Raw genomic sequence first — 125,231 nt, forward strand, 5'->3', positions numbered from 1 at the left:
TCGCCAAGAGTCGATAACAGTTTGATGGCACATCATCCATCTATCCATCCATCCATCCATCCATCCATGTTCTTGCAGCTCCAGGTCTCCACAGTGATTCCTCCTTGCTCCCAAGGCTGACTCCCACCTGGTACTCCTGGAAAGCCTCCTCCAGGGGAATCACCCGGTGGTCCCTGTGCTCTTGAGATCGGACGCAAACCATGCAGATGAGGGTCTCATGGTCCTTGCAGAAGAGCTTGAGGGGTTCCCAGTGTGTCCCACAGAAGCCCCCTCCTTCCCCGCCCCAAGGGCTGCATCGCTGGGCAATGTCCACCATTCGTGCCAGTTGCCTGTTCACGAGGATGTTCTGGGGCACGAAGGTCCGTCTGCACTGGGGGCAGGAAGCCTCCGCCGCCGCCTCCCCCCAGCTGTGGGCCAGGCAGCTCTGGCAGAAGTTGTGGCCGCACTCTGGGATGACCACGGGCTCCTGGAAGAACTCCAGGCAGATGGAGCAGGTGCCTTCTTGGAGCAGCTCCTGCATGGGCTGATTCCAGGTGGCCATTGCTGCCTCAACTGTCGAGAGAGAGAGAGAGAGAGAGAGAGAACTTCCCAGCCAACCAATCAGGAAAGAGATCTGGAGAAGTTCTAAAGTGGGCAAAAGTCCAGGTGAGGAAGCGGCCTGGGTCATTCTCCGGAGGGGACCAGCAGAGGGGCCCAGACAGGGTGGAATATGGAATCGGATCATTTGCCCGGTGGAAACGTTCAGGGCATAGGCCAAGTGCTCCCTGAGGGCAAACGATGGACAGGAAGAGAAATTAGGAGTCCCAGGCCAACCTAGGACGGGGGGACCCAACTTTGGGTGCGGTGAGGCCATCTGCTGTCTGGAGAGCACCTTGCAGGTCCTTCCGCTCGAGGGCTGCTGGGGAGGCTTCCTTAGTCACAACGGGGCCTTGGAGGGGCATGGACGGTCCCAAAGCCCCCCTTTATCTTCCCTTTCTCTCCCTCAGCCTTGCTCCTCCCGGTTGCCTCCTCCATGTCGGAAAATTACTCTGAGCAATTTCTGGTACTCAGATCCTCAGTGGTGCCTGACAAGGGTTTTCCTCCAAGTGGATGCAGTGGGGGATGATGGCCCAAAGGATCCCTGCTCTCTGCCCCACGACTGAGTTTTAATTCCTTGGGAGAAGAGCTACCCAAACAATGAGAACAAAACTCTGTATTTGAACTGATAGATCTGAGGAAAAGAGATGTTAAATAATAGGACACTTCTCAACATAAATGCATGCATTTTATTTCTGGTTTTTACATGTAGTCCTCAAGTTATGACAACAACTCCCTGCCGCACTCCCAGCCAATTTTCCATGGGGGGGCAGTTTTTATTTCTGTGAAAATTTGCCTACAGGCATTCAGAGGTCACTGCTTGGCCAACAGGGATTTTTCCAAGTTTCTTCCACGTATGTCCCCACTTTTAGGGGGAGAGTGTCAGGCAGACATCCTCATCCACATAGAAGGAGGGCAGAAGGGTCTCTCCAGCCCAGGGAACATCTGAGAACATGTCGAGCAGGGCTGCGGTCTGGGCATCAAAAAAGGCCACCTGTCCCCCTTCGCAGTTGAGGGAGACTCGGATCCTCTTGGGCTCCTCTTTCAGGCGCAGTTCAGGGTATTCTGGGGTAAGGATGGCATGGTATTTCCCTGCCAATTTCCCAACCTCCCAGATCCCTTGTTCAGGACAAGGATCAAGGTCACCCTTTCTGTTCACTGACTTTTTGGCAACCCCTACAGCCCATTCGGCCAATCCCTGATCCCCATCTCCTAGAGTGACTTCCCAGAAATGTCTCCCTCTTGAGAACCCCTGACATCCAAGGACATAACACCAATCTTCAAATCTCTCAGGGTTTTTGGGGAGGTCTTGTTTTTCAACAACATATCTGATGCTTTTACGATCCTCCGAGAGGGCGAGGCAGGGATGGGCTGTGCCTGGATCCAGAATGACCTTTGCTGTCAGGGGGAAGAGGAGGGAGGGGAAGGGAAACAGCTTCAGCTGCAGGCACAGTTTGAGTTGTGACCCCCAACAGACCAACCCCAAGGCCTCCTCTCTGCAGGGAGTTCAGCTTCCAAGCACCCCCTCCAGGACTGGGACACTCCCTGCCTTTTCAGCAGCACCTAAGCTTGGCCAAGCCCTCCCAAGACTTCACGCTGCTCCACACCCTTCCTGCAACCTGCACCTCAGTCTCATTGGCATCCCTCGTGCAGGTGGGAGGAATGGGGCTGGGAGGGAAGAGGGTTTGGCTTTGCCTTCAGGGAATTCCTGGTGGTCCACAAAGTGAACAGGGATCCCTCCTGGAGCTGTAATCCGGAGGATCAGGCAGAGCAAGAGGCTGCCCTGTTTCATTTCTGACTGGCCGAGTCGGGGTCCCCCAGAGGTAACGGGGGGCACCTGGTGGAAGGGAAGTGGGGGGAAGCTCTGTCCTTTCTGTGCGAGCATCAGGAGATTGCACACATGTACAGAAGGGGAAGATCTTGTGTAGAAAATAGACACCTTTGCTTTCATCGTTTTGATGGACCATAAGATGGAGGCGCCTGGGCAATTCCCAGGTGCTCCATCTTTGCCATTTGCTCGGCCAACAGGACCCGATTCCTCTCCTCCCAGTGACTTGGTCTCCTGACAGTTTATATTCAGGCAATGAATCTGACCGACTGCATAGCAGATTGATAATAGTACCACTGAAGTAGAAAAGCAAACAAGGAGCAAATTCATTGCAAAGTACAAACCCTATAAATCCAGGGAGCATTTTCTCTCTCTCACACAGACACCCCCACACACACACACACTGAGTGTGGCTTCTTTGTGTTGAGGAAGCCATTAATCTGCAGACTGCCCCAGCCTCTAGGGAGGCACATCAGATGCTCCCAGGAGCCACAAGCTCTCCACAAGGCAGCTCTCTTGGCAGAGGAGGGAAGGCCTCTTTGATGGTCTGCCTTCAGCAGCCAAAGATCCAGGACAGCCCTGCCTGGCTCTGCCTTCTTATTAGCTGCTGGCTCAGCTCTGCTTCTGGCACCAAAGCGTCTCAGGAGCAGCTCTGGATCGGCTGGAACCTTTGCTCAGCCATGCAGACTGCGGTGTGTCCTTGGCCAAGTAGACGTTTCTCTCCTTTCATGCAAAAGTTTGCTTTGATACAAACACCAAAGCACAGGAAGGGAGCATGTAGTCCTGACCCAGATCTGAATACATTCACCTGATTCATATTTGGAGCAGAGCAAGGAGCCCAATGGGGGTGGAAGAGCAGTTCTGCTCCAGTAGATTAAAAAGCCCACAAGACTAGGAAGGTCCTAGCAATAAAAATCTCCTTCCTGACCTGAAGAACAGCCAAAGGAAGAATGAGGGTCTTCCAACAGCCCCAGAATGAAACAGACGGCTGGGAGTCTGGACTCAGGTTGAAATAAACACCTGAGGGATGAAAACCAGCCATAAAGGCATTTCTCTGCTTGGCTAGAGAAGTTGGGGACGGGAGACTCAGCCCTCCATGTTCTCAGCACAATCATGCTGAGAAGGCCATTTTCGGATCTGGAGAATGACGATGCCCTAAACATGGTGAGGAAAGACTGACCAGGGGTTGTGCTTTCTCCCCAGTTTATGATGGGGACTGACAACATCACGGGAGGACCCCGTAGCCCCCTCTCTGGCCACAGGAAGCAGAGCAGCTCAGCTGTAATATTGGAGGAAACTCAAGAAGGTCCTCCGTGCAGCCAGTGGCAGTGGCATGCTCCCAGATCAAACCTTCCCAGAACATCGGATCAGACTCGCATGCATGAATGAAGTCAACACGTGTCAAGACTTGTGGGTTGGTAGAAGTGGGAGGGGGACACTCCAGGAGTGGGAAAGCATCTTGTTTGGACTATCTCTGGCATCCGAGGCCAAGCAGCCGAGCCGTTGGAGACATCTGCACAGAACTGAACGAACCGGCATGAGAAGGGGGGCTGCATACTGAAGAAGTGGGAGGGGTTGAGTTCATTGGACTGTTTAACTTGGAGAAAGCGCGGTGACTTTTATTCGCAGCTTTTTCACTGCACTTTATACTACACTCCATTAAAGAGATTTTTATTTAACTAATATGAATCGAATTCAATGGCAAGCTGAGTGGTGCAGTCATCACAGGCAGCCTCTTCTAGATCACCCCCACCAGGATGGAGCCGCTATCAGGAAGTCAAGGAAGTCAACCCCATTGGGATTCTTTCCTCTTTCTTTACAGACCTGGAAAAATCATAAATGTGAGGATTGGTCTTGAAGTTACTTTCTCATCACCATCGTAACTGCAAATGGATGCTAAACAAGGCAGTCGCTAAGCGAGGACTACCTGTAATTTGGGGTCAGGGAGTCATGAATTCAGTGCAGCCGGTTTGCCATTGAACGATTGCAATAGCTCATCAAACCTGAGGACTTTCCAGTGGAAATTAATCATGACTTTAGATTGCAGAAAATCCAGCCCTGATTTTCTTTCCTGCCCGGTATTACATCAGAGGTCTCAGTCAAGGGCATACAGCCTCTGCAAAGGTTAAGACATCCATTTCCCTCCTTAAAAACTGTCCCCAAATCCCCCAAAAGGCAAAAGAATGGGTGGGTCATCCATGTTGAAGTTACACCAGAGGTCTTAGAGAGCTGTAATGTGTCCCTGGTCTTGAGTCATTGACAGAAAAGCCCTGATGAGGAAATATAAATGTCCTTCAAAGGGTTCAGAGTAGCTCACGTTTGACCATTTTTGGATGTGGTGACGCTCGTGTCGTTGCATGATAGATGCGAAAGCCTGCCAATTAATATAGCCAAAATACTTTAATGTATTTGTTAAGATATTGCATTTGTATCCTATCTTTTCATCCTTGTCAGCTGCCCAGCGGCACCTCTCTGAGATGGGAGGCCACATAAATACATTTCAATAAACAACGCATAACTGAGCCCCATGCTGTAGTGGCAATGCGGAAGACCATTGTATTTCAAGGAGTTCAAGTGACATCTCTGATTTCTCCTTCATCTTAAGACAATCAAAAAAGTTTAAAGTTCCTTCTGAGCTATGCTTAACCTGCTTGTTTTTCACTCTTGTTCGAAAAGGAGGAGGGAGAAGAGGAAACCCCAAGATTGTTTAGTCAAGCACTAGCTTCTCTGTGCAGCTTCTTGGATCACGTCATAAACAGCTGCCCAGACCCTGGGGACTCTCCAGTTGAGGCCGGACCCTGCAGTCTCAGTCCCGTGGAAACAGGATCACGAGGCTTCAGGGCCAGCCTTTGATGAACACCTTCCGATTGCCTCGTGAGGGGGAGCTTGGCCACACACCCTGGTACTGGGTGCTGCGTGCAGAACTGGCTTGGGAAGCTTCTGCACAGACTTAGGGCTGAGTCTGCTGGAAAAGGAGCTGCCCCGGGTGTCTCCGCTGTCGCTGTTAAGGGGCTCCTGACAGCTGATGGGAGATTGGGTATCATCTCACTGGGTATGTTACGATTTTTCTTTCTCTTATGCTTTTTATGTTTCTGCTTAATCTGCTTAAACTGTGTTCCTGTTTAAATCTGTTTGCTTAAGTTAATAATAAGCCCTAAAATCTCTTTACTCACCGGTGTGCTTCTTGTCTCTAGATCTGAAAGAACCAATTGTCTGGGCACCTGAGCACTGCCTGCAGGCATGGCAGAACACATGCTTCCACTTAAAGACACTTTTTAAAGTGTTTTTTCTCCTTTCCTTTGCTGCAAAGGAGCTATTTGTGTCCTTAATGTAAAGGGCCAAGGCACCCGCCTCAAAAAAATCTCAATTCACCACAGACAAGGTGCATTCCAGACATTTCTAAGAGCAGAATGTGCTGGGGAGAGCTGTCTGATTGCTAACCCCTCACCGGGCCTGGTGTTGGAGATCTCCGCATCGGCCACTTGGGGGGCTTCTGGCAGCCACGGCTCTTCCCCACGTTCTATCTTGAGGTGGAATTGGAATTAGGGTCAAGGAAACAACAAAGAACTAAAGCCCTTTCATCAGGCAATTGTCTATTGCAAGTAAGCTATCTGTTGCAAGTGTGGTATGTGGGGAAGAGCCGAATGGGCAGATAAGAAACAAGAATGTATGTGTATTCTGTAGCAACTAGGTGAGAAAAGATAAGGAACGGGGAGGAAGCTCACCAGCTCCTCCAGGCTTGTTTCACACGGCTTGCTTTTAAAGTTATATCATATATCTCTAAGTTGATACTTAGTCTATGCTGTATAATCACCCAATGGGGGGTTATAAAAGAAGTAGGACCCCGTACCTTCGGGGTTCAGAATTTGAAGCATGAGCTTGTCTGAACCTATGCGCATATTAAACTCTTTTCCTGAATGAAGACCCGAGCGTCCTAGTCTTCATTTCTACAACAATCTGAGAGATCAGGGCAGGCTTGAGGGTGAGAAAACCTGAAGGCCAGGAGATACGGAAAAAGGTGATCAGCAGAGCAATGGTCAGTTGTGACGCGCAGGAGCAGGCGTGCCTACAGAGCTTAGATGCTGCTAAGAAGCAGGCGGAGCTTCGATGGCACCGTGGCGGCCGCCATCTTGACATTTTTGACCATACCCGGAAGCCACCCCGTGCAGGAGCAAAACGTGGCAATAAAAAAAGATACAACCTCAAGATAAACCGTAGCACCAATCCCAAAGAGGCTGGCCATAGTTATAAGGCTAGGCCCAGTTTCCAAGGAATCAGCTGAAATGCATTTGAGTTAGAAATGCAACTGATCTTGCCATCAAGCAACAAGATTTCAACTGAAGGAGGAGACTGAAAAAATAGAAAGCGGCCTGCACCGTTGCCTCCTTCCCTGAGTGCCTTTCCTGACTTGCCTCTTTCAGTCACCAAACGGACAGTCCCAAAGCCCCGCTGTCTCCTCCCTTTCTCTCCCTCAGCCCTGCTCCTCCCGGTTGCCTCCTCCATGTTGGAAAATGACTGTCAGACTCCACAATCAAAGGATTGCTGAATCGTCTGATCGTTAACTTTTCCCAGAGAGATTAAACTTTCTGAGGAAAGTGCACTTTGAGCTTTCCAGCATTATAACTTGAAAGCGTTCTAACTTGAAACAAACCCAGAAACTGGGGAGAAGGAAACGTTCATGGGACGGAACGGAGGAAAACCTGGAGCGAAACAGGCTGGGAGAAACACTTGACAAAGGCCCAAATCAAATCGCTGCTGCAGTTGATGGGACGTCTCAGAGAGGAAGGGAGCAACGGGTGAAAATCAGAGTCCTCTGTTAACTTCTGATAGGACTCTCTGGCAGAGGGAGACCAGCCTGGGCCCCCCCTTCCCAGCCAGCCAATCAGGAATCCCATCAGGAGAAAGGGGCCCGCTCTCATTTTATGGATTTCTTCGATGTTTATCCTGCCTTTATTTTTGGTCAGCCCAAGGCAGCAGACAGGCCTAATGATCTCGCTTTTTATTTTCCCCACCACAACCACCCTGCAAGGTGGGCTGGGCTGTGACCCGGGATCTGACCCAGTGCCCCCCAGGCGGCTTTTGTGCCTAAGGGAGGCCCAGAACGCAGTCCTAGAACCTCTGAAGGGCTCTGCACTCTTTTGGAAACAGGACCCAGTCTCTGGGATTCTGCACTGTCAGCTTTGCTCCAGAGCTGAGACGCTTTATCGACTCAGAGAATCTCAGGGGTGGAAGGGCCCTTGGCGGTCTTCTAGTCCAGCCCCTGCCCAGGAAAGGAATCCTCAGACCCTTCTGCAAAATGGCTGTCCAGACTCTCAGTGATTTCTGGCTCAGCTGCCATCTCTCGGAAACGGCTTTCCTTCCACAGGGCTTCGAAGCCCTGAGCTTCCAGGCACACTGGTGTCCCCACGGGAGGACTCTCTGCTGCCCCCCAGCCCTGGACCTCAAGTTTCAAGGCTCCCTGTCCTCAGCAGTCACTTGGAGGAACGGGCGCCGCAAAACAAGGACACAACTCTTGCCAGAGTCACAGCAGCTCCTTTCCTCCAGGCTCTACTACATGCCAGGTTGTGAAAGTCTGCAGTCAACCCGGCTTAGATCAGTCCTGGGGCTACCATGACAAGCAACCATGTGCTTGCTCTGGGATGGTGGGAGGAGGCTGTCAATCACAGATTTTAACAGAAGAGGATATCTATAGCACAGGGTGGGCCTGTGGGGTCCTTGCTGCTCTCTGAGCCTGGTTGTTGGCTTGCAGACATTTCATTACCCCACTAGGTGACGTCGTCAGTGCTGGTGAGGGTGGGGTTTGCTCCCTGATGATATACAGTAGTTGGCCCTGCCAGTGTTGGTGGGGGTTTCTCCTTGCTAGTTCCATGATTAGGGTATTGTTCTCTGCTTGATGGTTTGTCTCCTTCCCCCCCCCCCCCACAGTATTTCCCCAGATTTTCCCCAGCATTTTCGTGCTAGCTGAAACTGCAAACCTTCAGTTCTCCCAAAACGTTGGAAGTGTTCCATGTCGGGAAAGGCAGAGCTAAACCAGGAGGATTGCCACTGTTCTTCTTCCCCTTTAACAGTAGCCAATTCTCCATTAAACCGCTGAGCTGTATCCCTTCTCATTCAAGTGCCTTTTTTAAAAAAGCAGGACCGATTTGACTATTTTTGCTTTGCCACTAAATTACAAAAAGGCCGATCAAAATACAAAAAGGCTGAGGAACAGCTTCGATGACATCTGTGGTTGGTACCACAACTGTGGGCAAAGCCGTCACGTGACTTGGTTGGTGATGGCTTGGTACATTCTGTGACTCCACCCGCTGGGGTCTGTAAAACCATGGTTTATTAATTAGCATGATGCATGAACCTAAGCGGCTGTGATGTATCCAACAAATCATGGTTAAACAAATCCAGTTTTGCTGGCTTTAAAGAGGGTTAGGGTTAGAGTGGTTCGTTTATACAGATCAACTGGCCGTATGCATCTGCGTAAAAGTCTGTGAAACAGGCAAGGCAGGTGTCCAATCAGCATCTTTCTAAATACACCACTGGGTGGGGAACATCCATCACAAAGAGTTCCGAGGTTGGGAGCAGAGAGGATTTTTCTTTCTCCTGGACACAGAACAGTTCAGGAGGGGAAGAGATGCAAGGCCCACTCGATGCAAGCAACAAGTGGGCCTTGCAGGGGCGATGGGGGCATCTCAAAGACCAGGTTAGGGACAGATGTTTTTGCTCCTCTTTCTCAGCACTTAGAGAGCAAAGACTGGAGAATGGTTGCTGCTTGTCCTCGTACTGTTTTGAGGAAGTGGGGGACGGACACAGGGGAGGTACGGCACTGCAGAAATTGAGATATGCGGACCAGCTGTTCACCTTTGTCCTCTTCCCATTGATCAGAAGAGGCATGATCTGTCCTTTTCTTTTTCTCTGTCTTCCAGGTTTCCCATCAACTCCAGGAAATCTGGGGTGGAGGCAATGGGACAGCGGATCCAAGCTTCCTTCCACGAATACTTCAGTTCAGTGCTTGGAAGACTCAGTTGGAGTTGACTATGACCCACAAAGCAGACCCAGCAGGAAGTCTTTAAGACTTTTTGGTGCTTGAGTGAAGAGAGGCGCATCAGTGCATTCGCGATCACGGTTCTTCATCAGAAGCTAACATCCTGGCTTAATGCAGAATCAAGCAGCAGCTTCTCACGGCCTTAAAGCAAAATCTCAACCATTCGCAGCCTGGGAACCTCTCTCAGATCCTCAGTGGTGCCTGACAAGGGCTTCCCTCCAAGAGGACGCAGGGATAGATGATGGCGTTGAACTGATACATTTGAGGAAAAGAGACTTTCAGTACTAGGACACTTCTTAACATAAATGCATGCCTTTTATTTGTGATTTTTGCAGGCAGTCCTCAAGTTATGATGGCAGTTGGGACTGGAATGCCCATAACTAAACAATGTGGCCATCAAGCGTCACATGACTGCATTGCTTAGCGACAGCAATCCCGGCAGTCCAGTTGCCATCATAAGCCCAGGACCGCACTGGTCATTGAGTGAGGACCTCACATGATCCCCGTGTGGGAAGAGGCAGGAGTCCCAGTCAAGGAGTCCAGTGGGTGAGACCTATGGGTGGGTGCTGCTGACAGGTGTTTCAGAGTGAGGGTGGGTGGGCAGGATGTAAATAATTCAAATTATATCTCTAAAAGTCATGTGGAATCTTCAGTGATTTAAAAACTTTTATCGTAGAGCAGCAATACCAACCCAAAACTACAGCAATATCACCCCACAGCACCACCTAGCTGGCCTTGTCTGGTTTGGCTCAATCTATTAGAAGTAGCAAATCCAGCTTCATTGAAGGACTCCTGTCAACCTATATATATAATATAATACAATATGATAATAATATAATATAATATAATATAATATAATATAATATAATATAATATAATATAATATAATATAATATAATATAATATAATATAATATATAATCAATTAATCAATATTTTATTATGGTCACAGACCACAATTACAAATAAAATACAAACTTATACAAATACAGATAAAATGCATTAAAACAAAATAACACAAAACATGATAACGTTAATGGTGGGATCCTCAGTGGGCAATCAAAGCCTGCCTAATTTTACAGACAGCATAACAAAATTTAGCTATGTTCAAAGAAACTGAATCGTACTGACCAGATAGCGACAAATGTACATTAAAAGAGATCAGAATTGCCCAGGTATTTTATCAAATAGGGAGGTATAAAATGGGTCCGTGTGTCCTTATAGATAGTTCAGTATAGCAGGACATGTTGCAGTTTCAACAGCCCCTTGTCCAGAGGGGCACAGTCTCAGCTCACATGGAACTTTTTTGTATCGGCCCTCCAAAACTGCTGAGGGAAAAGCATTGCAACTGCTAGAGTTAATACCCTTCGGAATTTGGAGGTAGTTCTATAATGTAAATATCTCACCGTTTGATAAAAATGGGCTTGACTGCTCAGGAAAATGTTCTTAGGTAGAGCAAACAGATCCTGTTGGACTTCCAGGTCTTTGATACATGGTTTAAATGCACCAAGCGCACGCTCATAGCCCATTATTAGGAACACCTCCCTGGAGAAGCCAATATATTGCAGTTTTGGGGAAACAGTCCTGGACCATACTGATCCGTAATCGTCCTCAGTAAGGAAAGAATGCGAACCTGTGGGAAAGAACAGGAATTTCAACCCATGTGCGATAACACAAGTCCACGCACCTGTTTCGACTCTAGGCAGCCCTGCCTCCTTCCTCGATGCTACATTTGCAGCGCAGGGGGCTACCCACAATACAGCCATTAGAAATTCGGACCGGACCCCCTCCAGAGGAGGAAAGGAAGGGTCAGGTCCTAGCTGGGCACCAAAGAGAAGTTGTACCCAAGCCTTAGCCGAATGCGGCTTCAGTGCTGCTGGGATGTGCTGTGCTGCTTTGGTAAAATGAATGGACTGACTTGCAGCCCCTGTTTTCTGAGCATTTTTTATGGCATAGTTTTGATGTGCGCTGCGTATAGTGGAGCTATGGGAAACCATGCCCAAGTAGTTAAAGGATTCTGCTTGTCCAACCTTCTGGCCGTCTACCCCCCAGGCACGCAGTTCAGGTCTCTTCGGAAAGATCAAAACCTTAGTTTCGCTCCAGCCGACTTCGAGTGCTTCCTCAGAGCAGCGACTGGCCGGAGCGTTCAGGGCTCCTTTAAGGCCGACTAAAGTCTGTGACCGAAGCACCATGTCGTCTGCGTACAGCAAAGTCGCAATACGCCGCTTTGCTAGTTTTGGAGGGTGGTGTTCTAATTAATCTACTTTGGCCACGAGTGGGTTTTATACAGAGATTAAACGGCAGAGGAGCTAAACATACCCCCTTGCCTCACTGCTCTATGAGCCGGAATCTCGTTCGTGTCGCGACCTTGCATGCTGCATCGAACTTTGATCCTGGAGTTCTCAGAGAGACTCTGCAGCATCAGCAACAGTAGCGGTGCACCCTGCCAGGGTGGCCGGTTGCATCCTGCCAGGGTGCCCGGTGCCAAACATCCTATCACTAAGCGGGGAACCTCCTGCAGATCCATCAAAGCAGAAAGTAGGGAGCGACTGCAGGGTGGGTGCGAACGCGCGCGGGAGGATTTTAGCCGGGCGAGAGGCTGCCGGGATCAAAGGATTGGGGGACGAATTTCAGCACCGAGGACAGATCAAAGGGAGCGGTGGCCGGCTGGGAAAGACCGGAAATCAGCACAGGAAGGGGGCGGGCGGACTCGGACTTGCTGATGGGGAAGGGAATCCGGGAGATTTAAAATTGCCAGCTGTGCGGCTTTTCTGTACTCAAATCTTTACCGTGCATTGGATCACTAGTTTTGAATAACGAGTTCTTCATATTCCTAAGTGAATTGTCTAAGGAGTTCTGATTTAGTAACCAAAGGATCGAGAGCATCACCAACCGTCTATCGGTGGTGGTCTGCAGCCTGGCTCTGGGGACTAGATCAAATGCGGACCTAGAATCAATGAGCGGTATATAGCCTTGAGCCTGGTTCAGATGTATGTTTTTCGGCCCGGTGGTGATGCATAAGGGCATGTCCATAGAGAGAATGTCTGGACCTGAAGCCTGCTTGCTCGTCTGCCAATAGATGCTCTAAATCACTCCGGTCAGCTAACTCCAGTTGTATAAGTGTCTGGCATGTGGCTTACTTACTAGACCTAACAGGCTAATGGGCCTGTAATTAGCAGCCATATCTCAGGAGCCCTTTTTGTAGATGGGCACGATAATGGCTCGGCCCCTGGGTCCTGAGTCCTCTGGGATTTGCACAGGGAGATCAATGTAAGGAAACACGGAAGCAAGGACAGGGCTCCACCATTCCGAATTATTGCGTGGTATTTGGGGTGTAGTAAAGTCATTGCCTGGAGCTACCAGGCTTTAGCTGATTTACGAGCATCTTTATTTCAGCACCTGTGACTGGAGCCCAGTTAGGGAGCAGGTCAGCATTAAGACCAATTCAGGAGCCTCTTCTTGTGAATGTAATGCTCTAAGGGGTCCTCCCACAAAGATGCGGGTAGGAGGTCAGGGAGTGAAGGGATCCTGTCGATTGGATGGAGAGCTATCAGGTGCCAGAAGGGAGTGGAATTTCTGGCTTGAGATGCTATTATCAGTTGCTGCCAGAAAGCCCTAGTGAATTCTCTCTTCTTGTTTTGCAAAATATGTTTGCACTGTTTCTTCAGGAGCGTAAGATCGGGGATGGAATGCTCAGCTGGGTTCTATGCATACCTTAAATTCCCTGATCGGTTTCCTCTTGGCCTCAAAACATCCCGGATCAAACCAGGGCTGAGAGGAGTAAGTCCGGCCCCCTTGTTTCTTTTTCTTCCTTGATATCTGGGTAGTGGGCGCTCGCTGGAGTAACAGAATCAGCTGGGTGAATGTCCACAAAGGAGAATTTCCAGGCCTCTCTCCAATTATGGCAGTGTGGGATGGCTGTGCTGCTTCAGATAGCAGCAGCCGAGAAATCCGCTCACCGAGATGCTGAGTCCATTTGACACGGACAAGCCCCAGCTCTAGATTTGGTTCCAAAACTGGAGTGGGTTCTGTTTCCATAAAGCAGTTGTCAAATACTTGTATAACTGCAGTACCTGTAAGAAGATCACTATCAAATCCATTATCTAGATAAAAGGTTTTTACAGAAGTAATCAAATTCCATGAGATTAGAGTGTAATCCATCAGGGAAGGTCTAGAGCCAACCCAGCAGGAGAATTCACCAGGGGAATCACTGCGAATAGATCCATTTAATAGATATAAATTTAGTTTGCTAATTGTCTGTCATAGCCACAGCCCCTTATAGTCTCCTTTCGGGTCTTCAGATTGCCGGGTTAATAAAGGGGGGATCGTGACTGACTCTGGAGGATATTGGTGGAACGGAGTAGTAAGTAGTAAGTTCACCCCCCGCCCCCTTGCATTTAGGTCTCCAGAAACTATTACCTAAGCTGGGAGGTTATTCAACATGAGCGTACCCAGGTATGCTTTGACTCTGGTCCATCAGCTGTTAAATTGGGACCTGTTTTGAGAAGGTGGGAGAGAAACATTAACCAATAACAATTGAACATTATTAAATTTTAGCAGCACAGACATTTGCGTAGTGCTCCATTGGGTCTGGCTGTGTGTTATTTGAACGTAGCTTACTTGACATTTGTATGCTTAATCCACCACACAAGCTACCTCATCCTGCTCCAGGAACTGATGGGAATGAGGAAGATTAATACCCACTTACATACAAGCTGTTATCAAGCCAGGTTTTCAGAGAAGCAGAGTGTCATGAGCACCGTTGAGCTGAAGGCATCAGCACAACGGCACACATGACAATACCTAGGAAGCAGAGGAAGGGATTTAAAGATAAGCAAAGCACGCACAACAACAGACACAGACCCCGAGGAGAAGGGAACGACCCCGGCCGGATGAACCAGCCATTAGAACACAAAGGGGGAAGGAAGAACGACAAAGACAGGGTGGATCACGAGGCACACCTGAAGCTGTCAGCAGAACGCAATGGATATCGCCCAGCTGTCATGTTCACGTTCCAATGTCTTTGATACATCGTAACGTTTCTCATGTCATTAGTTGGATGCGTGTTTCATCTTTCTCGGGAGGATGGGAGTGTTTATCTTTTGGCTTTGCTCTGGAATGTATTTGCATTATCTACTGCGCTCAAGGTTACTTTCCCAGGCTAGCAGCTCTGACGATTGCTAGCACCTGTGACGGGCGGGGTTGTTATGGGGGAGGCGGGATACGTTTGCACCAAGGGTTTAAGTTTGTATTTGGTGCACTTTTGCTCATTCTCAGCTTTCTCTGTATTTGCCTTTAGTCCCTTAATAAATCAGATTTCATATAGCAGCCTCTTGTGAGTCTGAGTATTTGGGGCTAGGGCAATCATTACATAAAGCTGAGAATCTAAGATCCCAACTCCACTGGCCCCTGTCCGGGAAAAGACAAGTTGTCTGATCCTGTGAGGGAGAGCGCCAGCGATGACCGAACCTGACATCGTGATGATGGAGGAAGGGGAACCGGACTCAACCGTGAGGCCAACCGATCGACCCTCCCAAAGAGGGGAGCTGTCAGCCATCCTAGAAGAGGCGAGCTCCGAGTCGGAGGGTGAAGCCGGGGGCATGAAGACTGCCCCGGAGACTACCGTAACTTCCCCGGGTGAGCTGGTCACCTGGGATGAGACCCAAGGGGATGTCACGGTGGCGGGGGGCCCATCCTGGAAGCAGCGATACCCATTATCCCCCACCGTGGTGCAGGCGCAGCCAACGGAAGGCTCCCCTACCCCGGATCGTATCCGAGTACTGGAGTCAAAGATGGACTCGCTAGAAACTATACTGAAGCAGCTGAGTCTTGATGTGACCTCGTTGAGAGAAACCCGGGAGGGATCAAGCCAGCGGCATTCAACCCCTTCGTCCCATGGGCAGTCCCCGGAGCGGCGACGGCCGGCGCGGAGGCACGAGGGGGACCAGACGGTCCAGATGGAAATAGCAGCCTCGCCGGTGCAGCCGCCCCAGGGCCCCGCGCCGCCGCGAGCCCGGGAAGCCCAAACCCCAGTGGCCCCGGTGGCAGGGCGCAGCCCGGCGGGAGGCGGGATGAGAGACTTCCCTGTCAAGTTTGATGGGGACCCGACCAAACTCTCATTCTTCCTGACAAATGCTAGCCTACATGGAAGAATGGGGGTCGCTTTTTCAATCGGAAAAGGCAAAGATCATCACCATTGCCACCAAACTGAAAGGGCGGGTGGCAGATTGGTATGTCCAGATGTGCCAGTCGGAAGCACCCGAACTGGAGAAATTCAACGAGTTTCTCTGGGCATTGAGACAACATTTTGAGGATCCCCTGGCGAAAGAGAGGGCGAAACGAGCTCTCAAAGAATTTAAGCAGGGGTCAAGATCCGTGGCCGATTATGCGCTAGAGTTTAAGGCGCTAGCTGGGAAGGTGGATGACTGGTCCCAAGCCACCATCATCGAGTTGTTCAAGGATGGCCTGAACACAGAGGTGCTGCGCTGGTCCTTGGGGCGGGACGACCCATATACGCTGTACGAATGGATCCAGCTGGCGGGGAGGGCTGAGCATGCCCATGAGATCTTCGCCCATCGAAAGACTGCCAAACCGGGGCGGGAGGTGAAGCCCAGCCGCCCACCGAGCACCGGGGGGCGACCAGGACAGTGACCCTGGGACGAGGACCGAGAGAAGCGGTATGCAAAGGGCCTGTGTCTGAGATGTGGTAAGGAGGGGCACCGAGTGGCGGCGTGCCCGAAGGCAAAGGGAGAAGAACGGCTCGGCAAGCCGCCGACGAAGTCCCCGGCCCTGCCGAGGAAGCAGAAAGCCGCGGTGGCTGAAACCGAGGGAGACGATGTGATGTTCTACGAGGATGAGGGTGAGCCCGAACTACTGCAGCCGGCGGGAAATGCCAGCCACCTGCTTTAAAGGGCGCCGCAGGGCAGGTGGTGGAAGAAGGGCGCGAGCCTTCCTCGGTGAGTGGCAGTTACCGCATTCTCACGGTGAAGTTGAAGTTGGGCTCCCGATCCAAGACTGTAGAAGTATGGGCCATGATTGATTCGGGGTGCTCCCGTTGTCTAATGCACCCCGATGTGGTAGCAGCTCTGGAGCTACCTACTTTCCCTTTACAGCGACCCATCGCCTTTACACAGCTGGATGGGTCCATGGCAGGGGGCAAACCGGTCACCCACTTCACAGGGCGGGTAGCCTTGCAGCTGGGCAGCCATCGGGAAGGGTTGTCTTTTGTCGTGGCTCCAGTAGGGGGTCCCTTGGTGGTGCTGGGGGTGCCCTGGTTGGTTCAGCAAAATCCCCAAATAAACTGGGTTTACCGGACTATCACATTTAGGGATGGGTTTTACCAAGCGACAGATGGGACGGGTACTCCGGAGGAGATGGTGGGGGTTGTGGCAGCTGCGACTCCGCATTTCCCGGCCCCTCCTCTGGAGGGCTTGCCGCCGGAGTACCAGATGTTTGCTGATGTGTTTGGTGAAAAGGAAGCCGATCAATTGCCCCCTCATTGAAAAACGGACTGTGCCATTGAACTGGTGCCCAACACCCAATTGCCCAAGCCAAAGATTTATTCCATGACCCAAAAGGAACTGACTCTGTTGAGAGACTTTGTGGACAAAAATTTGGCGCGCGGATTCATTGAGCCAGCGAATTCACCGGTGGGGGCGCCGGTTCTCTTTCGCCCGAAAAAGGATGGGACATTGAGACTTTGTACCGATTTCCGCGGATTAAATGCCATCTCCGTTTCCAATAAATATCCCCTGCCATTGATCAAGGACATGTTGTCACATCTGGCTAAGGGGAAAATCTTCTCCAAACTCGATTTGAGAGAAGCCTACTATCGTGTACGAATCAGGGAAGGCGATGAGTGGAAAACTGCCTTCAATTGCCCGTTGGGTGCATTCCAGTATAAGGTGTTACCTTTTGGTTTGGCCGGGGCCCCTGGGGTATTTATGCAATTGATCAATGAAGTACTGCATGAGCATCTGTTTAAGGGGGTATTGGTGTATTTGGATGATGTATTGATTTATACCGAAACCATGGAAGAGCATGTGTCTCTGGTGAAGAGGGTGTTGAGTAAACTCAGATCAGCAGAATTGTATGCCAAACTGTCTAAATGTGCATTTCACCAGACACAAATTGACTATTTGGGGTATAGAATTTCAGATAAAGGCATTGAAATGGACCCTGCCAAGGTCCAGGCTATCATGGACTGGGAAAGTCCCCGCACCCGCAGGCAACTTCAAAGTTTCCTAGGGTTCAGTAACTACTACAGATTATTCATAAGGGGGTTCGCTGAAATCGCCTTACCACTAACCGACTTGCTCCGAACCAAGGGTTTGGGAGACACTCGGAGAGTAAAGAACCCAGGGGCGCTGTTGCGCTGGACGCCTGCTTGTCAAACGGCGTTTGAGCGGCTTAAGGCAGCTTTTATCAAAGAGCCCATTTTGCAACATCCTGATCCCTCAAAACCTTTTGTGGTTCAGGCTGATGCCTCCGATTACTCCATTGGGGCATTGTTGATGCAACAAGACGAGACAGGATGCCTCAAGCCATGTGCCTACTTGTCCCGCAAGTTTTCCGAGACTGAGCGACGTTGGCATGTATGGGAGAAAGAGGCATTCGCAGTAAAAGCTGCGTTGGACGCTTGGCGACATCTGTTAGAGGGGGCGAATCATCCCTTTGAGGTGTGGACTGACCATAAAAATTTGGAGGCTCTTAGCACCCCTCGAAAACTAAGCCCGAAACAAGTCCGTTGGGCTCAATTCTTTAATCGGTTCAATTTTCAATTGAAGTTTATTCCGGGAAAAAAGAATTTCCTGGCGGATGCATTGTCAAGACAACCTCAAGACTCTGGGGCAGCGCCAGAGGTGGTTAGCACCCTGTGGATGGCGCCCCAATTGGGCATGCAGGCTGTGACGCGTAGTCAGACGCGCGCACAGCAGCCGCCCGTGGCAGACGCCGCCCAGCCGAGCGCTTTGTCAATTCCTTCCCAGTTGCAACAAAAGTTTCTCAAGGAGTTGAAAACTGATACTTGGTTGCTTACAAATAAAGACAATGTTACTTTTGACCGAGGCTTCGCTTGGAAATCTAACCGCCTCTACGTTCCTGAAAGCCTAAGGAAAGAGGTGTTACTACGTTCACACGATGACAAACTAGCGGGCCACTTCGGGTTTGTAAAAACCTTACACCTAGTTCGGAGGCAGTTCTGGTGGCCCACATTACGCAAGGATGTTAAGGACTATATTGCCTCCTGCACTGTTTGTGCGATGTCTAAGCGCAAGGTTGGGAAGCCGCAGGGGCTCCTGCAGCCAGTGGCTGCCCCCTCTTGCCCTTGGGATGAAATTTCCATGGACTTTATTGTTGAATTACCACCTAGTCAACGCAAAACGGTCATTTGGGTGGTCAAAGACTATTTCTCGAAGCAAGCCCACTTCATCCCTTGCGTGTCCATTCCGTCGGCACGTCGGTTGGCCCGCCTCTTTCTGGTACACGTGTACAGGCTACACGGATGCCCCTCCCGCTTAATTTCGGACAGGGGTACACAATTTACCTCCCAATTTTGGCGGGCATTTCTCAAACTCTGGAGCAGTACCTTCGAGCGTTTGTGAATTACCAGCAGGACAACTGGGTGGACCTCCTCCCTTTTGCTGAAGTGGCTTACAACAATGTGGTTCATCAAAGCACTGGCCAAACCCCATTTCGGGTTGCCCAAGGCAAAGACTTTGTACCTATCCCGGATCTGCCACAACCTCCAGGCGGGGCAACCACTCCGGGTGATTGGGCAACGCAACTGGCAGACTCCTGGCCGATGATTCAAAAAGCACTAGCTGATGCACAATTGGATTACAAGCAGTATGCTGATCGGAAACGTGCCCCTCAGCCAGCATTTCAAGTTGGAGACTTGGTTTACCTTTCCACTAAGTTCATAAAGTCCTCACAACCCTCTAAAAAACTGGCTCCTAAGTTTGTGGGTCCTTTCCCAATTACTGCTCAAATTAACCCTGTGACTTTTAAACTTGACTTGCCTCATAACCTCAAATGCTTACACCCTGTTTTTCATTGCAGTTTGCTCAAACCGACTATTCCTTCTGACCGTTGGCATCGTCAACCTCCACCTCCAACCCCCATCATGATTGACGGTCAGCAACACTTTGAAGTTAAAGAAATTTTGGACTCTAGACGCCTTCGCAATACGCTGCAATACTTAGTTCGTTGGAAGCATTTCCCTCATCCCGAGTGGGTCGCTGCACCAGATGTGGCTTCCCCTGTCCTAGTTGCCCATTTCCACTCTGCTTATCCCACTAAGCCGGGTCCCTAAGGGTATTTTTAGGGGGGCGGTATGTCATGTTCACGTTCCAATGTCTTTGATACATCGTAACGTTTCTCATGTCATTAGTTGGATGCGTGTTTCATCTTTCTTGGGAGGATGGGAGTGTTTATCTTTTGGCTTCGCTCTGGAATGTATTTGCATTATCTACTGCGCTCAAGGTTACTTTCCCAGGCTAGCAGCTCTGACGATTGCTAGCACCTGTGACGGGCGGGGTTGTTATGGGGGAGGCGGGATACGTTTGCACCAAGGGTTTAAGTTTGTATTTGGCGCGCTTTTGCTCATTCTCAGCTTTCTCTGTATTTGCCTTTAGTCCCTTAATAAATCAGATTTCATATAGCAGCCTCTTGTGAGTCTGAGTATTTGGGGCTAGGGCAATCATTACACCAGCTGACAGCAATCACCGGCCGGAGAAAGAAAACGATCATGAGCGAAGCCCGGGGCACCAGCAGGGGCCCCGCGACCCCTCACCTACCGGCAAGGAAGCATGCAGGACTTGGGGGGATGACACAACCCAAGGTGGGGGGGGCGCTGACCGGCGCGGGCTATTTAAACCCTGCACCGGCGCGCTCCCTTCACTCTCAGCTTTTTCTAGCTAGGCACTATGCTGAAATAAACCTGAACCTGCTCTTCCTTGAATCAGTGTCTGTGTTTTACTCAGTAGTAGGCCGCGCATGACATAAAGCTGAGAGTCATAAACTCAGCCTCGCCAAGCCCCACCAGACAACAACGAGCCGTGGGAGGAACAGACGGTGAGAAGAACACGAGCGGAGAGCGATGGAGCCGACGCGTCGCAGCCAGGACGGGCGAGCCGCACGGCGAAAAGCGGAGGAGGACCGACAGAGGCCAGAGGCAACGCGGACCCCAGGAGCCATGGACACCCTCCCGGCCCATCCCGAGCCTCAGCCCGAACCCCGGAGGGAGGCGGAGGCAACCCGGCTACGGGAGGGAGCAACATACCTCCTGAGACCCGCGGAGACCTCCCCGCCCCACATTGCACCCCAGCCACAGGCGTGGAGCTTCAGCCCAACTGCAGCTAACGCGGTGGAGGACGGAGAGGCGAACCAGTCGATTCACTCCCAAGTCGAGGGAGCTGACCAGCGGACGGAAACGCCTGAATCCCACCGGTGGCACAACTATGCGGAGACGCCGACCGGTCCGATCACAGCTGCGGCGCGGACCTCAGACCGAGAAACACAAGCCAGACTTGCGGCCATGGAGGCCCAACTAAGGGACCTCGGAACCACGTTGCAGTCACTGATGTCCTCCATGCCTCACAACTACGTTCCCGTGCAGGTACACACCCCTATCCAAACCCCGAGCGGGTCTTGGCACCCCCATAGGCCAAATGCTAACCAGCAAGCATCCCCGGTGGATGAAGCCATGGGACAGGAGGCGAGGAGAGGGGACCCACCGAACACCCGGGCCCCAAAGGACTTCCCCATTTTCTTCGACGGGAACCCCGCGAAGCTGTCATTTTTCATCACGAACGCCAGGGAGTTCATGGGGCGGCACGGACACTCCTTTAACTCCGAAGCGGACAAGATCGCAGCTGTGGCAATCAAGTTACAAGACAGGGCAGCGGACTGGTACGTCCAAATGTACGAGTCCAATTCCCCCGCCCTCTCTGACTTCCACGCCTTCATCACTGAGATGAAGCACTATTTTGAGGACCCGCTAGCCAAGGAGAGGGTTAAAAGCGTGCTTCAAGCCCTCAAACAGGGCACACGAACTGTCACGGACTACGCCCTCGAATTTAAAGCCCTCGCAGGGAAGATTAATGACTGGTCTGAGACTACCCTGCTAGAGATGTTCAAAAGGGGCCTCAACCGTGAGGTACTCCAATGGGCACTCTACCGGGACGACCCAGAGACTCTGCAAGGCTGGATCTACCTAGCGGGGAGAGCAGAACACGCGCACCGCATTTTCTTAATGGCGACGACAGAGGACAAAACAAACACCAGCACAAAGGTACCCGCGCCACACTTGGGGCCAGCCAGTCCCACGTATCAAAAGAAGAAGTTTACTCGCGGACCCTGCGCGAAGTGTGGAAAAATGGGGCACAAAACGGCAGATTGCTTCTCCAACCGAACACTAACTAGCGCTCCCAAACCCGCACCGAAAACGACGTTCAAACGAACTAACCCTCCGCCGCCCCCCCACCGCCGGATGACTGGAGCCACAGCGACACCGGACGAAGACTGGGACGCCTACTTGGTGGGGGATGACGCCGAAGTCCCAGACCGGCTGGCGGGAAACGCTCCCCGCCTGCCTTAAAACGCGCCGCGAGGCAGGTGGTGGGACAGGGGCGCGAAACACATAGACAGAGCGACGAAAGCCCCGTAATAATGGGGTCAATCAGGCTTTCCGTCAGCAACAGAGCCACCACGGCCACGGCGCTAGTGGACTCGGGGTGCTCCAAGAACCTGATCCACCCCGACATAGTCGCCAAGCTCGACCTGCCTTGCCTCCCCCTCCCCACGCTGCTGACTTTCCACCAGCTGGACGGCTCAACAGCGGGAGGGAAACCAGCCATGACGCAGACCGAGCCGGTCACCCTGCAAATGGGCACCCACACTGAGCGAACATCGTTTGTGGTAACCCACATAGGGTGGCCCATCGTAGTCTTAGGAATACCGTGGCTTGCGACCAACAACCCACGCATTAACTGGAAGACCCGCACCTTCCAATTTGACGACGGCGCATACCGGGCGCCAGTTCCGGCGGGCAGGATCAACCCCACAGTGGGACGGGCAGAGGCGGCAGCCCAGGACAACACAGCGACCCCAGAAGACCTACCTGAGCAATATGCTGATTTCTCAGAGGTCTTCGGAGAAGAGGAGGTGGACCAACTACCCCCCCACCGCAAGACTGACTGTAGAATTGAGCTGCTTCCCGATGTCCCCTTACCCAGGCCGAAGATTTACTCGATGACCCCGAAGGAGATGACAACCCTCCGGGAGTTCATCGATAAAAACCTGGATAGGGGTTTCATAGAGCCGGCATGCTCACCGGTCGGAGCGCCCGTCTTATTCCGGGAGAAAAAAGACAGCACCCTACGGCTCTGCACCGATTACCAGGGCCTCAACGCGGCGTCCCTATCCAATAAATACCCCCTACCCCTCGTGAAAGACATGCTCGCCCACCTGTCCACAGGTAGAGTATTCTCCAAGCTGGACCTTCGCGAGGCGTATTACCGGATCCGAATCAGGGAGGGGAACGAATGGAAAACCACGTTCAACTGCCCCCTAGGCACCTTTCAGTACAAGGTGCTGCCATTCAGACTAGCAGGGGCCCCGGGGGTGTTCATGCAGCTCATCAATGAGGTACTGCATGAACACCTGTTCAAAGGAGTCCTAGTCTACATAGATGACGTCCTCATCTACACCCAGACGCACGAAGAACACGTAACCCTAGTCAGACAAGTCCTCAAGAAGCTAAGAAGGGCGAAACTCTATGCCAAACCCTCAAAGTGCGAATTCCATAAAGCACGCCTAGACTACCTGGGGTACCGAATCTCCGGCGAAGGCATAGAAATGGACCCCACAAAAGTCGAGGCGGTGGTGAATTGGGAACGCCCACATAACAGGCGCCAACTCCAAAGCTTCCTCGGCTTCGCGAATTTCTACAGGTCATTTGCACGGGGGTTCGCGGAGATAGCCCTCCCCCTAACAGACCTCCTCAAAACTAAAGGAGTTGGGGACACACGGCGAGCCAAGAACCCAGGGACAGTACTAAATTGGACTCCCGCGTGTCAGACAGCGTTCAACAGACTGAAAGCGCTGTTCACCATGAAGCCAATCCTCACACATCCGGACCCAGAACGGCCGTTCGTGGTCCAAGTCGACGCCTCAGACTTCTCCCTGGGGGCCATACTGCTCCAAAAGGACCCTACAGGAATCCTGAAGCCATGCGCCTACCTGTCGAGGAAATTCTCAGAGACGGAAAGGCGCTGGCACGTATGGGAGAAGGAAGCGTTCGCAGTAAAATTGGCGCTAGAAACATGGAGGCATCTACTGGAAGGAGCCACCCAACCATTCGAGGTCTGGACAGACCACCGGAACCTCGAGGCCCTCCAGACGCCCAGACGCCTCAGCCCAAAACAGGTCAGATGGGCCCAATTCTTCAGCCGCTTTAACTTTCAACTGAAGTTCATGCCGGGCAAAAAGAACTTGCTGGCTGACGCCCTCTCCCGACTGCCCCAAGACGAAGAGCCCGTCCCAGATATGATTGGGACGGTCCTATCCACCTCCCAGCTGGGGATGGCTGTGGCCACCCGGAGCGGCGCTCAGAAACAGCTCAACCCCACGTCGCAACTGACGGCAAGCCAACCAGTGACCAGACGGCGCCGCCCGCGACTGCCAGGAGGAATACGCGCGGACCTCACCGCCGCCCTCAAAACCGACCCCTGGCTACTAGCAAACCCCAACAAGGTGACGATGGCACAGGACTTAGCATGGGGTGAAGGCAGAATATATGTCCCGGACTCACAGCGCCAGGCGATCCTGCGCAGATCACACGACAGCAAACAAGCGGGACACTTCGGGTTTCTAAAGACCCTGCATCTAACACGATGACAATTCTGGTGGCCCGCGTTGAGACGGGACGTGAAGGCCTACGTAGCGTCCTGCCCGATATGCGCCATGGCCAAACGGGCACCAGGTAATCCCCCGGGACTCCTACAAATGGTGGCGGAGCCCTCCCGCCCATGGGAGGAAATCTCCATGGATTTTATAGATCTACCACCCAGCCACAAGAAAACAACCATTTGGGTGGTGAAAGACTACTTTTCGAAACAGGCCCACTTCATCCCCTGCTCATCAGTCCCGTCCGCCCAGCAACTGGCTAAACTCTTCCTTATACACGTGTACAGGTTACACGGATGTCCCGTACGTGTGGTGACTGACAGGGGCACACAATTCACCTCGAAATTCTGGCGGGCCTTCCTAAAACTGATTGGGACCCAACAAGCCCTATCCACGGCCTGGCATCCCCAGACGGACGGAGCCACAGAGATCCTCAATGCCACCCTAGAACAATTCATACGCTCATATACCAACTACCACCAAGACGAATGGGTCGACCTGCTTCCGTTCGCAGAAGTCGCATACAATAACGCCGTTCACACGAGCACAGGGAAAACCCCGTTCGAAGTAGTCTCCGGGCGCAAGTTCATACCCATACCGGAGCTACCGCAACCCCCGGGACCCCAAGTGGGTGCTAGTGACTGGGGACGGAAGATAGCGGAATCATGGCCAATAATCACGGAAGCGCTGAAGGAAGCACAGGCGGCCTACAAAGAACAGGCCAACAAGCACCGGCGCCAGCAACCGACATTCCAGGCAGGGGATATGGTCTACCTATCCACCAAATTTATGAAATCACCTCAACCCTCGAAGAAACTGGGGCCTAAGTATATCGGGCCGCTTCGAGTGACACAGATAGTGAACCCGGTGGCAGTACGCCTGGACCTGCCGCACAATCTAAGGAGACTCCACCCGGTATTCCACAGCAGCCTCCTGAAACCAGCAACCACCTCCCGATGGCACCCAAGCATGCCTCTGCCCTCCCCAGTGATGATCGACGGCCAACAACATTTCGACGTAAAAGAAATACTCGATTCCCGCCATCAATGGGGTACACTACACTACCTAGTGAAGTGGAAACACTTCCCCCACCCAGAATGGGTGGCGGCTCAACACATCAAGGCGCCGGACCTGACCCGGGCATTCCACATGACGTACCCCGACAAACCAAAGGGGCGCCAAGCCGAACCGGCCTCTAGAACACTCTTCCCCCCTCGGGCCTCCCCCCCCACCCGAGGAGCCCCCCAAGCCTGCGACTTGAGTAGACCTCCTCCCCCCTTGGACTCACCCTCCCCCTGCCCCCCCGGGCCCACTGGGGAGAGAAGATTGGTCATAAGTGCATTGCCAGGGGGCAAACACCCAGGATGCACACATGACAAAACGACGAACATCAACATAAACAAGCAACAAAACAAAAAGATAAGGATCCTACCTGGAGCTGAAAAGCACCCGACCAGCCACGCCTCCTCCCACGACGAACTGAGCACGAACAAGCAGGGTGTGGCCAGGGCATGCGCACTCCCAGGGTGTGGTTGAGGCATGCGCACTCGGAACACACCCAAAAGATGGACACGAGGTACAGGGCGGAGCAAGGGGAGGGGCAAAAGCACTCCGGCAGGGGGGGGGGAATTTTGACAGCTCTCCCGGGAAAAACCGGAATGCCGGGGGGGGCTACTATTCGAACGGGGGGCAGTATGTCATGAGCACCATTGAGCTGAAGGCATCAGCACAACGGCACACATGACAATACCTAGGAAGCAGAGGAAGGGATTTAAAGATAAGCAAAGCACGCACAACAACAGACACAGACCCCGAGGAGAAGGGAACGACCCCGGCCGGATGAACCAGCCATTAGAACACAAAGGGGGAAGGAAGAACGACAAAGACAGGGTGGATCACGAGGCACACCTGAAGCTGTCAGCAGAACGCAACGGATATCGCCCAGCTGACAGCAATCACCGGCCAGAGAAAGAAAACGATCATGAGCGAAGCCCGGGGCACCAGCAGGGGCCCCACGACCCCTCACCTACCGGCAAGGAAGCATGCAGGACTTGGGGGGATGACACAACCCAAGGTGGGGGGGGGCGCTGACTGGCGCGGGCTATTTAAACCCTGCACCGGCGCGCTCCCTTCACTCTCAGCTTTTTCTAGCTATGCACTATGCTGAAATAAACCTGAACCTGCTCTTCCTTGAATCAGTGTCTGTGTTTTACTCAGTAGTAGGCCGCGCATGACACAGAGCTGGAGGCAACAGAAGTGTGTTAGCAGTTGAATCAACAGACTCAGGATGTCTGTGCTAACAAGACGAAGGCAGGCAGGCTGGGGGCTGCGCTGTCAGACATAGAAAACATAGAACGAGCTAAAGACTATTATGGGGTACCATGTAACATCTGGAGGTGCTGTGCAGGTTGTACAAATAATTGACCAATGAGAAGTCTTTGTTTATTGATGAATCGCTGTAACGATCTCTGCAAACTATAAAAGCTATGTTTACTGTCCATTCAGCACTTTCTCTCCCTTGGAGGACAGGAGTCCGCTTATTCCTGGTATCTCGAATAAAAGAAGGTAATTTTTCAGTTCTGCGTGAGATGGCTACATTGCGCCGGGTGAACAAATAGACTGTGATTTGCAGCCATCAGTTTCTTGGAATAGAAATAGGCCAAATTCAGCAACGTTGTTTATAAAAGCAGGGTCTTTCGATTTAGCTTCCCAACCTGCAATATTCCAGGAGAGAAGAGTTAGGGGTTTAGGAGCATCCAGATGTCATTCTGAGTTCCCAGTAGTGGCCGCTGTTAAAGGGAAGCCCTGAAGGATGGTGGAAACACAAGTTGCTTCCTACTGTTTGTGGTCAAAATCAGCTATCGGGGAGAGTTGTATCTTGGACGTCAAAGAGAACCACATCAGTATCAGAGTAGGTAGCTCCAGAGATACCAGGCCTCCGTCTCTGAGAAGTTGCCAGTTGCTGGGACAAGGATTCTTCACCTTTGTCGGTTTGGTCTCCAGCATCCCCATCGATCCAACACCCCCACACACACACACACACAGCTTTATAGGTATTTCCTGGGGGTAGAATTGGGGAGCCACACTGTGGGAGGGTGTCAGAAGCACGTCTGAATCCCATGAAGGCAAGAAGTGAACTTTTTCCTCAGCCCCTGCGTGCTCTGGGTCCTCTAATCGATGTAGCTTGTCAGGCTGCAGATCAACAGGGCTGGGTGAGATACGGAAGATTCTCCAGCGGTGGTCTGCACAACTCAGCTTTTTATTGCTGTGGCAGTATCAGCAATGTGTTGATTGAGTGTGTTGCCACAGTCCAGGGTCCGTGGTAAAGCCAGATTAGTTAATGGCTTTGCTGTCAAATGTGTTGTCACCAGCATTTCTCTCAGCTCATCCGGTCTCTGTATGATGTCTGCTGGCTCTAAATCTGGCAATGCACCAAATGAGCCAATCGGCTTTCCTTCCAGGGGGTCCCCACAGACTCCCTAGCGATAGGTAACACAATTTGTCGATCAGCACTCTTCTTTCTCAGGGTCACTGCTGATGAAACACCCCCCGTTATCTGGATTCGAGTCGCTACACTCAGGTTTTAAAGTGGTCACACCCTCTTGGGGAAACTGATCCAAAAGCGGGCCAGCTTTCTCTGAACAGAAGACACGTGCCAGGAACATTGAAGGGGTGCTCAGGAAGGGCTCCGTTTTGAAAAGCATGCTAGGAACTGTAGGCTGCTTAGATGTTAGCAGGAGTTGCATGCCACCCCTTCCGGAGGGCAGCCATTCGGCATGTAACAGATCTATCAAAGAGCGTTCGCAGCGGAGCAGCCGGCTCAAGGACAGAAGAACCACCTTTCTGGAGTCCCACCACCCTCCGCTTGCTCTGTTGTTGGAGATCTGCAGTGATCTGATTGATCTGCAAAAAACAACTGCACTTGTCTTCTCTGCCCGTTTTCTGCTTGAGAGTTAACCCCCCACCCCACCCCAGTTATTCGTTTCTCTCCTGGTAGACTCCAGAGGGGGATCAGCTTCAGATTCCCTGTTAGCCGCTGGCTGTTTCTTGGTGTGAGCAGCAGCTGTCTTTATGGCTGCTGCTGTTGTACTTTGGTGACTCCCAGTGGACTTTACAAATAACTCCTTCAGTGAGTCAACTTTATTTTTGACTGAAGTTAAAAGTTCTTTTTTTGTATAAGAATTTTATTTTGTTTCAGGCAAAGATAAAAGCTACAGAAAAACAAAAAATTACAAAAGAAGTGAAGAAACAGATGTTTTTTAGAAAAAATTGCAAAAAGAGGTGACTTCTGACTTTTAACAGCAAGGATATGCAATTTTCCACAATCCATCCCTTGCTCTATATTAAACCAAAATCACATTATTTCTATAAATTACTCCATTGGCACATTATAAAAATCACTGAATTCCTGGGGATGGTGAGTTTCTTAGAAGGACCCTGCTCTGCCTGCAAATCATCAAGAACTTCCAGCCCTCCAGGTTTTTATTATATTTATTTTATTATGTATTATAGGGTTTTACAGTTTTATATTATTTGTTTTTTTGTAAACCGCCCAGAGTCCCTTTTGGGAGATGGGCGGTGATAAATTAGAGATAGATAGATAGATAGATTAGATAGATAGATAGATAGATAGATAGATAGATAGATAGATAGATAGATAGATAGATAGATAGATAGATAAATGGTTGCTCCCTCCCTTTATATTAAAAGAAAAGAAAAAATACAAAGCTCTTAATCAACTTCCCCCCAAAAGATAATATTTTTAATTATTTCCTTCCTTCTACTATTCTATACATTCCTGTCTACTATAATAAAGATCAAACTAAAAACATATAAATTGTCTGCCATTGTAGTTGATAATACAACAATTATACTAACCCAAAACCAGACATTATTTTCTTTAAATAATCTTATTCCAAATCGTTAAAGAAGTTCAAAGTCCCAAGATTGAGATCACCGTTTACGCTGTAAACAGGCATTGCCTAGAAATAAAGCCTGTCACATTCTCCTTTTCAAGTTCATCTCATCCCCATCCTGCATAAGCAAAGCAGCTGCTGAACAAACAGCGACCGTCTGGGGAGGGGAGGCATCCTCTGCCAGGAAAGCTGCTGACCTTCAATTTCTCTCTGTAGATCCCATTCCAAAGAGTTAGAAGCTTTAGGTCTGTCTGGAGAGGAAGTAGGGCCAGAGTTACTCGCTGGAGTTGTCTGCTTGTTTAATGTAAATTTGCCCAGTTTCTGCTGCTTCAGAGGCTTGGAGGGAATCTGCCTTGCGGTATGTGCACACTCTCCCTCCTTCCTTTTCCCCATTCTTGGATCTTGGTTTCTGCGATCAGATTGTAACTGGCGCAGATAAATGACCTCTTGGCAACACAGTTTATAAGAGTAAATTTAAAAGAATGAAAAAGAAAATAGGAGGTTGCAGGGTGAAAAAAAAGCAAAATAAAAAGCAGAAAGCAGACTCAAAGCTGCCCACCCGCTGCCATCTTCCTGGACTAGCTTTGGTGTTTCGAGATAGAGAGAAAAAATTCTCCCTGTCCACTTGCTCCATTTCATACAGGGCCCTTATTACTAATTTTGATCACTAATGTTAACATTTATTAATACCACATGCATTGATATTTTCTTTTCGATCCGTAGTTAGGTGTAATACAACTAAAAAGAAGCCAATGGGGGAGAAGGCAAGGCCATTAGGTGGAAAGGACCATAGCGAAGGCATTTTTGCTGGGTGTCCTGTGAGCTTCACTGACTATAATTTCTGCTCTTTGTAACCTACATATCGATTTTATCCATATAATAGAGTTACCCCCAAAATCCATTTCTTCCAAAATTTTAAACAAAAATACCCAGTTCAAACTCCAATACTATCTCTGCATTCAACAAATACTTCAAGAAATATTCCAAATATACTAGTATATTAAGAACATTTCTTATATTGTCCCTCAACTCTCTTTTCAGCAGAAATCTACCTTGACTTTCATGAATAAAGTCCTGCAAAACACCTGTCATTCTTTCAGCTCAAACCAGAGTAAATATTTTACAGTCATTGTTCAGTAAAGAAATTGGTGGATAGTTTTGAGTTAAAGCAATGTTCGCTCCTTTCCAACTCTCTGGTTTCCATCCCTTTTCCAAAACAGAGTTTGTTCTTCATTTTTTGCAAACGCTGCGTCACCTCCATCTTCAAAACATTTATAATTAAGATGCAGGTAATTAACACAGGCTCTGGGGGAGAGGATAGAGGCTCCCTCCCTCCCTCCCTCCCAGCCAATTGTCCGGGGGGGCAGTATTCACTTCTGTGCAGATTTGCCCTACAGGCTTTCAGAGATCACTGCTTGGCCAGTAGGGAGTTTTCGAAAGTTTTCTCCACGTATTTCCCAAGTTTTAGGGGGAGAGTGTCAGGGAGACATCCTTGCTCAGAAGGAAGGAGGGCAGAAGGGTCTCTCCAGCCCAGGAAGCACCCGAGAACGTGTAGAGAAGGGCTGCGGTCTGGGCATCAAAAAAGGCCACCTGTCCCCCTTCGCAGTTCAGGGAGACTCGGATCCTCTTGGGCTCCCCGTTCAGGTGAACTTCGGGGTATTTTGGGCGAAGCTGCTCCTGGATTATACTTTCGTATTTCCCAAACTCCCAGATCCCATCCTCAGGGCAAGGATTGACGATATTCTTTCTCTTCACTGACTTTTTGGCAACTCCTACAGTCCATTTGGCCAATAGCTCCTTAACTCCTACAGTGACTTCCCAGAAATGTCTCCCTCTTGAGAACCCCTGACATCCAAGGACAAAACACCAATTTTCAAGTCTTTCAGAGTTTTGGAGGGAGTATTGTCCTCCATAAGAATATGATCCATAATGTTGTGTTCCATAAACATATCTGACATCTTTACGATTCCCCGAGACGGCGAGGCAGGGATGGGCTGTGCCTGGATCCAGAACTACATTTGCTGTCAGGGGGAAAAGGAGGGAGGAGAAGGGAAACAGCTTCAGCTGCAGGCACAGTTTGAGTCATGACCCCCAACAGACCAACCCCAAGGCCTCCTCTCTGCAGGGAGTTCAGCTTCCAAGCACCCCCTCCAGGACTGGGACACTCCCTGCCTTTTCAGCAGCACCTAAGCTTCGCCGAGTCCTCCCAAGGTTTCACGCTGCTTCACACCCTTCCTGCAACCTGCACCTCAGTCCCATCGGCATCCCTCGTGCAGGTGGGAGGAATGGGGCTGGGAGGGAAGAGGGTTTGGCTTTGCCTTCAGGGAATTCCTGGGAGGGTTAGAAGCACCTACTACACCTTTCAGAATAGCTTGGGAAGGGTCCAGCCCTTCAGAGTACAGAGCTGCTGCCTAGAATTCTGCTTCCCTGGAGGCCAAGGTGACGGGGAGGCATTTTGTGATCTGAATTCCGGTGGATTAAGCAGTGGAGAAAAAGAAACCGAAATCTGGAGCAGAGCAAGGAGCCCAACGGGGGTGGAAGAGCATTTCTTTTTGGAAGCAGTGCGGCTCACCCGTAATATTGGAGGGAAATCTGGAAGGTGCTCCGTGCAGCCAAGGGCAGCCTCTCTAGATCACCCCCACCAGGATGGAGCCGCTATCAGTCAAGGGCTGCCCCAAATGAAGAAATAAGGGCCACCCCAGTGGGATTCTTTCCTCTTGGAAGGACTCTCAGATCCATTATTCTTCAAAGTCAAGAGGACATGATTGGCCGGGCAGGAATTCTATGCTCATTTCAGTACCACCCAACCTTTTCCCATTTCTCCAGATCCTTCATTCTACACTAAGGCTGACTTTGGTTGTCTGGAATACCCCAACTGGATCTTCACACTCTTAAGGTGTCTGATCCTGCATTTTTCTCTTTGTTACTCTCTCATAGTTCCACTAAGGTTATGGACATCAGAGTTTAAAGCAGAGAGGGACCGAGATTCTGGAAACGCATCCTCACCTTCCTGCAGATGAAGTCCAAATTCCAGGGTATCTGGGGAAGGAAAGGGAGAGATTCGGCATCTGGTCATTGGAATTGGGACAGCAGCAGGGCCTCCCTACAGACAGACTCTTGTCCGGTTTCCCTGGCCTCAGATCAGGAAAGAAGGAATAAGGAAAGCTGAATGCCAGAATGTCATCAGTGGTTCCTTAATCACAATCCGACTCCAAACTCTAATCGGCCGCCAAGGATTCAGACTCAGAACCCCCAGAATAAGGCCTATTCTGCCTCCCCGGTGATCAGAGCATGTGGATTTGGGAAAGAAAGGATAAATGGTGAACCTTGACAAATGCTTCCCATTTTTAGCTTGAACGTCCTCATTGGGGGAAATCAGAAAGCTCCCGTTCCCCCTCCTTGTGCCCAACACACCAAGCCCTTTCCACAGAGGAATGAAGGGGTCTCTTGCACCGACCCTGAAATCTGTCCCTCTTTCATCCCCCCTGACACTAGCACAGAACCTCTCTTGGGTCTTCTCGGATCAAAACGTCATCCAGCGTAAAACCCCTGCGGCTGTTTCTTCTTACCTCTGAATTGTTTCATGATGCCTTTCAGAAAGACGCTGATATCGCTGTAATCCCAGATTGTCCACTTCAGCTCTGGAGGAAAAGCCACCGGATTCTCATATGGCTTTTTTGTCTGGTACCTGGTAGAGGGAAAGAATGTTGTTTATCATCCTGCCAATGGAAGACGCTTTCCAAAACTTGGGATTGTGTTTCAGGATTGACTAGCTAATTAAATATGGGCTGGGCTCTGTGGCAACCGGTGGAAAATACTTCCTGATAGAAAATGTTTTTCCACTGAAAATGACATAGACAGAAAAAGGATAAATGACTTTGGTAATGAAAATGAGTGATAAATCCTGGGGACAAATATAATATTTCGATATCCAATGGTGCTTCTTATAATTATTAATAATAAGTAATCATATCAAATATTGCTATTTATATTGCATTGAGATTGTCTAAGGAAATAACTATGAAATCCTGAAATAAGTTATACTGAAGCTGAATTACTACTAAAGACAAAGAGAGCTTTCCAAAATGGGAATCCTCAGGGGGAGCTGCCGATCTCAGGGGCCAGAAAGCAGAGGGTGGATCCACTTACTTCTTCAAGGTGCTTCCAATGTCCTAAAGAAAAAGAGACAAAGCACTGAAAAGATCCATTTCAGCAGAGAATTACATTCTTAAATTCACAAAATAAATGGGTGAATCCACTGGACAACCATGCACACACATACAAAAACATTTGTCTTTTTTCCCCAACCATTTGCCTCTTTTAGAGACATATTTTTAATTTTTACTTTCTTGCTTGCTTAGAAAATTCATACCCTGGCTGAATCCAGCTCAGTTATACAGTTTATGGTATATATAATAAAACATAACAGTAAAAAGTAAAGAATATTTTTAAAAGAAAATAAAGAATCAATCGAATAGAAAGAAATCCTGCCCCGATGCTTCCAGAATCAGTCTCTGCAGGCCCTTTGGAAATCCAGGTGGTGACAGCCTTGTGGAAGGCCATCAAGGTGGGGACTCTCCTTGCCCTAGAGATTAGGCTGTCCCACAGGAGGGGAGGCCCCACAAAGCACACCCACCACCACGTCCCTTAGCGGTGACAGGAACCCTCAGCAGGCATTCTTAAAACCATGAAGGGCCAGAGATAGTGACCAGCACTTTCAATTCTCTTGCTTCCACATGGCCGGGTTCTTCTGAACTGTGTGTCCTTGCCTATTGGCCATCAGTCTTCATATTTTCCACTCTCCTTTCCATGGAAAGGGTCAAAAAGAGTGTTTCCGTGGTGGGTCTAAAGCCGTCCACTCCCCTCCATCATCTCAACTTCACGCCTTACCGCTAAGAGTTCCCTTGCTGGCTGCTGATGCTTCTGCTCCATCTCCTGGATGAGTTCGTCAAGAGAGCAGAGTTCCTCCACGTGTTGGGCCAGACCCTCGTCCCTTCTGGCCACAACCTCCTTCTCCGTCTCCTCCATTCTGGCCAGCAGAAGCTTCTCCTGATCTTCTAACCAGCATCATAGTTCTCTGAACTCAGCCACTGTCTTTCCTCTCTCTCTTTGGATTAGGTCCTAGAACAAGAAGATGGACCAAGCAAAGACCATAACTATTATGATCATGAAACGGATTCACTGAAGAGTCCAGAAATGAGATGGGAGGATTTCCTAGGAAAAAAACCCTTTTGCCATCAACAAGAGCAGGGGGAAAGGTTTCTAAAAACCAAAGAAAAAGGCTCCACTTAGACATGATCTCTCATGCAAATTTTCTGTGGGAGATCACGTCATTCCGAAAGTAAATGGAAAGTATGAGTTCACAATTCAGTAAGATGAAATATTATCAAACCCTCTTTTATAAACCACGGCTTATGTGATGTGTGCACTTAAGCCAACTGTGACTCATTCAGCCAACTGGGATAAATAATCCAGGGGACATCCCAGCCAAAGAGACTTTCTTTCGTCTTCTGAAGCAGATTCAGGGTGGGTTCACTTCTTAGGAAACGCATCACTTACAAACAGACCACGGCCTATGAGCCCGGAAGCTCCTCACCGTTGGATCAGTACTTACAAGCATCTCCCGCACTTCTTGTTCTGCGTCTGTTCTGCAAGTAACCATTTTTTCCCTCTCCTCCTTCTGAGCCTTCAGGCAATCCCCAATCTTGAGCTGAAGAGAAAGTATAAGTTTTGAGTTTGTCTTTTTCAGGTTTTCCTTAAAGAATTACATCTGCGCGAAAACCTAGTTTGAAGATATGATGCTTCTTTTAGGGATATCGTCCCCCGCCCCCAAAAAAACCTCCACTTGGCAATCTTTTTTAGCAAAGAATAGGTTTAATAAAGCCCATGCTGTACATTTCCATATAGCATGGAAAACAGGGAAGGAAAACCAATGCATGTCCATGAAATTTACATCCAACTGTTTCTCAGGTGCTTCAATTTTACACTTAGGGAGTGCAAGATGACCGTCTTGCTAGAGAGTGTTGCAAAACGACGGTTTGGGCAGGAGAGGGTGAAGGATGCCGGAAAAAGGCCAGACGCTTCTTCAACACCTCCGGCGAGTGTTTTCCAGAGGAAAGCTGAAGGTCGATGGTGCCGAGGGGATATGACTAAGAGGTCCCACGGTGCTCTAGAGCCATTATGGAGAAAGAGACGCCTTTTGCCAGCTCACCTTCCCTAAGTTTGATAAGGAGCATCGAATCTAAATCTCGGAGAGAAGATGAGTTTGGAAGCCAGCTGCAGGAGGAAAGCCTGCTGGGGTTTCTTTCCAGTTACGCTTTTCTACATTCGCTGTTCTCCTTGAGCAGGATCATCATGGAGCCCTCAAAAGCCTCGGGTGCAGGCCCCAAAGAACATCCTGCTGGCTCAGGCCAAGGCCTTCTCGGCCCAACGGTTTGCTTCTCAGTGGCCAACCTGATGCTTCTCGGGGCTGCCACCAGGCAACGGAGGGAGCTCCCTTTCCTGCCGTTCCTTCCCTTCTCAGAGGGTGACCTTGGGTCTCCCGCTTAGCCCAGCCTCCCTCTCAGGGCTGTGCTAGGCATGCTGCCTGGAACTCTGGCAGGACAGGCAAAGCATACATTGACAAAAACAAATAATGAATCCTATACTTGGCGGCACACTGATCCTGTTACAGGGACCCTTCAAGAACAAGAGCCCTTGAGAGACAAGGGTACCTTCAAAAGATGCCCATGAGAAATACATTTTGATGGGATGAAAATGTTAATAAATGGAGGGCATTCCCATTTCCTCTTTCATTTAATTATAATTACATTTCAAAGCCTGTTAAACAAGAATTGATTAAATCAATTGGATTTTCACAAAATGGGTCGGGGGCAAAGCAGAGAAAATGGCCCACTCCCCTTTGGATGCTCATTCTTGACCAAGAGTCATCGTTTGCCTCCCCAGCCAAACTGTGTGGGGAGCAAAGCAAAGAGGAGGGAAATCGCAGGGGATGAGCAGGAGGGGGTCCTGAATGAAGCATCACGTTCATTGACTCTTATTACATTCTGGATGGAGGGTGGATTTATGGCATGAAAAAGAGCGGATTCAGAAGTGCCCTTTGACACTGATGTCATAAAATCAGCAGACCTGGCTGGGTATGTCAGAACTTACAAGTGAAAATAATGAAATAACATAAAATAACGTAAAATAATTAATACATACATACATACAAGCTAGAAATACCAGTTTGTACTCTCTGCTCCCGCCCCCATCTGAAGGAACCACCACAATTTTAGGGATGGGCTCTGGGACCTGCTCTCTGGAGAAGGCTCCGAGGCTGGGAGAGGAGGAGGGAAAGGGAAGAGGGGGAGGACCAGTAGCAAGGGGGCCTTGCAGGGGAGACGGGGGCACCTCAAAGACCAGGTTAGGGGCAGACCGTCCTGGAGAACAACGATGTCCCTGGTCGCCAAGAGTTGATAACAGCTTGATGGCACATCATCCATCCATCCATCCATGTTCTTGGAGCTCCAGGTCTCCACAGAGATTCCTCCTTGCTCCCAAGGCTGACTCCCACCTGGTACTCCTGGAAAGCCTCCTCCAGGGGAATCACCCGGTGGTCCCTGTGCTCTCGGGATCGGTCGCAAACCACGCAAATGAGGGTCTCGTGGTCCTTGCAGAAGAGCTTGAGGGGCTCCTGGTGCGTCCCGCAGAAGCCCCCTCCTTCCCCGCCCCGAAGGCCCCATAGCCGGGCGATTTCCGCCACCAGCGCCAGCTGCCGGTTCGCCACGAGGTCCTGGGGCCGGAAGGCCCGTCGGCACTGGGGGCAGGAAGCCTCCGACTCTGCTTCCCCCCAGCTGCGCGCCAGGCAGCTCCGGCAGAAGTTGTGGCCGCAGCCCGGGACGAGCACGGGGTCCTGGAAGAGCTCCAGGCAGATGGAGCAAGTGGCTTCTTCGAGCAGCTCCAGCACGGGCGCCCCGCTGGCCATCGCCGCCGCCGCCGCAGAGAGAGAGGCCGAGGGCGAAAGTGAACTTCGCTTTCCCTCCGCTCCGTTTTTGGAAATCGGAGGAGCGCCTTTGGGGCGTGTCCACACGGGAAACCGAAAGCAATTGTCGCTTTTTGGGGCAGGTTGGCTGGCTTCTTAAAGGAGACATGTCTCAAAAACCCAAGAAACTGGGGAGAAGCAAGCATTAACGGGACGGAACCCCATTCAATTATTATTGATCCTGCCAGCTTGTTAAAGGGAAAAAAATGTTTTTAAAAATGGGGAGAAGGAAACATTTACGGGACAGAAGGGAGAAAAACCTGGAGTAAAACAGGCTGGGACAAACACTTGACAAAGGCCCAAATCAAATCGCTGCTGCAATTGATGGGGCGTCTCGGAGATAAAGGGGAACGGGTGAAAATCAGAATCCCTCCCTATTAACTTCTAATGCGACTATCCGGCAGAGGGAGACGTGCCTGGACCGCCCACTTCCCAGCCAGCCGATCAGGAATCGGATCAGGAGAAGTTCTAAACTGGGCAAAAGTCCACGTGGGAAAGAGGCCTGGGTCATTCTGCGGAGGGGACCAGCAGAGGGCCCAGACAGGGAGGAATATGGAATCGGATCACAGGCCAAGGTGCTCCCTGAGGGCAAAAGATGGACAGGAAGAGAAATTAGGAGTCCCAGGCCAACCTAGGACGGGGGCACCCAGCTGTGGGGGCGGTGAGGCCATCTGGTGTCTGGAGAGCACCTTGCGGGTCCTTCCGCTGGAGGGCTGCTGGGGAGGCTTCCTTCGTCATTTGGCCAGTGCAACAAGGCAGCAAAATATTTCTTTTTTCCTGCTTGAATTGCCACTGTACAGGCCCAACCATGAGCTTCTCCCAGTGTGGTCAGACTTGTCTCCCTGTGCTTGGCTTCTCCTCTGCCACTGCATCTCTGGGAGCCCCTTGGGGCTGCAGTGGGTCTGCAAGCAGTGGAGGGGGGACCCCTCCAGAGCAGCCCCTCCAGCATCCCAGGTGCCCCTTTGTTCCAGTGGACAGCTGGAGTCTCTGCGGAGGGACGTTTCATCATGTTTGGTGGATCTGTAAAAAAACTAGAAGATTTTGGATCCAAACACATGCACTGATTCAGAAGTTCTTAAAGATTAATACAGAACTGAAACCAGTTTTTCTTTTGGGACTGGTGCAGAAAACTGCTGGAAAAAAGGCACGGAATTTTGTTCTTGTACATGACAACTGCAGCGAGATCATTGTGTGCACAAAGGTGGAAAGATCCAGCATTACCCACAATGGAGGAACAGTTGGTGAAAATGATGGAACTTGCTCAGATGGCCAAGCTGACTTCTTTGATCAGAGGAAAGACAAAGTCTACATTTACTGCTGGCTGGAAATCCCTTACGGACTTTTTGCATGAAACAGAAAAAAATCAACTTTGGAATTACGGTTTTGATGATTAGATAGAACGGACTATAGAAAGAAGAGAGGCATGTTGTAACCACAGAGTAAGAGATAAACTTACAATTGTACTTATAACTGCTGTAACGAAAATCAGAAGCTCCTACTTTGTATTTTCTTTTCTATTTTTATTCTATTTTTTCTTTCATTCTTTATTTTTTGCACTTTTTGCTTTTTCTTTGATCTCTTCCTCTTTCTTTTTTCTTACTACATATTAGTTTGTATTATCTCTTTATGACACACACACACACACACACACACACACTAGATTCTTGGCTGAACTGCCCACCTGATCTGCGGAGAGCTCCCCAAGAACCGTTCAAAAACCCACAGGATCCATCAGGCGCCTAGAGCAGACCGACCTAACAGTGCTTCCCTTCTGTGGGTGGCGGTTGCACCCCAGAGCTCCATAGCAAGGGGGCTTGGCACCAAAGCTGTTTGTGGTCACCCGCCAAGAAATGATTAAGATTGCAGTCCAACCTAAACTCGCTAGGTATCCACTGAGTAGCCTGGGAATAACAGGGAGACTACCAGTAGCAAGAGATTCCTCTATTAGCATTTACAGGTAGTCCTCATTTAGCGACCACAATTGGGACCAGCAACTCAGTTAAGCGAAGCAGTCACTAAGTGAAACCACACCTGTGCTTGTGATCTTACTCAGCTTTCCTTTGCTTTACAGACCTGGAAAATTCATAAATGTGAGGATTGGTCTTGAAGTTACTTTCTCATCACCATCGTAACTGCAAATGGATGCTAAACAAGGCAGTCGCTAAGCGAGGACTACCTGTAATTTGGGGTCAGGGAGTCATGAATTCAATGCAACCAGTTTACCATTGAGTGACTAAAGTTGTTCATCAAACCCAAGGACTTTCCCATGGAAATTAATCATGACTTTAGATTGCAGAAAATCCAGCCCTGATTTTATTTCCTGCCTGGTATTACATCAGAGGTCTCAGTCAAGAGCATACAGCCTCTGCAAAGGTTAAGACATCCATTTCCCTCCTTAAAAACTTTCCCCAAATCCTCCAAAAGGCAAAACAATGGGTGGGTCATCCATGTTGAAGTTACACCAGAGGTCTTAGAGAGCTGTAATTTTGGGTCCCTGGTCTTGAGTCATTGACAGAAAAGCCCTGATGAGGAAACATAAATGTCCTTCGAAAGGTTCAGAGTAGCTCACGCTTGACCATTTTAGGATGTGGTGACGCTCGTGTGGTTATTCCCAGGGGCTGCTGGTGTTTTGAGACTTTCTCTTTCATGTGAAACTTCTGGTGTTTCACAATGTGCGACCGGTGAGAAAAGCATTTCCCGCACTCCAGACATTTGTAAGGCTTCTCTCCAGTGTGGACTCTCTTGTGGGCCAAGACATTTGATCGGTCTGAAAAGCATTTCCCACACTCGGAACACGTGTAGGGTTTCTCTCCCGTGTGGACCCTTTTGTGCCTGGCGAGGGAGGAGCTGTCCGCAAAACATTTCCCACACTCCGAACACACGTAAGGCTTCTCTCCCGTGTGGATGCGCTGATGTTTGACCAGGCCTGACCGCTGAGCAAAAAATTTCCCACACTCCAAACACGTGTAGGGTTTCTCGGCTGTGTGGACACGACAGTGTTTCACGAGAGATGAGGGACGAGGAAAACATTTGCCACACGCCAGGCACTCGTACGGCTGCTCTCCAGTGTGGACCATCCAGTGACTCACAAGGGTCGAGTGCTGGTCAAAACACTCCCCACACTCTGAGCATTTGTACGGGTTCATCCCCCTGTGAATCCTCTGGTGAGCCACCACGTGGGACCTGTCCGCAAAACACTTCCCACACTGGAGGCACTTGTAGTGTTTCTTTCCAGTGTGAGCTCTCTGGTGCCTCACAAAGGCCGGGTGGTCAGCAAAATGTTCCCCACACTGCAAGCATTTGTGTTGCTTCTCTTGGAGGTGGACCTTCTGGTGGCTCGAAAGGCCCGACTCATGAGCAAAACACTTCCCACATTCCAGACACGTGTGCTGCCCATCTGCAACCTGGTCCTGATAGTGGTTGACAAGGGCAGAGGACCACGGGAAATGCCCCCCACAGTCTAGGCACTCACACGACTCCTCTCCTGTGTGGATCTTCCAGTGGTCGATGAAGATGGAAGATTGTTGAGCATGTTCCCCACACTCCATGCACTCATAAGGTCTCTCTGCCATGTGGGTTCTCCGTGGCATTCCAGGGCCTGACCAGCAATCAAAAATGTTCTCGCAGGTCCCACACGGGAAGGACTCCTTTCCCACAAGGATTTTCTGGTCCACATCATTGCAGTATTTGTTGCACAGTGGAGGACACACGCTGTTTTCCACAGCATCATCTGCTGGAATAAAAGACAAATACGACGTTCATTGCTAGGCTTCAAATAGCTTAGAAAGGCCATCAGTAACATGAGAACCCATAATGTTTAGTCTAGCTCAGTGTTTTTCAACTTTGGCAGCTTTCAGATGTGTCGGCTTCAACTCCCAGAATTCCCCAGCCAGTATGGGAATTCTGGGAGTTGAAGTCCACACATCTTAAAGCCATAAACGTGCACTGCCCTCGGTAGAAACCGTTTGTAAATATACGCAGAGCGAAAACATAACACCTCACTGCAAATCAAGCTCTATTTGCTCCTTTTCAATGGCAAGATGAACTTCGTCTTTAAACAGATGCCAGATGCTGCTGGACGAGAGGGCAAATAGCTTGAGCCAAGCCTGTGCTGGTTTCACTGACGTTGCATGACAAGATGTGAAAACTGCCAATTAATTTAGCCTAAACACTTTAATGTGCTTTTTAATATATTGCATTTATGTCCTATCTTTTCAGCCTTGTCAGCTGCCCAGGGTTGCATTTCTGAGATGGGAGGCCATATAAATAGAGTGGGTTGAGCACTCTGGAAGTGACGAGGAACATCTTGCCAGTTCAGAGCCTTGAAATGGACATTAGATTCGCTTTCACTTCCTCTTTTAGCTAACAGTGGAAATTACTTATTAAACTCCTTTTTGAAAATTAGGAACCTTCCAAAGGGCGAGTTTCAGCACACCGGGAGAATTTCCTTCAATCCCTGATGAAAGAAGATTTCTGTAAGTTTAAGGATTAAAAAGAAAAATTTTGACTTTTGGAAAACAGCAAAAGGGAGTTAAGAATTGATTTTGGGTAGTTAAAGTGCCAGATGGACTTGCAATAATAGTTTTTATGGACTGTTTAAAATTTTATAAAGGCATATTTGAAGACTCTGAGATTAATTGTAAGAATCCCCTCGTGGGAAAGTTCTGGCACTGAAAAATAATCATATGATAAGAGTGGACTTTGAAGGTTAACTAGAAGGAACCAGATAGCATTTAAAGGGGAAGATTCTTATTAACATAATGAAGCAGCATTATTTGACTGTAAAACAAATTAAGTCTGTTTGGGAACAATACACTCAGGATTTACTCCTAAAATTATCTGCTACTATAAAACTGGATTTAAGAGAGGCTATAGAAGAAGAACAGATGATACCGGATGAGACTGAGGCAGCCCTGGATGTGGATTTGAAGCTGGATCGCAAAAGCAACATGGAAAAAGATGCTGTGGATTTGAAAAATGGACTTAAAACTGCCAGAGCATGACATGGAAAAAGATGTTAAAATGGAGAGTCAAATGAAATTAGCTGATGCCTTAATAATCAAATGAAAGTGAAGAGGAACTGAGGAGCCTTATGATGAAGGTGAAAGAAGAAAGTGCAAAAGCTGGTTTGCAGCTAAACCTCAAAAAAACCAAGATTATGGCAACCAGCTTGATTGATAACTGGCAAATAGAGGGAGAAAATGTAGAAGCAGTGAAAGACTTTGTATTTCTAGGTACGAAGATGACTGCAGATGCTGACTGCAGTCAGGAAATCAGAAGACGCTTAATCCTTGGGAGAAGAGCAATGACAAATCTCGATAAAATAGTTAAGAGCAGACACATCACACTGACAACAAAGGTCCGCATAGTTAAAGCAATGGTGTTCCCCGTAGTAACATATGGCTGCGAGAGCTGGACCATAAGGAAGGCTGAGCGAAGGAAGATCAATGCTTTTGAACTGTGGTGTTGGAGGAAAATGCTGAGAGCGCCTTGGACTGCAAGAAGATCAAACCAGTCCATCCTCCAGGAAATCAAGCCAGACTGCTCACTTGAGGGAAGGATATTAAAGGCAAAACTGAAATACTTTGGCCACACAATGAGAAGACAGGACACCCTGGAGAAGATGCTGATGCTAGGGAGAGTGGAGGGCAGAAGGAAGAGGGGCCGACCAAGGGCAAGGTGGATGGATGATATTCTGGAGGTGACGGACTCGTCCCTGGGGGAGCTGGGGGTGTTGACGACCGACAGGAAGCTCTAGCGTGGGCTGGTCCATGAAGTCACGAAGAGTCGGAAGCGACTGAACGAATAAACAACAACAACTTAATAATCAAAGGGAACATACAAATAACAAAACAGAAGAGTGACTTGGAAAGACTACATGTTGGATTTACAAAAGGAGTGTTTTAAACCAACGAAGCTGTTGACAAACAGAAATTATTGTGGCTGTTCCTGCAAGGATACAAAGACATGATAAGAAATGAACGTGGGGGACATTGACAGGGTTAAGGATCATGCTTCTTAAAAGTAAACAGTAGCTCTACAAAGTTAATCTATCTGATCAGGGTCAAAATATGTATGTTGTGATTTCTGGCAGTTATTAGTAGGACTTTTTTCTTTTCACCAGGTCTGTACGGCAAGGCTTTAAGAACAGACCTTTGCTAATTAGAATTAAATGATTTTTTTATACTTTGATTATTGAGAAGGGACGAGATATGGGAAGAAGAGATCATTTTTTTTCCTTTTTTTTAACTAGAGAAGGTCTTACTGAAATTGTTTATACTTGTCTAGAGCGAGCGGGAGGTCATCTTTTATATATCTTTTTTTTTCTTTTTTTCTGTCTTTCTGCACTTCTTTTTCTTTTCTTTTCTACATTTTCTTAGTTTGTATTAGTCTTTTATCTTTGCATTTGTAAACTCCAATAAAGTTATCATTAAAAAAAAGGGGCAAGGTGCATTCCAGACATTTCTAAGAGCAGAATGTGCTGGGGAGAGCTGTCTGATTGCAAACCCTTCACCTGCACTGGTGTTGGAGATCTCCGCATCGGCCACTTGAGGGGCTTCTGGCAGCCACGGCTCTTCCCCACGTTCTATCTGAGAGATCAGGGCAGGCTTGAGGGTGAGGAAACCTGAAGGCCAGGAGATACGGAAAAAGGTGATCAGCAGAGCAATGGTCAGTTGTGACGCGCAGGAGCAGGTGTGCCTACAGAGCTTAGATGCTGCTAAGAAGCAGGCGGAGCTTCGATGGCACCGTGGCGGCCGCCATCTTGACATTTTTGACCATTCCTGGAAGCCACCCCGTGCAGGAGCAAAACGTGGCAATAAAAAAAGATACAACCTCAAGATAAATCGTAGCAGAAATCCCAAAGAGGTTGGCCATCGCTATGATCCTAGGCCCAGTTTCCTAGGAATCAGCTGAAATGCGTTTGAATTAGAAATGCAACCGATCTTGCCATCAAGGAACAAGATTTCAACTGAAGGAGGAGACTGAAAAAATAGAAAGTGGCCTCCACCTTTGCCTGATCCTTTCCTCCTCCTGAGTGCCTTTCAGACTTGCCTCCTGCAAACTATAATAAAGCTTTAAAAGTTTTGAAAAACTTTGCAGCCTTTGCCATACACTTGATCCTGAATCTCAGTGTAAACCAGTGTTTCTCAACCTCAGCCAATGTAAAACGTGTTGACTTCAACTCCCAGAATTCCCCAGCTAGCAAGGCTAGGGAATTCTGGGAGTTGAAGTCCACACAACTTACAGTGACTGAGGTTGAGAAACAGTGGCGCAAACCAATACATCAGTTCCATGTCTTACCATTGTATTATATTTATAGTCCACCATTTATAACCCTCTGGAAGTTTGAAATGCTATAATTATATCCCCACCACAAAAATCCACAATCTACCGCAACAATCCAACGGGTGAGGTGGTGCTGACTGAGAGTGGCTCATTCAAGTCCCTGTGAGCCCCTTGTCAAGTGGTGACTTGAAGCCTGGTCACCCCAGTGTCAATCCAACCCATCTCCCACTACGCAACACTTACAGTGACCGTATTTTCTTGGAAATAAATAAAGGACAAACCTGAAAAAGGGGCAAGTCTGAAAGGTTCATAAGGTTTATGTTTACAACTTTGCCTTACAAAGGAAAGTTCTGGCGCGAAACCAAGAAGAACTTTACAAAAAAAGCATCTTCTGATAATAATATCTAAAATGTGTAAATTTATTTTAAAAAGACAATTCAATTTCCATGTTTTTTTCTACGAATGGGAAAGGCTATGCATTCAGCGGCACCATATGTACAGTAAAGGCTAAATAAAGGACAAAAGTGAGTGCGTGAAAAATAAAACTAAAGGACAGCTTTCTGACACATAGCCACGTAACTATACTGGCTCAAGCTTTCTTTGTAACATCCTAGAACAGTGTTTCTCAACCTTGGCAACCTTAAGGTGTGTGGACCTCAACTCCCAGAATTCCCCTGTCAGCAGGAAGTCCACACATCTTAAGGTTGCCTAGAAGGTTAATGAAGACCTCCCTTGTTGAAGAACTCTATGGGACTATAGAAAACATTCTCTAGTCTCACTATTTATGAGCCTAACGGGCCATAGAGAGTACCTATCAGCCTTTCATCTCTGGCAAAATGGGACATCAAGCCCCTTACCCAAAGAGGTCACGATCCCATAATTCTCCACCATGACATCTTCGTACAAAGCTCTCTGTTCTGGATCCAGCAGAACCCCCTGGTCCTCTGTGAAGTACACAGCCACATCTTCAAATGTCACTGAACTCTGCAAGAAAGATAGCATTCTTAACCAATCTGCATACTGTGTGTGTGTGTGTGTATACAATATTTATATATATAGTGTAAATATGTATATTTAGCTAGCTAGCTAGCTAGAAATTTATTTAGATTTTAAATAATTTTTTTAAATATTTTTTTAAAGTCATTTATCTATCTATCACATTTATATGGCTGCATATCTAACCAGTGGAACTCTAGTGCAACCTATGAAGCCATGTATCAAATTAAAATAGTCTCATGATCATCAGTAGAAAGCAAGATGATTCACCAATCAAGACCTTATTTACATGGGTAGGTATCCTTAGGTTATAAGCAATTTACGCTTTCAAAAACTAAAATTCCAGGCCGAGTGCTCCATACCATACCTGCAGCGTGGCACAATATTTGATGGGGACAGAGATTGGATTTTCTCACAAAACTCTGACAGAAAACAGAAAACAGAAAACAGAAAACCAAAAACAGAAAAACAGGAACAGAAATCTCATTTATGGAGCTACTGAAAAACAGTAACCCTGTACAAAAAGCTGCACTAACTGGAAGGCAGAGATCCTTCCAATCTATGTCAAATCACTCAGCAATATTGTAATAAATCCCAATCTATCTCTTATCCATTCCTGACTTGATGTACATTGCAGACTCTAAGTAGATTTCAATGCTGTGTTCAAAAACAGTCCATTTCCTGAAGTCTCCCAGCTAAATAACATTGCTCAAGTCTTCCCCAGCTGCGTGGACTTCAACTCCCAGAATTCTCAGCATCATCCATGCTAGCTGAAGAACTCTGGGAGATGGTCCATCAGCCTGCAGGTTGCTCAATTACTGAAGAGCATTTCTGTCCATTTCATGAAAAGGAAGCCACCTTTCTCACTTTCAGGCAAGTCTCAGGAATTGTGGTCAGTGGACTGAAGTCAAATTCCATTATCCCAGCCAGCTTCACCACTCGAGAAAGTTATCATACCATCTAGATCTCAGGCCTCTATATCAGTGTTTCTCAGCCCTGGCAACTTTCAGATGTGTGGACTTCAACTCCCAGAACTCCCCAGCCAGCCATAGCTATGCTTATTTACCTCTGTGGGGACATATGCAGGATTCAGTTGTTAGTGGCTCCGTTGTTTCAACTATGCAACATATGCAGGCTTCAAGGCCAAGAAATTAAAGAGCTGGAGTAGTTTATGTCTGTTTTTTGTCTGTCATTCCTCATTCTCAAGGGAAGTCCAACTCAGGCATTTTACTGCCCAAGCAAAAACACACCTTCACCCCAGCCTGGATGCTCGGTATCCAAAGGCCATCAAGTTGTCACCAGTGGCAAGCATTTTCCCCCACCCCAGGCACTAAAAATGTAACAACACAAACAAATTAAATAGGTAATCCTCTCTTGTGACTTCAAGAACTGAGGCAGCTGTTTCCTGTTTCAAAAACAGTATTTTCCAGAGCACCCAGCCTCTGACACAAAAGCTGCCTGCTGGGTACCACCTAAAATAGGAATAACAGATTGCATGAAAGACGAGGAGCAACCCAAAGATTAAATAGAACATTGTATTGTTGTTTTTTTAATTTTTGCAGGACTCACTGAGGCTGAACGGTCCCTTTGTGGACAGAGGCTGAATTTAGGTAACTTCGTAATTCTTAGTCTCATCTCTCCCTCCATAATTCTGAAACGCTGCCTAGCCTACGTTAACCACCTCTCCCATTGGCCACCTGCCAAATGCATGGGACTACAAACCCCATCATCACCACGAAGCAGCCAGGTGAGGGAACTGAGGCAACCCAACACATCTGAAAGGCACGGGGTGGGGAAAGCCCTTTACACACTCCCCAAAAAGATCCCCTTCCCATTCCTTTTCCCCGGTCGCAAGAACTTTGCGAATTCTCATGACCGACCCGTCGCAAAGCAGGAATCCTGGAAGCATCTCTTTCTTCTTCCCGCCGCAGCTCCGCAATGCAAAGTTTTTGCACCCCTCCAAAAGTACGAAGAACGACAGAGGCTCCCCCGCCCACGAAGCCCGCTCATGCGCTTCCTTACCTGCCCTGGCGCCTCCGCCGCCTCCATACTTTTGACAATTCCATCACGTCGGCCACCCCTCGGCCAATCCAGCGTCTCGAACCTGGAATCAGGAAGCCCAATGGCCGCTGGGATTTGTGGTCCAATTTGCTTCCCTCCCGAATGGAACGGAGGCGCTTCTGGGACTCGTAGTCTTCCTTTCCTTTCACGACTCAGTGTTTCTCAGCTTCAGGCCCGTTCAGAGGGGTGGACTTCAACTCCCAGAATTCCCCCAGCCATGCTGGGTGAGGGAATTCTGGGAGTTGAAGTCCACCCCTCTGAACGGGCCTGAGGCTGAGAAACACTGCACTAGTTGAAACTTTGTTCCTCATTCTGCATCCAACCCAGGCATCCGTTTTGCCTGCACCCATCTGGAATTGTTCCTAAGGACACATTCAGCGCCATGCTGGATAAGGCAAAGGGTCCCAGCAGATCTGTAGCCACCCGGCTTTGGAGACCAAAATGTAAGGCGTAAAGGTGAAGGAAAGTACCCCCCCTCCACTACGTTTTATTTCTATAGCAAGTATTCAGGTATACTGTTCCTGAACATGGAGGCTCAGCTTAGGCATCATGCCTCTACAGTTATATTTTTCATACAAGGGAGTGTCTGAAGCACAGGCTAATAAGAGTGCATCCCCGCCCCCAGCGGTACTTACGTTTGTGAAAGTGTGCCATCGGTTACCCTCCATGGATAAACTGAACTTTTAACTTCCATAATTTCAAATTGGCCCAGCCACAATTTCTTTGGCACATTTACATTTTCTAACAAATGCATTGGAGCTTATGCATTATAAATGAAATGGTTTATTTAGTGGTGGTGATGGTGGTGATGGTAGTTGTTACATTACGTCTTTTGTGATTTCTGTACAAATGAAATTATAGAATTATAACAGGCCTAGTTAAATTAAAAGCAGGTACCTGTGTAAAACGAAGGAAAATGAAACTGGGCAGCAAAATTGTTTTATATGTATGTATGTATGTATGTACATTTAACTGACGACAAGAACTGCTTTATAAATTACCAATGTGAAAAAAATTAAAAAATTTATTTAGACACAGTTTATAGAATTGAGCAGCACAAAAACTTCTCAGATCAGAACGATTCCAATTAAAACTTGGAGAAATCCAGCAAATGTTTTTACAGATATTCATCCTTTCTTCCTGTCCCATCCCTCAATTTAATATTTAATTACACAGCCTTAAAACTAGCCCCGAGTATTTTCAGATTCAGGTTATGTGTGGGAAACGTAAGGCATCTAGTAAGAAATACTGCATGTATGCTAAAAAATCAAAGCTTCCTGTGCACGCCTAAAAGATGATGGGTATGGAAGCCATGATCTCCACCCCAGTTGGGGATGGTAAGACCCCGAGTAGCATGAGTCATAAAAGCTGCCAAACACAGGGCGGGACACGAAGTCTTTCAGCCAGGAAACTAGCTCCATTTTGGTGGGTCCTCTGGCACTGTGTGAACCCAGCAATGCACGAGAAAAAGACACAGCAGGGGTTCTGTGCCAGATCACAGGAGGATTGCTTGCTGCAGTCCATTTGCTTTGCCCGTTAACCAAAAGTGAGCAAATTCAGCAAAAAAAGTGCCTCCAAAGTTACCAGAAACGCACCTCCTCTCTCACAGGAAGACTGGCTGGATTGGGGGTGGGATGACTCTCAAAGTTGCATTGTGGGAGTATTACTCAAGGAGGATCAGACCCAAAGCTGTTTTGCAGTGCAGAGAATCAGAAGAGGTCTCAGGGGTTGAGACTACTAGAATTCTGGGAAGTCCCAATAATAACCAGATTCATTTGCCAACTTTTCACCTACTCTGGATCTTCCTGTAAAAAGTAGTTTTTCCTAACTGACTTTGGTTGATCTCAAAACAGCCAAGCCAGGTTTGGACTTGGATGGCAGGCCACCAGGAGATCCTAGAGTGATTCACTCAACTGGGGAGTCAAAATAGTACTTAAGAAGAAAGCAATGGCAAATCACAGCTTTTAAAAAAAAAAAAAACAGCATGGAATTGTCTATATCAGTGTTTTTCAAACTTGGCAACTTTAAGATGTGTGGACTTCATCTCCCAGAATTCCCTGGCCAGCATACGAGCCAGGGAATTCTGGAAGTTGAAGTCCATATATCTTAAAGTTGCCAAGTTTGAAAGACACTGGTCTATATAGTCACTAAAAAGCTAGCTCATCTCAGAGGAGACATTAATTCCTATCTTTCAGTTCACCAATTCTATCTGTCCTTACTGAATTAAAGTACTCAAATACATCCTGCTTTTAAATCCAGCTTTCCTGAACTTTCAGATAGCTCTCTCATTTTTAGTATCCTGCTTGATTTTTATTCTAATCTGGAAATGTTTTGTTCTAAATATGTTATCATGTGTGTCCAACATGGGAAATTTTTGTTATAAAATATTGGGTTGAAATTGAATTAATTAATTTAATGTAGTCCCATCAACTTCAGTGGCCCAGTGAATAACATCATTATTTTGTGTTTTGGGAGCTAATGGATATTTGTTGCTGTTCCTAATATTCATTGCACTTCCTTAGAAGAGTCCCCATTTCATCTCAAAAGTGGGATGAAACATCTCAGTCTTCCTTTTTCTTCTTTACCCAGCAAAGTTGTTGATAGTGTAATCCCTAAACTGAAAACATACAGGGAAATTCCTGCAATGTTGAGAGCCAGTCTGGTCTAGTGGTTAAGGCTCCAGGCTAGAATCCAGGAGACTGTGAGTTCTAGTCCCACCTCAGGCCTGAAAGCCGGCTGGGTGACCTTGGCCCAGTCCCTCTCTCTCAGCCCAAGAGCCAATCAGGCGTGGTAGGAGAGTTCTAGTCCCGCCTCAGGCCTGAAAGCCGGCTGGGTGACCTTGGCCCAGTCATTCTCTCTCAGCCCAAGAGCCAATCAGGCGTGGTAGGAGAGTTCTAGTCCCGCCTCAGGCATGAAAGCCGACTGGGTGACCTTAGGCCAGTCACTCCCTCTCAGCCCAACCACCTCACAGGGTTGCTGTTGTGGGGAAAATAGGAGGAAGGAGTATTAGGTATGTCACCACTTTGAGTTACATATAAAAATAATAACGGCAGGATAAAAATTTAAATAAATAAAATGTCTTTCAAATGATTCTGGATTTATGTAATTCATTTTATCATCCAAAATATTCAGTCATTTTCTTTTATTGTATATAATCTATGGAATGTAAATACTAATAACTGTCCATTCTTTTTATATATATATTTTTTTGTTTTCGCGACTTTGAATCATCCATGCACTTTTCTTGAAGATATTTTTCAGAAGTGATTTGCCACTTCCTTCCCTGAGCTGAGAGAGGGGGGCTGGCCCAAAATAACCCAGCCGGCTTTCATGCCTGAGGCAGGACTAGAACTCACAGCCTCCCAGTTTCTAGCCTGATGCCTCAACCATTACACCAAGCCGGCTCCTTGTTCTATTCATCTGACAATTAATTCATCCTATTTGAGGCTGTCATCCTACAGAGTAGGTTGAAGTAAACCAGATGGGACTTACTTCTGAGTTACATGTACTGTATAGGATTCCACCGTAAATCAGATTATGACACAACCTGATTTACAATAGAATGTTGTACATGTAATCCAGAAGTCAGCCTCGTGCAGTTACATCGTTTAAAAAACGCTATTCAAAATCTAATGCCAACTTCATTTCATGATGCAAGTGCTAAAGCAGTGTTTCTCAAATTTGGCAACTTTAAGACATGTGGACTTCAACGACCAGAATTCTGGGATGGGGAATCCTGGGAGTTGAAGTCCACATGTCTTAAAGTTGCCAAGCTTGCTGGCTGGGGATTCTGGGAGTTGAAGTCCCCGTGTCTTAAAGTTGCCAAGCTTGCTGGCTGGGGATTCTGGGAGCTGAAGTCCCCGTGTCTTAAAGTTGCCAAGCATGCTGGCTGGGGATTCTGGGAGTTGAAGTCCCCGTGTCTTAAAGTTGCCAAGCATGCTGGCTGGGGATTCTGGGAGTTGAAGTCCCCGTGTCTTAAAGTTGCCAAGCTTGCTGGCTGGGGATTCTGGGAGCTGAAGTCCCCGTGTCTTAAAGTTGCCAAGCTTGCTGGCTGGGGATTCTGGGAGTTGAAGTCCCCGTGTCTTAAAGTTGCCAAGCTTGCTGGCTGGGGATTCTGGGAGTTGAAGTCCCCGTGTCTTAAAGTTGCCAAGCTTGCTGACTGGGGATTCTGGGAGTTGAAGTCCCCGTGTCTTAAAGTTGCCAAGTTTGCTGGCTGGGGATTCTGGGAGTTGAAGTCCCCGTGTCTTAAAGTTGCCAAGCTTGCTGGCTGGGGATTCTGGGAGTTGAAGTCCCCGTGTCTTAAAGTTGCCAAGCTTGCTGGCTGGGGATTCTGGGAGTTGAAGTCCCCGTGTCTTAAAGTTGCCAAGCTTGCTGGCTGGGGATTCTGGGAGTTGAAGTCCACGTGTCTTAAAGTTGCCAAGCTTGCTGGCTGGGGATTCTGGGAGTTGAAGTCCCCGTGTCTTAAAGTTGCCAAGCTTGCTGGCTGGGGATTTTGGGAGTTGAAGTCCCCGTGTCTTAAAGTTGCCAAGCTTGCTGGCTGGGGATTCTGGGAGTTGAAGACCCCGTGTCTTAAAGTTGCCAAGCTTGCTGGCTGGGGATTCTGGGAGTTGAAGTCCCCGTGTCTTAAAGTTGCCAAGTCTGAGAAACACTGTGCTAAATTATACCATGACTTGTTGTCAACGCCCAAGGAATTATCTCAGCTCTCCAACAACTCACTTTTTCTTCATTTGACTGCAAGGTTTTTGGTCCTCACTGTACCGAAACATTACTGTATGAGGTTTGTCACTTTATGCAACACTTATTCACAGAATAATACACATATCAGAAACTATTCATCAATACAAAACTTCCAAAGACTCTACTGGAGAAACAACCGATTAACACTTTCCCTTCTTCATGAAAAACATCAACAATGCTTTTAAGATTATTTAAGATTATTTTATCAGTGCCAAGATACAAATTTCACTGGTTTGGACAGAAGTGTTGTGCAATGTGGAGCTCTTTCCCATTTAATTCAGCGGGAGCCTCTCACCAGGAAGAAACCTTTTTCCGTGCCAACACTCCAGATTCAACGCTGGCACTGGGAGAGGGTCCTGTTTAAAACACGGGTCTGACGTCTCCAGTCAGGGAAGACTAGCCTTCCCCAGCCTTGTGCTCTGCAGATGGGTTGGGTAATACCCACTTGGCCCGGAGGGTACAAACGAGAAGGAAGTCAGCAAACTTAAGTCTTTGTGCAGCCATTTGAGCTAACGCAAGTGCAAAAGAACTGAAGATAGTTAATGCGCTGGGAAGGCAATGGCAGTTTCTCACCTTTTGAAGAAATACGAGAAAACCATAGTGGACATCAAGAAGGAATGTCCCATGGGGACACACTGGGGGGGGCGGTTTCCCCTGGATTTTATTTCTCCACCACCCTGGGCCAGATCCAGCCCATTTTTGAACCAGGTCTTTCTTTTGCTAGTGTAACGGTATGTGGGAATGCCCTTGGGAGATGGGGGGAAGAGATGCTGCCTAGGGAATGATCAGATAAGAGAGGGCAGAGCCCAAAGCTGCATAACGGGGAGAGAAAGGAACTCAGAAAGGGCCCTCCCTAGTTTATCAGGCTGTAAAAGAGATGGTGGGAGATTTGTACTATCGGAATTGCAAGATTCTGTTGATGTAGCCTTACAATAAAGTAAAATTAGCTCATCTGGTCGTGTTTCCTGCCTGGTCTACCTGGGAAGGCTGACAGCTAGCTTCTCCCTACACTCAAGATTTGGTCCTGCTCTGTTCTGCTTTCAGCAAATTATCCTGTTCATGCATAGGTAGACAGTCAGATGGACAGAGGCATGAGCCACTATAAAAATAACATGGGGCCTCGCATGGTTGAACCACCGACCCCACCGGTACCTTTGGGCAGGTTTCACTCCTTGCTTCAGCTCCAGCCCCAGTGAAGGCTGCAACAGATTTTTCCTGAGGGAATTTATTCCTAAAGGAACTGGGTACTTAATTTGCTTAGTTCAAAGGCCGCAAGACCACTCTGCGCCATTTGAGAATCTTCCTGCTCATTCTGCTAAAAGGGGGTTCAACATGCAGGCCTGTCCCACAGTCCTGCACTGAATTCAACACGGCAACCTCCTCTGTTGCTTCTTTCTCGAGCCAGATATTCAGGGAGGCTCTAAAGCAGTGTTTTTCAAACTTGGTAACTTTAGGAAGTGTGGACTTCAACTCCCAGAATTCCTCAGCCAGCATGCTGACTAGGGAATTCTGGGAGTTGAAGTCCACACATCTTAAAGTTGCCAAGTTTGAAAAACACTGCTTTAAGGAGTCCCCAAGAAAGCACTTTTTCAGGTGTGCTGGAATGCTACCCCTAGAATTTTGGGGCATGCTAACTGGGGCATCCTGGGAGTTGTAGTCTTATCACATCAGAAGGTTACAGGGTAGAATACAGCATTAATTTTACCACTATCATTTCTAGACTAGCAATCAGCAATATCTTTAGAGCAACAAGGCAGTGATTTGGAAGGGCCCCCACTACCCTTCCATGCCAACCACTGTTTCCTTCTTAGAAAGACTCCTCCCCCCCCCCAAAAAAAAAGTTGGTTGCCAGCACCAGGGAAAAAAAACACAGCTGTAGAAAGCACCAGTTCAGTAGCACCCACAGAAGAACATTTACACACTTCACTGTTGCTGGATTTGCTGCTGTTTTAAAACGTTTGGCAGTTTGTTATTTCCTTATGATGAAGGATAAACCATGGACAAACCGATTAACCCAAATCATTGTGAGAGGAATAACATGGACAACTGAACCAATTTCTCCCACATGCAGCTGTCATTAAAACCCAGAAGACAGTCTTTCCCATAGTACTACATCTGTCTTCAATATTACTTCTGTTATCATTATCTCTGTCTTCCTCCATCGGCATCAATTAAGCATTCCTTTCAAGAACCTTTTTGCTTTCTTACTAAACGTGAATTATCCAGAATGTATTCCATTTGAGTCAGCCACTGCATACTGAATAACATGCCACCACTCTTCAAAGCCATTGTCTCACTTCAGGTAGTCAGTCATAGGATCTGACTCCTAGAATGAACCCGGTGGTGTACATGAAGGTGGGAACGCCGTCTAAAGCATTTCCCACACTCTAAGCATTTATAGGGTTTCTCTCCTGTATGGATTCGCTGGTGTTTCACAAGATTGGACAGCTGAGCAAAACATTTCTTACACTCCAGGCACTTGTACGGCTTTTCTCCCGTGTGGACTCTTTGATGACTCACGAGAGCCGAACGCTGAGCAAAACACTTCCCACATTCCAGGCATTTATGGGGCTTCTCCCCTGTATGGACTCTCTGGTGATTCACAACATCTGAATGGATAGCAAAAGACTTCCCACATTCTGGGCACTTGTAAGGTCTCTCCCCTGTGTGAATTCTCCTGTGTTTCACAAGATCTGATTGTTGGGCAAAACTTTTTCCACATTTCAAGCATTTGTAAGGTTTCTCCCCGGTGTGAATTCTCTGATGATTGACAAGGTTTGACTGATGAGCAAACCGCTTGCCACACTCCTGACATTTATAGGGTTTCTCTCCAGTGTGGACTCTTTGATGGCTCACGAGGACCGACTGACGTGCAAAACATCTGGCACACTGTAAGCATTTGTACGGTTTTTCTCCGGTGTGGACCCTCTGGTGATTGATAAGAACCGAGTGACGGGCAAAACATTTCCCACACTCCAGACACTTATACGGTTTCTCTCCTGTGTGGACCCTTCGGTGTCGGATGAGTTGTGATCTCTGAGTAAAACATTTCACACACTCCAGGCACTGATAAGGTTTTTCTCCTGTGTGGATCCGGTGATGGTTCACGAGGACAGACTGCCGTGAAAAACACTTTCCGCACTCAAAGCATTTAAAGGGTCTCTCTCCTGTATGGACACGCTGGTGTTTCACAAGTTCTGAGTGGTGAACAAAGAATTTTGCACATTCCAGGCATTTAAAAGGCTTCTCCCCCTTGTGAAGTAGTCGATGTATAGCAAGATCCGATTTCTGAACAAAGCATTTTCCACACTTTCGACAGGAATTCTTTTTTCTCAACCCCCCTGGGAAAGAAAAAGCAAATCTTGAGAATAGAAGGGAAACTAGAAGCCGATTAAACATATATATTCAAGAGGAATATGGCTATGGATGCTTGTAAGTGTCAGCTGCTGAGGAATGACAGATTTTTGAGGCTTCCTGAATGAGCATTCGCTTATCTATAGGACAGCAACAGCCAAACTGATACTGATGTTTTATATTCTGTATTTAAATATTGTACATGGTACCAATCGGTAAACAACATTTACATGCCATTCAAAAGAGACAATAGAAAAGCCAAAAGACCAGTACATTCCCTTGCCAGCAATCAATACCCAGATTTGCAAAAATCAACACTAGAATTAACACCAGGTGAACCATCAAACAGCACAAGACACCCTAACCAAGGAACTATCAACTCAGGCAATCAACCAAGCAGCAAACAACAGCCCAATCAAGGAACTCCCAAGGAGAGAACAACACCCCCACCAACACAAGCAGGGCAAGCCACGCTATATAAACTGAGAGCAAGGCCCCCTCCCTCTTTGCACTGAAGATGTTGCCTAGCCTGGCAATGAAACGTCTGCAAGAAAACAACAAGGCTCAGAGAGCACCAAGGACTCCATATTGTATATGTTTAATGTATATTTGCATGCTGTACCTGACTGCCTGGCTTGATAGTGATTGAGCGTAGAATTATTCAGCTAGTTTCATTTGAGCTCATTTTACGTATGAATTATGTTGTGTCTAGCTCCATTTTTCCAGCATCACAAGTTAATTTTGTCCGCTCTAATTCTCTGAAGATATTATACTTGTTACCATAAGAGGGAGCTCCTGAATAAGGAATCATTATTTGGGGCCATTTCATTGAGAAAATCTATCTATGTAGTTGCTACGGGTCAACACAGACTTGATGGCACATAATCAATCAATCAATTGGGGGCTATTAATGAAATGAATTTAAATACTGCTTCAACTAACAGAATTTCTATTGTGGATCTACTTGGATTTACTTGATTTTTATACATTTGGACTAATTTTAATCTTACTGATTTTCTGCATTTTAATGTTTATATTTATTTTTCAATTTGTTTGGACTATCCTGTATTTCTGGGGAAGGCAGTGGCAAACCAACCCCTATAGTCTGCCAAGGAAACGTCGCGAAAGTGGCATCCGTCCAAAGGGTCAGACATGACTCGGTGCTTGCACAGGGGACCTTTCACTCACCTTTTCATCCTGTATTTATTCTCAATTGACACTATCACAATTGGTTCCAACATACAGAACTGGATATTATTCTAAGGCTGAATAACCTAAATATGTGTTTTATTAAGACCTTATTATAAAACTTGTGATGTTTTAAGCACTTCCTTTGTATTGTTTCTTTATATTTATTGTTGTAAGCCTCCCAGAGTCACTTGCTGAGATGGGCAGCTATAGAAATCAATCAATCAATAAAATAAATAAATAAATAAAATAAAAATTGCACTGCATATGATTTTAGAGGAATTTATGTCATTTAATTCATCTTACTCTTAACATCATAATATCCTTTCCTGAATATGTTTGACGAAAATGCATTTCTTTAAGGATAAAATTCTCATTTGTTAAACATGAGTAACAGGAGGCAGAATAAAGACGATTTGCTAACAAGGAGAGAAGACCAGTAACAACAGAAGGGAGTTCCTCTGTTGTTCTATCACCAGTTAGAGATTTATTTACATGTGAATTGAGTAAGTTTCAAAAAAACTTGATTTAAAATGTAAACATTCAGAAGAGAACATGATTAAGTTGATTCAACAACAGTATAGAAGTCAAACTGGTTTTCAGTTAAAGGAAATTCTTTTAAGGCTGATTCCAGTGATAAATATGCTATGATAGCAACTAAGTTAGAACGGCACGATAAACATACTAAACATAATCCAAAAATTATCCTTGGAAGACAAAAGTCAGAAATAAAGAAGATGGAGGCTCAATTACAAAGAACAGAATTGTGCTGAAACCAAAGTCAGAGGGAAACCAGAAGATCTGGGGAGAGATGACTTAGAAAGAGAAATGGAACACCTACTCAAACAAGTAGTATCTGGATCTAAACAAAGATGAATCAATACAAATTCAAGACATCTATAGAATAACCCATGGACTGCATGTGGAAGCATCTTACCATGTAGCGTGCTCATTATTTTTATATATTTAAAGACAAAGGATGTAATAGTGTCATTAAAAAGACGTGGCATTCCTTTAAAGCTTGGAGGTACAATAATTGAGATTTTACAAGATGTCCCCCCAGATATACTTAGAAAGCAAAGAGAGAGAACTTTTTGACATCTTGTCTCTAAGAAGAAAAGATTAAACACAGGAGGACTACTTGGTTGCACTTGTAAGTATCTGTTCAAATAAAACATCCAGGCAAAAGAAGAGAGACTCCGTGGCTTCATCTACCAGCTGGGATCTCCCCATCCCTCACCTGAGCTGTTTTCATCCACACCTTGAGAATCCAGCAACCAGGGTTCTTCTCCCCGTTCCAGACGAGAGATGAGATTAGGCTTCGGAACAGGAAACCCTTGACAGAAAATCAAATTAAAAATCACTGTCCTGAAAATACAAGGGAGAAGCACAGATTGATCACAGCCCTTTGCATCTGTTTAGCTCAAAGGAGGAAGGAAGACTCGTACCTAAGGAGGCCACATTTTCGTAATTCTCCACCATGACCTCTTTGTATAAAGCTCTCTGGGTTGGATCCAGAAGGGCCCCCTGGCCCTCGGTGAAGTACACAGCCACATCTTTAAACGACACCAGCCTCTGAAAGAAGAAAGAACCGGGATTCAGCCTCCCTTTCCCTCCAAACCCCTCTTCCTGGGTCAGTCCCTGGCAGATGCAACTCTTTCAGCCAGACCCAGGAGGGCCAGAGGAGAAAGTGGAAACCAGTCTCCACAACTGGCCAAGAAGTGAAGCAAACATGCCCAGCAGCCATTCTCTTTCCAGCTCTACGTACCAGGGTTTCTCAACCAGGGTTCCGTGGCACCCTCGGGTTCCGTGAGAGGTCACTAGGGGTTCCCTGGGAGATCATGATTTATTTAAAAAATTATTTCAAATCCAGGCAGCTTCACATTAAACAAGTTTCATTCTTTATTTTCAGTTTAAGAATATGGTTAATGCGTCTATACAGGCCTACCCGTGAAACAAATGTAATAATTTTGCAACTTCTGGGCCTGAATGTGCAGCGGTTCCCCGAGGCCTGAAAAATATTTCAAGGGCTCCTCCAGGGTCAAAAGGTTGAGAAAGGCTGATGTAAACAATCAGTGCCCATCCCACCAAGCTCAAACTATGTAATAGCTTAACATGGTGCTCAGACATAATAAATAATCTATAGTCTGCCAAGAAAACGTCACAAAAGTGGCATCCCCCCAAAGGGTCAGGCATGACTCGGTGCTTGCACAGGGGACCTTTCACCTTTCACATTAGGAAAGAAAACACAGCAAACCATTTAAGGAACCTATATTCTATATTTATGTTTTGTTGTTTGCTCATCCTCAGTGACCATGGTAGGCTTTTTTATTCTCTGCTAATACTGTGGTTGCTGCTGTTTTAAATTGTTTTAATACACTGTTAGTCACCCAAAGACGCACTTGCAAGACAGGCGGCCGTGTAAATCATTTTAATAAAACAAATAAAATAATATGAGAAGCTCTAACTTTTCTCCATGTTGCAATTTGCAGATTTCTTTTTTCAGAGTCAAAAAAAAAAAGACGGGGAGCATGTTTGCATTAAATTCACTCAAAGCACAATTAAACTGACCCTCACTCTTTATGCTCAGCTGTCAACAGGGAATGCCGGTGGTTCTATTCATCTGAAATTTAATCAGGTTAGTTAAAGATCTAGCAGGCAGCTTACCACACAAAATGGCAAGCATTGTTAAACTTTCAGTTAGTTTACAGCTCAATAATTCAATGCAAGGTACAAGTCCAGAAACTGGGTTAATTCTATAACCAGCTTAGGTGTGTTATGTGGATGTTGATAAGGAATAGTTCCTTCCTGGCATTAACGCTGCCCTCACACTGAAGGCAATTTTGAATGGGCCTCTAATATTTGATGGACATTTCTTTCTACATGATTCATCTTCAGCTTTTGCCCACCTGGAAGCGGGGGACAATTCAGATGGCGATGTGGCCCTCACTTTTTCTTCTCTAAACAGAAGAAGGGAAAATTAAAGGAGGTCACAAAAAGAATACAGAAAATGCTCCCCTTTTCTGGATGCAGAAAAGGCCTTTGACAATTTGACAATGAAGACATTCCCGCTGGCTGGACTGAATAAAATGAATCCCAGGGAAGAGTCCAAAGCTTGAGTGAAAATCATATATCAACGGCAAGCAGCAAAAATTACAGCTAATGGAGCACTCTCCACAAATTTTCAAATAAGTAAAGCACAAGGCAAGGATCTCCACTCTCTGCTTTATAATTCATCATTGTTCTAGAAATATTGGCAGAAAAGGTCTGAGGTGATAAACAAATTATCAGGTCTTAATATCCGTGGAGAGGAAAATAAGCATAAATGTTGTGCAGATGATGTAGTTTTCACCATCACAGAACCACAAAGGGCAATAAAACAGTTGAATGAAATGGATTCATAGTTTTGGAGAATCCTCTGGGTACAAAATAAATGCCTAAAACCGCAAAATAATTACAGGATACTTAATGCGAGAAGAAGTTTATCTCTTGCAGGAAGAATCTAGCTGTCAGATAACCTGCTCAGTGAAATACTTTGGTCTGCATTTGACAGCTAATACAGTAATCAAGAAATATATCAAAACAATTATGCCAAATTATGGCAAGAAATCAAAAGACTTCTCAAAAGGTGTAGAAAAGCTATCTTGGTTAGCATCAATTGCAATTATCAAAATGAACCCATTGTCCAAGATAAATTACTTGTTTCAAATGGTGCTAATTCCCATCTCAGAGAAAACCTTACAAGAATGAGAAGAAAGTAAATTTACCTGGAGTGGGAAAAGACCAGAGTTAATTTAAAAATTTACAAGATTCAAAAGACAGAAGGGGTCTTCCTCTTCCAAATTTTAAATTCTATCATAAAGCAAGTTGCTTCTGGTGGTTAACAGAGTAGAGAACATTCCCGATTAGTAGAATGTAAATATCTGAAGAAGCAGACCCAACCAATGGACTCCACAGATATTTATGGTACAGAGACACAAAAGAGAACAAAAACCTAAAAAGACATATTATCAGACAGTTTGGTAAAAGCATAGAATTCCATCAGGAAAAATAACAAGCCCAAGAATCTCACTGTTAACCTTTCCTTCAAATGCTTTCCATGCTGGAGATAATTATAGTAAGAAAAAATGGAATTAGTATGCAGATATGGTTCCATGAATAGATTAAAGACAGAGTAAGAATTACTCAAAAGGCTGGAATACACCATAGATGATGTACTTACAAATTGCTGGAAGGCTAGAATCTGATCTTAAGAATGAGGGAGGGACATTAATGACAGGATTTGAAATGCGTATATAAAATCAACACCATCTGTTAGGGCACATATATAAACTCTTACTCAGATATGACATGGAGATGGAATAAATTAAAAATTGCATGATAAAATGGATGTGGAACTTTAAAGAAACAGTCACAACACAACAAGGGGAAGAACTATGGACCAAATCCATAAAATTCACTCCAAGTTATAATCCAAAAGAAAATTGGTATAAAATGTTTTACCGATGGTACATAACTCCATCAATAATCTGAAAGATAGATAAATCATACAGCAACAAATGTTGGAAATGCCATGAAACACAGGGGACATTTTACCACATGTGGGGCACATGTAAAAAAACCTCAGAAATATTGGAAAGAGATATATGTAGTACCATCTGAGAATTTTAGAAATTAACTTTGAAATGAAATCACATTTTGATTTGGTATAATTCCAGAATATGTTAACAAGAAACATCAGAACTTACTGAGATACATGCTCACAGCTGTGAGGATAAACTTTGCCCCGCATAGGGAGAAAGATATAGCACCAAAGATATGTGATTGTGAACTTAATCTTGGAGGATACACAACAGTGGCAAAATGTACAACAGAAGCTTAACTACACATAAGCAAGAATGGCTCCCATATACACAATATATCACTCCGCAAAGCAAATACAAACACAGTATGGTTTTTAAGGGGGGGTCTAAATGTTTATGAGAGACAGTTTGGTCTAGTGGTTAAGGCACCAGGCTAGAAACTGGGAGGCTGTGAGTTCTAGTCCCAAATTAGGCATGAAGCCAGCTGGGTGACCTTGGGCCAGCCCCTCTCTCTCAGCCCTAGGAAGGAGGCAATGGCAAACCACTTCTGGAAAACTGCAGGGACTTCTCCAGGCAGTCTCCAAGAATCAGACATGACTGAACAGATTAAAAAAACAGTGTTTCTCAACCTTGGCAACTTTAAGATGTGTAGACTTCAACTCCCAGAATTCCCCAGCCAGGATTTCTGGGAGGTGAAGTCCACACATCTTGAAGTTGCCAAGGTTGAGAAACACTGTTCTAGATCATTGGATACTCTGAAGGGGCTATTTTATTTCAGACACGGATAATCATTTGCAGATAAGTACCAAAAACAGGGACGCGGTGGCTGTCACCGCTGAGCTGTCGATCGGAAGGTCGGCGGTTCGAAACCGCACGGCGGGGTGAGCTCCCGTTGCTCGTCCCAGCTCCTGCTCACCTAGCAGTTCGAAAACATGCAAATGTGAGTAGATCAATAGGTACCGCTTCGGCGGGAAGGTAACGGCGTTCCGTGTCGTCATGCTGGCCACATGACCCGGAAGTGTCTATGACAACGCCGGCTCCAAGGCTTAGAAACGGAGATGAGCACCGCCCCCTAGAGTCGGATTCGACTGGACTTTACGTCAAGGGAAACCTTTACCTTTACCTTTTACCAAAAACAGCTGAGGGAGAAGCTGTCTTCTGTTTTTTTGTTCTCAGTGGGAATTCTGGTGCTCAAAATGTTCCTGGAGGTGGTCGTAAGTCCTTCAAAAAGGTTTCTAAAAGCAATTAAGCCCATTGCCAACACCCCCTTTTATGAAAGTGACTTGTGTAGCTTAAGTTGGAGGCCTGTTCTGTTTTGGCAACGCTAATACATCATGCAACGTGCTGGGCTTGAGGAATCCAAGGCTGGAGTTAAAATTGATGGAAGAAACATTAACAATCTCAGATATCCAGATGATACCACTTTGATGGCTGAAAGTGAAGAGGAACTGAGGAGCCTTATGATGAAGGTGAAAGAAGAAAGTGCAAAAGCTGGCTTGCAGCTAAACCTCAAAAAAACCAAGATTATGGCAACCAGCTTGATTGATAACTGGCAAATTGAGGGAGAAAATGTAGAAACAGTGAAAGACTTTGTATTCCTAGGTGCAAAGATTACTGCAGATGCTGACTGCAGTCAGGAAATCAGAAGACGCTTAATCCTTGGGAGAAGAGCAATGACAAATCTCGATAAAATAGTTAAGAGCAGAGACATCACACTGACAACAAAGGTCTGCATAGTTAAAGCAATGGTGTTCCCCGGAGTAACATATGGCTGCAAGAGCTGGACCATAAGGAAGGCTGAGAGAAGGAAGATCGATGCTTTTGAACTGTGGTGTTGGAGGAAAATTCTGAGAGTGCCTTGGACTGCAAGAAGATCAAACCAGTCCATCCTCCAGGAAATCAAGCCAGACTGCTCACTTGAGGGAATGATATTAAAGGTAAAACTGAAATACTTTGGCCACATAATGAGAAGACAGGACACCCTGGAGAAGATGCTGATGCTAGGGAGAGTGGAGGGCAAAAGGAAGAGGGGCCGACCAAGGGCAGGATGGATAATGATGGATAGATGGGGAGCTGGGGGTGTTGATGACTGACAGGAAGCTCTGGCGTGGGCTGGTCCATGAAGTCACAATGAGTCGGAAGCGACTGAACGAATAAACAACAAAAAATGATCCTATAATATTACATTGGATTAATTCGTACATTTGAACCAACTTTGTTAAATAACTTTAATATTTCCATAAAGTTGCTTTTTTTAATGCTGAAGATTCCTAACAGCTAAAGATTTAGAAATGTGTTAAGAAAGAGCAATGCCCTAACATTTCGTCATTCAGTGGAACAAATACAGTGTGCTTCTATGCTAAACCGTGGCTTGTTTGAACACAATGATGCAAGATATGGAAGCTGGCTTGACACAGGTTTAAAGCAAAAATGAAGCATCCCCTTGAATGAGTGTATTCAGAAGCGCAAACAGATGCCACTAAGGCCCTGGCTTTGATTTAATTTATCCATTTCAGAAGTTGAGAAACCTACAGCTCAGTTCACCACTGGGGACATTTAATGGCATTCAAAGCACATTTCATTTGTCTAAAACAAGAAGGGAGGGCAGACCACAGATGGTACAGCGATCCTGTCTAAAAATGGCACCAGGGCTGCATTTATTCCCCCGTGTCAACCGAGGGTCCCCATCACCCCCACCACTTCAAAACGGGTTTGCATTCACGGGGGAATCCTGGCAAGCAGAGCAAATCCAACGGATTAAACGCCAAGTTGACCCACCGATCTCGAGCCTCCCCCTTAGGATACCGGAACGAGGCGGGCAGGGACGGCCCCGCCTGGCCCGCTTTCTCCCACCTGCTCGCCACTCCTCGCGCATCTGGCGGGTTCCGGCTAAGGACCGGCCGCCCCGCCAACTTCTCTAAGAGCAACTTCGGCCGTTCGCGACCTGGAGGGGCGTCCCAAAGCCCGCGCGTCGGCCGGAGGATCCCCTGCACCGAAAGGCAGACTCGCAGCTCCGAGCTGGGGTCCCCAGAGCGCCCCCCAGCTCTCCCCGCGGCGGAAGACAAAGGGGGCTCGCTCGGCCGCCCCCCTTGCTTGCTTCTGCATCCTTCCGAGGGCTGCGACCGCACAGCCGGGCTGAGCAAAGCCCAGACAAAGGGGCGGGTGGTCCGCCCCCCCCGCCTCCCCAGCGGGACCCCCCGATGCCCCGGTTCCGCCGCCGCCGCCCCTCACCCGCATTGGCCGACTGCGCCACGGCGGCTCTCCCCGGGGGTTTTCCCGCGGCTTCGACCCTTCAGGGCAATGCCTCCGCCTCCGCCGCCGCCGCCGCGCGGGTCCGCGCCTCCTCCTCCTCCTCCTCCTCCATGCCCGCTCGCGCAATCTCCGCCGCTAGATCTGCAGCCGGGGAGGACTCCGGAGCCATCTGGCTGCTGGGACATGTAGTCCTCCTCCGGTCCTTCGCCAGCCCTGCATAATACCCCCCGCCAAACACACACGCGGGCTTCTGGGAGCTGTAGTCCCCCCCCTCCCTTAGGCATCCGCGACAGTAGTTTATCTCGCTCGCCTGGCGTTAAGGCAGAAGCAAATGACAGACGGCGACGTTAACCCGGTGACGCTTTGCAATTGAGCGCTGGATTTGCACCACCTGTAATCACCACCCTGAAATTCCCAAAACCCGCGAAAGCATCTCCCACGATAGAAACGGTTCTTGCGCACGGCTCCCGATTGTGAAAATCCCGCAACTACAAGCCTGGAGTTATTTGTCCGTGATCTTTCTATATTTGAACATTTTGCCACCTGGAATATTTGGATTCCCTGCATTAGTTAATTTCCCATTTTTCTACTGTTAAATAAAAGGACTTAACGCTGGTAATTTGTGTATCACAGTGTGGGTGTGTATGTAAGATGAGGCTCCATTAACACACAAGATACATTTTCCCCCTTGTCCATTTCCATTGCAGTGCTCTTGACAAAGAATTTTGCCTAAAACCCAAACACCCATCAACATGTTTAGACTGTTTGCTGCAGCTTTGCTCCAGCTACCAATGTCTACCTCAGTGTTTCTCACCCATGGGGACTTTAAGACCTGTGGACTTCAATTCCCAGAATTCCCTAGCCAGCCATAGGGAAACCATGCTGGCTAGGGAATTCTGGGAGTTGAAGTCCACAGGTCTTAAAGTTGCCAAGATTAAGGAACACTGGTCTACCTTGTTATACCAGTGAAATCCCAAAGCCTGCTTTTAAGTTTACAGAGCATGAGGAGAAATCAATGGAGCTACATGCTCTCCATGACGGCTGCAGTTAAGATGACGATAGCTCCTAATTTCAGCAAGAAAAATCCTTTCTGAATATTGACATTTGAAGTGTGTTAAGCATGCAAGTCTTCCTGGGAGGAAGTTTTGAAACTGGGGCTCAGTCTCAAAATGAGAATCAGTATTGGCTGTTCTCACAAATACTTATTGCACGTGTAACACCGCAGCGCCACTTCATAGCAAAAACAAAAAACCCACCACAAAACATGGCGCTTTGCTTTCGGTTGGTGCTGTTTTGCTGTCAGATTAGGGTCTGCCTTCTGCTTGGAAATCAGAACAAAAAAAAGATAAGTTAAGCATGACGTTTATTTGTAGCTATTTTTTATTAAAAAAAACACAATTAGGGAAAATACATACACAAAAAAGACCCGGAAGAGCAGGCCTAAGTGCCACCAGAGCAAATTTGGAGAAGACAACACACACGCTTCGACACGCCCACCAACTCACACGCTCATCATTCAGTCTCCCCCTCTGTACAAAAGAGAGCGCTCATCCGTCTTACACCCGCACACTTGCAGCTTGCAGACAGCAGTTGAAGACACCTCTCGTGCCCGTCCCTTGATTCACCCAACTCTTTCTCGGCCTCCCTGCCAAGCAGGCAGCGCAGAGCAGCCAGAGGTTTCTTTGGGGCCGTGCTCGGGCCACGGCATCCCTTCGGCTGGCAGGAAGCCAGTGGCGGCAGCAGCCCAGCACGCCCTCCTTGCGGAAGAAACTTCCGCTGAGCCTTCTCAGAAGCAGCGGGGCGTGGGCCGAGGAACTTCTGGAGAAAGAGGCTTGGGGGGCGGGGGAGAGAGAAAAGGCCCCCAAGGAGATCTGCCCAACCAGCCCCCAAAACGGGGGCTGGCCACCAGCAGCGGTGCATCTGTCCATCACTCGGGCAGGGGTGCACCGAGGAGCGAGGGCCTCCAAGTCCCTGGTTGGAAGAGTGCCATTTCCAAAACTCCTTCGCCTCTGGGACCCCAGCTAACCCCCCCCATGCTCCCCAAGGTAGAGGGTGCGATGGGAATGCCGCCGGGCTGAGGACAAAGTGGGGCGGTGGGACCGCAAAGTTGTCCGGGGGGTCCTTCCAGAAAAGGCAGGTGGGGACGGCTGGGTGCGGTTGTCGGACGGGGTGCCTTGGCGCCTCAGGAAGGGGGGCACCGTGGAGCTCTTGATGTGGATGACGCGGGTGTCCATGACCTCACAGTCAACCTGCATCATGACTTCGTAGCCCAAGGAGGAGCCATAGAGACTCTCTGGGGAAGAGAAAGAGAGGCTGAGAGGTGGCCGCCTTTGGGGGGGGGCAGCCGTGGCCCAGCTCTCCCCAGGCTTCTGGTTTCTTTTACCGTTCAGAGCCATGGCAGGCATCACCAGGGACATCTTAGGGCGAGAGGTCTTGTTGTGGCTGATGGCAGGCAGCAGCAAGTGGTCCTAAGAGGAAAGGAGGCAACATGTGAGACCCCGCTTTTCCACTGACCCAGCGCCAGAGAGTGTGCAAAATGGAAGCTCCCTCAGCACAAGGGCACAATTGTGGGGCTTCCCAGAGCCTGGAACCGCAACTCCTGCAATTTCCAGCAAGAAGCGGGGAGGCCAACCTAAACAATGTAATCCAGATCCTTCACCACCAAACGGATGAGGTTTTTTTCTTAAAAGGAATCACCATTTCTCAACTGAGACTCCAACTTTACTAACATGCTGGCTGGGGAATTCTGGGACTTGAAGTCCACACATCTTAAAGTGGCCAAGGTTGAGAAACACTGATCTAAGTTCTTGGCCTCATAAAGAACGAATATGTTACTCTTTAACGTAGAGACAGAGACGTTGGCATCCTCTCACACTTAAAAGGAAAACCCTCTGTTTGCCTCTCTCCCTCCACAGGCCTCCTGTCCCCTTCAACTTGCAGCATAAGACCGAGTTCTAACCTACCTATTCCACACGCGAGGGCTCTTGCCGTTGCTATCTTAATTTCCCTTTAAGGGAGAAGCAAAACCTGGACCACCACATTCTGAACACACCGGGCTGGTCTTCACACAACCAGCCCACAAACTTCACAAGCTGCCCTGCTGTCTGCAAACATTTCTTTGGGGTTCAACAGCACGGCAGACGGATCCTCGCTCACCCTGCGGAAGGACACGACGTAGAAAGTATCCTCTCGGCGGTCGATGGCATCCATAAAGTCATGCTCCGTACGGTCAGGATGCTGATACACCTGTAACTGACTCAGAGAATTCCTAGAAGGAGGGGTGAAAGAACCAAGATGTAGAGAAACGTTTTTCTGCCCTGACACAAGCATTTCACCAAAGCCATAGGATACTGGAGTGGGGTCTGAAATGGAGATGGGGAGAGAAAAGTGGGGGTCAATGATACACAGCTTAGAGAAGAGAGCAACGGGCAACTACAGGTAGTCCTCACTTAACAGCCATTCGTTTTGTGACAGTTCAGACTTACGATGGAGCTGGAAAAACCAGCTTGCGACCTGTCCTCACACTTATGACTGTCACAGCATCCCCGCAGTCACGTGATCACAATTTGGGGACTTGGCAACCGGTTCACATTTATGACCACTGTGGCACCCCATGATCATGTGATTGCCATTTTCAACCTCCTCGGACAGCTTCTGGCAAGCAAAATCAACGGGGAACCGCATGATTCGCTTAACGGCCGCCACAAAAAAGGTAATAAAATCGGATCAGGCTCATTTAATGACTGCTTCACTTAGCAACCAAAATTCCGGTCCCAATTGTGATCATTAAGCAAGGACTACCTGTATGTCATGCTGGCAGCTGTCCCAGGAAAGACATAGGAGGTTACTGGTGGCTTAGTCCAACTAAGCGGGAATCACAGTTACACCCTCCTTCAAATAATTGGAAAAGAAGAGATAGGATCTCCCACGCTAAAGATCACCGCAGCAGTTTTCTCTGCTTACGTACGCGAATGGAAGGAGCCACCCACGTACTACTGTAAGAAACCCTGCAGGGTCAGCCTTAAACAGGCGGAAAACCCACAAGTAGTCAGGGAAGAGTAGAAGAAACCGCCGTCTTCCCGTTAGGGTGGAGACTCCAGAGGAAATCCCCTGGGAAAAGGCAGGAGGATCTGCCGCAAGAGCCACTTACCTCTCAGGGTATTTGGGGGGGCTGGCTGGAACGTAGCGGGAAGGGCTTGGAGGCTCCCTTTGTGGCTTGGCCTGAAATCCCAAAGACAGGGGTTGTAGGAAAGGCTGGGGGAGATGCCTGTGAGAGACACCAGGATTTCTCGCATTTTAATACCCCACTTTTCTTTTCCAAGCTACTGGATGCTCCTTGTCCAGCCTCTGGGGGGTCCCCCGGGGGCCCGTTTTCCTTCCCCTCCAGACGTGTCATGTCCCACCTGGCTGCCCTGAGCTGCCTTGTGAGTTTGCACAGGCTTCCTCCGGTTGATCTGGTGGCGTCGGACCCAGCCGCTGAGCTCATCCGCCAACCTAGAGGCGGGAAAGGCCAGTGGAAAATTAGCTATTGCTCTGAAAGCCTCTACACCAGTGTTTCTCAGCCTTATCAACTTTAAGATGTGGGGACTTCAACTCCCAGAATTCCCCAGCCAGCCATGAAGTCCACACATCTTAAAGGTGCTGAGGTTGAGAAACGCTGCTCTAAACTAATAGCTGAGCCGTATCAACTACCTCCTCCAGAGGACCTACCGGAGCGATTCAGTGCGATTGAACTGGCGGCAATCTGAAGCGAGGAACAGCTCATCCAGGTCCCTCAACATGAGGTCCTTCATATCTGAGAAGGGAGCTGACAAGTTCCTGAGCATGGGAGAGGGAGACAAAGCATGGATAGTGAAGCTACTCAGCAATTCAACAGGTAAAGCTGGGCTGATAAAACCCACCCCTCATTTGCAAACAGGAACCACTTGCCCCAAAGCATGACAGCTTTAGTATCACACAAAGCAAGCAGCTCTTGGAGCATTCTGTCCTAGAAACAAGACACCATTTTAAAAATACAAATGCATCATGCCCTCCGAGGTAGTCCAGGCAAGAAGCACCAACCATGAGTACTAATACCACCTTTATTGTAAGGTTACAATAACAGAATCTTGCAAGTCTAGAAGTACCTCTCCCCTCCCTTACTTTTATTCTCCCCAAAAATAGAGAGAGTCCCTTCTGAGATGCTTTCTCTACCCCACCCCTTCTTTGGACTGATTTTATCAGACTGTTGTTTAGGCTGCGGCTCTCCCTCCTGTCTCCCAGGGTCATTCCCACATGCCATTACAATCACTTAGACACCCTTCATGCGATTGGGCAGGAAGACACTGCAACTTAAAAAACACAACAGGATCTGTGGAGAGAACAACACCCCCACCAAGACAAGCCAGGCAAGCCACTGTATATAAACAGAGCGCAAGGCCCACCCCTTCTCGCGCTGAAGATGTTGCCTAGTCTGGCAATGAAACATCTGCAAGAAAACAACAAGGCTCAGAGAGGACCAACCCTGAGCTATGAATGTCCTCTTCGATTGGTACAACAGGATCTTTCCAGCGATGAGGGTACTCTAAATCAGAGTTTCTCAACCACAGCAACTTGAAGATGGGTGGACTTCAACTCCCAGAATTCCCCAGCCACCCATCTTCAAGTTGCTGAGGTTGATAAACACTGCTCTACATGATTTAACGGATGGAATTGTGGGCAGCTGCTTCTCTTGGCACGTTATATCATTCCACACTTTCCGCATCCAAATTACCGGAATTGGGGCTTGCCTAGCCTTGCCAGGGTCTCCTCTTGCTGTTCCTCCTGCTCCTCCTCTGGCATTTCAAGAGCTTCTTGTGTAATGCTTAGAAGATGCCTCTGGCTGGGGCCAGACTCCAGTTCCTGCTTGGGCTGAGACACGTCTGCAGCCTTGCGCTCGGTGATGCTGGAGATATTAAAAAGTGGAATTAGGTCCCAGACTCCCAGGCACTTCACACAGAATTATGTCTTCTGTATCTTCTGTCCTATATAGTCTAGTGAACTGTCTCCAAACCAACATCCTTTTGTAAAAATAAAGTGTCACGTCCCCATAACCCCCAAAGAATGGGCCAGAGTAGAAAGCACTTCACCCCAATTCTCCCTAAATCTGCCCTCACAGTGAAGACAAGGCCACATGAAGAAGACACAGGACAGCCCAGCTTCCCCACAACTGTCAAGAAAGAGGTGGCACAGCAGAAAAACAGAGTCAACTGGAGGCAGCAGGAAGAGATACACAAAGCTTACAGAGGACAAAGCAAACCCTTACAGAGCCACAGGTAAGGGTGAGAAAACTATGTACCACTTAAAGGCTGAGGCTTTTGTGAACCAGAGCCCACTTGTCAGAGGCATAAAGTGGGCAGGGGGAAGAAGCCAGAGAGGGACAATGAATTACTAACAACATGGCCAAGCCATATTTTTTAAAACACAGAAGTTAAGTCTACAGCAGTGTTTTTCAAACCCAGCAATTTTTAAGATGTGTGGACTTCAACTCCCAGAACTCCCTGGCCAGAATTCTGGGAGTTGAAGTCCACACTTCTTAAAAGTTGCCAGGTTTGAAAAACACTGGTCTACAGGCTCCAAAGGTATGAACAGTGATTCAAGGTAGGATTCTCCAACATGAGGCAAACACGTTTCAAAAGCAAAAGATTAAGCAGTTTTGAATTTAGAAAATGAATAACAACTAAAAAGAAGTAAGCAATTTGAAAATTCAGAGTCAGCAGTGTAGGCTACAACACAGTTCTATAGAAATGGATTCAACAGATGGGCAACGTTCTTCCCAAAAACAGGTTCACACCAGGAGAAATCCTTCCAAGCCATTCCACTGAACAAGTAAGAACGTGTCTGGGGGACCCTTGCCCATGCACACCCACAGCAGATGAAGCTGACCGTCCCAGCAGTCTGGCAACTTCAAAGGGCTTCCAGACAGAGAATGATAAGCGACACAATCCTGCAACCCACGCTGGGAATGGAACCCCCAAAGTGCCTGGAAGTCTCACCTGACAGGCCCAAAATTAAAGGCTATGAAGAGCAGCACAACCATGACGCAGATGACTTTTCGGTTCCCGGAGCCAAACTTCAGGTCGCTGTTCTATATGGGAAGACAGGCAAGTAATCAGGCATCATGGCACACTGCATTCAAAATTTATAGCTCCTTCTAATCTAGTTGTCTGACTAAATGTTGTGGTTCTTCCCAACTTTTTGCTACCTAGGAAGAGCTAAACTGGAGCAGCTAATTGCTAAGTTATCCTGACTGACTGACTATGTGCCATCAAGTTGGGGTCATCTCTTAGTGACCACATGGATAGATTTTCTCCAGGACAATCTGTCTCCAACCTGATCCTTCAAGTCTTCCAATAGTGCACCCAAGTTATCCTACTGACTGCAAACTAACAGCCATCAGAATTGGAGAAATAAAACCTCCCAGAGGTCAAGAGGGTCATATCAGCATTTTCAACAGAACCCCAAGATCTGCAAAACTACAGGAAGCACTTCAAAAGATGAAGGCGCCAACCCCTGCATGCCAACTTACTAAGAACTAGCCAGCTCAGTAGCAAAAGAATGTGGCACCATCTCCTGTATCAGCAGGGGGGAAAATGAGGAATTACGTGACTGGGCTCATGCATAATGCTAAGCCATACAATGGTTTGTTTGGCTGTGGCTTAGTGTGCCATGCTAACTTCGTAAATGGTGCTGTCTTCAAGGAGCTGCAATTAAAGAAAGCACCCCGGCTCAGGCGGAAGGAAAGGGGGAGAGCGAATCAAAATGGATTATCCCAGAGGTCCATGGCTGGCTAGCTAGCTAATATTCTGCACTGCGGCATTTCAGCTGGCAGGCAGATGGAGCAAGCACAGTGACCTTCTGTTGCACGTCCCATTTGAAAACTGCAAAAGCTCTCAGCTCCACATCCCCAAGATACGGGGTAATCCTGACTATGTGCTTCCCAGAGAAACCCACAAGTCCCATCCCTGGCGGAAGGGGCTCACCTCATCCACGACACCATCTAGCCGGTGCCGAAGGACAGCATTCTCCCGCCGCAGCCGCTCGTTCTCCGCTAGGGCCTCTCGCAGGCGGGATTCCAACCCTTGGAGGTATTCCTTCTTTTTCCGGCGGGACTGACAAGCTGATTCACGGTTCTTTATCATCCGCTGCTGCCTTTTCAGGACCTTGATCTTGAGCAAATTGATAAGGAAGACACTATTTATATTCATAGCGTAGATAAAAGAAGGAATGAAGTTCAGTCTTCAGGACTCTTTGGCATTTTATATGGATAACCAACTGGTACATTTTGGGGGGCTTGTTTCTGAAATGCAATTCTGTGGGTTACATCAGGGGTGGGCCACACTGTCCTCATGGACAACACCCTTCGCATCCTCCAGGCCCTGTGCTGACTTTAGTTCAATATTCCAATTTGTTCACCAGGTAAAACTTACCTTGTTTATCTTATTTCCTCTTCGGCCACAGTCCTTAGCAAAAATCATGTACTGTAAACTTGAGACAGGTTTTACTGTGGCTACTGTACTCCCCTCTCTTTTGGGAGACTGTTAAAATGTAGGAGATTAAGAGAACGGTGTGGCTATGCCCGAGGTGCCTTGCTTGTGAATCTGCCCATGATCTGATGTCGCTGGAAGAGAAAACGCTCTAGAACGAAAAGCCAGGACTTACGTCGATTTCTTGGCTGCAGGGTCCTATTTGTGTTGGTGCGGGGATGATGGTTTTAGCTTCTGGCTTCGGGACGGAGGGGCCTGGCTTAGGTGGGAGGACTTCCTTCACAGGGGACTGAACCTTGATCAAACCAGACACTGGGAGATGCAGCAGCTCAGACTGGGAAATCACAACACTTTGTGCTGGAAAGGAGGCAAAAAAAAGCCACAACACCGCTTCATGTACGCCATAGTCGTCGTATAAGAAAACAAAGTCCTTTTCCCAGAATGCCCCCCCAAAGCAAAGAATCCCACACTCCTCCCATACTACATCTCCAGGCTGCACGCAGCAGCTACTGTAAACTACTCCCTTAATGTCTGAAGGAAGTCCCCCAGGTCTGGTTACCTGAGATTCCAGGGTTGACAGTCTGTGACTGGGTGACAGGTACAGGCTGCAACAGGATGGTCTTACTGGAAGCGGCTGCCGGCTGGCCTGGGACAGCGGCCACCACCACGGGCTTTGGCTGAAGGGGGGGTTTCCGACTCAGGATGCTCTCCGCTTTATTGGGAGCTGCCGGTTTCCCTGAAACAGAAGCGAGTAGCCCAAATAACAGACAAGAATCCATCACAGCTCTTCAAGTCTTGCCCAACTAATTACACTGATACGGCCCCCTGAGCTGGAGAAGAGGGGATCTATTATCATCTTGAAGGAGGGGAAAAAAGAAAAAAAGAACAGTAAATAAATGAGAGGTTGTATAGACATTTATCACTCCCTTTCTTCAACGAGCTCAGTTTTGACACCATCCATGCCCAAGTATTATTTATTTATTTATCTGCTTATTTCAATATAATTTTTATTCAAACTTTTAAACCAGGAAATAACAACTAACGCAAACTAATATAAAGGAAAAAAAAAGAAATGTAAGAAAAAGCAAAAAGCACAAGAAAAGAAAGAAAGAAAAAAGATATAAAGAAGTGGCTTCTGATATACTTATAACAGCAGTTATAAGTATAAATATATTTTAACCTCTCTCTCTAAAGTTACATCATATTTCCTATCTTTCTATAATCTACCATAGTATTTATTTCAAATGAGGCCATTTGAGACTTTTCTTTTTTTTAAACTAAATAAAAAAAATGAAGAAAAAGAATACACAAAATTATAAAAGGGAAAAAAAACTTTAAAAAGGAAACAAAACATACAAAATGTGTATTTTCAGAGATAACACTTTTCCGTATGACATCTCTCCAATATGTTATCAGAAGTACTTATCATAAGTAAAAAAAAAACTTCACATTGAAAAGTGCTCCAGTTTTGATGCTTGCTAGTAAGTCATGAATATTCACTAACATTCTAACTAGTGTGGGTGAGATGCCGTTAGGATTTAAATTATAAAAGCTGATGTGAGAAATACAAAATGTTGGTTCGGCTCAGAAAACTAAATACATGGCCAAGAACAGGAAGGGCAACACAGTATGAAAAGTCTGTAGAAGATGCAGTGAGACAGAAAGAAAATGTCACATATTAATTGTAACTAACAAATAGGTTATTTGGTTATACTAAATTCCCCTTCAAAAGATACTGGTAGTCCTCGCTTAACAATCACAATTGGGACCAGAATTCCAGTTGCTAAGCGAAGCGGTCATTAAGCGAATCCAATCTGATTTTACAACCTTCTTTGCAGCAGTATTAAGTGAACCACCGAGTCATTAAGCAAATCACTCAGTTCCCCATTGATTTTGCTTGCCAGAAGCCATCTGGGAAGGTTGAAAATGATGATCACGTGACCACGGGATGCTGCAACAGTCATAAACGTGAACCAGAACCCAAACTGACCGCAGGGACACTGCAACAGTCACAAGTGGGAGGACCAGTCGTAAGTCAGTTTTTTCAACACTTCGTAAGTACAAACCGTCACTAAACAAATGGTTGTTAAGTGAGGACTATCTGTACTCAGTATATTTTTTAGTGCACAGGATACCACAGCTCCAGGATTTACATCTTCTTCATTGGTTCTGAGCACCAGAGTGAGCTTTGGAGTCAATCCATTTCTTACTAAATTCTAATTCTAAATCTAAATCTTGCTGCAGAAGCAAGAAATAAAGGCTCGCTCCTACACAATCCTTTCCAACATACCTGTTTCAGAAGCTGGGACTACATTGATGTGGACAGTTCCAAAGGGAGGTAAAAGGACATCTCCAAACATGCACGGAGGGGTTGGGGGATGCTCCGTCTTCACTCCAATCACATCAGCTGGTCCAGGGACCTGAAAGAAAAATGAATGTCTCAACAGAGGCATCAAGATTCTCCATCTTGATGCTTCTCAAGCATCAGTAAAACAAAACAAAACAAAACAAAACAAAAGTTTTTTTTCAAGAAGGGCATTTATATGTTTTACAGGATTTTTGTTACTTACTATTTCTGTTATTACTATTCCTAAAAATTATGACAACTACTGCATCCTACCGGTTATAGGAAGTAAAGGAGGCATGCCTTCGCTATCATGGTGCCTTGTGTAATGAATTAAAGTACAATAAATCCCCAGTTCTCCATAAAGAGGTCTCTGAGAAGACCTACCTGCTCTGAGAGCTCTGCAGAAGAGGAGCATGCAGCAGATGAATCGGAGGAGGCCACAGATGAATCAGAGCAATGAGATGAGGCAGGGGAGACCGGCTCCGACTTTACCTGCAACTCTAAAAAAAGGGGAACTATTTAGACACTCTCACGGCCAGCCTGCTGACCCAAGACAAAGGGAAGGTGCTTGTAACTGTCTCCCCTCTGCCTCTCACCCCACTCAGCTTCAACAGCCATGCCACCAGTTCCCTCCATCTGGGTCAGCAGAAGCAGCAGCAGATTCTCTCTCACTGTTGCCCTTTTGAGAGGCTGTAACTCTCTGAAGGCATGGTCAGGCAGCTACACCTCCTGCCTATAATAGCTTAGCGAAAGGAAAAGCAAAACCCTTCAACAGCAAGCCCAGCTAAGAAAAACTGTCAGACTTCCTGCTTTCTTCCACCTAGAGCTGAAAAGTCATCAGGTCCAAAAACTGCCTTGTCCCCAATGCCATGGCTAGTTTATTCCCCTCTAAATGATAGAATCTGATTATCTGATATAGATTCACATTTCTTCTGACTTGATTTAAAAACCAAGGCACGGGAGAAACCAGCAAGTGGTCTTGTGTGCAGAGCTCATCCACTCTGCAGTTGCTAAACCCATAGCCACACGCTGCTACCTACCACAAGTGCTGTCCTACGTAAACCTCGCCCAACTATTCCTTTTCCAGAACAGTTCCTATCACTCCTAAATATCTGATTTTGCAGCTTCTTAACTATGCCACTTAAAGAACAGCTGTGAATGCTCCTCCACAGATTTGCACTAATAGTTAAATTTGGATAGGTACAGAATTCTAACTAAGGGGAAAGTGACTTGCAGTTCCTAGGCTGCATGGACTTTAACTGGCTCCGCAGTGCATCTACATTTATTTTAAGCAATATATTGCAGCCAAGATAATATCCAACAGGACAAACTGTCAAGTCACAAGTCGCATGCTGTTTTGTAGTTTCAGCCTGGATCAGAAAGGAAGTCAGAAGTGGGGAGGGGAGGTGGGGGGAGGACAGGGAAGAGGAAAAAGCAGGCAACTGAACCTCTTATCTCTTCTGTTCTGCCTACAAAGGGGCAATTTAATTATCAATCAATTAGAAAAGCTTGCTTCAGTTTTTTTGGCTCAGGACAGACACAACCTTGTATTTGCCCATTGCTACTCTTACTGCACGAAACTACTTGCAGACAAATTATTGCACTGCTTAAACAATTCTGGGAAGCAGAAATGAAAGCTATTTGCTGGATCCGATCAAAGGCCCATGTGGGCAGCGACCATCTAGGTGCTTCTGGGAAGACAGCAAGCCACAAAGGCAAAATCCATCCTTCTCCTACTGAAAAGAATTTTGCTACTAAATATAGATTTATGTTTATTTATCAATTTTCTCTGCCGCCCACCTCATACACAATGACTCTAGGCGGCTTATATGAAGTAGTTTATTGTCTGACCTCGTCCAACCCTCTCTACTCCATCTGGCAATGACTTTCCAAAGTCTTCCTAAAGGTATCTTTTTTTTTAACAGGAGGTACTGGAGATAAAGTCTAGCATTTCCAGCATGCAAAAGAGTTGCCTCTGATCCTATTTTGCTAAATAGCCAGTGAGTAGGCAAGTTATGTATATACATTAGCATTAACCTGAGAAAGTAGGCTAGCCTAACACAAATCTCTTCCTTATGAATATCATCCTACTCTATCATTTCCAGAATGACACCATCTTACTGTTTTGCAGTAAATACAATCTTGAAACAGCTTAAAAATCAATGGGCTTATTATAAAAACTTCTGTAAATCACAGTCTGCTTAATCAGATCCTACATCATATTCTCAGTTCTGCAACATGTTCTCAATAGCCTGCCTCCCCACAACTGAAAAAGTACTCACCTGGGAACAGAGATTCTTGCAAAGGATCCCAAGGTGGGTCTGGAGGCATAGTTTCCATGTCCAAGTCAAACCCATTACTGAACTGATGGCACAGAAAGGAAGATATAGAAAATAAAGCTTTTCATCTGCGTGAAACAGTAAGCTTGACTCCTATCTGAGGAGCAAAGTGTGACGGTGATGAACGAATAGAAGAGGTATAGTTTGGGGCTCCAATTTAATACCACTTTCAGGGATGGAGGTAATACCCTTGGGAATGCAATCTAAATGGTGCCCATGTCATGCCAGCCATTATAACTAGGAAGATGATCACTTCAACACAGATGTGCCAGACCCCAAATGAACTCACACATTCTAATGTATGAACCACATCAGAAGAAACAAACAAGCTGAAGTGGGAGTGAGCATGATGCGAAGGTACACTGAATTCAGTTTTTTATAAAGCTATAGAGGAGGGGAAAGAAAGAGAGACTTCAAAGAGATGAGAAGTATGCCCTGTCATCACATGGGAGGCATGCTGGAAAGCAGATTTTTTTCTTCTAAAGGCAAAGGTATTCTCACCGTAGAATGGGCACCGCCACTGTCCATAATGCTGTGTTCAAGGCAAGGGAAAAGCTCAGCTGCCACATCTCCATCATTATCCAAGCAGCTGTAAAGGCCTGCATCTGAAGGGAGAGCAGCAAAGTTCAATCGGATGAGCAATTAGTTGACTCAAGCGTGGGTTCTCTCTAATAAATCATCATCATACGGCATGACAAAGTAGCCACAGTGGTGCACTGGAATATCTGCAAGAAATACCATTTGCCTGCAAGCAAGAACTGGTGGGACCACAAAGCAGACAAAGTAATAGAAAATGAGGAAGCCAAAGTGCTCCGGGACTTTAGCATTCAAACAGACAAGCACCTGCCACACAAAACCCCAGACTTAACAGCTGTTGATAAGAAAGACACAAAAGTCTGGATAGTGGACACTGAAATACCTGGAGAACTGCAATACCAGTTCTTTCTAGAAGAGAAAGAACTGGAGAAAATCACAAAATACAAAGACCTGCAAATAGAAGTAGAACGACTGTGGCAAAAGAAAGCAAAATAACAGGCATCTTGGGTACAATCCCAAAACATCTGGAGCACCACTTGAACCTCATCAGCATTGACAAAATCACCACCAGTCAACTGCAAAAGGCAGCTTTACTTGGAACAGTTTACATTCTGCAACGATACCTTTAACATTATTAAACAACAACATCTGCCTATCTCAGGTCCATGGGAAGGACTCAATAGGGGGACAAAAATGCCCAATTTTTCTCAACATCTGGCTGTGTGACCAACCATAACAACAACAACTGTATATGCCACTTGTCTCCCAGCAACTCTGGACTTTTTCTTTCACTTAAGTTCCTACCACTACCTTCCACTAATAGCTGTACGGATTACCCAGTTACATGCTTCCTCTTCCAACTTTGTTTCACTGTACTGTTAAGGCTGCCACCCACTCAACCCTGAACAAAACTGGAAATACAGCTTATAATGTCGTTTGATCCTCTACTCGTTTTGCAGCATGTGTAATTTCTGCTATCATTTATGCAATGCATTCTATTAAACGTGTGTAATAAAAAAAATGCAGAAAGACGCCTCCTCCTTCTTCCATACCAGATCTCTTCAGCTTTAATAACTACAGGCTAGTCAAAAGAACCACCTAGTCTTGCAACACCTTAGTGAACGACAATGCACACTGAAAGAACTTCCTGCTAGATAGATAAAGAATTAATTCCTTATGCGGTAACCTTTAACCACTCCAATTAGGTCTCTGGCAGGCAGAAGTGCAACAGGTGAAGCTTCCCCTTGGCGGAAAGTTATACCCTATTGCATACCGGCCTGATACCACCAGTTGAAGCCCCGAGAGTCTTCATCAGAGAATTTTTATATTCTAGCGCCCCCCCGCAACCCCAACCCTGAAACCGACGCCTCGCCCAGGCCTACAGGCGCTGCCCCCTCCTTCGGCCCACTACTTCTTCTATTCACCCCAGTCCTCGCTGCTCAGCAGGTTATCTGCTCGGAAGCGGCTTGCATCGCTCAAGAGGAGCAGCTCCGAAGCCAGCGCCGCCATCTTCCTTCCGCCTTGCCTATACCAACACCGACACCCACCCAGTCGATTATTGCCATAGCAACACCGCGGCCCAATAGGAAGTCTCTTCTTGTCTCCCCTGCCCAATCAGAAGAAAGATGAGGCGGGACTCGACCGGTATATTCACCAACGGAAGCGCATCGAAATAGAGATGCGGGTGCGTATGACCGGTCATGCGGCACGCCAGAGCCTTGAGGAGGACAGTTTGTAAGCGGTTGTCAGCGTTCAGCGGAAGTGCGCGTGCGTAACCAAGACGGGGCAGGCGCTTCTCGTGATGCGTTGAATTCTAGCGCAACAGACAGAGCTTGCTTCCCTGTGCGTCAATGAATTCTGTGAGGGTGGGGGAGCAGGTAAGTCTTCTCCCGACCACGTGCGGTGGAGTGGTTCAACGTGCCGCGCGCATGCGTACAAGGAAAGTTTTTTTAACTTGTTAAACAGCGCGTGCGTCTGCTGCTTCTCTCGCGTGCTACTGGGAATTGTAGTTCAGTTCTTTATTTTCACATCCAGATTTTTTTCAGTGTTGAATGGGCTTTCCTTCCTGCCTTTAAAAAAATCGTTATTGGACATCTTTGGCCGTTCAGAAAGCAAACATACACTAGTTGTCATTCTGAACAAATGGACATTTTTAGCATTTTTCTTATCTGTAAAATTGAATTAATTAGCATTATTTCTTATATTACAATCTATTCAGTACTGTAACCAAACCTCACTGTGATTTGCATTGAGTAAGCTTTCTGAGAATAAATGTAAATGTTACAGACCTACCAATTTTTCCCCTTCTGCTTTTGTACTGTTGCAAAATCACATTTTGTGGATAATTAAGACCTTGCTGTATTAAAGGATGGGCAATGTTTTTGCTTCCCTCGCCCAATCCTGGGTTGCAGAAAATGATGGGAGGCATAAAATAAATCAATGTATCTGCCAACACATGCATAAGCATACAGAAATGCAGCATAACATTGAAGCCTTTAATCAAGATTCCAGCCAATTCAGTGCTGCTGTTCTTTAAAACCGTTCATCCAAGGAGACTCTTTCAGGTTTCCTCATAAGCCTGAAAAAATTGTGGTGTGGCTGGTTTGTGTGTCACCTCAAATAATAGATTCCTCCCAGGCACTCTTCTCTTACGAGGTCCAAAAGATTTTTGCTCAATCCTAAAGCTACCAGACTGTGAAGGCAAAGCTTGATTTTTTTATACACCTGACCCCCAACACGCAATATCTGGCTCACAACAGAACCTTCAAGGGCACAGCGCAGTTAGATAAAACTTTTAAAGCAAATTAGAAGTGGTATCTATGCAGAAGTTCAGCTGCTACAGAATACAGGAATCCAGCTATATCTGTATATGAGACTTCAGGGTTAAAATCTTAGGTGTTTTGCTATGCTTTTCCCTGGCTGGAATACAGAAGGCATTTGTCCTGTGTTATGTAACAACCTTCTTGGTGTCTTATTGTAGATACAGTACATGTATTTTTTAAAATTTTGTATAGTCGGTGGGCCTGCATTGCCTAACAGGAAGGATATAAATACCTTCTCAGATTGTTGCAGCCATATTTATATATTTACTCCCTTTCTTCAGGTGCTGAGTAGGTGGAACGTTGAACGATTACTGTATATTACTAAGCACTTGACCCCCATAGCAATAAGAAAAAACTTTTGGGTGGGCTTAAGTTAAGCATTTAAAAGGAACATTTTAAAAGGAAAAGAAGAATCTTCCAAGTAACTGAAGATTTTTGGATGGATGACAACATAATTCAAACACTAAAGATTTGTAAAATATTTTAAAAGGAAAAACAACCATAACAAATTATGACAAAAAAATGCAGCAAAGCTGCTGAGAGAGAGAAGAAACTTTGTTGTACTGCTTTTTTCTTTTTCTCACTTTGTTCTGTTGCATTAAATAGAGGAATGTATGTACAAGTGTGTATATGTAAAAAAATAACGATATGAAAGAACAGAGGTTATTAAATATTGTAACATAAATAATAAAAATAACATAAATGTATGCTGTCATGAAGATAAAATTCACTGTAACAGTATAGAGCAGCATTTAAAACAAAACTGAATATGAAAACTTTAACAACCTTTAGAATATGTCAGTCCACCACTGTTTTACCTGAAACTTGCTTAGTAAATCTCAGGTTCTATTAAATAACAAAGTAGATTCCGTAAACTTGTGGTTCTTTTTGAAGGACAGAACATTTTTCTCTCCTCTCTCTCTCTGAGGGAGAGAAAATGTACTGTATTTCCGTTCCATCACCACATTTTGCCAAATCCAGTCTCTGAACCTACCAATCTCAGATTGCTCCATATGACTGTCAAAGAGGAATCTATGTGAATTCTACACTGCAAGCCCACACCCCCATCAGCCACCAAATCACCTTTGTAAATGCCCACTAGTATTGCTAAATACACAAAGCGCTTCTTTATTTAAGTTTGTTTTCATAGTGGAACAATGAGAGGACAGAATAAGAGATTCTCGGGTCTGTTCACTTCCTGCACCCTCAGGATTTTGTCAAACAAACCGTCATTTTCTCCTTTGCTGTCCTTTTTATTTTATTTCATCAGGACTTTAGTTTCTGGGTTCTGACTTCAGAAGTAGCTGCATGGGGATCCTTCTGGCTGGCAGAGTAAGGGATGGATTGAGATGGTGCTGCCTTTTTGGTGGTGCCTGCAAGAAAAGACAGCAGTGAGGTACATCAGGGCCCTCTAGCCTCTAGCATGGCTTTACCCAACCTGGTGCTCTTCTACAATTCCCAGCATTCCCAACCCTTTCCTCCAAGGAGACTTTGCCAACAGACTGAGGCTGGCCACTGGGAGATGGGCTATCTGTCTCACCTGCCTGGTACACCTTGAAAGCTGACGCAGGCTCCCCCAGATCCTCATGGCGCAAGGACATTGCTATTTTCCTAGCCACATAACGGCAGGCTGAATTGGAAAGGGAAAAAAAATCAGGAACTTCCTTACAAGACCTGGAGCATCCGGGCACCTCTGTGCAGCTGTTCTGGGTATTACCTGGAATTTTTAGGCTTCCTTATTAGCTTTTTAATAAAGGTTATATTAGTATTTTAGCATGGCATCCATATCTTCTTTGAAATTCAAGAAACCATGTTTTCCTTTTACCCAAATCCCTTTCTTTCTTTTACATGCAAAAACAAGCGTTCGAAGCAAATATCTGTAGCTCAGGGTTGAACTGTGGAGTCCTTGGTGCTCTCTGAGCCTTGTTGTTTTCTTGCAGACGTTTCATTGCCAGACTAGGCAACATCTTCAGTGGGCAATGAACCATCTGCAAGAAAACAACAAGGCTCAGAGAGCACCAAGCACTCCACAAAACAAGCCTTTTTGGCAACTGAACAATAGAAAGTGTATTCGGAAAGTCCTTGAATACACTTGCAAGTTTTTAGAAAGAGACAAACCTGGCTGGGAGAGGGAGTGGCGTAACCCATAAATTTGACACTTGTGGAACGGAATCTGTATTCAATGTTTTCTACTGTTCAATTCTCACATGGAATCAGTGTCCTTTATTGTTTGATTAGCTGCTTTCTGACGTATCATGTGTACCGAATGTATGCATCATTTGTTTCTGCACCCTATAAAAGGACTTGACTCCTTTAATAAAGGCTCTTCGCTTTGCCTGTAGCCCTCGTGATTCATGCTGCCAGAGGGGCAAAAAAGCCACTTTGCAAAGTTAGTCTCTCTCCCAAATTCAGGGACCAAGTTCTTATCAGCTCCACCCAAAACTTGGGGTGCTTGAGTTTCTCAGCAACGCAGGGAGTCTGATTTCTAGATGGTCTTTGGGTTAAACCTCTTCCCGTTTCTGCCAGCCTCGGAGGTTCGTCTTCCCAGCTTTCTGCTTTCACCTACCAGCCTCCCCTACTCCCACCCCCCACTCCAACCCAGAATTGCTGCCTTGCTGTCTTTTCCTTTCTGCACCCCTTCACCTACCACCAAATATGAGTCATGCCATCTTCTTGAAGAAACAGGGCCAGTCAGCCTGGAAAGCCCCACTTTGTGTGGCAGAAATGGCTTTGTTGAAAGGAAGGGAGGAAGCAGATGTGAAGGGTGGAGAGATGCATTGTGGGAGATGTAGTTTTATTATCCCTGCATCTTCAGGTCCAGAGATGGCACACTTAGAGTGTTGCAGGCAACAGCCACCCAGCCTGGTGCTGCTGTCTTTAATAACATCATCCTTATTCTTCAAGTAGAACAAATTCATGCCATTGCACCCCAATTTAAGTCTGGAAAAAAAAAATCTATGTTAGGCGTTCGCTTTCTACAGGTCTTTCTAGATGTGGTGTGTATATATATATATTTATGCCATATTTCTGGATTTCTGTTTTTCTGTTTTTCCCCCCATCTAGTCCAGCATTTTCCAAAGTGGTCAGTATCAACCCCCAAGGGTCAATGGGACTATCCATTACTGGTAGTAGTAGTAGTAGTGTACTATTAGTTAAAGTAGTATTTATTAAATTATTTTCATATAATGTTTGGGGTTGATGAGCAATCTGAAACTTCATGAAGGGTTCGATGAGCTGAAACGTTTGGGGACCCCCGATCTAGTCTTAGTATTCTCTGCCAGAAAGCATATATACTACATAAAGCAAGTTAAGCCAATTAAGTGTCCCCTCCACTCCCTACCACCACCAGGCAAACTTTTAAGAGTGATCTGAGGCTTATCTCAAGCTGAAAGTGTCCTCCAAACCTGGATGGGTTGCCATTTCCCATCAAATTTGAATATGGAATCACCAGATGACCTTGGTTTCATACTAACCAAAAATGGGAGGACGTTCCAAGTTTGGACCAGAATGCTTAATCCAAGGGAAATCATGGGGCATGGTTGAAAGGATGCATGGCGTAGGGGAGTAAAATCAGCATCAGAGATAGAAGGGACCTTGGAGATCATCTGCTCCAACCTCCTGTTCAGTGCAGGATCTGCTAAAGCAGTTTGAACAGATCTTTAAAAGCCTCCAGTGAAGGTCAATATACCAGTTCAGGAAGCAACCACTATGCTTCCTAGTATCTACCCTGAATCCAACCCACATTCTAGCCCTGCCCTATGGAGCCAGAGAAAGCAAATTTAGTCCCTCTTTTATATGACAATGATTCTTCAAACGTCTGAAGTCTGTCACACAGTCTTCCCTGCGAAGTCTAGTCGATTTATTTCTGTGAACTGTACTTCTGTTCCTGTTAGTACATTCCAGAACAGCACTGACCTTTTTTGCAACCGCATGATAGTGTCGGCCCATGTTCAGCTTGTGATCTACTAGAACATCCAGATCTTTTACGTATGTACAACTGAAAAACCAGCATCTGAACAGCCCACTGTTCAGACCTATATAAATCTTCTGAACCTTCTTTTAAAGTATTAGCAAATCTACACTAGAGTGCATTCATTTTCCTAGTTTGGAGATGATGATGATGATCATGATGATGATCATGATGATGGTGGTGGTGGTAATTTATTGATCTGTTGAAATGTAAAGAAGTCTCCCATGAAGAAAATACTTGTGTATATTCTCCCTCTCCCTCCCTCCCTCCCTCCCTCTCTCTCTCTCTCCCCCTCTCTCACACACACACACACACACACACACCTTTCTCTCATGACTGGGGAAGGGGGCATGGTACTGTGGTGTTTGGTGTGAATTAAGCAGTTGTGGCTTGTTTACTAGATTTGTATCTCCCTTTTGTACAGCATGCCTAGAGTTTTTCTATTTTTCCCCACAGCAACTATCCTGTGAGGTAGGTTGGGCTGAGAGAGAGTGACTGGCCCCAAGTCAGCCAGGGAGTATCTATGAGGGTGGACTAAAACACTTTAACCACTGCACCACACTATCTTTTGGGCTGAGAGAGGGGATTGGCTCAGAGTCCCACAGGGAACATCCCATGGCTGAGCGGGAGACCAGAACCTGAATGCAAATCTAGTCAGTTTGGACTCAGTCAACAAACCATAGTTGAGGAAACATAATGCCTTAACATAATGGTTGATTCCATTCCCTAAAGTGTCACAGAAATGCATCTGATCATACATCTCTTGCTAATTATTCTAAAATTGGTTGATATTTGTACTCTTAATGTGGAAACCACATAGCATATATGACAAGAAGCTCCTGTAAAAACTGAATTTGGAGAAACAGCGTGACTCACAATAAGGAAGGGGATGAGAGAGTGATCCACATTGTCTCCACGTGTGTTTAACGTCCACAGTCAGTCCATTATGGCAGGATTGGAAGAGATGACTGCTGAAATCAAATGGAAGTTACAATGCTCCCAGTCTGAAATGTGCAAATACAATCACTTTGTTGGCTGAAAGTAGAGAAGGCTTAGAAGAGTCCCTTATAGAAAGAGAAAAAAATGGGGTGATGTCAGCCATTGTACTTAGTGGACCTCAAGTTGATCATGGTGAAGAAGCAAGGATGGCCATTTTGATTTCTGGCGGTCAAGAGTAGGTAAAGCTAGACTGTGTGCTGGAGGAGTAAAGAGATTAATCCTAGGGAGGAATGAAGTGGCAACTTTAGGCAAAGTCTTGAACAATAGGTATATTTCTGTGGCAACAAAGTCTGGGATAATTCAACCAGCTGGCTTTCCAGTGGCAATGTTTGGCTGCAAAAGCTGGATGTTTAGAAAGAATTAGCAGAAGGCTCTGGTGAAGTATTGATGGTTACTAAGAGGAGGAGTACTAACTATTTTTATTTAATGTGCAGGTAAAACAATAAAATATAAATCAATATTACCAGTAAAATAATCTATACAAGACATTTCCTGGCATCAGCACAACCGTAAAAAAATAAAGAAAGATCAATTAATCAGTCTAACCGGATTGGGTTATGCAGTATGTTTACCAGAATATATTTATAAATGTGTGTGCGTGTGTGCGTACCTGCATGTGTGTTCAGAAACATAAATATATATAAGTATGAAATATAAATATATGTAGGTATGAAATATAAAGGCGCACACTCACACACACACACACACACACACACACACACACACACACGCATACAAAGAAGAGCACTATGAATAGGAAGAAGAATCCATTAAGCCTGGATGAAATAAACACTGACTGTTCTCTTAAGACAACGATCAGGAAGCTGAAACTGATACACAGCACTTTGCGGGTGTGACGTGAGTAGATGATGGACTAGAAAAATTGCTGTGCTTGTCAAGGCTGAGTAAAAGAAAAGGAGGACAGTCGATAAAATGGATAGATGAGAAGAGATGGCTGGAATGTCCTTGGAAGAGTTACAGGTTATCACCGGAGATGGGCTGAAATTGTAAAGAAGCTTTTTGTTCAGACCACTGGTCAGGCCCAGCCCCTAACGTCTTACCAGCCAACCAACATGCCAACCAACCATCTACTTTAGCCCTGTTATCTTCTTTGGACTTTTCTCCTGGATAAGGATGCCCCAGAATTTCAGCTTCGTATCACAACACGATGGGAGTCTCAGGGACCTTTTGAGTTCATCTTTCAAAGCCATGCCCTCTTAAAAGTCATTGCTAAACCTCCATTGCCGGACCCCTTGGTCAGAAGCTCCCTAGTGAGCCTTCAAGATCAAGAGAAGACCATAAATGGTGGAGGAATCTCCAAACCTGTTATGGGGGAGGAGCGATTAGAAAGGGTTTCCCTACTTTTCCAGGGTTTATTTTTCCCCCTGCCTGCCTGCCTCTATCGTGGCTTCTTTTGGGGGACGGTCTCAACATACAATAGTTGCTAAGACAGGTGGTTGCTGAGGAAATGACGTTACAAGGAGAAAGAAGGGGGGAAGGTGGAACGAAATTAGAGGCTGTAACGGAGCCAGAAGCTAAATTGCACCCCAATCTCATCAACAGCCATCTTCTCCATCCTGCACTGAGAATGGGGACTGAGTAAGAGGTGTGAGAAAGGAGATGTGACGGTAAATCCTAACCGGGGGGGGGGGGAGCATGGGGGGGGATGTAGGGTTTATCGGACTTTCACACACTCAATACCTTTGGCACAGGAGTGATCTGTTGGAAAAGCATGTGCGAGGGAAGTAGATGGAGGATTGGTGGGGACCCTGTTCTGTTCCTGGGTGTGTAAGATGTGCGTATGTGTGGTGTAGAAAAGACAGACAGAGGAGATAGGCTAAAAATTAGCTACTAAATGCCAGGGTTACGAAGCCACTGGTAAATGTGCTGTGATATTGTTAAAGGAGGATGAGTTTTCTGTTTGTCTGGAGAAACTGCAGCAAATGTCAACAGATACTGCAGGGACAAAAAACTGGTAATGAAAGGAAGAGGACAAGCAGGGAACCCTGTACATTAAAGACTGGATTTCTTTATCCTTGTTAAGGTTTTTGTCCTTCCTATAATCCGTTCTTAGGCTTTGTCAACTTCGTTTTTTTCTCAGAACAGCTGTTAACGATTTAAGCTGCTGCTGTTCCTGTTTTACAGGTATGGAACTGAATGGCGGGAATTGTTTTTATTGTTTTGAGATCACACAGTGGAACTTTACCTTAAGGTGGGGTTTGCAGGAAAAAGCAACTGGGTTGGTATCCACCCCTCTAGCCACCAAATTACTTTGGTTGATTCTCACAGTATATGAAGTTCTAATGTGGTTGGTTTGGTTCTGGTGTAGTGTTATGTAACCCCAACCATGGCAGTTCATGAACCATGTTTTGTGGCTTAGTATGTTTTACAAACCTAGTCAGTTGGTTTAGTCAACAAATCCTGGTTTAGTACCATACAAAGGGCTGAGCCCCAGAAGGATCTAGGTTGTTTGAAGGGTTGCAGGGAATACAACCTCTGTATGTCAATTCTTCAGTTGTTGAACATCTTTCCATGGTCTCCTTAGCAGTTCAGCATTAGAATAACTCCCATTCTCTCTCTTGGGGGACCCAGGACTTTCTCGTCACTGGACCTGGAACCTCATATTGGAGGAGAAAGGGATGGCAAGCTCAAAGTCAGCTTCTCTGAAGAGCCAGACTGCTGGAGAACGGGAAGAGGGCAAGAAGCCAGGCCAGAGATCCTCCAGCTGTGACAAAAACATCCAAGATGCATCTCTTGGGAATGGAAAAAAGAACCTTGGGGTCAAGGTAAAAGAGAACCGGCCGCCTCCCATCCTGTCCCAGCCAGGGGTGTGTTGGGCTTGCCCAGATGGCACATTTGTCAAGCTGGTTCTGAAGGCTGGGACAGGTTTAGATAAACCAAAGGAAGGGTCCATCTGCCAGGTCTTCATTGAGGCCAGTCGTGAAGGGCCCTTGAGCTACCCATCCCACAGGTGGGCTGAAGTAGAGCTGGGTGGAGGTGATGACGAGTGGGATGGCGTGGTGGACCGTGGTCTGGAAACCATGCTCGCAGGGGAGCAGGCTGAACTGAGGTTGACAGAAGGCGGCACCATCACCGTCCAGTTGGCAGGCTTCACTGGGGCCAAGGACTCCTGGGAGATGAGCGCAAGTGAGAAGTGGGACTTGGTTCTCAACAATAAAGAGCGTGGCGGTGAGCTGTACCGGGCGGGAGCCATTGGTGCGGCTGCCAGGCGCTATGCCAGGGCCTTGCGCCTGCTCGTGGTGGCTGCCCCTCCCCCAGATTATGACCAGATCAAGGCAGAGCTTCACACCAACCTGGCTGCCTGTCAGCTGCGGTTGCACCAGCCGGCCAACGCTGCTCACAACTGTTCCAAGACTCTCGTGCTCCAGCCAGCCAACACCAAGGCCCTGTTTCGTCGGGGCTTGGCTTACGATGCGATGAATGACTTGGAGGGGGCCGTCCAAGATCTGAAGGGGGTTTTGCGAGTAGAGCCAGGAAACCGAGCGGCTCGCCGGGAACTAGAAAGGGTTACGGAGCGGATCCGGGCACGAGATGCTAGATTGGCTCAGGCCATGCAGAAAATGTTTGCCTGAATAAAATAATTTTACTGTGTCAGTATTCGTGGGTCACATTTTCACCGTGATTCTGGTGGGCAACCAAAGAGAAGGAGCTGGTGTGCACCGCCATGAAGTTTATGGCTGGGCAGGATTTAGACTTCCACATCCTTGCACCAAATCCAGCCCCATTTGCTTTATCACTCTGACTTTCCTACATATGGAAAACTAGACTGAATATATCACGTGCTATCACAGAGGCTTGCTACGTAAATGTGAAATTGGCCCTTGGCATTCCAGTTCCTATGGTTTTAAAATAAACAACTGTTTAATCCTAATGAGAAATATCTGTGTTGCACTTAGTAGAATCTCAACAATTCAAGAGGACCTTTATGAGACAATTGGAAGTAAGGCGGATAAAATAGATGACAATTCACCTATTCCTTCCCCACAACTCATGCTTAAATCTTTACGTATGTTGTGATTCTAGGATCACACTGTACAAGCAAAACTGAGGGATTTTATTTGAGACTTTGTATAGAAGCCACTGTCCTTAAAGTATTAGGCTTTATATTTAATGCAGAGCTTTTTCAAGACAAATTTCTAGCCATTGCAGTTGTGAAGATTAGCAGGAAAACACATTGCTTTCATAAAATCACAGGAGGAGCAGAAAAGAAAGATCTTCATTGTGGATAAGGCTTTCAAGTTTGAAGGGGATTTGGGGTCCTCCCACAGTTAGACAAATTAGACTAAATTACTCCATTTTCAGGAAAGCAGCAGCATTTTCAGGCTGCTTTGAAAGGTAGTTTTTGTGGCCCATTAGGGCACAGTCTCCATGCCTTTTTGAGGAGAAATGCTATTTTGAAAACCTACATGTGGGAAACAAAAGTGAAGTAGCAAAGTATGTGCAAATTTATACCGAATGCAGAATTTTGGGAGTGGCACTTGCTTGCACGGGGAGGAAGGAATCTTAATATATAGAATCCATACTAAAAGAAAACCTTGCAGGTGAGATGCTCAGCTGGAGATTCTGCTGTAAGTGAAGCAAAGCTGAAATCTCCCATTCTCATTATTATTATTATAGGTTTTTCCAGTCCCCTGCTTGCTCTCTTAGGGCAGTCACATGCCCAGCAATCGCTTTGAATCTGTACATATCCCTTTTTGCTGTTTCTAAGCAACCATCTCCTAAGAGACCACAGAACTTGGAAAACTCAGATTGGGGATGGTAAGCCAAAGGGGGGAGAGTGGGGGAGGAGGTGAGAAAAGATTGATTGGGGTGAGAGGAGGGATATTGAACCTTCCACTTGCTCACATCCATCTGGGTGTCAACGCAGGAGTTGAAATCAGCCAGAAGCAGGGGAGAAAAAAAAACAGTGAAAAGGCCCTACCTCTTCTGACAAATTGCCCACAAAGCCATTCTGGGACACAATGGGCTTTAAATACAATTACATAGGATGCTGGGAATCAATCAAATGTCTTTATTAAGTAACAGATTCTGTAATCATGTCGCTTGCAAACAGAGATAGAATATAGAGTCCAACATCCAAGGAAAAAAAAAGGAGGGAATGAATGGGGAGTTCATATGACAATATGAGATTTGGCACAGGTTAGAGACGACGGGAGGCCTTAAAAATGAGAAATAATGCTTCTACACTGAAGCCTCCCCATGCCTGATCCCTGAAACATAGTTTTGAGTGCCCATTAAACCACCTAACCATTTTTGGTCAATGCAACTTAGAGTTGGGCTACTTGTTACACAGAATGAGGTGTGTCGAAGTCTGAATTGTGTCGTGTCCATTTCTAAATTAGAGGAGTTGTTTTTGTAAATCGTTCTCCCGTTTATATCAAGCTACTTGCATGTAATAAACTAGCACCTCAAAAAGACCGCATCGGTCTCTCTTCTATGCTAATTTACTACCTGCAGGGACGTTCGTCGAAAAGTATTCAAAAATGTCCTACATTCACTTCCAGGCGGAAAGGATAAAGTAAGATTCTGCCACCCTATCCAGTGCATCGCACAGAATGTTTCTAAGGCTCAGTGTGCACGCCCCAAAAGTGGTGGATTACAGACCATTACGGACCATTGTTTGATTACAGAAGGTAGGCGTGGGTTGCAATTTTGAATATTTTCCCCAAACCTCTCCCTGAAAAGCTAGCTAGCAGCAATAAGCTAGGATAGCTCGCTCCATCTCTTGGCTTACTACCATGCTGTTCTATTTATTACATTTTTTAAAGTAAGTCTGAGGTAGGTTAGGATGAGATATGATCATACAAGCAAGCGTTGTAGCCAAGTAGGAACCCAAACCTTGCTTAAACCCAGTTGTCTAATGTACTACCTTGGTTCTACCTGCTGGATAATATTTAAAGTAGGGGAGCAAAAATATATATATTTTTTGATCTGTAAGGGTCATCCTATTGTCTCACCACCACATTCAGACCAGACTTCACTCCTTTACTTAGCATAGGATGCTGTAAAAACATCTTCCCTGGAACCTTTCTTTGGATTTTCATGGTTAGACATGACCTGCTTATTAGAAACAGGCATGTTGGATCCCCCTATCAGTGGACAGTTAGATCTTTTGCTGCATCTTACCTCCTTTTCATCAACTCACCCCTTCGGTCTTTTTAGAAAGGATCTTGCAATGTTTTCTTACAGTATTTTGCTGGCTGCTATCAAAGTATTATCTAGCGATTCTTATGACTGTAATGTCCTTCCTTCCTCCCTCCCTCCCTCCTTCCTTCCTTCCTTCCTTCCTTTGAAGTTTAATGTGGCTTTGCATAATTCAGCCTGAATATCAGCTAGTAGCAAAAGTCTAAAAGGCAACAAAACTCTATAGGCCCATCTGCTAAGAATGTTGTCAGGATAACATAAGAACCTGGACTGAAGAACTCGGAACCAGATGGGAAGGAATCAAACTAAGTACAGAGTTTAAAAAATAACTTTCACTTCCAAGGAAGAAATGAAGGACAGTGGTGTGAAATGAAGGGTATAAAAAGAATAAAGCTTTAAACCAGTGTTTCTCAACCTTGGCAACTTGAAGATATGTGGACTTCAACTCCCAGAATTCCCCAGCCAGGTGGCTGGGGAATTCTGGGAGTTGAAGTCCACACATCTTCAAGCTGCCAAGGTTGAGAAGCACTGCGTAAGCCCTACAAAATGGAACATCTTAAAAAAAAAAAAAACAGGCTGTGGATTACTCCTTACGTGTTTACCGAGTGCGACATCTCTAAACAGCGTATGAAAATATATGCCTTCCTAATTACAGACGGTAATTGTTTCACTTGGTTTGGAAGCAACGGTTCCTTTCACAGCTAAAATAAAATGAGGAGGAAGCCAATCAGGCTCTCCAAATATTGGGTGCCTCTAGCTGTTGCAACGATGGAGTGCCCACAGAGAGAGGGGAGCAGTGAGATGGAGGGGAGGGGAGGGGAGGGGACGAGTGGCCGAGCACTACGAGGTGCAGCATTCGAACCTGCATAAAAGCCATGATGGGGTCGGAGAGGCAGGGCTTCACCAAGACCGCGCTGGTGCCTTGGTCCATAAAAGGGCAGCATTAGGCATGCAAACACAGTGGGAGGAAGATGGTTATCGCTTGGTCACAGAAGGCGGAGCCTACTCCTCAGGAAGGAAAGAAGCAAGCAACGTATTCTGGGAAGGAACGGATGGGAGGACAAGCATTTTGCTAGGAGCCTTAGCTTATGGAGCACGTCTGAATGGCATCACCTGGAAGTCATTTGCTGAGTTGGTACGGCTAGCAAGGCCAACAACAGCCAAGGATGATGGGGGAGGGTGGGGAGCCAGTGGAGAAGGGTTGCCAAGCATTCCGAGTGTCGGCAAGGGCAAAGACGGGGGAGAAGGAGGGGAGGCGGTTGCCAAGGACCATCCCCGGGGGCGGCTGTTGCCAGGGCGGTTGTGACCAGTTGTCAGGGTACAGGAGTAGGCTGAAGAGAGGTGATTGGTCGCTAGGGGTCCCAGTCGTTGTCATGGTGCTGAGCGGCGATGATGATCACCACTGTGAGGATGGTGCACAGGACCATGGCAGCAATGCCCACCGCCAGGCTGATGAAGGAGAAGTTGCGGGCCTCCCGGGAGGCAATTTCTGCCGATACGATGTCGCCACGGGCAACCGCAGTCCGCACCTGATGGAGAGAACAAAGAACGTGGGAACAGGGGGAGAATGCTGGCACTGCAGCTGCAAACCACTTTGGGCACACCGCACAATATGCCTCCCCGTTCCCTTTCTCTTAGCATGCTCTTCGATGTACTGAAAAGGCTAGAGCAAAAGAGATGAAGACTCATTTATAGATTGCAGGCAGGGGAATGTGCTTTTCCATGCCTTCCGCTATGTGTAAGACTCCTCCCTGCGTATAAAAAATAATCACGTCAAAGTGAAGCATCTACTTTGGAAATTCTTGCTGCCGTGTTAGTTTTCTGTAGGGAAGTTTGTTGGGGAACAAGACAATCGCACCGTCACTCATGCCCTGGTCATCTCCCATACAGACTACTGCAATGCGCTTTACGTGGGGCTACCCTTGAAGAGTATCCAGAGGCTACAGCTGGTGCAAAATGCACCTGCGCGGGCTATTCTTGGTGCCCCTAGATCAGTACATATTAGACCATTGCTTCATGAGCTGCATTGGGTACTGGTGTGCTTCCGGGTGCACTTCAAGGTGTTGGTTATCACCTTTAAAGCCCTTCATGGCATGGGACCCCGGGGTACCTGAGGGACCGTCTCATCCCCATTACATCAACCCATCCCGCCCGATCATGCAGAGAGGGCATGTTAGAGACCCCGTCTGTAGGAGAATTCCATCTGGTGGGGTCCAGGAAGCAGGCCTTCTCTGCAGTGGCTCCCGCCTTCTGGAACATTCTTTCCCCAGAGATAAGAAAGATTCCATCTCTTGCCTTCCGAAAACAACTAAAAACCTGGTTTTGCCACCTCGCTTGGGGCAGGAGGGGGAGTAATCACACCTGGAGATGGTTAGCACCCTAAAATGGCCTCTTAGATACCCATGGGTGATATTCAAACTAGTATCATCATCTGGTTTTTATACTGTATTTATCTTTAATATTATATTTGTATTTATATTTATTATGGTATTTTAATGTTTTTATCCTTGTTGTAAACCGCCCAGAGTCCCCCCTTTGGGGGGAGATGGGCGGTGGCAAAATTTAATCAATCAGCTTCTTGGCTATTCCTCTGCTGGATATACATCCCTCCTTTCTTCACTTTGGCAGCATACATAACCCTCCCTCCTATTTTTTTTCCTACAGCGATCTTGTAAAGCAGTGTTTCTTAACCTTGGCAACTTGAAGATGTGTGGACTTCAGTTCCCAGAATTCTCCAGGCAGCATGGCTGGCTGGAGAATTCTGGGAGTTGAAGTCCACACATCTTCAAGTTGCCAAGGTTAAGAAACACTGCTCCAGATATATTAGGAGTTCAGCTCCCAGAAAGGCAGTAAAGCTGGTGGAATCCCAATCTATGCCACGGCAATAACAACATAGGAAAGGGCTCTGCTGAATTTGTTCCCCTATTACCCAAGCCAATTCCTATGGGGACTCCATAAGCGGTGGATGGCTGCAGTAGCTCCATCTTGCTCCCTAACTAGTGGTCTTGGCCCAGAGCTTCCAGTTTTGGCAGTAAGTTACCACCATCTAGATACCATCTAGATATCGCAGATGGTCTTCTAGAACTGGCCTGACCCCTTTAAAGACCTCAGAAGAAGAACTGATAATGTTGACATGAAGGAATAAACAACAGACTAGAATTACATCTCCCCAAGATACTTCTGGAAAAAGTATTTCTTAGAAGGAGGCTACATCTAGGATTCCCCGTCTTTGCTGGCATATTTGGTATGTTACGAACTTTTCCCGAGCATTCTTCAAAAGGGCAGCTTGCCCACTGACAAAGCAAAACATGGTTTCAGTGCTTCCTACTACCCCCTCGTGCCTGTCATTCCCAAAGAAAATTCACTACTACCCTGTCCTTTTTCTGTGTGGGGGGGGGGACCCATCCAAACACAACACTGTATTGTTCCCACTCATCATTTTTATTTTCTAAGGAAGCTTGCAGGCATTCTTTAAAATGAATCAGTCGACAACGGGTGCTTTGCACGGCGTGCCAGCTTCCTATCTATGTTTTAAAATTAGAAATAAATGTGCACATTTAAAGAAATGGATATGTAAAAAGATCAGAGGGGTACAGAAGTGTCTGTAGTCATATTGGTACCCCTGTACTTTCTGTTGGGGCCTCAGTTCTACACACTTGTTATGAGAACCAAGTTTGCTGTGTCCAATCGCTTATTACCTATTAGGCATGTTTAAGAATGCAGCCTAAGCCAGTCTGTAGTGCGATTATGCCCTTTGAAATCATTTTTCTTTTCCACCACTGCAATCATCTGACACTCAAGTGCATTTTCTTAGCATTACCATCTTTCCACATGGTTTCTCCACCTCCTCTGAGTAAGTGTTCTCAGCCGCTGCCAAGCACCAGTTTGACACGCTATTCATCCTATGAGCAGACAAACTGAGGTGAACTCAGCACCTCAGATGGAGGCAAGCACATCACGGCCTTCTAACATGACAAAATGGTTGCCTGTCTCCTCAAAGCCCTGGATTGTTTTCAGAACGAAGCCACTGACTCTACAAAATGTGTACATGCGTGGGAGGTGAGGAATGCCAGCCAGACGTGAAGAGGGAGCGCACCCGCCATATGTTCAATCCATTTCCTTTTCTCTGCTGTAGATTCTTTCCATCTTGTGACGTTTCTAGGTCTGGAAAGGGGGCTTCCTACTCCAGAAAGATTTCCTGGATCACTTTGGTACTGTAAAGATGCTTGACAACAAAGATGCTTAGATTCCACTGCATTTGCAGTACTGTTATCATTTAGGCTGTCGTCCCACTCAATACACCATCATCACAGGCTGCTACGGGACCCAAGGCTCAAACTGAACTTCCAGTCCAGATACTTTTAATGCAGAACATCCTATAAAGCAGCAGTGAGAAAACTGCTGATTAGAGGTCACATCTAGTTTCCATTCCTCTTTCTTCTGTCACCTGGAGCCCCCACCTGTAATGGCCACCTGTAATGGTATGTGGGAACGACCTTGGGAGACTGGGCCCAGAGACGCAGCCTAGGGAATGTTCAGATAAGAGGCAGCATAGCCCACGGCTGGGTAATGGGAAGGGCAAGAGGCTCAGAAGGGACCCTCCCTAGTTTCTTGGGCTGTAAAGGAGAAGGGAGCAGGGAGAGAGAATTGTACTTGCAAGGTTCTGTCAATGTAGCTTTACCATAAAGTAGAATTAGCTCATCTGGTTGTGATTCCTATCTGGTTTACCCCGCGAGGCGGACATCAATCCTGCAAGTCTGAAAGTCCTGGACGCCCATCCTGGTGAGTATCTGTGTTCAGAAACCCATCTGCCGTACACCTGCTGTATTCAGGCATACCCAACTCACCTGCACAGCCTTGATGATAGCAATGATGCCTGTGGGCCAGAAGCAGCAGATGGTGGTGAGAACAGCAATGGGGAGGTAATCATGTGGTGGGCGCCGAGGCTCCAAGATGGCGATGCCAGGCGTCATCGGTGCCGTGGAAAGAGTCGGTGGAGGAGGTGGGTTGGCCTGAGGGTAGGGCTGGAAGCAAGAATCAAAAAGCTGAAGGCATTCGGCAATTACTAAGGCAGGAAGCTGAAGGCATTCAGCAATTCCTAAGGTGGGAAAGTCAAGGAAAGAAGCATTCAGCACTATCAAGTGGAAGAATATTTCATGGAAGGTACCACCTGAGGCTGCCCATGGGGTGTTGCAATCCTGAGCCTGCCCCTCAGCCCCCAGGGAGTAGCTCAGTGGTAGATTCTGCAGGCAAAAGATTGCAGGTTCAAATTCTGATATCTCAGGGGTGGGGCAAAGCTCAAAATCAACCCTGCCTGAACCCATGATGGAAAGCTGCTGCTAGTCAAGGTATTAGAGTGTTTCCTAACTTGTTTTCTACAACTACGTTTGAAATGCAATTCTTTGATCAGCCTGGGAAACAGCTGGAGATTCCGGGAGATGTAGTCCCAGCACATTTGAAGAGCACAAGGCTGGGGAAAGTGGTGTAGATAACAGCCAACACTATGACATGCTCCACACATTGCACTAGGCTATTATTTGCTTAACAGTGGTTTGTTGAATAAACCACAACTGGCTGGGTTCAAGCCTCCACTAAGCAAGGGATCCTCAGCTTTGGGAGGCTGGTGGCCGTATTTCGAATTTCGAAAACATGTTGTGAGCCCTCAGCAGCAGCAGCTTGCCTCATCACAAAAGAGCTGCCACGCGGGACACATATTAACAAAGCAGCAATGGATCAGAATTGTACCTACAATTGCCAGTAGCCCCCTCCAGGGCAGGATTCTCCCTATTGCCTTGCTTATGTTTCTTCTCTTTCTGTGTCCGTTTCAAAACACAGCACTGAAATGCAGCTGACCATGGTTACTAGCTGCTTAGGAAGCTTATGAGCCCATTTGGGGTCAAGAGGGATTTTTGGAAATAAAGATGATGCTGGAAATTGGTGCCCTGTCCTATTTTTATCAATGAAAAATGCAATTCAAGGTGCTGGTTGTCACTTATAAAAGCCTTCAAGACATGGGGCCAGAATATTTCAGGGACTGTCTTTCTCGAATTGTCTCTACCTGTCCCATCCGATCTGGCAGGAGGGACATACGCCAGGCCTCATTTATTAAGGCAGGGTTCCTCAACCTTGGCAACTCTAAGCTGTGCAGACTTCAACTCCCAGAATTCCCCAGCCAGCAAATTCTGGGAGTTGAAGTCCGCACAGCTTAGAGTTGCCAAGGTTGAGGAACCCTGTATTAAGGAATAGCATCTGCTGGGACCCCGGAAGTGTGCCTTTTCTGCCGCTGTCCTTACCCTTTGGTACACCATCCCATGAGATTAGGTTGGCCCTGACCCTGCTTGTCTTTCAGAAGGCCCTTAAGACCTGGCTGTTCTCCTAGGCAAGGGTGTTGGGAAGTCAGGTGAATCTATTATTGTGATTCAGGTTGATGGTCTTGTCCACCCTGTTTCTATTTTTGCTGTTTATTCTTATTTCATGATTATACTGATGTTTTTATCGCTGTTCCTCACCCAGAATTGCTTGTACAAGATGGGTGGCCATGTGAACTGAACTGAACTGAACTGAGGAATGAATGAATGAATGTTTTAAACTTGGAGGCACCCAAAAAGGTCCCGGCTTAATGTCCTAATGATCAGAACCGTGTTATAAATGTACAACAGTACAGTAAATAAATCAACTGGGAATAGTTAATGGGAGAGGAGCAAGCAAGCAAAAATTCAATTCTTCATCTGCAGCTTCTGGCAATAGCAAGCAGAGCAAAAATAAGTCAAGTGGATCTTTGCTGCTAACGGTGAGAAACTCCCTTGCCTTCTAAACTTCTGGTCAATGAAGGGCAATGAATGAGTGGCATTTTAAATATAAGTAGTAAAAATTGTTCATCAACTTTCAGTGCAATTAAGCTGCCTGCATTTATTAGCTGGCTGTTTGGAGAAGCCCCCTTGGCTCCCCCCCCCTCTCCATTTCTGACTGTGGGCCTGAGAAAAAGACAAATTAGCTGTTTTTTAAGGAACTTGTTTGCTCCACATACAAAAAGAGAAAACACCACCTACAAAGAGCACATAATTAATATGTGTCAGGAACCATACAAAGGCCTAGACACATCAACAAGATTAACATGGTTTAGCTCTTACAGTCCATGAATTCTCACATGCCCTTCTTCCCCTAAACTGCACCAAGAAGAGGAGATGAATAGCTGAATTAACTGCTCCCAGACGAACCCCAGCCTACATGCTGGCCACATCCACACATTGTTTTTAGCCGCCACTGGTTTTTTTAACCAAGCTTGGAAACCAAAATGGACGGATTCACATCTTGTGCTCAGGCTGTTTGACCCAGCAGGATGTCTGCATCCAGCCGCTGGGGTTTCTAAATTAAACAGCAGCTTCTGGTTCAGTGTTTTGCATCAGACAAGTCACTTTTAACTCTAGCAAAAGAAACACGGTTGAAAGAAACAATGGCTTAGCATAAAGGACAAATTATGCTTTCTTTAAGCTCCTGTTAGTAAGGGGCTAACACTATTCCTCAAAAACACGACAGCTGTGTTTCAGAGGAATTTTGTCCTTTACTAATCAAGCTGAGCATGAGATTCATATTGCCTTGATGATCTGCATGGGGATTTCCTGAAGGCCTTTTAGCCACCAGCTGGACTATCAGAGGCTTTGCCTGGTCCAACTACACATTTTTTTCAATGAGAAAATGCCAAGATCAACCCCTGGTTACAGACACTAGCTTATTTCGGAAGAAGCTTCCACAAAAAACACTTCCTGGTTCAGATGTCGCAAGAAACTGGGTAGTTTAAAAGCAGGACGCTCTGCTTCGAAGCTCCATCTCTGGCGTACAAGAGAGAAAATGGCATGAGGACTCAAGGCCCAGTGGGGCTTGGTCATAACTATGTGACCATACTTTCTGGGGAAAAATAGAGGACAAACCTGAAAAAGGGGCAAATCGGAATGAGGTTCAGAAACATTTTAATTGCTTGTGTTGACGATTTTGCTTTTCAGAGGAAATTTCCAGAGCAAAGCCAAGAAAAACTCTACAAAAACGCATCTGCTAATAAAATTATCTAAAATCAAACCATGTAGGTAGATTTATTTCAAAAAGACAATTCAGTGTCCATGTTTTTCCCATGAATGTGAAAAACCAGGCATTCAGTGGTACCATTTGTATGGTAAAAGTTAAACAGCCAAAATAAATGACGAAAGTGAGTTTTTGAAAAAAAAGAATCAATCCAAAGGACAGCTTTCTGAAATAAAGGCCTGCTCTTTGTAATAAAGGGCGCGTGGTGGCTGTAGTCATAACGCAAGAAATCATGGTTTCTTGTTACATCGGCACCGACTCGTACCTGCAGGATAATGCGAAAGTCCCAGACTGACACACAATCCCAAGAACCTCTACGGTTGCCCACCTGAGCATAAATACTCACCGCCCCTACAGGGTAGACTGGCACATATGCCGTGCAAGGCTGTAGCTGGACTGGATACCCTGGATGCATGTAGCCTCCCATGGGGAGGGTCCCAACGGGGGGATGCGTCTGCACTACGTAGCCCTGGGCGGCTCCGTTGAACTGAGTTTCCTGCATGTAGGGGTCGGGGGGGAGGCGGGGCAGGGTGGCAGAATGGTGGCGGGGTGGGCGTGGGAGGGTGGCGGATGTGGGGGGAGGCCGGGGGAGGGTAGCAGCCCCTCCAAGCCGGGGCAAAGTGGCCGTGCCCGAATGCACGGCTGTAGCAGAGGAATCACTGTATCCAGGGATGGGGGCATCCTGGGGAGGGGGCGGGGGAGGCTGCAGAGGGGTGTTGTAGGGTGGAGGAGAGGTGTGTGGGGCAGAATCAGGAAGTCCTAAAGGGGGAAACAAAGAGAGAGACAGGAATAAACACAAAAAGAGCCACCCCATTTCCATGATACAAGACGGTTGAAAAGTTATACAGGTAGTCCTTGCTTAATGACCACAATTGGGACTGGAATTTTTGTTGCTTAGTGAAGTGGTCATTAGGCAAATCTGACCCAATTTTATGACCTTTTTGTGGTGGTCATTAAGTGAATCACGCAGTTCCCCATTGAGTTTGCTTGCCGGAAGCTGGCCAGGAAGGTTGAAAATGGCAATCACCTGACCATGGGATGCTGCAATGGTCATAAATGTGAACTAGTTGCCAAGCATCCAAACCGTGATCACGGGACCGCGGGACATTGCAATGGCCGTGTGAGGACTGGTCATAAGTCAGTTTTTTCCAGCACTGTCATAAGTCTGAACCATCACTAAACAAATGGTTGTTAAGCCAGGACTACCTGTATGTTAGCCAGAAACAGTTCTCAGCAAAGGAAACCTTGATCAACAGCAATGCGGTTATATTTATTCCCGCTCTATCAACACTCAGTTTCCCCACCTGATCTTTTCTGCATCCAAGACACAATGCAACAGATATTTAAAACCTAACTCCTGAACTCCAAAACATTAGCAGCAGATTACATAGGCAGCTTGCAATCTGCTGCACCATTCCAGCATTCAAGATACGGATAAAAACAGCAACTGAAACAGATACGAAGGTTAGCTCAGCCCACATTTCCTTCTCAGTTTTGAATTATCTTCCAAAGCAAGATCTATCGGTGGGGGGATATGCTTTTGAGGCCCCTCCCATCTGAGCCCCGAAGTTTGCCAGAGAAATGCAACGTGACACCACCTCCCCAAGTTGCTTTCTGACTAACCAGTGGGCCAGAAACAGAGATCTAATACCATCACACTGAAAATCGCATGGAAATGGATGTTCAGTCTTTCTGATTCTCCCAGTGGTTTCCGCGAGGGAACGAGGGCGCTCCATTTCTATCTGGAGTCCAAGTCCATAAATGCAGAACCACCACTGGAAAAGGTTTTGCTGTATAAAAACGAACAAAGTGGTGCCTGGCATTAACACCAAATGCCTCCTATAAGGTCTGATATCAGCCCTTCAAGGTAGACCAGGTCAGGAAACAGGCATGACCAGAAATACAGAACGGACGTAGGCTATGATCTTAAAAGCCTGGCGGGGTCTTTCCCTCACCTTTTATACCAAAGAGAATCAAGGCGGGGCAGTCCTGACTTTCTTTCTTACACTTCCGTTTTCCCAAGCGAAGTTCACGTTTTACCAACCGTTGCCACATATTTTCCTCAAAGTACTCAAAGAGTACTTTCCTCAGTACTCTTCTACGCTGGCACATCTTGTCTGTTTTGCCTCTCACTGCAGCCTCAAGGCTTCCCCAAAACATTCACACTCTCAGACCTATTTTTGGATTACAAACCCTTCTTCTTTTCCTTTCTGGCCCTATCTTGGAGGAGGAGGAGGAGGAGGAGGAGGAAGAGGAAGAGGAGGAGGTTGTTCAAGAGAAGGCGCTCCTCAATGCAAGCAGGTCTCACACAAAGGCTTCCACCATAAATGTGTAATTCTGCCTAAAAGCCCAAGTTTCTGCCTTTTTCCCTTTCATGGCTCTTAAATATCAACCCCGTATTACTTATTCTTGCATTTATATTGAGTTACTTAGTTATATTCTCTTGCCTTCATTCAATAGTGCAAGGCAGTGTACAAATAGCACTCTCTCCTCCTATTTTTCCAGACAACAACCCTGTGAGGCAGGTTGGACTGATAGCATGGCTGGCCCAAAGTTATTTAGCGAGTTTCTGTCGGCGAGAGGAGACCAGGCACCACATGTAAAAAAGGAACAGGGCTTTGATCACATGGTGGCGGCCACCATGTTGACTTTTCTGACCCTCCCTGGGGATACCCCTGGCTGCCACAAAACTTCCCCACCCCAGTTCCACAGAAAAGGAAACAAAGGTGTTAGGGCTGAAGCTAGTGAGGCCAGAAGCTAGAGGTTAAGATCCGATGGGATTATTCCCAAAGGTGGTCCCCCTCCAAGGCTGAGCCACAAATGGCACCATTGCCACATAATGACAGGAGAAAGAGATGTAGGATTTAGACCCTGAGTCTGATAGAAGTTGTATCCTGGAGGACATGCTACATCCTGGAGTACCCATGTTTGTTATTATAGCTTCTTGGTATCTGCGATAAAAGCAATTTATCTCTTGCCTGTTATTCTCCACCTCAAGCTCTGGAGAGTAGGTTAGCGTTCCTGACCAGCTCTTGAGTTACACCAGCTCTTGAGTTACACCTGGTTGGTTTGCATGGACTACAAGGAGTCTGCCAAGGTAGCATTCGCCATACAAGTCAGAAGCCTGGTAGTGCCTTTTCTGACATATAAAAATTTATTAAACGGCATAAGCTTTCAGAAGCTGCTCTTCCAGCCTCTTAATAAAATTTGTTTGTTGGAAAAAGGCGCTACCAGACTTCTGATTTTTTGCCACCGCAGGCTGACGTGACTCTCTCCCTGAAATCTGTACAGTTTCTTAAACGGGGGTCAACAACCCCCTTAAGGGTCCTGGGTAGATTTCAGCGGGGTCCATGAACTTGGATGGGAAAAATGTTACAACTTTATTTTTTAGCTTTTCATTCAGTAAGGAAGGTAGACAGCAATGTAACTGACAGCCTCTAGACTCCAACAATGCTGGTTAAAATCTATCTTAAATTATTACACCCTAAAAAAGCAAAACCAGCATACAATTGATTGTGGGAAGTTCCTTTTTCTCCGAAAATGTGTAACAGATAGCAGCCCACACCGTTCACCTTGCAAAGATGCTTTCCATACAATATGCATAACCGTATTTGAGCATAATTCCTGTGGAACACAATCTACGTCTACAGCCTCCCATGGCACAGAGTGCCCAGCTTGCTGGGGAAGGTGACGACTGGGGAAGGCAATGGCAAACCACTCCAAGAAAATGTCGCAAAAGTGGCATCCCTCCAAAGGGTCAGACATGACTCGGCGCTTGCACAGGGGACCTTTCACCTTTTTTCACAATCTATATCTACATAATTCATTTTATGCATTTAAAAATCTTTTTCTGAGAAGAGATCTGTTAGGTTTCATCAGATGCTCAAAGAGATCCTTGGCACAGAGGTTAAGAATCTCCACTTTACAGGATCTGAAGCTCAGGAGCCATTTCTTTATGGGGAAAACACAACCCCAGTGTCTCATCAACCTTAGCTCTGCAGCGGTTTCAACCATATATCGGCTGAGCTGGAAACAAATCAGCTCAGCCTTCTAACACTGCTAATGCTGTTACAGCCTCAAGACCCAGAGCTGCTTTCAAACAGGTCCAAAATTCTTGCATGAAAATGCCCTTAGGCATATATTCAGCAAAACACACTGTAATTTTTGTTACCCAAAGGGAGAACAAGATTGTATTCACATGACCCCAGTTAACTTAAATGCAGTTGATTAAATTAATCCAGTGACCTGGGTCCACAAAACTTCTATGTAGATTGGATTCACCTAACATGCTAGACCAGTGTTCTTCAAGCTGGGCAATTTTAAGAGGTGTGGACTTCATCTCCCAGAATTCCCAGGCTGGGGAATTCTGAGAGATGAAGTCCACACCTCTTAAAATTGCCCAGCTTGAAGAACACTGTGCTAGACTAAAATATGGTTAGACAGTTTGTGGGGCTGTGTGTTATGAAAACCCAGCTCAAATATAAGCTGCAACAAAAGCCTGCAGCATAAAGTGACGCCATGCAGGATTAAATTTTCCTCTCCATTTTTCCTTTTCCCATTTGGTATTCCATGCTCATGGAGCATGCTCTCCCTCATTCTTAGTGTTCATCCATTTCCTTTTATTTTTGTGCATCTCAGGCTTCCCCAATCCTTTTGCCATATACAGAAGTGGGAATCAAAAGTTCTAAAGGAAAAATATTATATTTTCCTACTGTGCAACTAGGCCCCTTTCTCAAATTGTGTGATGCATTCGCTTCTGTTGTCAGGGGTTTGACCTGAAAAATCAGAACATTGCTTAGCAGCTAAACATCCTTTTTTAAAAAAACAATCAACATATTAATAATAAGGTAGCTACTCAGTTTTAGCAGCACTTTTTTTTTATGCTGCAGGGATTAAATTCTGGACATATATTGGGGAAGGAAAAAACGAACGGGCTTAATTAGGCTTCCTAGCGTGGACTCAGATAATCATGTGGTCTAGGAAGCCCTCCTGAGTTACTTCTGAACGTGGGAGGCATGTGGTGTGGTTTCGGTTATATAAAGGATTTCCCTCACATCTGAACATCGAAAATTGATTTCTGGAGAGTAAATGAAGCATGAAAATGTCAACAACAACAAAAGCTCACAGGGCTGAAACACCAATGTCATGGCCTTGGCGTGAGAGGGGACAGGCCCTTATGTATTACATGGGTAGCATCTCTCTATTCCAGTGTTTCTCAGCCTTAGCAACTTAAAGGTGTGTAGACTTCAACTCCCAGAATTCCCCAGCCATCATGGGGAATTCTGGGAGTTGAAGTCCACACATCTTTAAGTTGCTAAGGTTGAGAAGCACTGCTCTATTCCCACATCCCAGCAAAAGGCACGGCCCAAGAAGGCTGGAAGGTTGTTTCTCCGTTATATCAATAAGCTGAAATTCTTTTGGTTGTGGCTTATCTTCCTTCAGTCAATACTACACACACACACACACCTTCAAATCAATCCTGATTCCTGACAAGCCCATACAATTTTCTTGGCAAGGTTTTCAGAAGTGCTTTGCCCTTGCTTGCCTCTTCCTTGTTGGAGAAGACTCCTGAAAATAACCATGGACAGCCAAGAAAACAAACCGATGGATCATTGAAAAAAATCAACCCAGAGATCTCCCTCGAGGCCCAAATGACCAGGCTCAAATGATCCTACTTCAGACACACGATGCGAAGACCCGGATCTCTGGAGGAGGCTCTGATGCTGGGAAAGGTGGAAGGAAAGGGAAGAGGAGGACGACCAGCAGCAAAGGGATGGACTCAGTTATTTTGGTAATGGGGGAACCATTGAGAGACTTGGAAGGACCAGGTGAGGGACAGATCCTCCTGGAGAAAATCTGTCTATGTGGTCGCTAAGAGTTGACAATGACTTGATGCCATTAATCTTCTTTCCTAGGACTGAAAGAGAAGGACTGTCCCAAAGTCACCCAGCTGGGCTAGGTTTCTAGCCTAGTACCTTTAACCACTACACCAAACTGGCTCTCATTTAGTCAATATTATGTTTTTCTAAGTTCTTGGATTTGGTGGGAGCTTGGCTCAGTGGTTCCAACCCTGCCTGTTGGGTGATGCCCTAGCCTGGCTGGGCAGAAACCCAGAAGCCTGCCTTTATTTTATTCCAGTTAATAAAACAGAATGTTGTTCTGCTTTCAGCCTTCAGCTTTCCTCTAAATCAGTGTTACTCCCTTCTGCCACAACCAGTTAATCCCAGCCCCATGCATCGCTCACTGCCGAACAATGGGAATCCAAGAGACAATTGCTCAGATGTGATGAAGGCCTGCATTTTACACAGACTGGCCCCAATACAGGTAGTCCTTGCTTAAGTACCACAATTGGGACCGGAATTTTGGTTGCTAAGTGAAGCAGTCATTAAGTGAATCTGACCCTATTTTACGACCTTTTCTGTGGTTGTTAAGTGAATCGCCCTGGGTGTTAGTGAACCATGTGGTTGTTAAGTATATCACGCAGTTCCCCGTTGATTTGGTTTTTCAGAAGCCAGCCAGGAAGGTCGAAAATGACAATCATGTGACCCCGGGACACTGCAACGGCCATAAATATGAGGACCGGTCATAAGTCAGTTTTTTCAGCACCATCATAAGTCCAAACTGTCACTAAAGAAATGGCTGTTAAGCGAGGACTACCTGTACAGCATCCTTTCCCCTTCTGAATTAAGCAGGCCGGGGGTGCGCAGCTCCTTCACTCAGTGGCATTTGGGAGATGGTCAAAAAAGTCAAGATGGTGTCCCCAACTGTGTGATCCAAGCCTCGATCCTTTTTTACATGCATTATTTATTTATTTATGTATTATTTATGAATCTATTCACCGCCCATCTCCCCCTAACGGGGGGACTCTGAGCAGTATGTGCAATAAGAGGAAAAAAAGCGTCAGGGATTTGATCGCCACCAACTTGACTTTTCTGACCGCCTCCCCATAGATGCCGCTGCTTCTCTGTGGTGGTGACAGAGGGGAGCTTTTGCTGTTTCTTGAGGTGTCCCGGTAACATTAAAAGGGACAGGCTTTGTGCAGCCTTATTGATGGTTGGCTCTATGTCACTCATGTGCAAGAAAAGACCCTCCAAAGCCTGAAGGCCAGTTCAGTGGATCCAATTCTTGGATGCTTCATTCTTAACTGCACCACGACACCATTCACCGTGTTTTGCCTTTGTTTTATTTTAGCGGCCCAGCACAAGAGAAATCACTGGAGCAGCAGACTAAAATTAGCCTGGTTCAAATCATCCCTCAGAAACTCCTGATGCTCAAGGAAGCAGAGGAGGGGAATATTGCACCAGTCATGATCATTCTCTCAGCCTTGCCCGCCTTGCAGGACTGTTTGGAAGATAAAGTACCAGCCTGCTGGCTTATAAGAGTAAAGAGGACACGGTCTTCAAGGAGCCAACTCTTTAAGTCTGTGCATAAATACGAGGTGGGTTTTGTGAGCCCTGAAAGGGCATCGCTCATCACTTTGATACAGAAGCAGGCCAGTGCCCTGTGGATTCCCCTCTGCATCAGGAACCATTAAATAATTCAAGGGCAGCCAGTGCAGAGAGGTCACAGGATTACTGCAGTACAAATGCAGCTCTGCAGCTTCTCTGTCTCAGGGGGCTTGATCTCCCAGGAACCTCATTTCATTTCAGCCTATTAGCACTTCCTTAATAAATACAAGAACCAATTTGGTGTAGCGGTGAAGGCATCAGGCTGGAAACGGAAGACTGCGATTTCTAGTCCTGCCTTAGGCATGAAAGCCGGCTGGGTGACCCAGGGCCAGTCCCTTTCTCTCAGCCCCAGGGAGAAGAAGGCCAGGGCAAACCACTCTCCAAAAAATCTAACTACAGACTCTAATCCAGGCAGTGGCCAGGAGTCAACACTGGCTTGAAGGCACCAAAATATTAATCAATAAATGACTGAAAATTAACAAAACAAATGAAACTCCAGTTCTTGGGCTGCCGCATGGTTCTTCAACGTGCAAACGTCAGCCACAATGAATATACAGTGTTTGTACACCGGCCTCTTAACTATAAACCAACTTTTCCCCTGGACCACGGTGAATTTCTGGCCTCAGGAGCTGTTTAAGCTCTGGTTCTTATGCCCACCCAGGTGCTCAACCAGGAGAAGCAAAATGCAGGGATCCGCTTTCAGGGTTGCGTTTCTCCCGCTCCTAAACCACAAAGGGCCTCAACGCCGCAGGGGGGTTGCTTTCTCAGGCGAACATTGTTTCCCCGAACACCCATGTCTCTAAATGTCCCCTTGTTGGAAAGAAACATTCGTGACTAAGAGGGGACCCAGATGCCAGCTCTTAAGCTCGATCAGCGCAAGGAGGTTGGTGCTGTGCTGGGTGTAGGTGGACTGTTCTGAAATGAATTCTGGGTTGCTTTGCTGGCAGTAGGAAATGGTTCGGCACAGGGATTTTTGCCAGCTCCTGCCTACATGTACTTCACCCCTTATACAGCAGGAGATAATTTTATACCATTCCATTCCGAGAATGAGCCCTGCACTTTGTGGCCTGCGCTCAATTAATTCGTTCCTTCCCCCTTTTCGGTTCCCCAGTCCAGCACTTGAAGCCATTGTGTGTCAAGCCCAGCTTAGTTGCCAGCTAACAATGCCATCAATGCGAGTGCACCGGGTACCTGAGAGTGCCATCGCACCGTTTTATTTAATGAGAAGGTTAATCGGATCCAGCTTAATATTGCAAACAGGAGACCTTAATCGTTCCTTCGGATTCTATTTGCCTTTCGGCTGAGCGCAACAGCTGCGCGTCTTCCAGCGCGATTGAGTTGTTTTCTTTGTCTCTGGAGATTGATACAGCTCATTGCTTCTTATTTTATGGAGGCTCCGGCGCAACATCTTGGAAATGTTCACTTCATCTGCCCACAGCGACAACTTTCATACCGGTCTTTCATTAAACAACAGTATTGTCAATGGCTTATAAAGAAAAATCACAAGATGACAGCAAACAGGCATTCTCAGGAAGCAGATCTTTAAAAAGCACATACAGGCAGTTCTCACTTAACGACTACAATTAAGACTGGAATTTCGGTTGCTAAGCAAAGCAGTTGTTAAGCAAACCTGACCCAATTTTACAACCTTTTTTGTGGCAGTCATTAAGCGAACCACATGGTTGTTAAACAAATCACGCAGTTCCCCATTGATTTTGCTTGCCAGAAGCCAGCTGGGAAAGTCAAAAATGGCACTCACGTGACCAAGGGATGCTGTGATGCTCATAAATGTGAACTGGTTGCCAAGTGCCCAAATCGTGATCCCATGACCACAGGGAGGCTGAGACAGTCATAAGAGTGAGCACCGGTTATAAGTTGGTTTTATCAGCACTGTCGTAAGTCTGAACCATCACTAAATGAATGGTCATTAAGTGAGGACTAACTGTATAGGTCTGTCAAGTGCTTCCTGGAAACAGGAAATAGGGTGATCAGACAATTTCTGAACAAACCTTTCAGACAGCAGACAAGGCAACAGAGAGATGCCCAGCCAAAAACAAAAAAAAATCACAAAACCAAGGAAACAATTAGAAGACCTATCAGAATTCACTTTGTCTGTGCAAGAAAGGTTAACAAACCTTTCCCATCTCCCCATGCAGACTGAACCCAACATGCTGAACCAAAAACATCATTTGGCTTTATCCATATTGGCTCCTTTGCAGTTCTCTCTTACTGCCGCCAAGCATGCGGAATAAATTAAAATTTGGAATTCAGTGTCCTAAAATATAGGGTTGACAGCCACTGACTCTAAGGGGACACCGGGAACAACATGGAACATGGTGTTCTTATGGTTCTTAACTCAATCCTGACTCCTGGTGACTACACGGAGGGTTCCTGGCTGTTTTCTTGGCAACATTTTGGAGATGGCTTGCCATTGCCTCCTTCCTAGGGCGGAGAGGGAGTGACTGGCCCAAAGCCGCCCAACCGGATTTCATGCCTAAGGCAAGACTAGAACCTGGTCCAGCTCCTTAAACTACTACTGTGTATCAAACCAGTTCTCTTCATGGAAGATTGATCGATTGGTTTTAGAAAATGTACCTGGCCACCCACCTTTCACAAATGAAGATAAAACTTATTAAAAGCTATGCTTCTAACGTTCACCAGTAGGTGCTGTTGCTTATATAATCAAACCGCACCAGCCACACACGAGAGGTGTCTGTAGGCTTGCGGAAATCCCAGGCTTTGCAGAAGGACAACCGAAGCATTCACAAGGATGAGCCTCCAATAACTCAGACAGAAATTGCCCAGTGTGGAGTTTGAAATAGAATTGTGAACAAATGATGGACATGTTCTTGCTAAAATGTACTAACTTCTATCGAAATTTGAAACAGAAGAAGTGAAAGAATGTGTGATAAAATGGGCTAAAATTGTTGGTTACAATATACAGATGGAACAATGGGAAAGTATGTGGTTGAAGGGACTGAAATTTACATTATGCTATAATCTTAAAGAGAATTTTTATAAAGTGATGTACTGTTGGTATACGTCACTGGAGAAGTTGCCTAGGATGTATAAAGGTACTTCAAATTTATGTTGGAAATGTGAACAAGAAGGGACATTTTACTATGCTTGGTGGACGTACGAAAAAGCCAGAAAAGCTTGGACTCAACTACATGCACTAGTTCAGAGGATTTTAAAGATTAATATACAGTTGAAACCAGAGGCTTTTCTTTTGGGACAGATTGATAAACACTTGGAAAAGTAATGGAATTTTGTTTCTATCTGTGGTAACTGCAGTGAGATTATTGTATGTGCGAAGATGGAAAGATTTGACATTATCCACAATGGAGGAATGGCTGGTGAAGATGATGGAACTTGCTGAGATGGCCAAGTTGACATTTTTGATCAGCGAAAAGACATTATCTAATTTTAACGCTGACTGGAAACGCTTTATAGAATTTTTGCGTGAAACAGAAAAAAATGAACTTATGATATATGGTCTTTATGATTAGAAAAAAAATAGATTATAGAAAAATTATAGTCATGCTGTAACCATAGAGGAAGAGGTTAATTTACATTTATACTTACAACTGCTGTAAAGTAAATCGGAAGCTACTGCTTTATATTTTCTTTTTTTTTCTGCACTTTGTCTTTGCTTCCTTTTCTTCTTTCCTTTCTTTATTCTAAATATTATTTTCTGTTAGTTCTTATCTTCCTTTTAATTTGTTTTAATAAAGTTATATTAAAAAAAAAGAATTGCCTAGTATATTCATTAGGGGAATAAGCAGATTTCCTCCAAAGAAAAATTTCCATTGCCACACTGGCTGAAAATTATGCAAATTGTAGCTACAGCCAGGGGTATTCACTGGGGAGGGGGGCATTAAAAAGTCTAGAAGTCAGTCCCAATTGTGCTGATGGGGCCACCATAGTGACTTTTTTGACCACCACCGCCTTGTGGGCTGCCCGGGCCCCAGCCTATCTGGATGGCATGAAGCAGGGAAGGTTTGCACGGAGGAAACATTGTGGAAGAGAGCTGTATTAATTTATGGTGGCAAAAAATCAGGCTCTCAGTAGCACATTTTCTAACTAACAACTTTTATGAAAAGGCATAAGCTTTCCTGAGCTGCAGGGCCCTTCATCAAATGAAGCGGTTTTTCATTTTATTTCTTTATTCATTTTCATAAAACCTTATTTTCAAAATAAACAGCATGATTGATCACCCAGGACACTGAACCAATGGCTGTATTATTTCCAATATATGGCGATATTGGCCACCACATTTTCTTGCAGTGGAGTAATAATAAACGATGGGCCATAATAACTACGCCGAATCCCCAGCTTCAGAGCAGCAGAATAGTAAATAATGTCACCGAGAGGCGACAACAATTGAGGAACGCTGACTTCCAGCTGTAGATCTTGCCGCTTTTAAAGGCCTCTACCTGAGCTGGACTAAGTGAGCTTTTAATCTTTCTCCGAGAAACTCTCCTTCCAGTGGTATTGCTGTGATACAAGGAGCAGCCTCAGGTCAACGCGATCGATTTTGTCTCAAAGGTGGATTTTCATTCTGGTAAGAACTCGGAATTGGAGCAACCCCATCAGGGCTACCCAAGAAGCTCACCAGCTGTGCAGCAGTTTAATCCTCATTTTTCAGCCGGATGCAAACGAGGCCTGCCAGATGCTGTGCAGATGCAAGCACTCCTTGGCAGTATAGATGCAGAAATAATACCTAAAATGATTATATATTTGCTGATCTTCAGGGGCACCCACAGGTGGAGTCAAAAAAGTCAAGATGGAAGCATATAAAAAGGGGCAGACCTTCAATCACCCCGGCATGACTGCCATCTTGTTTTTTTTTACCCCTTTTATGGTACTCAAAAGCAGCTGCTTCACCCTGCCTCATGACAGAACTGCCCCATTACCCATCCCTTGGATTTAGCATTTGGACGATTGGAGCAGTTGCTCAGCACCACCGAGGCTCAGAGCCAGGATATCTGGGTGCCTAAGAGTGGAAATCTAAATGACTTCTTTCCTTTTTTTCCCCTCCCCATGTGTACAACTACAAATGAAATGCCTTCATGGCTATTGGCCTTTTAAAAAGGGGCTTCAAACTGGCTAGTGAACAGTTCCCTCCCTCAGCTTAATGACAGGACCGGGGCTGATGCTATATTCATACCCCACTAGCTGTTAAATATACTCTTGAGTGTTTTTGCAAAAAAAAAAAAAAAAAGAGCTGTGCAAAGCTCAAGGGAAAATTTTCTTTCGTTTTGGGAACTTCCTGTTTTGAAGAATCTTCTTCCTCAATTCTCTTCTATTAATTCTTTTATTCTAATTCTATAATAGAATTCTATTAATTCTCTTCTATTAGAATCTTTTTAGCCTGATCCTTTTTTTTTTTTTTTTGCCTCATATTCCTTCCACTACGATCGATATTCCATTTCTCCTTCCCCACAACCTTCCACCTGTTCTCTCCAAGTCACACAGGGCAACCTTTACGGACCATCCGGAGAAGGTGAACTATGCACGTACACCCTTATTCTCTCTCTTTTTTCTCTCCCTCCTTATTGCTTCAGTATATCTTCTTGGAGGCAGCCTTCAAAAATCCAATAAATGCATAAAAATAAATACATAAAAAGAGCTCACACCAAGCTAGATGGCAATTCTGGTGGACCTCAGAAAGCTAAGCATGGTTGGCCTTTTTTTTAGTATTTGGATAGGAGATCCCAGAAAAATTTCAGGGGTCTAGGCTAGGAAATCATCAGCAGCATCAGCATCAGCAGCATCACAGAAGTAGGCAAGGGTGAATCACTTCTGTTGTCTAGTGTGCTATACCAGCGAAAGGGAACCTTTCAGGCACCTTAGCACTCAATGAGGAAAAGGTATTAATTGGCTGGGCAGAATTTTAAGATGATAGTCACTTATATGAGGAAGAGAGAAACTTAATTCTCATCAGTGCAAGGGGAAACCCAAGTTATCTGGAGCTGTGGATTGCTCCCAAGGGATGTCCGTGTGTAGCTCCAGGTAAGTTCCAAAGTCCCAAACATCAGGGTAGGAATTTATATGTTGACCATTCAAAGTATATGTGACCCCAAGCCATGTTTCTTGCTTAAAATCATTATTACAGGACATAAGGACCCATCCACCCATGCCAATTCTGTGGTGGCTAATCGTTGTTTGTTCTAGAGATGTTGCTAGTTTGCTTCCAATCATCCCCAGGTCAGCTATTCCCCCCTCTCAATGATGGGATTTAGGTTGAATTTTCGGTGAACTTTTAATCCTCAATAATGCATCCCCCACCTAATTATTAATGCAACTGTCTTCCAGACTTTATTTTTTGTGTTAAAATATTAACTATAGGAGGCTTGATATAAATATCGCACACACAAATTAACATTGTTGGGAAACCTTCTATTCCTCACTGCAGTTTCTGCAAATATCCAGAGTACACCATCTAAATTAAGCTTCTGGGATGTGGCTAGAAAAAAACACATTATTGATTTACATTCTCTCTCCCACACACACAGATAGGACCTGCTATATAGCAACCCACATTCCCAATACATTTGCACCCCTTTCTCCAAAGTAGGGCACCCCTCCAGAGAATGAATTAATTTGTACAACTGGTTTGGTTGTTATAACTTCTTGTTTTTTAGGTCATCTTGCTTGAATCTGCCTGCTTTCTATTTCTAGAGGAAAAGGAAGTGTCCTGAGGGAGACAAGATGGGGAAAAAGGATGTGTAAATGAATCAGCTGATTTTTTTTAAGTTACATATAATACAAGGAGGATGGTGTGGGGGAAACCTCAAGCAAATAAAAAAGCCATCAGGATTCCAATTATTAAACTGGCCCCTTGTGTGGCTGTTTTGAAATAGAACAGTCTTATCTGAAAAGTATTAAAAGGATGCACTGGGTACATAATTGAAAGATGATTCAACACAGAGCCAACACTTATGAGGTCTATGTTATTTCCTATCCTTTCCCCTTCTCTCCTTTCCCCTCTGTCGCACCATGAAGAACTGTTATAATTTATGAGGCACAGTTGAAGAGAAGTGAAGTTCTTTATGAAACCCATCAATTTAAATAGAGTCTAAAGTGTGTGCTTAGATCTCTCATATTTAAAGAGAAGCTCTTTTAACTAGCCTGGGTCTACGTCCCTTGTATTTAATGAGGTGGCCCTTTTTCTTTTCCTTTCCTCAGTGATACAAATGATCTCCTGTTGATTCTCTGAGGTCCTGAATATGTCTTTGGAAGGTGCAGGATTCCAATGATGGATCAGTCCTGCAAAACTGTTTTAATAGGTTTATTACATGCTACATGTGGCACGTAGGAAATGGATCTGCTGCTTTTTAGTGTGATGGGTAGCCTTCAACTGTTCCGGTTTGTTTCAAGTGACAAAAATCTTAACCCTATGATGAGAAATACCAAGTAGAGATCATGGATTCTCATGGGCTACAGATACGCACAATCAAAGCTTTTTAAGAAAAGGTGGTTTGTGCAGCTGTCATCCTTATGCATGAGATAGAAGCTCAAGGGTGTTGAGCTGCAGAGTAGTGTATTGCTTGTGTATAACCTGAACCTCATGTATGATTGTTCAATCTTGACTTAGATGAGCAGTTCAAGGCAGACACTAAACTATTTCAGGTGGTAAAACTCAAAAGTGATTGTGACAGATCTCTTTAAACTAAGTGAATGGGCCTGCAAATGACAACTGCCATTCAATTTCAGGAAAATAATCTGCATTGGGCCAAAAAGTCCTATTCCACATTGATGGGATCTGTGTGGTCTGTAACAAAGAAAAGGAAAAGGACCTGAAGTCATAGACAACAGCCCAGTGGAGATGTCAAATACCCTTACCCAAGTCTATGCAAGGGTAGCGTTCTGGCCCCTTCCTTGAAAAAGGATGTAATAGAGCTGGAAGAAGTGCAGAAGAAAGCAACTGAAACATCTTCTCCAAGAGAAAACACTTAGAATGCATAGGAGTCTTTGGTTGGAAAAAAAAGATGACAGAGGCAGAACATGACCAAGGTGGACAAAATCACCTCTGGTCTGGAGAATGTTTTCTATCTCTTAAAACAGGAGACGCAGGGGGTTGGAAGGAGATTCAGAACAGACCAAAGGAAGCAGTGCGCACAGAACATAATTAATCTGTGGCAGTCATTACCACAAGACTTGACGGTGGCCATTGAATTGGATCTGTTTAAAAGGGGGCTGGTTAAATGCATGGAGGATGGGTCTACCAAGGGCCTATAGCAGTGTTTCTCAACCTCAGCCACTTTAAGATGTGTGGACTTCAACTCCCAGAATTCCCCAGCCAACATGCTGGCTGGGGAATTCTGGGCGTTGAAGTCCACACATTTTAAAGTGGCTGAGGTTGAGAAACACTGTCCTACAGGACTGAGACTTGGGGAGGGCATGGGGAGAGCATGCCTCCAAATATCAGCTGCAGGGGAACACCTGTGGGAGGGGAAACATCTGCTTGGCCCCAGGGAAAAATAAGATGTTGGACTAAGATGGGTCTTCACCTGATCCAGCAAGGTTCTTCCAACATTCACAAGTTTTAGAGTGCCTTCAACAAAATCTCCTCACAAAGTACTTAGATCCATCGATTCCCAATTCTTCCCCAGGCTAACCGAAGGTCCTTTCCCTCACTCCCTTCTTGTGCATGTACCCATTTACCCATCCCAAATGCAGTGAACACAGATCTGTGTGTTCTACACATTAACCAATGCTGACCTGAATCATGGCTTGCTGAATCGGCCCCAGTTGTCCGGGTTCTCACAGCACACCAAATCATGCCTCAGCCCGACAGTCAGAGTCTGCATACACATGGAACCAAGAACTAGCTAACTGCATTTTAGCTGACAGTGTGTGCAAACCCAAGCAGACTGTCCACAAATGTTTCCATGCTGCCAGATGTCCTTAACGGCTCCTCTCATTCCCTACAACACCCACATGCTCACAACAACATCCAAACACAACACACATAGGACACCTCAACGCCGCCTGCTTAAAAACCCAATCCTATACAAACAGACCGTCCTACCCAGTTCCTCACACACAGATTCACCCAAATGCCATCTGCTTCACACTCCAAAGCGTAGTGTCTGTTGCCTGCACATTTCAACAATGTCTCTCCAGAGGACAAATCCAAGCACACCACACTTTCCTACCCAACCTCTGAAGCTTAAACAAAAACAGCTCCATTTCTCAAATCTCTGCCTATCATGACATCACCCCATTGCCCATCACCTGCACAATCTCCTACACAATTTCACACACACACACACACACACACACCCCAAGCAACCCCGATTCACTGGGAACAGCAGATTCACCCACTGGGATCTGCCCAGGTAGCCAAACACGGCATTTCTGCCACAGAGAGATTTCACCCCTCACGCACAGAATGTTGCATCTCTTTCTCTCGCACACTCACATACATGTGCTACCCCTTGTATCCATGGCATCCACAAAACCATCTGATTAAACTGCCACCTCTCGCCTCCAACACACCTTTTCTCCCACATTCCATGGCTTTGAGAGACAAAACGCCCAACGCATGGGGATGCGTTACAGAGGTGCAGAGGCCCCCTGCAGCCTGCAAAACTGGGCCTTTTGCAATTGGCAGACCCTGCTGGGACCCCTTTGGCCGGCCGATATCCTGCCCTCCATCCCAAACACTTTTCCAGGGGTCGCATCAGTGCGCGCCACGGGCGGCAGATCCTTGTAGAGGCACAACCGCCCCCAACACATCGGCGTTCCAGACGAAGCTGCATCCAAGACCGTCTTCCGACCGGGTGCATCTAACCTGCAGGGCATTAGCAGCAAGACCTCTTCCTGACAACACCTCAGATGCACTCTTGCCTCTCTCTCCCACACCACGCACCCACACAGCCACCCACTCACAGATGCACGCCACCTCTCTCCCCTCCACCTCCAATGCGCCGCGGGGCTGCAGCGGAAGACATGCACGGCGTTCGCTACCCGCGCGACGGATTGTACCCCGAGCTTGTGTCCACCGCGGCAGACACGCACGCGCGATTCCCCGCGTGATCTTCCCGAAGCCTCCGCAGCGAGAGGTGCTTCACCTGTTTTCTCCGAGGACATCTCGGCTGCTCGCGAGGCGGCTGCCACCAAGTGTGGATTTGGGGAGCGGAGGGGTGGGGTGGGGAAGAGACCTAAGGGGAGGGAGGACTCTGCGTCAGCCCCCTCCAAAACCGCCCTCCCCGAGAGAACCACGCGGTCCTGCCTGCGAAGATGCGGTTTCCAATTAGGGAGCGAGACGGAACGGAGCAAATTAAAGGAACAGGCGGCCCCCTCGCTCCCCTGCTCCGACACCCCCACCCCGAATAGCCGGCCAGGCTGAGGTGAAACCACAGAAGTACCCCCGTGAGTCGCCCGACACGGGGGAGCTGGCGGGTCAGACTGCGTTGGCGCTGCCCCAGGACGACGCGCCCGCCCCTTGGCACGCTCACACGAGCCCGTGGGTGTACACGTGTAGGAGCAATAGAGCAAGGGGAGGGACGCGGAGAGCTGCTTGTCCAAAATGTTATGAGGATTCTTGCACTGGGCAGTGGGGGGGGGTGGACTAGAAGATCTCGAAGGCCCCTTCCCACCCTATGATGCTACATCTGTGTTTGCCTGGGGCTCTCCAGGATTTGCAGAAGCTGCTGCTGCTGACGATGCTGATCTCTGGTCCCATGGTGGTTAGGCTTCCAATTATAATGCTTCCTGAGCAGGACGGATCGATATTATCTCAAGAATTAAGAGGCGGGCCGAAGGATCCAGTATTGATGCGTCCGCATTGCCCATTCATGTGGCTGGAGCCCTAAAAACCGAATGCTGAATTAACTTTTTTCTCTCTCGGAGAGATTCCGCACCATGCTTTGAAACTGGTTTCTGAGGTTGTACGTGTGTGTTCAAATTGAAGGGAAGCATTAAAACACAACAGTAGAAAACTGCCATCACATTTTTATTCCACAAGAGGATGGCTCAATGGCAAAATACATGCCCAGCATACAAGAAATGCCAGTTTCTATCCTCACCATCTTCAGGCAGGGCTTTATAGAAAACTGTGGTCCAAACTCCAGAAAAATCACATTTTCTGAGTTCCCACCACATCAGGCTTGCAAGAAGGTGCCCACCAGGAGATGGGCACAGAATGGGCAGGATCCTCTTTTGCTCATCTGATGGTCATGTCCATCTTCCCCCTCCATTCTGATAGCTCCAGATTCCTTCTGGGAGGATTTTCATATGTCCCAGCTGGACTGGGATGGTCCGCGTTTGACCCCTGGATGTGACTGTGGTACCCAGTTTACAAAAAAATCCTCCGGTGGAAGGTATTGCTGCAGAGACCTGCACAGGGTGCGGGCTGACCGAGCCATCTGTCGCAAGGCATTGGCTCTTTCTCTGCACAAGCTCGTTGATCCTCTCTTTTGTCCTGATTTAGCTGCTGAGAAATACAGTCAGATTTCCTTTTGAATGGCTTGATTCCCCATGGTGGTGTCCCCAGGCACCAATTAGTCAGAGATAATTCCTTAGTCTTCACCAAGCTTTCTGTCCCCGCTTGACTTAGTTCGTTTTTTAAAAAAAACATTGCTTCAGTTAAAATGGTAATAAGGAATGGGAAGCTAACATGCTGTAAAGAACCTGGTTGTTTGTTAATTTATATGTGGATGGTTTTAAATGTTTAATTTTATTGTAAACTGTCCAGAGTCCCCCCTTTTCAGGGGGGAGATGGGCTGTGATAGAAATTTGAAAAAAAAAAAAGAGAGAGAGAGAGAGAGAGGAACAGTCATCAATAGCCAAGAACGATGTTTCTCAACCTTGGCCACTTTACGCCGTGTGGACTTCAACTCCCAGAATTCCCCAGCCAGCCATGCTGGCTGAGGAATTCTGGGAGTTGAAGTCCACACGGCGTAAAGTGGCCAAAGTTGAGAAACACTGGCCAAGAGGATCCACCTTTTCTCAAGGGGCCAACACCCTCCAAGCTGAGGCTGGGCGAAGGAGCAGGTGAGCCAAGATGACAAATCCATTTTATTTACATTGAAACATAGCTAATGTTAACTGTCATTAATGGAATGGTGTTAAGTTTGATGATTTCCTGTGTATGTAAGAATTTCCTCCATGTGCCATATTTAAAGGGACCAGTGTGGGGTGATACTGAAGGAGCTGGACTGGGAGTGGGGACACCCAAGTACTAGTCCACCCTCAGCCACTGGAAACCTACTGGGTGAGGTTTGGCCAATCCCTCTCTTAGCCCAAGTGGCAGGGTGGCTACTGTAATAAGAGTGGGGAGGCTCCAGTCCCCCACCCCCATACACAGAAGCTCATGTGCACACCAGGGATGCATGAACTTCTGGGGACTGCTGGCCATGTTAGGAATTTGGACAGCAAGTTATGGACAGTTGTGCACAATATCTGGGGGGAGGGGCTTTCCTTTCTTTAAAAAATGGCTGCCGTGTAACTAGTTGCAAAGGTGGGAGGCTAGGCTGTAGGAAATACTCACTTCCTAGCCCCCCACCCCCATCTTTGTCCTGTTTGGGGACAGGTGATTATCTGCCATCAAATCACTTTCAACTCCCAGCAACCCCATAGATAGATTTTCTCCAGGATGATCAGTCCCCAGCTGGTCCATCAGGTCTTCCAACAGTGCCCCCCCACCACTGTGCCTGAGTCCATCTGCTTGCTGCTGGTCGGCTCTTTCCTTCCACCTTTCCCAGCATCAGAGCCTCCTCCAGAGATCTGGGTCTTTGCAGAATGTATCCCAAGTAGGATAATTTGAGCCTGGTGATTTGTGCCTTGAGTGAGAACATTGGGTCCATTTGTTCAATGATCCATTTGTTTGTTTTCTTGGCTGTCCATAGTACCCTGAAGAGTCTTCTCCAACACCAAAGATCCAGAGCATCAATACTCTTCCCATCCTGCTTCTTCAAAGTCCAACTTTCGCTTCCCTAGAGCGTCACAGGGAATACCGTGGCTTGCAGGATTCTGATCTTTGTAGCTATAGACACATTGCAGCATTTGAATATCTTTTCCAAGGCCTTCACGACTGCTCTACCAAGCATTAGTCTGTGGCATATTTCTTGACTGCTTGACCCTTTACTATTGATGGTTGATCCTAAAAAGCAGAAGCTGTCCACCACTTCGACATCTTAATTGTTAATTCTAAGGCTCGTTGTTCAGAGCCTTGGACTGTATCCATCCATGGTCTTATTTCCTAAGAAAGATTATAGGGTCCATTTAGGGCCCAGCAGTCTTGGAAGTTAAGGAACAAATCTGAAGTCTCCTCTTTTCTTTGCATCAGCCAGCTTCCCATTTTTGTTTCAACTAAAATTATTTTTGATAATGTAAAAAGGAATCAGGAAAGGTAGATCTGCAAAACATATGGGCCTTCCCCAGTGACACCTTTAAGGGCCCAAATGCCAGTGTCCATTCTGCAAAGCCAGTTCTATTTACAGCTGATTGACCACTTCTGTGAAATGTGCCTTTTCTTTTTCCTGACTAATATTATTTTCTCCTTAAAGGGGTCCAGAACCACTGGATTCAGCAAGCCTGAGCTGCCAGGATACTAAAGAATGGAGAAGAAAAAAAGAGACATCCATCTCTTCCATTTCAATTAAGCAAAATCCAGCAAGAATCCTTGTTACTTGAACAGATAGGAAAACCTTGTTCTGAGCAAGCTGTGAAAAATTTGGCCAGGCAACAAATTGGACAGAATAGCCACAACCCACTGTCTTGTTTTTAGAAAATGCCAATAAGAAGTATGTTTATGTGGTTGGTGCAAAAATATTTTTGCAGCTGTGCCTGGACTTTGGCTGTTGGATGGTAATAGAAACATGACTGATAAAATAAAAATGGAAAGTCCCTGAGAAATTCCAAACTTATAATGGAGAAGTTCCATCACCTGTCTCTGGAATCAGCTCCAGATTGACATGAAATAGGGGCAGGCAATCTGCAGAAGTCAGCCCCTGAGATCTCATGAACCATACCATTAGAGCACTGCATAGCCATAAAAAAATTGAAAAAAGCAGAAAATCCCTGATCCTCATCCCTCTCTGAAATATGGCAACAAAGGTTGTCCATCTGACATCATTTGTTGTTGTTTATTCGTTCAGTCACTTCTGACTCTTTGTGACTTCATGGACCAGCCCACGCCAGAGCTTCCTGTCAGTCATCAACACCCCCAGCTCCCCCAGGGACGAGTCCATCACCTCTAGAATGTCATCCATCCATCTTGCCCTTGGTCAGCCCCTCTTCCTTTTGCCTTCCACTCTCCCTAGCATCAGCATCTTCTCCAGGGTGTCCTGTCTTCTCGTTATGTGGCCAAAGTATTTCAGTTTTGCCTTTAATATCATTCCCTCAAGTGAGCAGTCTGGCTTGATTTCCTGGAGGATGGACTGGTTTGATCTTCTGGCAGTCCAAGGCACTCTCAGAATTTTCCTCCAACACCACAGTTCAAAAGCATCGATCTTCCTTCTCTCAGCCTTCCTTATGGTCCAGCTCTCGCAGCCATATGTTACTACGGGGAACACCATTGCTTTAACTATGCAGACCTTTGTTGTCAGTGTGATGTCTCTGCTCTTAACTATTTTATCGAGATTTGTCATTGCTCTTCTCCCAAGGATTAAGCGTCTTCTGATTTCCTGACTGCAGTCAGCATCTGCAGTAATCTTTGCACCTAGAAATACGAAGTCTTTCACTGCTTCTACATTTTCTCCCTCTATTTGCCAGTTATCAATCAAGCTGGTTACCATAATCTTGGTTCTTTTGAGGTTTAGCTGCAAGCCAGCTTTTGCACTTTCTTCTTTCGCCTTCATCATAAGGCTCCTCAGTTCCTAGTTTGGTATAATTTATTACTACAAAGACTGATTCTCTTTCTTGGCTCTCAAATACATTTCCTTCTCTCTTTCCTCTCCCACTTTTCCTTTGCTCTTTTGGGAGCTAAGAGGATCTAACAGCCTATAACATGAGATATTTCAAACACAAGCTCCGATAGACAAACCACTTTAATATTCATTGCTTTGCCTGTTACTCTGATTCAAACAGCTGCTGCTTTGTCATTCTTCCTGTGCTCTTACTTATACTGCATTGTCTTCGTTAATTCTTCTCTTTAGAAGTGTTCTGCTACCTTAATAGATTAGTGGAAACTCTGGTTTTTATCTCCAGTTTAACTTGGCTCAGTGAGGTGCAAGAGAACCAGGGTGCGGTAGTGGTGAAGGTGCTGAACGAGGAGTGGGGAGATCCAGGTCCTTGTCCCCTGAACACAGAAGCTCCCTGGGGTACTTTGAGCCAACCCCTCAGCCCAAGAGCCAGGATGGTCTAGTTGTGAATATGATGGCCTAGGAGAAGGGAAACCCAACATTTAGTCCCCCCTCAGCCATGGAAGCCAGCTGGGGGACTCTGGGTATTCGCCCACTCTCAGCCCTAGACTAGGAAGTAAAAAAAAAAAAATCATCCCAGAAGGAGAGAATGGCAAAGCACTTCTGCAACATTGCTGAGGAAACTGCATGGACCTCTCCATGAAGTTTCAAAGAGTGAAGACTGACGTGAAGGCACCAAAAAAACCCCCAAAAGGTGCAAACCTGAATCAACATCTCTCACCATCCCAATTCAGGGCCTGTTCTTAACCCTTCTATTAACCAAGATACGTTTTAAAAGGGTCTCCCAGTAGATTACAGCACAAGAGACAGGGTCAGTGGCTCATCAAGAGCTCGGTGTTACTCCAAGGCAGTGTTTCTCAACCTTGGCAACATTAAGATATGTGGACTTCAACTCCCAGAATTCCCCAGCCAGCATGCTTTGGAGTTGAAAATTGGAATTCTGGGAGTTGGAGTTGAAAATTGGAATTCTGGGAGTTGAAGTCCACATGTCTTAATGTCGCCAAGGTCGAGAAGCATTGCTCCAAGGATTGCTTCTGGGGTTTTCCTCTGAGAAACACAGCAGCAAATCTGAGAACAGGACAAATGTCTTTGGAGAAGGCCTCTGGCTTAAGTTGGAAGTTGGACTGAGGCTGTGTTTATCAGAGCAGAGAGCAGGAACCATACAGCTACCGGTTCCCCTCAGACCTCCCAAGGTGGTGCCCGCGGACTTCTATAATTAAGCTTTTTGAAAACATTGACGTTTAAAAACAGCCCAAATCTCTCAACATTGCCAAACCTCATGCAATTTCTTTGGTCCCGTTGGAGACTTCTCCCTCTTTCAGGTGAGAATGCTGAAATCTCGCAAAATTTGAAGCAGCAGGGCCTGATCCCAGAAAACTTTGCCAAGACGTGATTTACATCAGATGCCCATTCAGGGCATTTCCTTATAACTTGGCTCCTTGTCACAATCCTGTGAGGGTCAGATCCATACCCCCATATTCCGGATGCTGACAGTTCCACGGGCATTTCTACACAACTAATCCAGGGGATCTCAAACTGAAGGTCGGGATCCCACAAGGAATCCCAAACTAGTTATGAGGAAAGTGCGAGAGAAAACGTCTGAGGGAAAAGGAAGTGCTTCAGAACCTGTCAAAGGAAGAACAAGCGGACGTTTTGTCTGGTGAAAAGAGCCGTTCGCTTTTGGGTTAAGCAATCTGCAAGGAAGAAATTCAAGTAACTGAATCCTGAATTGAGATCCCACCTCAATGAATTCGCTAATAAATGAGCCGGAGTTTCGCTTCTTCAATTTTCAAGATTCTGTAACCAACCACCCCTCACTATCACCACTTTTTTTCCCCCTGGGATCACACCTAAAATAAAATGAAATACCAATGGGGATCTTTCTTCCTGGGTCATGCAGTCCTGCTCAGTGGATCCCATTTCTTAAAAAAACGAATCAGAGCTCACTGACAGAATGGGAGAACTGTCACAAGGCACTTCAGGAGTTGCTCCTCACTATGCCCCATCGTGATCCTGCAACATTTAAGAATTCCTTTTATATACAGATTGAAGTTTAACTGTGATGCATTAATTTCTTGCCAATCCTCATCCCAATGAAATTCTTTTAAGGGGTGGGGGAACTAGAAAGCAATTTATAGATAGTCCTCACTTGACAAACATTCATTTAGTGATGGTCCGGACTTACAACAGTATTAAAACCCAACTTGTGACCAGTCCTTCTACTTACGACCATCACAGCATCCCGGGGTCACATGATCACCATTCTCTACCTTCCTGGCTACCTTCCGGCAAGCAAAATAAACGGGGAATCGTGTGATTCACTTAACGGTCATAGTGATTCACTTAATGACTGCCACAAAAACGGTCATAAAATTGGGTAAGATTTGCTTAATGACCGCACTGCT

At 46.5% G+C, this 125,231-nt stretch overlaps 6 protein-coding genes and 1 long non-coding RNA gene across 7 annotated transcripts in view; 1 reads left to right on the top strand and 6 right to left on the bottom strand.

Annotated features, from left to right (window-relative positions):
- LOC134492179 (E3 ubiquitin-protein ligase TRIM39-like) overlaps positions 1 to 541 on the bottom strand; it is an 11,640-nt gene extending 11,099 nt beyond the window's left edge. The window contains exon 1 of the mRNA XM_063296369.1: positions 128 to 541. Within this exon, the coding sequence (XP_063152439.1) occupies positions 128 to 541 (414 nt within the window). The remainder of the gene's footprint in view (positions 1 to 127) is intronic.
- Positions 542 to 30,624: 30,083 nt separating this feature from the next.
- On the bottom strand, positions 30,625 to 37,268 carry LOC134492124 (zinc finger protein RFP-like). The gene is given in 7 exon segments (XM_063296291.1): positions 30,625 to 31,283; positions 32,269 to 32,301; positions 32,832 to 32,950; positions 33,412 to 33,434; positions 34,153 to 34,383; positions 34,877 to 34,972; positions 36,818 to 37,268. Coding segments are annotated over 7 exon segments (1,470 nt in total). The 5' UTR covers positions 37,229 to 37,268; the 3' UTR covers positions 30,625 to 30,726.
- A 2,307-nt stretch (positions 37,269 to 39,575) lies between these two features.
- Positions 39,576 to 64,728, bottom strand: LOC134489869 (zinc finger protein 569-like). Its single transcript, XM_063292742.1, has 11 exons — positions 64,723 to 64,728; positions 64,270 to 64,607; positions 59,859 to 59,868; positions 58,357 to 58,483; positions 58,149 to 58,244; positions 54,691 to 55,707; positions 52,662 to 52,722; positions 47,591 to 47,672; positions 45,430 to 45,556; positions 43,800 to 43,910; positions 39,576 to 41,015 (listed from the first exon to the last, which is right to left on the bottom strand). Exons 1-11 carry the CDS (start codon positions 64,726 to 64,728, stop codon positions 39,841 to 39,843), a joined length of 3,150 nt encoding a protein of 1,049 aa, XP_063148812.1. The 3' UTR covers positions 39,576 to 39,840.
- A 1,363-nt stretch (positions 64,729 to 66,091) lies between these two features.
- On the bottom strand, positions 66,092 to 80,020 carry ATF6B (activating transcription factor 6 beta). The gene is made up of 16 exons (XM_063296365.1): positions 79,895 to 80,020; positions 78,435 to 78,538; positions 77,877 to 77,958; positions 75,979 to 76,094; positions 75,538 to 75,667; positions 73,807 to 73,983; positions 73,423 to 73,610; positions 72,744 to 72,929; positions 71,757 to 71,848; positions 70,496 to 70,666; positions 69,454 to 69,561; positions 69,147 to 69,237; positions 68,894 to 68,964; positions 67,900 to 68,011; positions 67,127 to 67,211; positions 66,092 to 67,036 (listed from the first exon to the last, which is right to left on the bottom strand). The coding sequence occupies exons 1-16, from the start codon at positions 79,977 to 79,979 to the stop codon at positions 66,765 to 66,767; spliced, it is 2,070 nt and encodes a 689-aa protein (XP_063152435.1). The 5' UTR covers positions 79,980 to 80,020; the 3' UTR covers positions 66,092 to 66,764.
- A 2,373-nt stretch (positions 80,021 to 82,393) lies between these two features.
- Positions 82,394 to 84,030, bottom strand: LOC134492183 (uncharacterized). The gene is made up of 3 exons (XR_010067392.1): positions 83,940 to 84,030; positions 82,833 to 82,922; positions 82,394 to 82,665 (listed from the first exon to the last, which is right to left on the bottom strand). It is a non-coding gene; the product is annotated as an uncharacterized LOC134492183 (long non-coding RNA).
- Positions 84,031 to 88,588: 4,558 nt separating this feature from the next.
- FKBPL (FKBP prolyl isomerase like) lies at positions 88,589 to 89,879 on the top strand. The gene has a single exon (XM_063296317.1). It carries the CDS (start codon positions 88,901 to 88,903, stop codon positions 89,852 to 89,854), a length of 954 nt encoding a protein of 317 aa, XP_063152387.1. The 5' UTR covers positions 88,589 to 88,900; the 3' UTR covers positions 89,855 to 89,879.
- Positions 89,880 to 93,617: 3,738 nt separating this feature from the next.
- PRRT1 (proline rich transmembrane protein 1) lies at positions 93,618 to 102,614 on the bottom strand. Its single transcript, XM_063292743.1, has 4 exons — positions 102,458 to 102,614; positions 100,849 to 101,261; positions 97,274 to 97,450; positions 93,618 to 93,955 (listed from the first exon to the last, which is right to left on the bottom strand). The coding sequence occupies exons 1-4, from the start codon at positions 102,612 to 102,614 to the stop codon at positions 93,779 to 93,781; spliced, it is 924 nt and encodes a 307-aa protein (XP_063148813.1). The 3' UTR covers positions 93,618 to 93,778.
- Positions 102,615 to 125,231: the final 22,617 nt, after the last annotated feature.

Source organism: Candoia aspera, chromosome 2 (genome assembly GCF_035149785.1).
Source record: "Candoia aspera isolate rCanAsp1 chromosome 2, rCanAsp1.hap2, whole genome shotgun sequence".
Classification (NCBI taxonomy): domain Eukaryota; kingdom Metazoa; phylum Chordata; class Lepidosauria; order Squamata; family Boidae; genus Candoia; species Candoia aspera.

Coding starts and splice junctions, on each gene's coding strand:
- LOC134489869 (XM_063292742.1), bottom strand. Junction 58,245..58,356: donor CGAAAATGTGGCCTCCTTAG/GTACGAGTCTTC, acceptor TTTTCTGTCAAG/GGTTTCCTGTTCCGAAGCCT. Junction 47,673..52,661: donor CGGAAAAAGGTTTCTTCCTG/GTGAGAGGCTCC, acceptor TCCTGATTCCAG/GTTCGAGACGCTGGATTGGC.
- ATF6B (XM_063296365.1), bottom strand. CDS start 79,979: ATGGCGGCGCTGGCTTCGGAGCTGCTCCTCTTGAGCGATGCAAGCCGC. Junction 76,095..77,876: donor GCAAGAATCTCTGTTCCCAG/GTGAGTACTTTT, acceptor CCCTTTTTTTAG/AGTTGCAGGTAAAGTCGGAG. Junction 67,037..67,126: donor GCCTGCCATGGCTCTGAACG/GTAAAAGAAACC, acceptor TCTCTTCCCCAG/AGAGTCTCTATGGCTCCTCC.
- FKBPL (XM_063296317.1), top strand. CDS start 88,901: ATGGCAAGCTCAAAGTCAGCTTCTCTGAAGAGCCAGACTGCTGGAGAA.
- PRRT1 (XM_063292743.1), bottom strand. CDS start 102,614: ATGTGCCAGCGTAGAAGAGTACTGAGGAAAGTACTCTTTGAGTACTTT. Junction 101,262..102,457: donor GATTCTCTTTGGTATAAAAG/GTGAGGGAAAGA, acceptor TTCCCCCTTTAG/GACTTCCTGATTCTGCCCCA. Junction 93,956..97,273: donor CTATCATCAAGGCTGTGCAG/GTGAGTTGGGTA, acceptor TCTCTCCATCAG/GTGCGGACTGCGGTTGCCCG.